Source organism: Chlorocebus sabaeus, unplaced genomic scaffold (assembly GCF_047675955.1).
Source record: "Chlorocebus sabaeus isolate Y175 unplaced genomic scaffold, mChlSab1.0.hap1 unalloc_scaffold_95, whole genome shotgun sequence".
NCBI classification, from domain to species: domain Eukaryota; kingdom Metazoa; phylum Chordata; class Mammalia; order Primates; family Cercopithecidae; genus Chlorocebus; species Chlorocebus sabaeus.
In genome coordinates, this window is record NW_027328314.1 from 45,628 (window position 1) to 189,133 (window position 143,506).

The 143,506-nt window shown below is 43.7% G+C and overlaps 1 protein-coding gene across 3 annotated transcripts; it reads right to left on the bottom strand.

Moving 5' to 3' along the window:
* Positions 1-7,405: 7,405 nt before the first annotated feature.
* On the bottom strand, positions 7,406-116,458 carry LOC103247283 (cytoplasmic dynein 2 intermediate chain 1-like). 3 transcript variants are annotated; one of them, XM_073014340.1, is made up of 18 exons: positions 116,265-116,458; positions 104,636-104,689; positions 102,940-103,360; positions 98,883-98,965; positions 95,070-95,378; positions 83,636-83,691; positions 81,199-81,253; positions 77,378-77,446; positions 65,337-65,414; positions 64,566-64,785; positions 61,084-61,186; positions 55,181-55,310; positions 53,048-53,159; positions 51,815-51,903; positions 48,061-48,190; positions 29,884-29,979; positions 18,149-18,266; positions 7,406-8,660 (listed from the first exon to the last, which is right to left on the bottom strand). In XM_073014340.1, exons 1-17 carry the CDS (start codon positions 116,277-116,279, stop codon positions 18,205-18,207), a joined length of 2,082 nt encoding a protein of 693 aa, XP_072870441.1. In that variant the 5' UTR covers positions 116,280-116,458; the 3' UTR covers positions 7,406-8,660; positions 18,149-18,204. The 3 variants fall into 3 exon arrangements, with proteins under 3 accessions (XP_072870441.1, XP_072870442.1, XP_072870443.1); XM_073014341.1 differs by lacking the exons at positions 77,378-77,446; positions 116,265-116,458 and adding an exon at positions 108,984-109,044; XM_073014342.1 differs by lacking the exons at positions 65,337-65,414; positions 116,265-116,458 and adding an exon at positions 108,984-109,044.
* Between the last annotated feature and the right edge of the window lie 27,048 nt (positions 116,459-143,506).

The following is a 143,506-nucleotide window of genomic DNA, read 5'->3' on the forward strand; positions in this document are numbered from 1 at the left end:
AACGAGGAGTTAGCTCAATGTGGAGAAAGCGCCAGGGACAGGGAGATGCAATCAGTGCCGGAGAGGAAGGAAATGCAGAAAGAAGCTGAAGTCACAGCAACGCTGGACTAAGGAGGTCTGTGAGCCACAAGAAGGAAGCCAGGCATTCCCTCAAGAGCAACAGGAGACCATGGAAGATTGGCCACACCCGCAATTCGAATCAGACTTTGACTTTTGAGCACTCTTTCAGAATACAGAAGTTAGAACATGAACTGGTTGGATGTAAAAAAGTGAGTGTGGGGAGAGGGGTTAGGTCATTTCTCAGGCATAGGCAGCAGGGGATAGTGGCTCGGAGAGGGCGGCAAGAGTAGCTAGGATGTCTAAGCGGCATTGCAAGCCTAACCTGCATACAAGTAGGCCCTGCTGCTCCCTCCCCAACCAGCCTGCTCCTCACCCTTGTGGGTAACGGTAACTCACGTCATTCTTCCCATCGCTCAGGACACACACGGCCTTGGTGTCATCCTTCATGCCTTTGTCACACCCCAATCTAGACTGTTGGCAAATTCTGCCAGCTCTACCTTCCAAGTAAGTTCAGGAGGTCACTTCTTATCACCTGGTCCAAGATACCATCATTTGCACCTGGACTGCAGCACTAGCTCCCAGCTGGTCTCCCAGCCCACCCCAGGCTAAATCCACTTGGATGCACCATCCCTCAGAGCTTGTGGGACCCCTGACACCTTAAGCCTCTGTAGAATAAAGCAGAATGGTCATCACGTCATTCCAAAACCATTCAGGATGCACGCTGGTCAGTGCTGCCCAGATTTACACTGGGGAGTTTGATAATTCTGTTTGAGGCACAGCAAAAGGCCTGTCCCTCGGCTCAAGTGGAACGTGTACTACAATCCTACTCTGGGCACAGAATCCTACTTCCTGCCATCCTGAGGATGTTCAGCTGGTTTTACAGCCACGTGGAATCCTACACTGAATCCCAGCACACTCTTCTCCAATTTAAACCACTTTCACCAGGAATTCTGTTTCTGCTTTCAAATGGGGCCCTGTCCCGCCCCAAGGGCTGTCACTGACATGTTTTATTTGCAGGCTCAGCATCTCCTCCAGACTGTGGAGTGGGATGGATCGCCTCCAGCAGGGCCCTGAGCCACTGTGTGAGTTGACCAGTCACAAAAATACAGCTCCCTGTGCTCCCCCACCAGCCCACCTCCCCCACACACAGGCAGGAAAGGCGAACACTGACTCAGGGCCCACTGAGTGCCAGGCACTGGGCACCAAAATGAAGCTGCTGTCAAGGACTTCCAGCCACAGAGCGACAGCAAGAAATTCGGTAGGCAAGGCTCCAGGACAGGTGGCGGGTGGGCACAGCCAGGGCGGGCAGAGCTTGGGAAACACCAGCAGCAGGCGGCACTCAAGCCTGGTCTTCACACTGAGGGCACATCCATATCGTGTGAGATCTTGTCATAAACACGGATCCTGGGCTGCACCCCAGATACTTATTTAGGTGGTCCTGGGTGGAGTCCTGGAACCCGCAGGTGTAACAGGGTCTGGGCGAGTCTGACTCAGGTGGACTCTGTTAGAAGCTGCAGGGAGAAGGGTGAGGGGCTGAGAGTCATCACCACTGCACATTTCCTCACAGTTCTGGGGAGCTGGGGGCAGTGGGGGATGTGCGGGAGTGTAGACAGGGAAGAAAGAACAAGGCCAAAGGGCAGCCGTGCTAGACAGAGGTCCGGATGTGGCACCACAGTCTCTGGCACTATGTGCGAGTGAGGATATTGTGTGCCTCCCAGTGAAGACTCAGTGAGTGGCACCTGATCCTCCCGTCACTTTTCTGGAGCAGATTATTGCTTCTTTCAGCCCGCTTAGTTCTCCATTTGCACCTGTTTTCCAGCTGCAATGCAATGCGAGGCTCCCTGACTTCCCAATCCAGTCTTCCCCTCCAAAATGGCCTTACTCAGCCCTGCCAGCTGCTGCTCTTTGAGCTACAAGGACTCCTGCCCGTGTCGGTCCTGGGGGATCAGTGCTAAGGGCTAGTATTTACTTATCTATTGTTAAACCTGCTGTGTGGAGTTTCAGAACAAGAATCAGAAAATCTCAGGAGCTGCCAGGGCCAGACGATGGGCTGTTGGGTGTCAACTCCACGGAAAGGGCTCTCCCTTCTCCTTTTCTTCCGTCCCCTCCATTGGAGATTTTTTTGCCCCAAGAAAAAGAGCTGAGGAAGATGCCCACTGCCCCTCCTAGTCAGCAGCGGTAATAGGACTCTGCATCCAGTAAGTGGAAGGTGAGATACAGGCAAGGGAAACTAGGTCCCTGCAGCATGTGCCCAGAATGCAGGATGAGGTCTGTGCTGTTGGAGAAAGGTGGACCGATTACAAGGAGAGCAGGGGCAGGGAGAGGAGGAGGGTGGGATGGATATCACCAAGTAGAAGCCTTGAGGAGGTGTGAGGGCTGAAGGCCAAGGACAAGAAACCGGCCACGGGGGCCTGGGAAGAGGTCACAAGACAGAAGAACTTGGTTTTGTACTTTCCTTAGCTCTTACTTGACATAATGTGTGATGATTGGGCTTTTCTCTCCGTTTGTTTTATGCCTGGATATTTTGATAAACAGATATTATATTCAAGTACCAATCTTTGTGATTTCTTTGTTAATTTAGAAATGACCTTTTAGATCATTCATTTAGAATGATCTTTACCTATCAACTGAAATTGAACATATGCCTCAGCTTACTTGCTTACTATAAATTCTTTATTCTTTATAAGAGGTCTGTTTCTGGCTGGGTGCATTAGCTCACACTTGAAATCTCAGCACTTTGGGAGGCCAAGGCAGAAGGATTGCTGGAGGCAGGGGTTCAAGACTAGCCTGGGCAACATAGGGAGACAGCCCCCACCCCATCCCTGTGTCTACAAAACATTAAAAAAAAAAAAAAAAAAGCTGCGCTTGGTAGCACACTAGAAATCCCCCGGAGTCCCAGCTACTGGGGAGGCCGAGGCAGGAGAATCGCTTAAGGCCAGGAGTTTGAGACCAGCGTGGGCAATATAGTGAGACCTTGTCTCTAAAAAATAAAAACAAAGAGATCTGCTTCTTCTCTAAGTAGTAAGCACATTATTTTAATATTAACCATGTTGAAAAATACTGGAAAAGGGAAAAGCACCCTGACCATTCAAACGCGGCCTGGCTCGCTCAGCCAGGCTTTCAGCTAGGCTTTGGTACGCTCCTGTGGAACATAAAACGTTCCATGGGACACCAACACCAGACAACGCCACTCTGTAATTGTGATGAAATGAGGTAAAAAACAAGATAATCTGTCATCTTTTCTGAGCACCGACAGAAACAAGGTCACTGTGCAAGTCACAAAAATATAAATACCACAAATCCCTCCCCTGGCTAATGTGAGTGGCTCTGGTCTGCCCCCTGCTGGACAGGATTTATCACCACACCATTGTAGAATCAGCCCTGCTTTTCAAGAGCAGGTGACCTCAGCAAAGCCCGGCGTCCTTCAACGCTCCCCAAGATCACTGACAAGAGTCCTAACCCCAAACTAAGTCTCCCCTAATGCTGTCTTACTGAGATACCCCACAGTTCCCATGGGGTGAGTTTCTCCTCACCGCAACAAGGAATAGACCCAACTTGTATCATTTATTATTATATAATGAATGACAATGATATTCATTTATATATGTATGATATTATATAATAATGAATGATAATGATATCATTCATTCTTAGAGAATTGCAAATTAAAACAATGAGATTTCACTACGTGTTAAAACTTGCAGAGTTACAGGTGTGTTGCAGGCAGCCTCTGGCAAGAATCCAACAATGCTTTATTCTTATTATTTTTGAGACGGGGTCTCACTCTGCCACCCAGGTTGGAGTGCAGTGGTACGCTCACAGCTCACTGCAGCCTCTGCCTTCTGGGCTCACATGAGCCTCCCACCTCAGCACCCCCAAGTAGCTGGGACTACAGGCATGTGCCACCACACCTGGCCAATTTTTGTAGTTTTTGTAAAGATGAGGTTTTGCCATGTTACCCAGGTTGGTCTTGAATTCCTGGGCTCAAACGACCCACCCACTTCAGCCTCCCAAAGTGTTGGAATTACAAGCATGAGCCACCGTGCCCACGCCATGCTTTCTTATTCTAGGATCCTGTGTGTTCTTGTTTCTATTTCTAGTTTTTCAAAATATTTTTTGGTTATGTATTCCAGCATTGGCATCATACCTGACCTGACATCTATTTCCTCCTCCATATCAGGCACGGGGCTGGGGCTTGGGATACGAGTGTAAAAGGGAAGACAATAACTTCCCTCATAACAAACTCCTCCAGGGTTGTGGCATGGAGAAGGAAATAGACAAGGGCAGGTGAGGCCTACTTGTAAAAACTTGCCAAAAAATATGAAAAACCCTCTTGCGTACCCCTCCCCACACATTTGTGCCAACAAAACCTGTTAAAGCTCTGGCATGAGGGAGGTAGGTCCACCCAATGCTCCCATCATCTCAGGGCCCTGCTCACCCCACCCCTGGCCCTCCTGAGCTCTGTCCCTTGGTGCTGAGGCCTTGCCCCAACTCAGGAGAGTGCGTGTGGTCAGACTTCCAGTTTCTGGCCCACCACAGAAGGAGCTTGGAAGTCATCACTTGGCCCTAACACCAAGTAAAACGCTGAACGCACTGAAAAAACCAACAACTCTTCTTAGATCCAGAGAAATGAGGTCACACGGCAAACCACTGCCTCCAAAGTATGAGACAGACAAGCAGACACAAAGAGTCACCACTTACCAGAGCAGAAACTCATGGGCGCCAAAGCCACGGCCGGAAGACAGAACAGTAACTGAAGAATTGCTGGAGGCTCCCTGCAGACGAGTCTGTGAGTTGAAATCTCCAGGGGGCCTCAGTCATAGGGTCCCTACACTGTAATGCATTTCACCTCCAGTTCTACCGAGTTCTCAGTGAAGATCACAGAATAATCCCCTCATCATTACAGTAGCGGGAGGGGAAACGTAGCCATTTTGAAACACACCAGAACATTCTGCTTTTCACCCAGCCCGTCCTCAAGAGAAACTACTTTACCAGAGCCTAACTGACCTGGGGGAAGAGAAATACCCAATTCCAGCCCCCCCAGCCCTCCTGTCCCACCCAAGAGTGGGAAGAAACTGAAAACCAGTGGTAAAGTTCATAGCCCAAGGGCACAGGCTCACTAAAAGTCTGAGACCTGGGCTGGTCCCAGTGGCTCACAACTGTAATCTCAGCAATTTGGGAGGCCAAGGCAGGTGGATCACCTGAGGTCAGGAGTTCGAGACCAGCCTTGCCAACATGGCAAAACCCTGTCTCCACTAAAAATACAAAAATTAGCCAGGCATAGTTGCACACGCCTGTAGTCCAGATACTCAGAAGGCTGAGGCAGGAGAATCACTTGAGCCCAGGAGGTGGAGGTTGCAGTAAGATCGCACCACTGCACTCCAGAACAAGACTCCATCTCAAAAAAGAAAAGAAAAGAAAAGAAAAGAAAGAAGACTGAGACCCAACCACAAAGCTTTAGAACACTCCTCGTCCCCCACATTTTAATGCCACATCACTAAAAGCCTATTTACCAGAGTTCCTTTTACCCAGTAGTACATCATTTTGTTATTCAACAACAACAAAAATTACAAGGCACATTAAAAAGCAAAAAGCACAGTTTAGAGACAGAGCAAAGCATTAGAACCAAATTCAGATACGTCAGGGATGGTACAATTAACAGACCATGAATTTAAAACAACTGTGAATGATATGCCAAGGCTCTCATGGAAAATGTGGACAGCATGCAAGAACAGAAGGTGATGTACACAGACATGAAAATTCTACGACAAAATCAGAAAGAAATGCTAGAGTTCAAACACTAACTGAAATGAAGAATGCCTTTGGTCTCATTAGTAAACTGGACACAGCTGAGGAATCACTGAACTTGAGGACATGTCAATAGAAACTCCTAAAACCGGCCGGGTGCAGTGGCTCACGCCTGCATTCCCAGCACTTTGGGAGGCCGAGGCGGGTGGATCACAAGGTCAGGAGTTCGAGACCAGCCTGGGCAATATGGTGAAAACCATCTGTACCAACAATAAAAATTAGCCAGGCATGGGGATGTATACCTGTAGTCCCAGCTACTCGGGAGGCTGAGGTGGGAGAATGGCTTGAGCTGGGAAGGGAAGGCAAAGGTTGCAGTGAGCTGAGATCACACCACTGTACTCCAGCCTGGGCAACAGAGCAAGACGCTGTCAAAAAAAAAGAGAGGGAGACAGGAAGAAAGAAAAAGAAAGGAGAGGAGGGAGGGAAGGGAGGGAGGGAAGGAAGGAAGGAAGGAAGGAAGGAAAGAAAGAAGGAAGGAAAAGCAGAGAACCGGAATCTTACCATGCCCGCTGTCCTGATCAGAAATCTCATCAGCCAAGGTAGGGATGACATCAGACAAGGAATGTTCGGAGTTTCCCAGGATACCTGGTGCCTGGAAGCCACTCAATCTATAGTTTCCACTTAATCTCTTATTTTAAATAAACCCCTCAGCTCCCCGGACCACCGCCCTTGGCAAGGCTGCAGCCTCAGTGGCAGTTTTCTCTGGGCCTGCCCACTATTGTTGCTAAAAGAGCCGAGTTGATCTTGCAGCACTGGCAAAGGTCTGGTTAAAAGGCCATACCCTTGCGCAAAAGGATATAAGTCACTTTTTCTTCAAAGTTTCAAGGTCAAAGGGGTCCCAGTGCTTCAAAATACACTGCAGGGGAGTACATGTTATCTGTTACCCATTTAGAAAGAGAAGTGAGGGTAAAAGTGTCCTTTTAGTGTTCTTCCGTTCGGTATGTGATCCAGGATGGAGATGAAAACAGTAGAGGGCATCCCCCAACTATTTTTTATCCGTGGTTCCTGGATTCCCGGCACACGTTTAAATGTGCCACCCATGACTGCAGGCCTGACCCGCCAAGCCACGGCACCAGAGGAACTGAACTTGTGGGCCTCAGTCGTGCTGTCCCTAAGCAGTCAGTCCTCTGCCTTTTATTTCCCTTTGACCTCCTAGAGTTGCGTGGCCTGGGTGCCTTCCAAAAAATGGATTCCAAGAAAAACCACGTGATTGTGCACGGCCCGTTTAATGGAGGGGGCATGCTAGATTGAACTTACATCCTGCTGTTACGGCCCATACTAAAGCATCTACCTGTAGAAAAATGGTCCTGGTTAACGTCTGGACTTAAAATCCCCTTATCAATTAAGCCTTAAAGGAATGTAGGAACCGAATGGCTGTTTTCCTGCCAGGGGGACAATATCGAGACTGAAATTTGGCTGCGGAAGACGTCTTACTCCTAACTGCTAAAGGCAGAAGCTTCCTGTTCCCAGAAAAGGCCCAGAGCCTGATTTCTACTAGGTGGCTTGGAAATCCCATGTGCTTACCAGGGAGACTGTAGAGAGAGAGACCATTTATTGAGTTACTGCCTGCGGCAATTCCCAATCCTTTGTAACAGACCTGTTTCCCTGAACTGTAAAGATCCCTGCACATTAGACACACACAGAGAGGGTAAGAGACTGTGGATAGAAAGAGAAAGAAAGTTTAGTGACAGGGGAGCTGGAAGAGAGCCTTGAGATGAAAGGACAGATTTAAAGTTGAGGTCCGCTCCATATTCACCCGTCTGTGGAATGAAATTTCCTTTCCTGGCCCATGCACCAAAACGATCTGGCTCCAATGACTGGAGGAACCCCAGGCCTCTCATCTCGAGTAGAATTAGATACAGTGACACGGAAACATGTGGAGTGGTTTTAAGGAGCGGAGAGTTTAATAGGCAAGAAAGAAGGAAGAAGGCAGAAGGAAGAAGCTCCCCCATACAGAGACAGAAGGAAGAAGCTCCCCATACAGAGACGGAGGGAGGGGGCTCCAAAGCTGAAAGAGGAGACCCCGAGTGAGGTAGAAACCAGCCAAGTATATGTAGAGACTGGAGGAGGTGGCATCTGATTTGCACAGGGCTCAAGGGTTTGGTTTGACCAGGCGTGAGATTCAGGTAGCCCATGAAAAACTGGCTGTCCCACCCTAGCTTTTTAATATGCAAATGCAGGAGCCTTGATGTTCTACAGCTGTGGGGATATGTGGGCGTGGCCATGTTGCCAGGCACTGTTGGGGCAAAGGCAAGAGGGACGCGGGAATCGCCATGTTTGGGCGGACCCAGTTTCTAATGGCATTTGCATATCGAAGTTGCCAGCCCAGCTCTAAAAGCCACAGCTTTTTAGCTAGGCAAGAAACATTTCTGGAGCTGAGTTAAAAACAAAAACTTTCCAAGGGCCTCTTTTCCTCACTATCTGCCTAAAATAATTTCTTAATTAACTTCTCCCACATCATCACCTCCCATAACTTGTCTCCAGACAGCCCCACGCTCCTCTTCCCTTCTGTAGCTCAGGATGTGTACGCCTCAATCGTCCGACCCGTCTCTGAGTCTCATGTTTCGCGAATCTCCCATGTGTATACAACTAAATGTATTTTTCCTCCTGTCAATCGGTCGTATGTCAATTTGACTTGAAGCCCAAAGAACCTAGGAAGGTGGAGGGAAGCCACTTTTTTCCACCCTGTACCCCTCATCTTGCTCGTGGAGGCTCTCGCTCGTGGAGGCTCTTGCTTGTGGAGGCTCTCGCTCATGGAGGCTCTTGCTCATGGAGGCTCTCGCTCGTGGAGGCTGTGAGGCAACAGGACCCTGCTGAGTGTCACGTGAGAATCTGCCTCCACTTGGAGTTTTGTTAATGCATGACTGACAGGAAGGGCAGCGCAGTCAGTTACTCCGTGGACCTCGTCCCCAGTTGATGGCCTGTACTTCGAGGCACTCAATCATTGGTCATTCACTGTTCATTCAACAAATACTTACTGAACGCTCTGGAAATAAATGAAGAGCAACCAAATAAGAAAATCAAAGGCTATTTACCCAGAGTTCCCTATAGTAAAGGAGTCAGCCACCGCCACTTGTACTTTGCCAGAGAAGAGGAAAAGCTTTCAAGTGGAAAAGAAGCCTCAGGTGTGCTCTGAGGGGAGGCTGTGGCTGTGGGGGTGCTGGAGGTGGGCTAACTAGGAGCAGGTGTCGCATCACGTCACGGTAAGGGAGGAGACCAACCCTCATATCGTCTTATGCCCAATTTCTGCCTCCAAAGAAAGAAGAAGTGAAAACTAAAAGGCAGAAATGAAATCCACAGGCACAGGGCCCGGTGCTGCTAAAACTACCTTTAACCACTAAAGATCAACCCCTGACCTAATCAGTTATGTTTTCCATAGATTACAGACATTGTATAGAAATGCACTGTGAAAATCCCTATCCTGTTTTGTTCCGATCTAATTACCGGTGCCTGCAGCCCCCAGTCACGTACCCCCTGTGTTAGGCAGGAATCCAGACCTAACATGGCGGCGTTACCCGGCGTAGCAGGCCTTTTGTTAAAGACTCCCTTCACCCTTGTACACACCCGCAGACTTACATACATCAGAGTTCCGGCTGGGCAACCACTCCTCCATGACCTGCAGCTCACCTGCATTCCACAAGTTCGTAAACAGCAGTTTCGGTTGAGTTTCCAAAGACCCCTTCCTCATGACCCTTACTCAACTCCTGCCCTAGTAGTTTCAAGACCCCCCAGGCCCCGTTTGCACAACCAGCTTCCCTCCCTCTCAGGCTGTAAGAAGCCCCTACCTTCCTCCCTCAGCACGACTTCCTCGGCCTGCACCTTTGAACTGAGGACCCTCGCCTGCGAGTCCTAATAAAGGCTATTCTCACTGCCATTTGCCTTGTGTCTTCATTCCCAGTTTGACTGCAGCCTCAGTTTACCTTTACACCCTGCTTGCTCAGTCAATCACGACCCCCTCATATGCACCCACTTAGAGTTGTGAGCCCTCAAAAGGGACAGGAATTGGTCACTCGGGGGGCTCGGCTCTTGAGACAGGAGTCTTGCTGATACCCCCGGCCGAATAAACCCCTTCCTTCTTTAACTCGGTGTCTGAGGAGTTTTGTCTGCAGCTCGTCCTGCTACAATGGGATCTCTGGGGTGTCAATGAGTGATGGGAGCTTTTGCAGGAGTTGTCCTGCATCCAGGAAGAATGAGGTACACAGACAAGTGAAGAAGGAAGAAGAGTTGTATTTGGTATTAAAACACCTCAAGAGGAGTGGGTAGCTCCTCTCTGGAGGCGGGTCATCCAGCCTTGTGTTCAGCTCTTAGCAGAGCGGAGGCCCTGGATAAGGTGGGGCTCGGAGGAGGCCCTGGATAAGGTGGCTCAGAGGAGGCCCTGGATAAGGTGGCTCAGAGGAGGCCCTGGATAAGGTGATTTGGAGGAGGCCCTGGATAAGGTGGCTCAGAGGGTGCCCTGGATAAGGTGGCTCAGAGGATGCCCTGGATAAGGTGGCTCAGAGGAGGCCCTGGATAAGGTGGCTCAGAGGAGGCCCTGGATAAGGTGATTTGGAGGAGGCCCTGGATAAGGTGGCTCGGAGGATGTCCTGCAGAGGGTGGCTCGGAGGAGGCCCTGGATAAGGTGGCTCGGAGGAGGCCCTGGATAACGTGGCTCGGAGGAGGCCCTGGAGCGGGTGGCTCCTCTGCTCTCCACAGGCGTGATGTCTCTGCATGTCTCCGAAGCTCTCAGCAGAGAGGGTGCTCCTCGCTGCAACCAGTCCTCATTGTCAGTCCCATTGTGGGTCTGTCTGCCCTTTTCCTCCTCTGGCCGTCCTCTACCCGGCTCTGGATGAGCCCAGGGCTTTTAGGGACCTCAAAGGGGAGGAAGTGTGTGCTGATTGGCCCATGGGCAGCCATGCTGGGCCCAGAAGAGGCACCAGGAGTCCCTACTCTGGTCTGCTGGAGTGGCAGCCCGGGCTCCCAGCCTTCAGGTGCTCCCTGGCCTGGAGGTGGGGCCTTACTGGGGACATGCCCCCTTCCACTCAGGATTCTGTCTGCCTCCTGCTGCCATGCATGGCCCCAGTGCTCGGCCCCAACCCGCTCTGAGATCAGAGCAGGCACCAGGAGTAGAGAGAGTCCAGGCAGACACTCCTGAGCCTGCAGGATGTGGGATCCTTCCTGGGGCCCCCAAGGGTACAGGCTGCAGAGATGCCCGGCTCCTGCAACTAGGAGGGCGGCTACAGCCACACCCGACCCGGAAGGCAGATCCTGACTGCTCCCGGCCCTTCCCAAAGAGCTCAGGGAGGCTTGGATCCGCAGCTGCAGTTTGGGCGTCTGTAGCCCGCACAGGAGGGTGGGGATCCTGCCTGCTCCATAGAGCATTTTGCAAATATATCCATTTGCAAAAATATCCATATTTACATACATGAAAAAATTCTCAATAAAATACTAGCAAACCAGGCCAGGTGCAGTGGTTCACGCCTGTATTCTAGGCACTTTGGGAGGCATAGGCAGGAGGATTGCTTGAGGCCAGCCTGGGCAACATAGTGAGATCCTGTCTCTACAAAAACATTTAAAAATATAAGCCATATACAGTAGCATACGCCTGTAGTCCCAGCTAGTTGGGAGGCTGAGATGGGAAGATTGCTTGAGCCCAGGAGATCAAGGCTGCCATGAGACACCTTTGTACCACTGCACTTCAGCCTGAACAACAGAGCAAGATGCTGTCTCAAAAGAAAAAAAAAACCTGGCAAACCAAATTCAGAAACATATCAAAGATTATACACCACAACCAAGTTAGATCTATCCCTGGAATGCAAGATTAGTTTAACATGTGCAAAATAATCCATGTGATACACCAGAGTATAACCACATGATTAATTTAATTGATGCAGAAAAAGCACTGGACAAAATTCAACATCCGTTAATGGTTTTTTGTTTGTTTGTTTTGTTTTGTTTTGTTTTTTAGATCGAATTTTGCTCTTGTTGCCCAGGCTGGAGTGCAATGACACCATCTTGGCTCACCACAACCTCCACTTCCCAGGTTCAAGCAATTCTCCTGCCTCAGCCTCCCGAGTAGCTGGGATTACAGGCATGCACCACCACACCCGGCTAATTTTGTATTTTTGTAGAGTCAGGGTTTCTCCATGTTGGCCAGGCTGGTCTCGAACTCCCAACCTCAGGTGATCCGCCCACCTCGGCCCCCCAAAGTGCTGGGATTACAGGCGTGAGCCACCACACCTGGCCTATTCGTGATTTTTTTTTTAAAGGCTCTAAACAAAACAGGTACAGAAGGGAATTTCCTAAACATAAAAAAGTCATTCATGAAAAGCCCACAGCAAATATCATAATCAATGAAGGAAAACTGAAATCTTTTCCTCTAAGATCTGGTACAAGGCAAGGATGCCCATTATTGCCATTCTATTTAACACAGTACTGAAAGTACTAGCAAAAGCAATCAGAAAAGAAAAAGAAGTAAAAGTCATCCAAATTGGAAAAGAATAATTAAATTATTCCTATTTGCAGAGGACATAATCCTATATGTAGAAAACCTTAAACATGCTACTAAAAAACTGTTAGAACAAATAAACGAATTCAGTAGAGTTGCAAGATACAAAATCAACATACAAAAATTGGTAGCATTTCTTTACACTAACAACAATCTGAGAAAGAAATCAAGAAAAGAATCCCATGTGGCTACTTGGGCTTCCTAACTGAATGATGTCTGGATTCTAAGAGAGAGCCACCTAAAGAGAACCAAGTGAAAGTTTCAACACCTTTTTATGACATAGCCTCAAAAGTCAACCAGGGTCCCTCTACTGCTCACAAACCTGCCCAAATTCAGAAGGGTCATAAACCTCACCTCTCAATAGGTGGAGTGTCAAAGTCACAGTGTAAACAAAATAATGTGGGATGGAAGATTGTAGGAGTTATTTCTGGAAAGTGCAGTCTGTGTGAATTTCACCTGATTGATATAGCAACTTCGTTGTAGGAGTTATTTGTTCAGTCATACTTGGAGCAGATATTTTTTGAGTGTTATAATATGCTAGGCACCATTCTAGGCTCTAGGGATACAGTAGTGGGAAAAACAAAGTCCCTGCCCTCATCACAATTGTATTCTAGTAGGGGAGACAGACAATAAATAAATGTTACATACACCACTGGGTAGTGATAAACGCTGTGAAGAAATTCAAGCAGAGTAAGGGTGCAGAAAATGACACAGTGTAGATGTTATTTAGATAGCATGGCAAAAAACAAACAAACAAACAAAAAAGGCTTTTCTAAGGAGGTGACGTAGGAACAGAGACCTCAGTGGTTACATGGACCAGCCATGCAGGAACTGAAAGAAGAGCATGATAGGCAGAGGGAACTGCTCAAGCAAAGATGTGAGATGGAATAGGTTTGGGTTGTTCATAGCACAGCAATAAAACATATGTGACCAAGGATGGGTGCCGTGGCTCATGCCTGTAATCCTAGCACTTTGGGAGACCCAGCCAGGTGGATCACCTGAGGTCAGGAGCTGGAGACCTGTCTGGTCAACATGGCGAAACCCCATCTCTACTAAAAATACAAAAATTAGCTGGGCATGGTAGCAGGTGCCTCTAATCCCAGCTACTTGGGAGGCTGAGGCAGGAGAATTCTTGAACCTGAGAGGTGGAGGTTGTAGTGAGCCGAGATTATGCCACTACACTCCAGCTTGGTTGACAGAGTGAGACCCTGTTCCAAAAAACAAACAAACGAAAGTGTGACTGGAGTAGAAAGATCCTGTAAGCGAGTCAGAGCCTACTCACAAGAACATTAGGCCAAGATAATGAGTCTTGATTTTTTTTCAAGGATTTTTTAAAGCAGTGAAAGTGATAAAGCATATATATGTGTTCGTTCTGGTCACTATGTGGAAAACAGATTGTGTAAGAGGGTAAGAATGAAAGTAGAGGTTATTCCCATATCCAGGCAAAAGGTAACAATAACTCAAATAGGAGAGTAACCTTGGAGATGGGAGGCAGTGACCAGATCTGGAATCTGTTTGAAAGGTAGGATCAACAGGACCTGCTGATGGATTGGATGTGTAGTGTGAAAGAGAGGGCATAGAACATGACTGTTAGGCTTGAGGATCCTCACACTACACATCCAATCTACTTTCCAATGCCTTGGAAGTTTCCTCAGCACCCCAAAGCTAGAGGCAATATGGTGCAGTGGTCCATATCCCTTGACAGAGACTCAGGGTCAAAGCATAAAGACTGAGACACTCTAGCAGTGACCTTGAGCTCCTCCCCTACCCACAGTCTGAGGGCGGAACTGGCCCCATATGCTGAAATTTAGATGGCAGGGAAGGATTAAGCTTCTGGGATAAGGATAGAGGAAGGAAGCAGGTGGGTGGGAAGCAGGAGTGTTGAAGGTTATTTTTGCAGTAGCAGTGGCACAAGGGAATCGGGCACTCCCAGAGCAAAGCACAATGGAGTCCTGAGGAAATCAGGCCTGGTAATTCCCTCAGAATCACAGCTTTTGCCTCTTTTATGCTAGGCACCCAGTGGGCACTCCCTAAACACCATTAACCACAAAAATGATGTTGTTGACTGGGCAGTACTGCCACTCATTTGACCAATTATTTATGATCGTTCAGCTGATTTCCCACTCTTGCTAATAGTCTTCAATTTTACTGTAAACACAATTAGGGCACACCAAGGCCAATGGTTTACCACCACAAAATTAGATCTCATCTACCACTGGATGCCTTTATTCACTAAATTTATGGCTAACAGACCCACTAACAAAGTTCCAGGCAGGGTTCCCCTGCCTGCAGATGTAGACAGTTGTAAGAAAAGTCAATAGACTGGAGTCAGCCCTACCAGTGAAGGATGGAGTTGACATCCTCTTTCTTAGCAACTTTAGTCCACTGGCTCCTTCCTCCCCATTATATTATAACCTTCATATATGTGTGTGTATATATATGTGTGTATATATATATGTGGGTGTGTATATATATGAAGGTTATAATACACATATATGTGTGTGTATATATGTATATACACATATATACACACATGTGTATACACATATATACACACGTATATACACATATATGTGTATATATATACACACACAGACACATATGATCAGCTTGCATTATAACCTTTATATATATATACACACACATATATATATGTTTGTATGATATAGTTTGAATATATGTCCCCACCACATCTCATGGTGAATTGGAGGTGTTGGAGGTGGAGCCTGGTAGGAGGTATTTGAGTCATGGGGGCAGGTCTTTCAAATACCTGGTAGGAGGCATTTGAGTCATAGGTGCTGTCTTCCCGATGGTGAGGCCATTCTCATGAGATCTGGTCATTTAAAGTGTGTGGCACCACCCCCTCAACTCTCTCATGCTTTTGCCATGTGAAGTGCCTGCCCCTACTTCGATTTCCACCATGAGTAAACGCTCCTGAGGCCTCCCAAGAAGCTGAGTAGAATGCTGGCACCATGCTTGTATATTCTGCAGAACCATGACCCAATTAAACCTCTTTTCTTTATAAATTACCCACCCTCAGATATTTCGTTATAGCAATGCAAGAATGGCCTAACACCACACACACACACACGCACACACACACACATTTCTTTTCAAATCTCAGTTCATTCAGAAGGGCAGTCTTCTTCCTATTTTTGCCGTCTTTCTCCCATCACCTTACGTTTCATACTCAAGTCAAATTGAGAAAAAAGGTTTGAAATTACATCCTTTTCCAAAGTCATATGATTGAACTTTTCCTCTTCGGGTCTATTTTTCACTTTCTGGATTTTCCCCTAGGGTTTAGGTCTTCAGTATAGTTATGGAACGTTTTTTCTTGATATCGAAATATTTTCCAACTTAGAGCCTACACATGTAACTATCCTTCTCCACCAACCCCAACAGATAGAAAACAAAACCATGGCAAGTACAAATCCAAAGTGAATATTAAGAACAGACTGGCTTCCCTTTGTATCACACTGCACCCACTCACCTCCACTCCAAACTCCTTAACTCACGCATAACCTGGGAAAGCAATCTCCTGGTAATAATTACAGAACACATTTAGAGCAAGAAAAAAATGGTGAATTCTCTAAATAATAATATCCAGAGCCAAGTGGAAAAATATTTTGGATAACTCAAACACCCTTGATTAGTACAGCTAATCAATATTTGACTTATATTTTTTGAGACATTTAACCTATAGATTTTCTTTCCTACCTTAACGACCTGTCAAACACAATTTTGTAAAACCATCCAATGTGTGACAGATAATCTCAGGACTTTCTCCTAGATGTGATGCTCTAAGCCTTTTTCCTAGGGCTTCACTAGGCTTCATTTAACTGTTTCTGGTTTTATTTTTAAGTCATCAATGAAGGGACACTTTGTCTTATTAAAATGGATTTATTATATATTTTGGAGTGAGTAAACAACTTGCTGATTCTCTAATCTTAGAAACTAAAGACTTGGTTCTTTAAACAAATTGAGACTCTAGTCCTCACTCTCTTCTTACTTCCCTGCTACCTAAGAAGTACCTCTTATCAACTCTACTAAACTCTCACAGCCTTTTAGACCCTAAGTCTCACTTTATTTGTCAACTGCATGTCAAAATAAGAGTAAACTGAAGGAAAAAACATCAAATCATACTTTCTGCAGACTGATTGTTGTGGTTTTAAAATGTGTCCACAATTTTTATATTTTTTATATTCCTCCTTTGAGTGTAGACTGGACTTAGTGACTTGGTTCTTCTACAGATAAAATATGCAAAAGTACCTACATGTGACTTTCAGGATCAGGTCATAAAATTCATTGCAGTCTCCCCTTTGCTCTCTCATGGAACACTTCCTCTGGGGTGTGGGAGACCAGAAATGCCTCCCTAAAATATGAAAGACTGTTGAACTGAAGACTATTAGGAAGAAATAGATGCAAGAGAGCTCTCTACCCTCCCTCTATTTGTCTGAAAGCAGGACATACATTTACATAGATTTCCCTGCTCTCTACCAGGGTGAACAAAGGTTAACCACTGACATCAGCTTTAGACACCCAACAGCCAGATGATACCAGAGGAAGACAACAGCCAGATGATACCAGAGGAATTAATACTAACAAGCATTATTAACAAACTTTTATCTGCCATTTGTTTGCCTTCCTTCCAAGTTGCTACCTGTTAAGAGTCAGAGTCCTCTGCCTTGTTACTTCTCTACAAATTTACTGTTTTGTTGAAGATGCTATAGAAGCTGGAATTCGAAGCCACCTCTTTAAGAACTATTCATTCCCTGGATGTCTCCCATACATTTGTGAAATATATACATTAAGAAACTTGTCCTTGTTTTTCTCTTGTTAATCTCTTTTGTAACAGAGGTCCATTCCAGTTATGAACCTATGGGTATTATTATTTTCCCCCACAAAGGAACAAGCTATCATGTTATGAAGACACTCAAGCACCCCACTGGAGAGGTCCACATGATGAGGAACCGAGGCCTCCTGTGAAAAACCATGTAAACAAACTGTTTTGGAACTGGATCTTCCAGCCCCAGTCAAGATTTTAAATGACTGCAACCCTGGCCGATGTCTTGATCACAACATCATGAGAGACTGTAAACCAGAGCCACCCAGTTAAGCTGCTCCATAATCTTGCACCCACAGAAACTGAGATAACACACGTTTGTTGTTTTAAGCTGATAAATTTTGGGATAATTATTTTATGGTCAGGAGTTCAAGACCAGCCTGGCCAACATGGTGAAACTCTGTCTCTAATAAAACTACAAAAATTAGCCGGGTGTGGTGGTACATGCCTGTAGTCCCAGCTGCTCAAGAGGCTGAGGCTGGAGAATTGCTGGAACCCGGGAGGCACAGGCTACGGTGCGCCGAGATTGCGCCACTGCACTCCAGCCTAGGCAACAGAATGAGACTCTGTCTCAAAAAAAATAAAATAAAATAAAAATTATTATGCAGCAATAGATAACTAATACAGTGATGGCTTCACAGATGTATTAACCTTTCCTCTATTTGGTAACTATATCTTATACTTACATTTTTTGTAAGCCCCTGTAATCAGGGCAGTTGACTATTACACAGAAAACATGTGCAACACTTAATTGACTCAAAAGGTAGTCTGTATTTTTTAAGTAAAAAAAAGTTTCTGCCAGGTACAGTGGCTGACACCTATAATCCCAATACTTTTGGAGGCTGATGTGGGAGGATCACTTGAGCCCAGGAGTTCAAAATCAGCCTGGGCAACATAGGGAGACCCTGTCTCTATAAAAATTTTAAAAATCAGCGGCGGGTGGTGGTACGTACCTGTTGTCCCAGTTACTCCGGAGGCTGAGGTAGAAGGATTGCTTGAGATCAGGAGGTCAAGGCTCCAGTAAGCTATGATCACACCACTGCACTCCAGCATGGGCAACAGAGTAAGACCCTGTCTCAAAAAGCAGAAAAAATTTTTTAAAGTGTCATGTTTCTGATGGAAAATTGTTATAATAATATCATTTATTTAATACTCTTTTATGTGGGGCAATTATTATATTACATTCATAGATAACATATTATAAAAATATATGTTTATCTATTACATAATCTATAATCATATTATATTGTAAAGTTATCTCATTTCAATCTTATCACAACTTTTGCAGTTGATATTATTATCACAATTTATGGAGTAGAAAAGTAAGTCACAGAGAAGATGAGTAACTCATTAATAAATGGCAAAGTTAGAACTCAAAACCATGTTTAGAAGACTATTTTGTGCTCCTTCTGTGATCACAAAAGATTCATTTTTAAAAATCTTTCCACTAGAAAATCATCCAATAAACATGTGTGACTTTGCCTTAAATTGTGTCTTATCAGACAAAGTATCTCACAATCTTCCCACAGTAATCAAGATCCTAAAATATTGTATTATTGTCTTCATCCATTTCGGTTGTTTTTGCATCCTTTTTAACACATTAGAACATATCAAATTGATGTGGAAACTGTTAACTCAGCTGCACCCTGAATTTTCCTCCTGTGGTGAAATTCTTTTACATTATAATGAGTTTACTGGTACCACTGCTAACCAATCTCATTCTCTATTACTCTCACATAGGCTATATAAATCTTAGCAAGTTGTTGGGAAAAATTAATTCAAATATCTATATCATTAAAGTTAAGACAATGTTTCTATAAAAATCTGTCTCAATTTTTGAAATAAGCTATATGGAAATACACAATCTCAGTCTCAATAGAGGTTTTTTCACCATCAAAATGATCTTTCAGATAATTTAGGTCAAAATAATGCAATACAAGTGAGATAATTGTTAAAATATTTTTCTCAAGCTGTTATTTTTTTTCATATCAAAAATAACAACTAACAATGGTTTCCTACATTCACAGATGAATGATTTTCTCCAATTTCTAAAATAAATGACCTGAGATGAATTCTTTCCAGAGCGCTACATTATATTGTGTTTGTTTCTCTAACTACACATTTTCTTAATTCAAAGACTAAAAGGATTTTAAAATTTCTTAACAATAGGTCTCATTGTCTTAAATTTTTATTGGTATGATTCTTCATAGAAGCAGATTTTTTTCGTTTCTCATTTTCGATTTGACAGTCCAGACTGTTCAATTTGTTGAAAGACAGAAGGCCTAAGAAACACATTAATCTGTTTTTCCAAAACTGTGGAGCTCCTACAGGCTCCTCTCAACATTTGCATAATAAAAAGTACATCTGTGGTGTTTCTGGGAAATAAAAATGTTTCCCAGTTTAGCTATTAGGAAATCTTTTTCTATATTTTTCATTTCAAAAGAACTTAGTAACTGGGAGACCACGCAAAGAAAATCCAATTATTACATAGTTTTCTCTACCCTTTTACTTACAATTGGTCTTTGAAGGACACCTTTTATCTTACATCTTGCTATGGAATTGTTTGTGTAAATGCCTTATTTTCTTCCTCAGTAGATTATAACCAGTGATAAGCAGACGTGTTTCATCAAATGTTTGGCTCTTCTTTAGGTCCTAACTGAATCTCTTAATGTAAATATCTCTCAAATTAAAAAGGCCTTTTATGAGACTTTTAGCCACCTAAGACTTCAGACACAGTGTTAACAACAACAACAAAAAAATGACTTTGGTCTCCATATGAAAACTGAAATTTGTCCCTTATCCTTTCTTCAAAGGTATTTATGATAGATCATATTTATTAGTTCCAATTCTTCTCTCTCCTGGGATAGAATATAAGCAATTTTACCATTCTCTCTCAGTATAAGTGAAACACATTTTCTCTGCCTTGTTGATATAAAACCTGTTTTCTGACATGCTTGCTTTGGCCAATGAAATGTTAATGGAGGCCTTAAATGTACTTGCACAGTTTGATTTGCCTCTTACATTCCTGCTGTTCGCATGAGAGGAGCATGCTGCAAATAGCTGTTAGTTCAAACGGGAATGAGAGAAATGTGGAATACATTTGGATCCAACATGTGGGGTTGATTCAAGTTCAGCTAGTGCTAGCCAAGCACAACAGAATCTTAGCCAAATGTAGATTTATGAGCAAAACAAAATTAAATTCTTGTTATTGTAAGACATTGATGTTTGGGGATAGTTTGTTACACAGCATTATTGCAGTAATGGCTGTCTATTACAGTGTCCCTTACCCCGTTAGTTCTCCTATCTTTGTTGAATAACTTAAATGAGTTAATACATTTCAGGCACTCAGTGAGTGTTGATTGTTGTTATTCTGCTGTCTTATGAATATAGGCTGTAAATTGAGAGATACAAGACCCCAACTGTCCAAAACCATGCTGCCCCCTACTCTGTCATAGTAGTGCCATCCATTCATACTTACATGGCACAGTTGATTTCAGAGACAAATGAATTTCATTACAGGAAAATTGGTTTCTAGTGCCTAAAAAAATCTGAGTCCAACCTCAACTGCTGAGAAGTAGATTTCTTGAAATCACAGGCAAGCACATTCTATAGGGGAAACAGGAAGGTTAAAAGGTATACCAATAATATGACTATTTAATTATTAATTTGGCTTCAAAAATCTATGTACAAAAACCAAAGAGTTCATTTCTATCCTAGCTATGCACAAAGACTTATCTCTATAGCTATCTCAGCATTATTTTGGAAGTAAAAATGTTGGAAACAACATAAATGCACAGTAGGGAATTAAGTAAATTTTGATACAGATATCCAATGGGATAGTATGGAGCCATATTACTTTCCTGTTATAGAAAAATATTAAATAATAGGGAAAGCTATCCACTATATGTTGCTTATATGGAAAAAATCAAGTTACAAAATGATATTTGCTGTTTGATCCCATCTTTTTAAAGAAACTATGTATTTAACAATGTGAAAAGATATTCAACCACACATATTTAATGCAAATGCATATTAAAACCACGTCCAGAACCGTTTTCATGTATTAGATTGTAACAGATCCGGAGTTTGATAACATTGTTGGGTGAAATGCTAAGGAAAAAGACATGCTCATCCACTGCTCATGAGAACTGTAAATTCATATAACTTGCATGGAGAATGATAGGGCAATATCTATCAAAATTGCATACACATATTTTTTTGACTCAGCAATTCTAGATTCAAATTCTAGAATTTCAAATTTCTAATTCTACAAATATATCCCCAAATACACTTATTATGTGCAAAATACTAAGTGTTTTAGGTTGCATTGCATCCCCTCAAAATTATATGTTGAAATCCTAAGCCATGGTACCTCAGAATGTGAACTTATTTGGAGATAACATCTTTACAGAGGTAGTCAAGGTAAAATGAGGTCATTAGGGTGGACCCTAATCCATTATGACTGGTATCCTTGTAAATACAGGAAATTTGGACACAGAAACACAGTCATAGAAAGAAGACGATGTGAGAAGACAGAGCAGAAAGATGGTTATCTATAAGCCAATGAGAAAGACCTGGAACTAGAAACTTCTAGCTCTGAGACTGCTAGCCTCAGAACTATTATACAATAAATGTCTGTGGTTATAGCCACCTAGACTAAGGAACTTCGTTGGGACAGCCCTATCCAACTAACACACAATTCCCTCATCACAGAATTGTGAAAAGAGAAGATTGGAAACAACCTAAATAACCATTAATGGGGAACTCGTTAAGTAAATTAAAGGTATAATGAATTTATATGTGTGTGTGTGTGTGTGTGTGTGTACATATATATTCATTTATTGAATACCATACATCATTTTTTTTTTTTTTTTTTTTTTTTTTTGAGGTAGAGTCTCGCTCTGTCGCCCAGGCTGGAGTGCAGTGGCCAGATCTCAGCTCACTGCAAGCTCCGCCTCCCGGGTTCCCGCCATTCTCCTGCCTCAGCCTCCCGAGTAGCTGGGATTACAGGCGCCCGCCACCTCGCCCGGCTAGATTTTTGTATTTTTTAGTAGAGACGGGGTTTCACTGTATTAGCCAGGATGGTCTTGATCTCCTGACCTCGTGATCCGTCCGTCTCGGCCTCCCAAAGTGCTGGGATTACAGGACATCATTTTAAAAAGAAAATGCTTTTTGTATTAATATATAAGTAGCTCCAACACGGATAGTTAAATGAAAAAACAAGACACAGAACAATATGAAGGCCCGGTGTGGTGGCTCACTCCTATAATCTTAGCACTTTGGAGGCTGAGGCAGGTAGATCACATGAGGTCAAGAGTTCAAGATCACCCTGGCTAACATGGTGAAACTGTCGTCTCTACTAAAAATACAAAAATTAGCCAGGCATGGTGGTGGGTGCCTATAGTCCCAGCTACTTGGGAGGCTGAGGCAAGGGAATAGCTCAAACCCAGAAGCCAGAGCCTGCAGTGAGCTGAGATCATGCCGCTGCACTCCAACCTGGGCAATAGAGTGAGACTCTGTTCTAAAAAAAAAAAAGAACAATTTGAAAATTATGCCACCATTTAGGTGGCAGGGGAATAAAAATATACACACATAATTATTTGAATCCACTTAGAACTAGAACATCTCTGCAAGATCACAGAACTTTGAAATCTCTGGAGAGAACTGGACAGTTAAGGTTCTGAAGAAGGAAGATTTTTCACTTTATAATCTTTTACTTTTTGAATTTTGAACCATAAGACTGCATTACTTATTCAAGAATAATTTGTGTTTATGTGGATATGTATATACATATAGTAGAGAAATTAACTGAAAAGAATATAAACACATAATCTTAGGGCAGTAAGATAACAGGTTATTTTTTATTCTTATCTCCTTTTTGCTTAAAGTATTACCTTTGCAATTAGAAAAACCACTACACTTTTAAACATATTATATACCATTTAAGGATAGGAACATAGAGACAATAAAAAGAGAATTGTCTTGTTTTGCTTTGCTTTTTAATCAACATGGTAGGAAGTACATTAATAGAAGGACCTTAGAGAGAAGCTTCCAGCTGAGAACCAGAAAATAAAAGCAATATTAAGTAATTTTCATGGTTATCTTAACTTCCACATACTAAGTCAAGGAGAATTACTTTATTTCAACAGATGCAAATGCAACAGCCTATTTTAATTCACTAGCTTGAAATACAGAACTCATCATTCATTGGGATGCCATTAAAATAAATTCTACATGTGTCTACCCTGAGATTCAGTCTTCAGTAATAGTCCACCACTATAATTGTGAAGAATCAGGTGCCTTACCTTCATATGTAGACTATCATTAACTACATTATATCTGAAAGACTCTCTTGCAGAGGAGAAAAATAAAATTGAGGATAGGTATTTGAGCCATTATACACTCCTGTGTATAATGGATAACACCGTAGGACTGACTGAGCTAAAGACAGCAATGATACTATTGTATGTGGAGCAAAACCACTCCCATAGGCATGCTCGAAGATAAACCATGAAAAAGAGAGCCCTGAATCATGTGAATTTTAATGCTGACTTTGAAAAGATTCATTTTTCTATAGGATAATCTGGGTCAGCAATAGACCTTTACAGATTTGCTAGTATTAAAGGTCTATGGAAAGAAATTGCTTATTAAAAGGGCTGCACAATTTGTATTCTCTTGAGTTTACAAAGCAGACAACATATCATTCATAGCCCCATATTTATCTTTAATATGTGGCTATTCAAGAATGAGGTAGTTCAAATGGGTTTTTTATTTGCTGGGCTAAAAATAGAATCTTGTCAAACTCAGTAGAGAATTTACAAAGCATTGGGTAAGAATGGTTTTGCATTACAGGTGGATTTAAAATCCCAATTTTTTGAGTCAGATTCGAACACTTCTCAGTTTTTATTCTTCTCCCCATATAGGAGTTGGGATAAAATTCTTGGCTCTGCTTCAGAAGAGAAATAATACATTAGTATTTTACGATGAGCCTTAAAGAGGAACACTGAAGTAAAATCATGTCTCCATAATTTTCATCATTATGAAAAATGTTAAAGTATCTCAATGGTGGATACTCCCAGAAATTACCTTGGGCAACAGGAGGAAGGTATTCCCAACTACCCACTGCTGACTCCTTTGATAATTTTAAAATATGAGTGCAACTTCTTTAACACTTCTCCCATGATAAGTGAGGTCTATGTCCCCTCCCTTGAATCTGGACTGGTCTTAGTGACCAGTAACCAAGGGAATGCAGTGGAAGCGATGCTGCATAATTCTGAGGCTAAGTGAGAAAAGTTCATGCAGCGTCTTCTTTGTTTTCTTGGCATGCTCGGCATAGAAAACATGGCTAAGCTCCACATAACACATCTGATTACCCAGAGACCAACATGCTGGAAATGCCATGGTAGTCACATCCGCTGCAACCATGTGGGTAAGCCATCCTCATATGAGGATGCCCTGCCTAGTCAAGCTTCCAAATGACTGCAGCCCTGGATGACACCTGACCCCATGAGAGATCCCAAATAAGAGCAGGTTAGCTAAGCCCTTTCCTAATTCCTGACCATCTAAATAATGAGCAAAAGAAAATTGTTATTTTAAGCTAATCAATTTGGGTAATTTTTACATAACAGTAATCAATACTCATAATCATAAGAGATAGATAATGTTTTAGCCTTTTAATGTCTCTAAAATCTAGGATCACAACCAACCTTTATTCCTTAAAAAGTAGCATCTTTCCAACCTGCTCTGATACTTCCAAGTTCTCAATATTACATTGATAGTCAAACAGAGTTTAGACTAAGCTAGTAAAGATTGGCCTGAGATGCCAATAACTTCAAGAACAATTGTTGGTCTCATATACCATCCCATACAATGGATCATTCATGAAAGCTGAACAAATGCTACCTTAGCAGAAAATCGGCACAGAGGAAGCTGTTGTTCAGGACATGCCGAAGGATCTGAGACTATTGACTACATAGAAACACTTCTCTTGAGCACATACATTATACTCATGTCTTTTCTTATCCCTAAACATTTTTCATCCTCTGTATTATTCAAGCGCAGGACACAGTTTTGTTTTTTCGTATTGTCACCAAAGCACAGCTATGTCTAAGGCTAGTAACACAGGACACATCTAAAGATGGCAGAGTTTATGATAAAACTTAGGGAACGGTCCACAATTCATCACATAACTGATTGTTGCGGGACAGTTAAAGCCCCAAACCTAAATTTATTCTACATAAAAGTGGGATGATTCAATAGATTCACTGAGCTTCAGTTCTCACTTGGTTTGCCAATGAAGCCAAGAACTTCCTGAGATGGGTGAGCATTTTCAAATGATAAATGACAGAGCACCTTGACCACCACATCCATTTAGATAACCTCCATGTGGCGTTAGGATGAACTCAAGCAAAACAGACTGACTGAATTTTGCAGTTCTGGGTCCAATTCACTCATGACACTTGTCTCATCATGATGATAAATTCTCAAGCAGATAAGCAGGGGAGCCATACCTGTACCTCGGCTAAGAAGTGATTTTAAAAACCTTTCCTGAGTTGTAATATTCTATATGAATAATGTGATGTTCTGTTGCAAAGAAAATTCAAATTTCTTCCTTACAGACATTTTAATGATTTCCAATCACTTAACCTCTTTCTACATCACTTTCTCTATATATCAAGTGAAATTTAAGTTATTGCTTATAAGCGATTATTCAAAATTATTAAAAAGAAGAAATTTAATCAAAATTATAAATTAGTTTTAGTAATTGGAGGCATTTAAATAAAGAGCCCTGTATGATATCAATTGCATGCCCCATACCCTCTGAATGGTATTGATATAAGATGGGCATCCACTGTGTTTTCTTGCCCAGCATCCACTCCCCCTTATTCTGGAAACTGAAACCTTATTTTCCTTGGAGAAACTTACCCTTTCCTCACCTTCAGGCCCTACATTTTGTGAGGGCTTTAGGCAGGGAAGATATAAGATTATTTTTGTATTTTTATAAAGTAAGTTGGTCTACATTGTGGAGAATGAGCTTTAGGAACCCCAAGATGGAATCAGGAATATCAGTTGAGGGGATAGTTGTAGAAATCCCAGCATGTGATAATTATGTCCTGAACCAAAGTGGTAGTAATGAAGATGGAGAGAAGAAGTAGGATGAAGGTTAAAGTTATTGCAGATTGACTGGAGAGATAAGTAAAGAGAAGGAAGAGGGAGACATAGGTTGCTTGTTTGCAAATCTTGTGTTCTGTTGCCAACATCTTAAGGATAGAACCCATTTCTGGTTCATTCCAGTATCTCTCACTTAAGGAGGCCTTGGTTGAATCCAACCTAGTGTGATGGTTAAGAGCTCAGATTCCAAAGCCAAACAGCCTGAGTTTGAGTCTTGGCTGTGACACTTACTTAGCTGTATGACTTAAGCAATTTATCTGGTTCATTTGTGCCTCAGTTTCCTAATCGGCAAGATGAAGGAAACAATTAGACCTACTTCATTGGGTTGTCATGAACATTAAATGAGCTATTCCATGAATAATACCCAGAATAGTTCTGGAGAATAGCAAGAACTATGTAAGTGGTTGATGGTATAATATTCAACTAACTCTATTTTTTAGTTTTATAATATTCACCTAACAAATATTATAATATTCAACTAACACTCCCCCAAAAAACATATATTTCAGGGGAAAATAAAAGGATCTTTTGACATAATTTATCTTGGTTATTTGCTTCTTGGTGCTGAAATGGAGAAAAGTTACAAGCTACTTTCTGTTAAAAATATTACAACAATATTTTAACAAGAATTCCCCCCACCAAAACAAAACCCTGACAGAATGAAAAATAACTGTTAACAGGCCAGAATCATATTGGGAAAAGCAGGATGCCAGAAGGCAAAATCTGAAGCACATGCTATTTAATATCCTTATTAATGATCTGAAGCACGAAATAAATTGTACATTATTCTTATTTGCAGAAAATCATAAACAGTGAAAAATAGATCAACAGTACAGAATAATCCAGAGACGTTGGAGAGGCACACCAGTTTAAGTGTGATGAGTTCAATTTACAAGAATATAAAACAATACACTTTGGGAAAAATACTATGAGGCACAGACATAAACTGAGAATTCTAAAGAGCAAAAAGGCTTAAGAGGATTTGGGGTGATAGTCTACAACAAATTCACGAGAGCTTCCAATGTTATGCTAGTAGGAAAAAAAAGGCAGGGAGGTAAATATTCTAGAAGAGGAGCAATATGAAATTACTGGTACTGAGAGCTGAACACTACATGTAGTAATGGAAGTTATTCCAAGTCACTTTATGATTTTCCCATTTCTGCTTTAGAGAAGTACCTAATGAAAGCAGTGTGGCCTTTCTTCAAAGAGGTAAAAACAGAAATACCATTCGACCCAGCAATCCCATTACTGGGTATAACCAAAGGAATATAAGCCATTCTACCATAAAGACATATGCACATATTATGTTAATTGCAGCACTATTCACTATAGTAAAGACATGGAATAAACCTAAATGCCCATCAATGGTAGACTGGATAAAGCAAATGTGGTACATATACACCATGGAATACTATGCAGCCATAAAAAGAATGAGATCGTGTCCTTTGCAGGAACATGGATGGAGCTGGAGGCCATAATCCTTAGCAAACTAACGCAAAAAACCAAATACCACATGTTCTCACTTATAAGTGGGAGCTAAACGATGAGCCTGCAAGGACACAAAAAGGGGAACAACAGACACTGAGGTCTACTTGAGGGTGGAGGGTGGGTGAAGGGAGAGGATCAGAAAAAATAACTATTGGGTACTAAGTTTAGTACTCAGGTGACAAAATAATCAGTATAACAAACCCTCATGACACAGGTTGACCTATATAACCAACCTGCACATGTACCTTTGAACCTAAAATAAAAGTTTAAAGAAGAAAGAAAAGTACCTAGCAATATTTCCCTCACTATGAAAATGTACATCTTCAGCTCTATATCTCTGAAATAGCAAGGAAACATAAAAAATAAGCCTGGGAAAACATAAACCAGGGTTTTTTTTTTTTTTTTTTTTTTTTTCCCACAGCAGAGATAGGCTCCCAAGTGAGGAATTCCTTTAAGGAATTTGGATGAACAATAATACATCGTTGGAAGCTAGTTAGCTTCCCAAAAGATGATAGTTATTATAGACATCAGGTTTTGCCATAGTTATCTGTAAAGGAACATCAAGAATAAACACATGGCATTCATTAAATTACTCATTAAGCAAAAATTTATTGAGCAAAATGTGAATAATACAGGCAGGTGGTGTGTAATGTCTAGAGATACAAAAATGAGTGAGATATAATTCTCCTGCATGAAACAGGCCCTTCAGCAGATCATTATAACCTAGTATGGTAAATACAGCGATGGACAAACACACAGCAGGAACCCAGAAAGTGTAAGCTCTAACCCCAAGCGGTGGGGAGAGCGGTGCAGAGCAGAGATGGGAGATGCGATGCCCTAAGCAGTTTTAGAGGCTGGAGGTGCAGGATGAGGAAGGTGAAAAGTGACACCAAAAAAAAAAAAAAAAAAATCACTGAGTCCTTAAGGAGTCACTGACAAGTGTTAAGTCAAGAAGGGTGAGAGTCAATTTGAGGTTTTATAATGATCACTCTGGCAGCCAGTTTGGAGGCTAAATTTGAAAGAAGTTTAGAAAGAAATGGCACCTAAGAGTCCAGGTGAGCAATGCTGTAAGTGACATCTGGCTTTTTCTCCTGGGCTGCATCCACAGGAGGCCTCATTTCTATGGAAAGAGCACCCTGCACTGGCCTTGGGGAAGACCCTTTTTGCAGGGTCTACACTGCACTGACTGCATCCTTGGTTTAGAAAGAAATAGGCAAGAGACCAAAGCTAGGCTAATTATAATCATATCATCCTTTCTCTCTCCCTGGAACTTAAATCATGTGCCAAGAAACTAACAGACTGAAAGGGATGAAGCTACTTTACCACTATGGCAGTGTCCTTAGGAGACCACACTATTGTCTGTCACCAACAATCCCTGAACCCCCTTCTTGTCCTTCTATATCCCTTCTTGCCCCTCCTGAGGCCTCAGCTTTTCGCTTGGATTCTGAAACCCGCTCCTGCCCCCTCGCCTTTCTTTTTTTTTCTTAAGTTAGCCAAATCCCATTCTGTTACTTGCAACCACAGAAGTCAAACTAATAAAGGACTGAGTAATCCTTAGGAGGTTAAGTAAGTTTCTATACACAGAATAAATACATATTTATTAAAAATATATAAAATAAAATTGTTTCTATATATTGAACCATTTTTTATTGAAGTATGGCTAGGAATACAATCATGTTCATACATACAAGTTTTTCTAAAGCAATATGTACCAAATTACAAATATTTTAAAGTCCTGAAACTGGCAAAAAAAAAAAAAAAAAAAAGAGCAAGCATTTATAACTACAGTTGATCCTTGAACAACATGGGGGTTAGAAGCACAGACTCCTGCACAGTCATACATCGACTTACAACTTTTGATTCCTCCAAAACTTAACTACTAATGTCCTGCTATTGACCAGAAGCCTTACCAATAACATGAAGAGTAAACACATATTTTGTATGTTATATACTGTATTCTTTCAATAAGATAAACCAGAAAAAAGAAAATGTTATTAAGAAAATCTTACAGAAGAGAAAATGTACTTACTATCCATTAAGTCAAAGTGGATCATCATAAAGGTCTTCATCCCATTGTCTTCACATTGAGGCTGGAGAAGAGGATGGAGGGGAGGGACTCGTCTTACTAGCTCAGGGGCAACAGAGGTAGAAGAAAATTCATGTATAAGTGGACCCATGCAGTTCAAACCTGTATTGTTTGAGGGTCAACTGTATTTCAAATTAAACTTTTTTTTAAGTTTAATTGTAAAATTTATGTTTTTAAGACACAAGTAATTTTACTTTCCAAAACACTGGGTTTCCCCAATTAGTATTAGAAAATGTTTAAAGTTCTACTCCAAATCCCTTAAAAACTTATTGAAGAGGCACTAAAATCAAGTCATGACATCAAGAGAACTATTGAACGGTAGGCTCCCCAGGCATCTCCCCTCAGGGAAAATGGGTAGAGTACTTAAAATAATTTTTTCCATTAGGTATAGCAATGAATCAATTTAAAATTATTGAGTGGCCGACATTGTAACACAGAGGAATAATGTTCTGGAAGTCTCACTTAAATTACTGACATCAGATATTTGAAAATGAATGACTATGGAATCTGCCCACAGGTAAGACACCGTGTCTGCAATTATTCTTTCAATTTCAACTAGGGAGACATCCTTTTAAAAGCTTAAAATGAAAGGGGATTTTTTTTTAATTACATTGCCCATTGTATGTATAATTGTACAATCATGGACACAGACAGAGCCCTTCTCTTTCTCTAATAATTGGAGATTTTACAGTGAGGGCCACCTTCACCCAGGAGTTAAGTACTAGCTAGATACAGAAGGTCAGGTCACACTCCTGCTCAACAATCTTTAAGGGTTTTCCATTTCTCTCAGAACAGGTACACACTGATATGTAGCTATCAAGGACATCTCATCCTTTCCAGTTTCAAGCTGAGGCACTGACAAAAATATGCTCAATGTCTTGCCCATGGATCCCTTCCTGATGTATTCTCTCCCCACTGCCACCATTTCTGTTTGTCCATCTATCTGTCTGTCTAAATCCAGCCAGTGCTTAAAGATCACTTCCAAGTTTATCTCCTCTGTGAAGATCACTGCAGCCACATAGACCACTCTGGTTTATTCCTCTTCCAAATTCCTCCAAAACTCTCATCCTTACCAGTCACTGGCAATCATCAAATATCATCCAGTATCATGACTTTTCTTGTTATCATGTTCACTACTATTTCCATGACTAGGACATTCATTCATCCATCAAATATTCCCTGAATTCCTGCTAAATGCAGACATGGTCCTCCGTACAGAGAATCCAACTACAAGCAAAGCAGACATAGATATAGTTTAGTTGAGACACTTTTTAAATTAGTGTTCAAATAATCATTCAGTTGAGAATGAAATTGTGTCCACTAAGATAACTCCCGCTTTAAGTAATAGAAAATCTTCACTTCAAATTGGCAAAAACAGTATGAACATTTGCCACCTCTCGAAGGAAGTTTGGTAGTAAGGTGACTCCACCTGCTTGCTGGTGTCTCAGAGCTGCCCTCCTCTTTCTGTGGGCTCCATCTTCAGGCTGGCATCAGCATGACTGCAGCTGTTCCAGGCAACTGTTCCATGACCGAGGCCTCATCCTGGTCAGCAGACGCAGAAATGGACTGTTTCCTTCTGAATCCTCTTCCTTTTTTTTTTTTTTTTTTTTTTTTTTTTTGACAGAGTCTCGCACTGTCACCCAGGTTGAAGTGCAGTGGTGTGATCTGGGTTCACTGCAAGCTCCGCCTCCTAGGTTCACGCCATTCTCCTGCTTTAGCCTCTCCAGTAGCTGGGACTACAGGCACCTGCCACCACGCCCGGCTAATTTTTTTGTATTTTTAGTAGAGACAGGGTTTCACCATGTTAGCCAGGATGGTCTCGATCTCCCAACCTCATGATCCGCCCGCCTCGGTCTCCCAAAGTGCTGGGATTGCAGGCATGAGCCACTGTGCCCAGCCTGCATCCTCTTCTTAACAGCAAGAAATACCATCTCTAAAGTCACCTAGCACATATTCCCTTTTGTGTCATTGGCCCAAAGTGGGTTATGTGCCCACGTCTTAACCAATCATTGTCAATGGGATTTACAAGGAGATGGAAATAAGGTGATCCACCCCTGAGTCATGCAGAAGGAGCAGATACTGCAGCAAAATTCAGATTTGGTTATTACAGGAAAAGATGGGAATGTGTGACAAGCAGGCAACTAGCTGTGCCTGATGCAATTACCTAACAACCAATTAGGGGCAATAAGGGGAAGAAACGTGATCTCTTGAGAGTAAGTACAAAGGAACTTACATAACAAAGGACACAGACTGGTGTACAATGGAGAGATGTGGTCACCTTTGCCAGATATTTAGGAAGTTAAGCTTCCAGGCCTTGACAGTGAAGTGTGTAGCACGGTGAGAAGGATGGCAGCATTGGAGATGACCTCCAGTTTTCTGGCTTGCACCTGCCTTGAATCAGTCCACTAATTGTTAGGACCATTTTCTGAGCTAGGAAACTTTGGAAAGAGACTAAGTGGGGAAGGAAATTCAATCACAATCCCAGTTTTGTGCGTGCACGTGCGTGTGTGTTTGATCCTTTGAGACATTCAAGAAGCAATGTCAATGAGGCAGTTGGGTGTATGGTTCTGGAACTAGAGGAGCTATCTGGGCTGAAAGTGCAAATTTGTGAAACATCTGTTTATTGAAGCCATGGGAATGGATGAGATTTTCCAGATGGAGAAAGTAAAGACTCAGAAAAGGAGATGGCTCTGGACTGAATCTTGAGAAACTCCAGTATTTAATGCCAAGAGAAAAAAAGATAGCTGAAAAGGGGGTGGAGACAGAGTTGCCAGAAGGTAGTAGATTGCAAACTAACTGGGGCAAGAACTTTTGTGTACTCCATCTGCCCCTCCAATAATAGCTAGCACATGCCGTACTCATTGCAAGCACTCCTATCATATTTCTTAATTGGCTACAAGTACTCCTTTCATTTAAACTCCTTTAACTAATAATGTTCATAATTCATACCCTTAAAAATACCATTATTACCAAATTGTATTTAATATACAAGGTAGCACTTCATTTGACCCATATGGATTACAGCCATGAGAACTGTACTTCTTCACATACTTCTGTGTGTTTCCCCAGGCACATAGTAAACTCCTCATTGGCAATGACCAGCTCTTATATTCTTTTTGTTCTCAAGGTCATAGCACGGTATTTTTGACAGTAGTCCTTCAGCAGATGCTTCTTGAAGGTACTTAAATTTATTCTGACATTTTCCATATATTTATAATGTCCTTTATTCTAGGGAATGGAATAGCCTTACTGTTCTTGTATTGAGTTTACAGCCAGGCATACCTTATGTTTCAATAAAAAGATCTAAGATGAGGAACCAACTAGTCTATTTCTAATCCAAACCCATCACATTTCCAAGGTCAAAATTATCAAAAGGCATTTTTTTTACTTAACTGTGCCTTTGCCATTTAATCTGCAGCTCCTCATTATTTTTCTAATAGAATGGTTAATAATTTACCAAGTACAAAAATGAAGATTGTGCCTTTGAAGAAACATGCCCCCCTCCCTTTTTTAACCAGATAATTGCTAGTAACATTAGACTGCTGTCAATCAAGCAACACCATTCTAATTTTATGCTCCTAAAATGCATTAGGAGTCATTTATTCTCTGTCCCTTTAATAGCCAACATTTCCAATTAATTTTAGAAACTCAATAGATAATGACTGTAGGCTGTCCCACTTTTAAGAAGCTGGGTCTTAAACTCAACCTGTGGTCATTCAATGGACATCTGTCCACCTTGGGATCTCCAACAGAGACATGCCAAAGCCATTGTCTTGTGTGCCTCTAGAATCATTTTAAGTAAAGGAGCAAATAAATGCCTGTCTGTATAGGTAACATAAAAATATCACTGCATGCATTTTAAGGGAGAAATCCATCTCCAAGAAAACAAAAGCATGGCATGGTCAATAATGAAGAAGAGAGCTGGTGAACACCGATATTTAAGTCTTACCATGAAAACAGCCAAACCAGAAATTTCAGAATAGTTCTCTCCAAAACTATTGGAATTTCACAGTACATCAATGACATTTTCGATAGGAAAACACCCAGCTCACATTTTTACCATTTGTGAGGACCCAAAACGAAAGAGCTGGATATAAGGTGCTTTGGTGCCAACCTGTATAATTTACCTGCTTTGTATCCTAAAGCTTTGTGTCTAACAGGTCATCAGTTAAGCTGTCAATAAGGCAGTAAAACCCATATCGAGAACCTTCTGCAAGTGCACGTGGAGAGGAAGCAAGTTTGCATCAGCGAGCTTTCCAATCCGGCGACTTTCATTAAATTCTAAAGTCACTTGTCTTTGTCTCTGTATTAAAAGAAATAATTTCATGTCCAGTCCCTCCTTTAAAAAGTGACAGAACTCAACCATTCAATATTCATTAGTTCTTCTTGGCAACCCCATTTAGCTAATGGAAAATCAGGTACATTCATGTGCAATTATTAGATATTGAAAAATTATAAAATATCCAACTTCTCTTTTTACAGCACACACACACTCCCAAGTTTTACTCTACAGTTATGAAATAAACACATGCAGCTGCAACATCTCAATAGACCTTCATATAATTGGCAAGTTTGCAGTTTGCTGCATCTACATGTAGCTTGAAAAGCAGCCAGGGATTAGAACTTCTTTATCAATTTAACTCTGCTGTACTTTTTCTTGCAAAGCTATATGCCTAGTTCTCACAATTGTACTCGAACTAGGTGAAAGCTTAGGAGAGTGGGCAGAGGTGGGGAACTGAAGTATCACTTCAACACTCTGATGGTTAATTTCAGGTGTCAACTTGATGGATTCAGGAATACCCTGATAGCTGATAAAGCATTATTTTAGGCCATGTCTGTGACGGTGTTTCCGGAAGAGACTGGCATTTAAATCAGTGGACTGAATAAATAAAAACCACTTTCATCCATTGTGGGTGGGCACTATCCAATGTTGAGGGGCTTGTATAGAACAAAAAAGTAAAGGAAAGGTGAACTGGAGTGCTCTCTCTCTTTCTCTCTCGAGCTAAGACACGCTTCTTCTCTTGCCCTTATACCTCAGAACTCCAGATTCTTGGGTCTTTGGAGTTTGGGACTGACATCAGCGGCCCCCCAAATTCTCAGGCCTTTCAGCTTTGGACTCAGAGTTACACCATCTCCTGAGCCACACTGCTGGCTTCCCTGGCTTTCCAGTGTGCAGACAACATATCGTAGGACTTCTCAGTCTTCATAATCATGTGAGCCAATTCCCCTAATAAATGTCCTCTCATTTATCCATCTACCAACCTACCTACCTATATCCTATCAGTTCTGTTTCTCTGGAGAGTTCTAACTAATGCACACACTATCTTGACATAGCCACTAAAAGGCCAGTGACTGGGAAAGAGGTCCACACTGGGGGTTGATGTCATTCACTCTGGAGTCTCTGGGGTCACCTATGTGATTTCGAGCAATCTGCCTCATGTGTCTCAGACTCAGCTCTTTCGTCTGGAAGATGGAGATAATACTAAGACCAGGGCCTGGGCTAGGGTGAGGCAAGTGGGGCGCTTGCCTCAGTAGCAAAATATGAGAGTGCCAAAAACTTAGTAGTCAAGATTAATAATATTGTCATGCAATATTTCTTTTGAAGTCAAATTCGTCATCTACAGCAACCTATTTTCATAAAGAAAGGTTCACTGGAGCCAGGGCCAGTATTAAGGTGATGCAAATGAAGTAGAGTCATGCAAGTACAAGGCTGGATCCTGTCTTTAGTTAAAATGTTGATTTTTTTTTTTTTAGCATGAATCACTTTTGGATTAATTTTGAGTTTTTAAAGTGTTGTGTGAAAATATTATTTATCTCCATGGCTCAGTCTTTTGGTGCCCACTCACCTCATTCTAGCCCTGACTCTGATGAGCACCTGGCATTACTGGAAAGATGCGATGAAATGGTGCATCCAAATCTTGGCCCCTTGGTGTCTCCTCACTCCATATCCTCTTGGCCCCCCTCGGCTGAGTGCACAGTCTCCATGCATGCTTCCAACCTCATATACTCAGCCTCTCTCTATCTCTTCTTCAAAAATATCAGGAATTTAATGCCTCCAGGGGGAACCCTCAACCACAGAGGACAGTAGTTCAATAATCAATTCCCGCATTCAACATGTGAAGCTTTCTTCTAAAAGGCTGCTGACAAGCAGGAAAATACCAGGACTAGGATGAGGCAAGCAAGGTGCTTACCTTTGGGGAAAAAGTTCAGGAGGTGCCAAAACCTAAGTCACAAAACTTAGTGTTTTCATGCAATATGTTCATAAATAATGGGCCATCAAGCTTAAAAATAATGTGAAGACCCGCTTTGAACCCCAGAGTTGGTATACAGATTGTTCTAAGTTGAAGACATTTGAGATTCAACAGATGCAGAAAGAAGCCTTCTTGGAGCGTCCCTTATCTGACTAAAAGCAGAAACTTCTGGGAAATGAAGCTGCCATAAATTCCCTCTTCAGGGCAGCTTTTACTCCCAGGAAGGAGACCAAGAGTAAACCTATGATAAATCCCTTCTTGGAGGAGTTTTACAACAATGAAGAAAATGAAAAGACCACTCAAACTTGCATAAACAAGTATACTACAAACTTTCTTCTCTCCCATTTTTTTTTCTAGAAATCCATTTGTCTTTCCTAAAGACCCTCATCTCGTCCTCCCACAGAGGCCTTTTCTCCCTCCTCCCTTTTCCCTACTAACTTAGATCTGTAATCTCTAACCTTAACCATTAATCATCTATCCAGCTACTGCTTTTTAAGATCATGTGTGCACATGAATAAACTCTTCTTTCTTCTGTTAATCTGTCTTTTGTCAGTTTAATTCACAGGCCCACGGGTAATGAACCTCAGAAGGTAGAGGAAACGTTTTTTTCTGCCCCAATCATTAGAAATTACGATGGTTTGATTTGAGGAAAGTCTTATGTTCCATGTCATTTCATCTCTATCTGAGAGTAGGGCGAGAAACATAAGAGTCTTTGAATTTAGCAGAAGAAAAGGGTAGGGAGAGATAATGAGAGTAAAAGTCCTGTCTAATGTTCAAATGAACAGAAACTTTCAACTTGCCAGGGACTCTCTTCATTTTCCATTTTCAACATCGTAACACTTTCCCCTAACAACAGGTTACTTATTACATATGAAAGTTATAGCTACGATGTTTTTTGCAAAGCAGACAATGAGACAAATGTAGACAAACACATTTGGCCCCAACATACTTTTTTCCCATTAGCCAAAAATCACTTTTTACTTTCTCATTAAGAGGAGAAAACAAATCCAAATATGTGAAGCAAAGAAAGGATCTATATGCATGTTTTAATTAATTTGTTTCTCCCATCAACCTCGTTTTTAGAAGAAAGCCAAGTAGAGTCTGTCAAGAGCATGTATGGTATGTATGTCTAGTTCAGAGTCTGTTGGAAGAACTCTCTTTCCTGTTTATACTCAATACCCTACAATGTAGTAAACCTAAACATAAGATTTTTCTCTGCATAATCTCACAGCGGCACAAGATTTTAAAATCTCTTGTCTTTGCCAACTTTACCTCACTGTTTCACTGAGCCAAGTGCTCAGGAAAATGAGTATTCACTGCCAAGGGGGACTGGAGAGGCTGTCTGGGACAGAGGTGCATGGGAACTGTAGTTTGTTTTGTATTTAGCTCCAAGGCTTCCATAAGAAGCATGTTACCCTAAAACAAATAATCCTGGAAGGTTGGGAACATGAAACACATGTCTTTGCTCTATCAGAAGTACATCTTCCCTTCCTTTTTGATTTCGTGCTATTTCCTAGAAGAACCTATATTCCCTTGAGTAGCATCTCACTGAGCTGCTTCTGTTCAACATGGGACATAATCTTCCTCTTCCCTCTTGATTTTCACCATTGCTGCCTCTGTGATTATACCATACACCAGCCAGCACTTTTTCTCACCTCTGCACATAGCCACCAGTCAAGCAGGCATTAGCTTCATCCTATTTGCATCTAAAATCTAGAGACCCATTCCCAGAAGAGCCCATGCAGAAAATACTGATGAAAGTCAATAATAAGTAAGAGTAGTAGTGACAGCCCACTAAATTCAGCAACACTCTGGTAACCTTCCTGGAAATAAATGCAGGCTGTAAGGGGGTGTTTTTTCTTCAAATATATTTCAACATATTTTATTGAAACTACATGCACAGCTCAATAAGAAATTAAAAGATGAGCAAGATTTCTCTTTTTCCCCTCAGCAAATACCATATCCTATTAAGTTACATTAGCTTAATGTAAAATGAATCCTATTTTAATCTAAATTAGACATCAAAAATACATACTTTTTCCTAAGGAGCTAGGAAATATCTCAGTCAAAGTGTTAACCACACCATGTAACACCCAAGTAAGAGGATGTTGGGTAGTTAAAATGCCTAAAATTCAACAAGCTTAGCCAAGCATAAATGTTGCCTCAGAAGAATATATTCAACCATTCTACACACCTTGAAATGCAAGTCATTCCAACGTAGTTTAAGTCAGTTGTGGGGAAAAAAAAACGGTTGGAAAATTAGTCTTAAAAACAAGTGATAAATTAGTGCTAGTAGAATAAAATCTGCAATGGAAGAAATTGGCCAGATTTTTACAAAATTGTATAAACAGAGTCATAATGTAAAACTTGTGTCTGTTACTTAGCTCTTGTGCTTTCAAAAGTTGAATTTCCTTTCAACAGTCTCGAAGCCCTTAGGAATATTTTTCAAAATACATTCAGAGATGGATTAACCAGATTGCTCCAGGAATGACACTTTCTGGTTAATTTAATTAACAAGACATCCCCGTATGCCAGCCCTTATTACTGAAATTCTTCCTAGATTGCCTTTTTAGGGAGCGTGTACTGGACTTCATCTTCCCTGGAGAATCTAACATGCTGGATGATTGAGCATCATAACATTTTGCTTCTGAAAATGAAGCAAAGGTTTGGTTACATGGGTACAGAAATAAGGCCCTATTTGAAGGCATAGGGGGAAATATAGGCCATACTCATATCCTTCTTCTCCCTTGTCCTGTTGAGATGTAAAAGCCTACCTAAGTTGGTTGGGATCAGGCTTTTAAAATTGGGGGATAGGATGGTTTCTTAGTCAGGGTTCTCCAGAGAAACAGAACCATGGGGCATGTACAGGGAGAGATTTATTCTAAAGAATCGGCTCATGTAATTGCAGGGACTGGAAAGTTCAAAATCTGCAAAGTAAGCCCACAGACTGGAGACCCAGGGAAGAAGTGATGTTGCAGAGTCCAAGGGCAATGTGGAGGCAGAATTATCTTGGGGATGTCAATCTCTTTTTCTCTTAAGACCTTCAATTGATTGGGTGAGGCCAACCCACATTGCGGAAGGTAATCTGCTTTTCTCAAGGTCTACTGATTTGAATGTCAAATCTTACTAAAAAATACCTTCTCAGCAACATTTAGACTATATTTGACCACATATCTGAGTACTATGGCCTAGTCAAATTGACACACAAAATTAACCATCCCAGGTGGGGTGAGGCATTGTTGAAGAAGTCACAAAATCCTCAACAAGCATGGAAAATATGTGGACGAGAATCAGAGAGCAAATTCATCTGCTTTACCCTAATAGGTCAAAGCAAGAGAAGGGAAGGGCAGAAAGGTTGATTTTATTCCTATTAGTCGAGGTATTTTTTCTTTTAATCACTAGCTGGTTTAAGTATCTACTTTTGTTCTCAAAGTGTCAGGGCCCATGTTAATTGTTCTAATGTTCCATAACTTTGCTCCAAGAAACTTGTGAAATGTCAGGGAGGTGGTAGAAAGATACCATAATGGATAATAATAGTGAATAATGATTGAGTACTAGATATTTTCTATGCATTAGTTTATTTTATCCTCATAACAACCCTCTGAAGTAGGTACCAATGTGTTATCATTTCACACATGAGGAAACTGAGGACTAGAAAACTAAAGTGACCAGCTAAGATCACCTAGCAATGAAAAGTCAGAATAGTGACTCACATGTCTAAAGAATCCCAAAGCCCATGTTCTTACACAGCATATTAAACTGCATCCCTGTTTTCTTTTATTAACGCTCCAGTACATATCAACTGTGTGCTACAAATAAATTGTGTGCTGTTTGGGCTACAAATAAATAGGAAATGATAAGCTGAAGATGTTTGCTGGTCTGTTCGCTGCCTGTCTCTTTTGCCTTCCCACTTAAGGAACCAAGCCATGCCACCTACTGCATGCCAACAGTGGGAATCACTTCCTTATATATTTCCTTGAAGCATTACTGAAAAATAAAATGAAATCAGCACTGAGGCACAGAAAGGCAATTTAGGTATAAACAGCCAAAACAGGCAAGGGAGGTAAATGTAACAAGTACAACGTGAGATACTATACATGAAAGAGTATTAAAAAATTGCCATCGCCCAAAGTCTACCTTGCAAACAAATGCAAATAATTCTATTCATTAAGCATTCATGTAAGGATACAATGCAGTCTGTATCCTCAAGAAGCTCAGACTCAGAAAAACAAAATTCCAAAGTAAGGGCAAAAAAATTATTCAAACATAATTAAGCACCAATAATAAGTGTTTCAGGCACCTCTGGGAGGTAAGAAAAAAAAACGCTGGCAAATAATTGGCTTCTGTCTTCTAGCTTCTCCAAGAAAACTCAAAGAAAATTGGGATACCTGCCAAGAGGCAGCGAAAATCAGTCAGTGCCACCTTTCAAAAGTGGCATACTTCAACCAGGAACTTCCAGCTCAATAAAGTCCTCAAAACAACTGCCTGTGACTTTCCAAATGTTTCATCTTCACAAGCTTTGCTTACATAAGTTGCACTCAAGGAAATAGGAACAACCATGAGTTTTGACAACAGTAAGTAATAATATGGCCCAGTTGGCAGGAGCTGCTGCCTCTGGTCTCCAGCACAGGTGGGATTTCAACACAGCCTGGGGTATCCTGCCTCTGTTTCTAGATGTCCTGCAATGGCAGAGCCTGTGCCTGGCTCACTCCTGTTCCCTCAGCACCCTGTGTCTTGTCTGGCTTATAGTGGGTGCCCAATAAATAAGCAAATGAATGAAGTTAACAATCAGATGAGAAATTGCAGGGTAATTTGGGGATGATATTCCCTTCCGTGGCTTCCTTCTCTAATTTTATGATGCTCATTTCAAACAGAGAAGCAGACTTTGGCTTTCTTTGTTTCAGAAGAGGTCTGAAGTCAGTTGCAATGCCTGTCTTGTATGGAAATCCTGAGTCACTGAAACAACTATTATGGATTTTCCAGAGCTGACATGGAGAGGGAAGGGTAACTTTAAGGGCTGGAGGAGGAAAGAGGGAAATGTGTCTCAGGAAAGATGGTAAAGAAGACAGAGGTTGGGGGATCTGCTAAATAGCTAAGACTTCAGGCCCATTGTGACAGCACTCTGAGGGCACTCAAGTTCCACCTCAGCCCCAATTCCAGCACCTCAAGCTCAAGAAAGTCTGCAGGCTGACAAAATGGGGGTCTGCACTTTACCTCCATGCACTCCTTGAGACCATTTGAGATCCAGGAGACCTTTGCACAGCACCCTAGGTAGGGGACAAGAGCAGGAAACATAGAGAAGAAATGTATCCCAATAATGGCCAAGGTTGAAATTAAACCCACCTTTGCAGGATGAGAAAACTTAAGGCAAGATTTAAGAAAATTAAGAAAGGCAATTATTCTTCTGACTATGAGATTATAGATAGAGGGTCACACCTGCTACAGCAGTTTACAAATTGCAAACAAGTGTAAAGCACTCAACTGGTGATGCATTTATCATCCAGTGAAGGCTGATGAGTTAGCAAATATTGTTTTGCATAAAGTACATCCATGCAAAGTCATGCTAGGGTGTGTGGATGCCAACATCACATCCACACACCTGTCAAACATGGGGCTCCAATTTTGAAGGCGGGATCCACATGTGGCCCTATCCAGCAGTTTCTTTAGCCTGACTACTCAAATTACATGTCAATTCCCCAGGATTTATAAATTCATCCTAGTACGAGGATTTATCGTTCATCTTTTTGGCCATCCCACTGCACTCAACTAGTGCTGTTAACTAGTGCTATTAACCAACAATAATAATGATGAAAATAACAAAACTGAAAATATTGCTATCGTTATAGAGTTTTTTCTTTTTTTTTTGAGATGGAGTCTCGGTCTGTTGCCCAGGCTGGAGTGCAGTGGCCGGATCTCGGCTCACTGCAAGCTCCGCCTCCCAGGTTTACACCATTCTCCTGCCTCAGCCTCCCAAGTAGCTGGGACTACAGGCGCCCGCCACCTCGCCCGGCTAGTTTTTTTGTATTTTTTAGTAGAGACGGGGTTTCACCGTGTTAGCGAGGATGGTCTCGATCTCCTGACCTCGTGATCCACCCGTCTCAAGATTACAGGCTTGAGCCACGACGCCTGGCCCGTTATAGAGTTCTTACTCTCTGCCAGGAAATCTACTGACCTCTTTATGTGGATCAGTGAGGTGAAAAACAGGGAAAAAAAACAACTTCTTATTTTGTCATTTTACAGATAAGAGGATTGGTGTTATCTTCATTTTACAGAAGAGGAAACAGAGACTTAGAATGGTTTTTAACTTGCCCATGCTTATGGTAAAGGCGGGATTGAAACACAGGCAATGTGACTCCAGAGCCCATGATTTTTACATGAAATTTTACTGTGGTAAGACCACTTGACATGAGATCTAACTTCTTAACAGATTTTAAAGTCCACAATGCAATATTACTACCTATAGGCAGTATTGTATAGCAAATCTCCGGAACTTATTCACCTTGCATAAGTAAAATTTTTTACCCATTGATTAGCAACTCACTGTTTCTACCTCTTCCCAGCTCTCTGGCAACCACAATTCTACTCTTTACTTCCACAAATTTCACTATTTTACATGCCTCCTATGAGTAAAATTATGCATTATTTATTCTTCTGTGACTAGAGTATTTCACTTAGCATAATGTCCTCCAAGTTTATCCATGTTATCACACATGGCAGGATTTCTTTCTTTTTGAAGACTGAATAATATTCCATGATATGTATACCACATTTTTAAAAATCTATTTGTCTGTTGATGGATAGTTAGGTTGTTGCCATATTTTAGCTACTGTGAATAGTGCTGCAATGAACATCAAGTACTGATATATCTTTGAGATCCTGATTTCAACACCCAGCAGTGGGATTGCTGGATCATATGGTAATTTTATTTTTACATTTTTAAGGAACTTTCACAGCGTTTTCCAGAGCAGCTGTATTCCCACCAACAGTGCGCAAGTATTCCAGTTTCTTCACATTCTCACCAATGCACGTCTTTTGGCTTTTTCATAATAACCATCCTAAGTGGTGTGAGGTGATATCTCATTGTGGTTTTGATTTGCATTTTTCTGACGATTTGTGGCATTGAATATATTTTCACATAACTTTTGTAGGTCTTCTTTTGAGAAATATCTACCCAAGTCCTTTGGCCATTTTAAAATCTGTTGTTTGGCGGGGGGGGGGAGGGGGGGTTACTATTGAGTCATAGGGAAGAATCCATGCTTTTAACTATTACAAAATATTGCCTCAATATGCAGTTATTAACAAACAAATAAGTGCTAAGTGTTCAAAGATGATTCCATGTAATATACTGTCCAAGCCACAAAGATCCAGAAGTTCCCAACCTCACTATGTCTCTTAATGTCCCAGTCTTCTCACCACTGGAGAAACAGCAACCATGACCTACCTTGTATTCCAGCATTCAGATAAACACCCTTCTAGCTAAACATTATTCCCTGTCCAGGCATACTCCCCTGCATAACGATGAAGGCAGCATTCTTCCTGCTAAACCCAAAGAACTCTGCCTTACTGATTTCCAAGGGGCTGGGATCAGAGACACTCCCTGGGGAAGAGATATTACATCTACAGGAGCAGTAGTTTGAAATAAACATGCACACACATGTGCACACACGCATATGTATATATGTATATGCATATATATACACATATCTGTACATACACTATATATAATATTTTTATTTGGAGAAGTATAAATTACATATTATTCTATAATATAAACAACCACATTCATATATGGTTTATAAACCATATCAACCATATTCATATATGGTGTATAAACCATATCAAACATACATAAACCAAATTTGGTTTTTTATTCGTATTTTACTATGTGAAATATAATAAAATCATCTTGGATGGTGGGGAAGTCAACAAGATTGATGATTTTCAAAGATGAGAGGAGTAAGTTTTGATACTGGGAGCTAACTTACTTTATCTTCAGAACACCTCTCTGAGGAGAGCCCTTATTTTAGTTTGGGCTCCCAAACTAAGAATTTGATTGGAAGTGTTAGGAAGTGTTCCCATGACTGGTGGTGGTGGGGAAGGAAGTGAGAAAGTACACCGGGTAAGGGAAGGAAAGGAAGCCAATCTAGGGTGCCTTATAAGCAAAGTCTTACCTAGTGAAACTGCTCAGTCCCTCAGGGAACTCTGGAGACAGTGTAGGCAGTGATTCTCAAAGTGGGGTCCCCAGACCAGCAGCATCAGCATTAACTGGGAATTTGCTAGAAGGGCAAATTCTCAAGTACCTACCCCAGACTTGCTGAATGAGAAACTCTGGGGTGGAGCCCAGCACCTTGTATTTTAACAAGCCCCACTGGGATTCTCATGCACATGGGAGTGTGCAGGTAGCACACCTCCAAGTTGTCATAATCAGGAAAGGGAGCCAGAGTATTTAATCCACACCTATCATTGGCTAAGTGCTAATGGGAGGGAAAGTGCACCAGCAGCTGGCATTTATGACAATTTTAGAGATCCACAGGGTCTGGAGAGGCACTGACTGTGTCTGCTACAGAACTCTTACTCTTTCTTTTCCAAAGAGGTCAGTGAGGCTGCTGTGACTTGCCCAAGGCCACACAGCTGATCAGTGTCAGAATCAAAATTCAAATCTAGATCTGTCTGACTCCAGAACCAATCTTTTAACCAAAATACTATACTGCTTCAAGATGGGCATTGGTGAAAAAAAACTGTAACACCTACACTTCTACAACAGCTCAAGGCCCCTTCCTCTTGCCTTCTCTGGCTTCTTTTGCTCAAGTAAACATTTTCACTGAATGAACCAATCACTTAGGTTTAAATATCAATGGCTTGTTTGCATAACAATCATTTTGTTGATAACAAATCTACTTCCTTCATTTAGAGAGCTTCAACACCACTAACCTAAAAGATCAGTTGAGGGCAGAATTATTTCCTTCTTAGAATTTTATGGGAATAGTGCATTCTACAGGGAGTATCCAAAATAGAAAAGCTTGCCTTCTAGTCCAGTCTGTAGTGATATCTATTTATATTTTGATGAAACGAAGCATATATAATAAAGATTGTATAAATTTGTTTTGCAAATAATCCAAAATAACCCCGGCCACACGCACACGACACAAACCTCTCGGCCCCACAGTTCACATCCTGCTACCCACACCATCCACACCTGGGTCACAACGTCCCCTCCGATTCCAGGGAACCCTCTTTCTACCTCATCACAATCACTCATAGCTGTGGCCTTCTGGGGCCACTTCCACCAGCAAGCGTCAGGTCTTCTTCCAGGTGCCGTATTTAATAGATGATTTGAGTGGGATGAGGTTCTCGAGTGCTGTGACCTGACCCCGTTTTCTCCTAAGCCCTCTGGTTTTTACTGGCAATCTTCCACAGGGTAGAGACTTTTAGGAACGTGTACCTCCTGTTACAGCGGAACTATGATGGCAACCAAGGCCTGACCCATTGCTGCCCCGACCTCACCTCCCACTGGCCACCGTGGTCTCCTCGCTTCTCCCCAAGGCACAGGTGTGCCCACCCCTCAGGCCTGTGTGCATGTGGCCCCTCCTCCAGAAGCTCCCATCTCCTTGTGGCCCCTCTCTCATCTCTGTCCGGTTTTCACTCACAGTGAGGCCTCCTCTATCAGAACTGTCTTTATTGTTCTCCTTAGAACTTAACCCTCTCGGATAGACTGTATGTTGATCTGTGTAGCCAGTGCAGAGTCTACTTGACCCGCCGAAACACAAGTTCAGGAGGGCAGAGTGGCTGTCGTCCTACTCACTGCTGAACTGCAGCTCCCTGACAGTGCCCAGGGCATGGCACCCCCTATGGAACATTCGTCAGATGAACAACTCGCTGGCTGCATCATTCTGCCGCGTGTTTTAACAGTGATGGGGACGACCCACCGGCTGCGTCATTCTGCCGCGTGTTTTAATACTGATGGGGACGACCCGCAGGCTGCGTCATTCTGCCACGTGTTTTAACAGTGATGAGGACGACCCACCGGCTGCGTCATTCTGCCGCGTGTTTTAATAGTGATGAGGGTACTGGGTGGACCCTAGGAAGGCTGAAGGATCTCTACATCTGATCACAGATCAGAATCTAATCTGAGTCAAATCCTGGATTTGCAGGGTGAGACAACCCATACATTCCATCTCACGCTTCTCTTGGAGTCTCATGTTCCTTCTGCTATCTCAATATTCATTTTACCAACACACAAAAATAAGCAAACAAGACCTTCTGCTCCTTGAACATGTGGGAAGTGCAGTACACACGCACACTTCACGTGTTCCCCAACGGAGGCCGCCGTCAGGGAGGCTGTGTGCTGCAGTACTAACACACACTTCACGTGTTCCCGACAGAGGCCCAGTGCTGCGGTACGCACGCACACTTCATGTGTTCCCCGACGGAAGCCCGGCTCTACGGTCCGCACACACACTTCACGTGTTCCCGACGGAGGCCACGCGCTGCACACACATACACACTTCACATGTTCCTGATGGAGGCTGCGCTGCAGTACACACACACACACACACTTCATGTGTTCCCGATGGAGGCCACGTGCTGCAGCACACATACACACTTCACATGTTCCTGATGGAGGCTGCGCTGCGGTACACACACACACACACACTTCATGTGTTCCCCGACAGAGGCTGCGCACTGTGGTATGCACACACACTTCACGTGTTCTCCAACAAAGGCCGCATGCTGTGGTACACACATGCACATCATGTGTTCTGCGACGGAGGCCGCAGCACTGTAGTACACACACACACTTCATGTGTTCTCCAACGGAGGCCGTGGCGCCATTGCCGCTCTCATGCACCTGCTGTCACTGCTCAGCGTCAGCTCTCTGGGGGCCGCATACACTCGGTTCCCTTCTTGGTGTGTGCTGGGTGTGGGAGTGTGGATGCCAATGTGTTGAATTACACAAGTACAGAGATTTATTATTTTTCTAACAGGAAAAGAAAACTCTCTCAAAGAATGTGAAGACTTGTTAAATTAACAATGCCATTTTTGTTAAACTGAAATCTCTGCATAGCAGGCAGGATGGAAGAAATGCCTAGAACAGTGGCACCAACTGCTCTGGCCTCACACATGCCCTGAAGCACGTTTGCCCTGCAGCACCCCTGCACTTGCTGCCAAGCGGACGGCCACACACAGCGCCCCTGCTGGTTCTCCACAAAAACCGGGACCATGGTTGCCCTCTGGTACCTGACAGCCACTTTTTCAGAGACAAGAGGTTACTAGCTCAAGAAATTTAAATTTGGTCTTGCAAATGCAGTTTGTCTGAAGTGATTAAACAGTTACATGCAACTGCACTTTCTGTTTGAGATCCTGGGCTTTGCTTCCTGTTTTATGTTCCATAACCACGGATCAACCTAAAAATCTAATTCTATCTACACTAAATGTTAAGCATCTTACTCGTATCTATGTCTAAACTATTAACACAATTTTGACCTGAACACTCTCTCATGCTCGTCGAACTATTTCTTCTACTCTATCTCATGAAAATAAACTGAATAACTGGAAGAGAAAAGAAAATAAGATTTCAAACACATAGAAAATCTCAGTTCCCATTCATTTAAACAATCTCACTTGTTTACATTACTGTGGATCCCTCTTCTATTCATCTTATTAAAATCCTTAATCACAAATTTAACATACACACTTAAGGGGGAAAAACTAACCACTCACTTTTGAATTCTGCAGAAACTCAGTCTTTCTCAATTTTATGTACAGTAAACCCCATCACATTAAAATAAAATGTAATACTACAAATTATTATTTCAACATGAATGTTTAGTCACTGGATTTAAAATCGTATTTGAGAACAGCCTCTTACTTTGAAGGAATGGCAGGCTGGTGTTCAGCTGAGATGAGCTGTCACTAAAATACAGGGCCCTGTCTTGAGCCCTAAGATTCCAGCTGGGTTCAGCTGCCAAGCGATCCTCTTCCAGCAAAACAGCCATCACCTGTCAGACATAAGTGAGTAGTCTTTAATAAAAACTTTACAAAGGATTATCTTTTCCCAAAAAAAAAATTTACCTTTTCATCTTATCCAGATCTGCAAATAACTGCCTAGATCCACGACACTATCATAACTACAAGAAAAACGATATGGTCCTTTATGCACAATACTGAAAACTAATACAATAAGATTAACTAAAACAAACTCCACAAGAGAACCATCAGTTGCCCTGAATGTTGTTTTTCATGCCACATACACTGCTAAAAATCACAGTGGGAGGAAGGGCTGGATATCCAGCATTTATAAATGAACAAAGCAGTGTAAAGAACAGTCATGAACCCACTGAGTCTCTCTCACCGGGTTTCGGTAAAAAGCCAGAGTTGAGTGGTAAAACACTGTCATCGTTCCAGGAGCATCCTTAGGATTTGACGGTGCAGAGAGAGATTGGGAGACACAACAGGACTGATGAAAAAAGAACTAGAAATATTCCTGAGAACTAACAGAAGGAAAGTGAGGAAGGCAGAGGGTGTTCAGTGAGAAGCGACAGGATTTTTGTGAGGAAGAGGGGGCTGCGTAGTAAAAACTGAGGCCAGGAAGTGTTCAGTGGGAACTGACGTGACCTGAACACTCAGGGTCAGGACAGCCGGGAATACTGAGTGAGAACTGACAGAATATGGGAGAGTGGGAGATAGGAAATGCTGAGTGAGAGCTGACTGTGTGAGAGTGACAAAGGCAGAAACAGACAGTGAAAGCCAAACGTACGGGAGTGAGGAAGGCAGAGAATGTTTCATGTGAACTGACAGAACAGGAGGGCGGGAGGCAGGAAACATTGAGTGAGAATTGATAGGATTCATGCCAGAAAGGGAACCTGTAGTGAGGACTGACAAGATGGGTGGGAAGAAGGAAGAAAATGTTAATGAGAACTGACGGGAAGAGAGTATGGAAGGCAGGAGATTTGAAGTGAGAAATGACAGGATGGGAATGGGTAAGAAAAGGAGTGTTTAGTGAGAGGTGGAGGGGGGAGTGTGGAGGGCAGGGGTGTTTGGTGAGAGATAAAGGATGGAGTGTGGAGGGCAGGGGTGTTTGGTGAGAGGTGGAGGGTGGAGTGTGGAGGGCAGGGGTGTTTAGTGAGAGATAAAGGATGGAGTGTGGAGGGCAGGGGTGTTTGGTGAGAGGTGGAGGGTGGAGTGTGGAGGGCAGGGGTGTTTGGTGAGAGGTGGAGGGTGGAGTGTGGAGGGCAGGGGTGTTTGGTGAGAGATAAAGGATGGAGTGTGGAGGGCAGGGGTGTTTGGTGAGAGGTGGAGGGTGGAGTGTGGAGGGCAGGGGTGTTTGGTGAGAGATAAAGGATGGAGTGTGGAGGGCAGGGGTGTTTCGTGAGAGATAAAGGATGGAGTGTGGAGGGCAGGGGTGTTTGGTGAGAGATAAAGGATGGAGTGTGGAGGGCAGGGGTGTTTGGTGAGAGGTGGAGGGTGGAGTGTGGAGGGCAGGAGTGTTTGGTGAGAGGTGGAGGGTGGAGGGCAGGGGTGTTCGGTGAGAGATAAAGGATGGAGTGTGGAGGGCAGGGGTGTTTGGTGAGAGGTGGAGGATGGAGTGTGGAGGGCAGGGGTGTTTGGTGAGAGGTGGAGGATGGAGTGTGGAGGGCAGGGGTGCTTAGTGAGAGATAAAGGATGGAGTGTGGAGGGCAGGGGTGTTTGGTGAGAGGTGGAGGGTGGAGTGTGGAGGGCAGGGGTGTTTGGTGAGAGATAAAGGGTGGAGTGTGGAGGGCAGGAGTGTTTAATGAGACTCGATAGGATCTGTGTGAGGAGACAGGAAGTGTCTTATGAGAAACACCGGATGGGAATGAAGAAAGCAGGGAGTGTTTACTGAGGACCTGCAGGAGTGTGTCCAGGCCACAGACCAGACAGGAGAGCTGTGAGTTCAGGGATGGCCCCAGGCTGGTCACCCTCTGTCCTCCCTCCTTCCCTATCCATCTCACCTTGCACCCAAGCGCTCTCTCATCTTAGAGATGAGAACTTACACTAGAACTTAAAACTAGAACACTTAGAACTTACACTAAAACAAAATGTGATACAAATCATAAATCGTGTAAAATCATAATCACATTTCGTAAACCATAGATTCCTACATAATTGCAACAGAGTGACTACATGACCACCACGTGCTCAGATTAGTGTCTGAGAATCATCCATAATGTCAATCAGCATGTCAATGCTTCACAATCATCCTTAATCTCAACCAGCGTGTCAAGGTTTCACAAACATCCTTAATCTCAACAGTGTGCTGAGGTTTCACAATCATCCTTAATGTCAACCAGCGTGTCGAGGTTTCACGATCATCCTTAATCTCAACCAGCGTGTCGAGGTTTCACAATCATCCTTAATCTCAACCAGCGTGTCGAGGTTTCACGATCATCCTTAATCTCAACCAGCGTGTCGAGGTTTCACGATCATCCTTAACCTCAACCAGCGTGTCGAGGTTTCACGATCATCCTTAATCTCAATCAGTGTGTTGAGGTTTCACAATCCTTAATGTCAACCAGCGTGTCAAGGTTTCAAATCATCCTTAATCTCAATCAGCGTGTCAAAGTTTCACAATGTTCCACTCTTCAGTGCTGCAGTAGACTCAAGTGCTAAGCTTCCATACAAGAAAGTGATGGGACAGCTGGGGAAATGTGAATGCCGACTTCACAGCTGACTGCATTTTAAGTTATTACTAATTACTCTTTTAGACATTCTCTGCTTTTTGAGATTCATACTGAACTCTATTTGGAGGCAAAGTTAGATGATTGGGATTTGTTTCAAAATAACCGATGGGGTGGGTGGTGGAGTGGGCAGGGGGGTCAGACGAGACCCACGGCCATGAGGTGATAACCACTAATGTACCTGCAGCTTCACAGGACTGTTTCATGTCTCTTTGTATGGATTTTAAAATTTTTTCCATTTATAAATCAGCTTATAAAATCAGAAGTTTATTATTTTCAAATACCCTAGATTTATGTTTGCCTTGCCAACTTCACGTCTGCTCGTTAGTCTCTAGTTGTTTTAAAATGTAAGAAATTAATAGGCCGGGCGCGGTGGCTCAAGCCTGTAATCCCAGCACTTTGGGAGGCCGAGACGGGCGGATCACGAGGTCGGGAGATCGAAATCATCCTGGCTAACATGGTGAAACCCCGTCTCTACTAAAAAATACGAAAAACTAGCCAGGCGAGGTGGCAGGTGCCTATAGTCCCAGCTACTCGGGAGGCTGAGGCAGGAGAATGGCGTAAACCCAGGAGGCGGAGCTTGCAGTGAGCCGAGATCGCGCCACTGCACTCCAGGCTGGGTGACAGAGCGAGACTCTATCTCAAAAAAAAAAAAAAAAAAAAAGGAAATTAATAATAAAATTCACAATCCAAATACATACATAGTACTTTAGTGATATACATTTACCCAGTGTCATTCTGCCCACAAGGGCTTTATGAATGCACCACTGATAATTTTTAAGAAAATAATACCTGAAAATGAATAACTGATTCTGATTTATCCAAGCTACAAAGAATTTTAAGATCTTAAAAGCTCCTACGTTTCTATATAGAATGAAACTTAAAGCACTTACACAGAGAACACAACATATTATAGGTTGAGCATACCTGACAAGCCGCCCGCAGAAAGCTACATAACCTTGGAGTATCAATCTTCGGCATAACTACAGCATCAGAGGTATCTCTTTGTTCACTGCCTAAAAAAAACAGGTTATATAAAATCAACGAAGTTGACTCTAAAACAGTCATGCATTACACATCTTAGAGTTCAAACAGGCGTAACAAATCAACATTAAGAGTCCTAGAAGGAAAAGGTAGAAAACTTCACGCTATACTCTCTAGATTTACTACTATTAACTCCCCAAAACAATTGCATATTGTTTTATAGAAGTCTGTAATGTATTTAGAAAAACATTCAGGCCAGGCATGGTGGCTCATGCCTATAAACCCAGCACTTTGGGTGGCCGAGGCAGGTGGATCATCTGAGCTCAGGAGTTCAAGACCAGCCTGGCCAACATGGTGAAACCCCATCTCTACTAAAAAAATACAAAAATTAGTCAGGTGTGATAGCAGGTGCCTGTAGTCCCAGCTACTTGGGAGGCTGAGGCAGGAGAATCAGTTGAACCCAAGAGGCGGAGGTTGCAGGGAGCTCAGATCGTGCCACTGCACTCCAGCCTGGGTGACAGAGCAAGACTTCATCTCAAACAAAACAAAACAAAACAAAACAAAAAAACATTCAAAGGAATCAATTGAATTATCACGTAAGTTTAGGTATATTACTTTCTTAAGGTGAGGCTTACCTGAGAAAAGCGGATAATATACATCCCTGACATACAGAGGCAATTCCTTGAGAAAAACCAGTAAAGTATTCAACATGTACATCGCTCCAGAGTACTTAGCAGAAACTATACATTCTAGGGACCTTCGATCTAAATTGATGGAACATTTTTGCAAACTGCACTTAAAATATAAAAATTCTACATTCATGAGAATAGGCTTCCCCAAGTTAAAAGCACAGTATGCTCCAAAGATCCAGGGACACACTGGTTGTTTGGAATGTGGAATCTCTCCCTCTACATAGGAATAAAATCTGTCATAAATCCTGGCAATGGCGCAGACTGGGCCCCAAGAGCAGGTTTCCTTCCCCTTGTAGCTCAGCAGCTCTGTGGCTGGTAGTTAGTGTTTCTTTAAAAGAAAATTGGGTACTGATATTGTCACATGCTAACAACCATACAGAAGAGAAAGACAAAATGAGAGTGAACCAGAAAGGGAATAAGTAAAAATAAAACAAAAAAGAATGTAAAGATAGTCAATGGTCAACACTCAAGAGCAAGATGTTACCTCCAGATACAACGGTACTTTCTCCTGGGTGCTGGGTCCACACTTCCCTGGTCTCTATTTCCTCCGTTTGAATGTCTCTTTCAACATTATCTTCGTTACACTGAACATATGCCTTAAAAACAAAAATACGCCAAAATTAACATTGGTTTCAATTTCAGAGCAATTTGTCATTACTAAGTTCATAATGAGAGTCGTGTATCAAAAGTAAATATCAAAGCATAAAGAACAATCATGCAAAGACAACTGTGCTTAAACATTCGATATAGATATATACAGGTATAATTTTCAAAAGTGTGTTCAAAAAGTCTCACCTAACGATTTCTCTTTAGTCTGAAAATACTGCCACCTCACCTGCCCACATCCTATTTTCTTAGAACATGCTGGTTTTTCAAAACCACGTATCTATTTCAAAAGGTACATGCTTCAGTAAAGTCAGTTTTGTTACTAACAGCTTTGGGATGAGGAAAATCACCAAAGATAAATAATCTACTTAAGGTCAGAGTGAATCAGCTGCAAAACTAGGATTAATATTGTCAGTGTCCCAGGAGTTCAAGGCTGCAGTGAGCTATGATCTTGCTACTGCACTCCATCCAGCCTGGGTGGTAGAGCAAGACCCTGTTTCTTAAAAAAAAATTTTAAATTTAAAAATTTAAAAGTCATCAGCTTCTTCAGCTTCATCCCGTGACCTTCCTCCTTTCAAAAGGATTTTATTGAGTGCACCAACTAGACAATGTTAAGATTGGTGGTACCAGTATCAGGAATGTAAGAAAAATATAAGATAGGACGTCTGACTTCAAAAGCTTTAGAACCTTGTTGTGAAGTGAGACCATTACATAATGAATTAATGATTGGAAATACTACAGGGAAGTACAAAATCGCATGAAATAGTAAATTGTAGGAACTCTGGAACAGGAGAAAGAATTCAATATAAGTCACTAGGAAGGGTTCACCTAGAAAACGGGCCTTGGAAACTGAGGAACAGACAGGCAGATAAGGCAGACAGGGAGCAGGAACACCATACACCAGGGCACCTTGAGAGACCCATGAGAGAAGAGAGTCCCAGAATCAAACAGGTATAATCTGAATTAGAGAGAGTCCAAAGCTAGGCATGGTGGCACAGGCCTGCAGTCCCAGCTATAGGGGAAGCTGAGCCTGCAGTGTCCTGTGATCACACCTGTGAATATCCACTATACTCCAGCCTAGGGGTGTCTCTAATAAATAGATTAGTACGTTGTCTCTAATAAATAAATTTAATTAAAAAAAAATTTTAAGTGAGTCCACATTATAAAAACCTTCAGACGTATCGTATACATTGAAACTCTTCAATTATAAGAATTTTAAACAGACAAGTAGGACTGCTATACACTCACCTGGAACACAAGAAACAAATCCAAACCTGACACTTAGCTAGACTTTAAATAAAACATTTGCCTTCGCCACTATGCAACAGATTCATGTAACAAAACCGCACTTGTACTACCTCAATTTATACAAATAAAAAAAATTAAAAATATAAATAAATAAATAGATTGGGCACAGAAGCTCACACTTGTAATTCCAGAACTTTGGGAGGCCAAGGCAGGCAGATCACTTGAGGCCAGGGTTCAAGACCAGCCCGGCCAACATGGTGAAACTCTGTCTCTACTAAAAATACAAAAATTACCTGGGCATGGTGGTTCACACTTGTAAGCCCAATTACTTGGGAGGCTGAGGCACGAGAATCACTTGAACCCGGGAGGTAGAGTTTGCAGTGAGTCAAGATCACTCCACTGCACTCCAGCCTGGGCGACAGAGTGAGGCTGTCTCTAAATAAATAAATAAAACATTTGCACAGCATAAAGCTTCACTCTAAGGTCAGGACAGCAGCCATTCTCTTCCTATTCCGAGCAGATCACCCACTGGAGCTCCTTCAGGCACTCCTGAAGGCTCTGGAGTACTTCCAGCTTTGCCTGTGCCTGGCCTCTTGGGTGAATGGGCCCCATGTGAAGATGGGTCCCCATTTTCCTTAAGCTTGTATCCTTCACAGACCATCCCCAAGTTCTAATATTGCAGAACAATATTCAGGAAGACACAAAGTTATCCTATTAGACTTTACTTGCATTTTATCACTTAGTTAACATATCTCATATTTACCTGCTTGGTATTTTTTTTCCCAAAGTTTCTGATATACATGTCATATTCATTTACTGGTGGTAGATCCAAGAGCCAGAAAGTAAATGAAAAATCTAAGTCAATGAGCCGAAGCAGTTTTGTACTTCGCATCCTTTGAAATAAATTGGAAACAAGACAAAAATTAACTTGAATAATATACGTGGGGAAGTATAGGGAGAACAGAAGTAAACTTAAGAGAGTTAAATGCATGTCATTGTCAGAAATCTAGCTTCAGTCTGGGGTGAGTCTGAGATATTTAACAGTTAAAAATAACTGAGTAGTAGAAAGTCGTGGGAACCCGGCGTGTGACCCTGGCATCTGGTGATCCTGCTCCCCGACTGCTTCGTGTGTGTGTCAAGAACCTGATGTGTGACCATTCTAATGCGTACGCTTGAGCTAACACAAAGTCAAGTCACACAACATGTACGCCTCGGATGTTCATAAGCACCAATTCATTTGACTTCAGGAGTTGACATTCTGACTGTCCCATCACCTGCGCCACGGTCAGACCATGCGGCCAGTAAGGGTTTTGGGCCACGCTCTTCTCCAGGCCACAGCCAACCTCTGTGCTTCCCCCAGGACTTGACCTGCAGGCAGCACTTAACACAGTCAATGGCGCTCCAATCGCCCTCCATCCACAGGCCTGTCACAGCCAATCCCGCTCCGCCACAGGCCTGACACAGCCAATCCCGCTCCGCCACAGGCCTGACTGACACAGCCAATCCCGCTCCGCCACAGGCCTGACACAGCCAATCCCGCTCCGCCACAGGCCTGTCACAGCCAATCCCGCTCCGCCACAGGCCTGACTGACACAGCCAATCCCGCTCCGCCACAGGCCTGACACAGCCCATCCCGCTCCGCCACAGGCCTGACACTGCCAAAGGCCCTCGCCCACAGGCCTGACACAGCCAATCCCGCTCCGCCACAGGCCTGACACAGCCAATCACGCTCCGCCCACAGGCCTGACACAGCCAATCACGCTCCGCCCACAGGCCTGACACAGCCAATCCCGCTCCGCCACAGGCCTGACTGACACAGCCAATCCCGCTCCGCCACAGGCCTGACACAGCCAATCCCGCTCCGCCACAGGCCTGTCACAGCCAATCCCGCTCCGCCACAGGCCTGACACAGCCCCTCCCGCTCTGCCACAGGCCTGACACTGCCAAAGGCCCTCGCCCACAGGCCTGACACAGCCAATCCCGCTCCGCCACAGGCCTGACACAGCCAATCACGCTCCGCCACAGGCCTGACACAGCCAATCACGCTCCGCCCACAGGCCTGACACTGCCAAAGGCCCTCGCCCACAGGCCTGACACAGCCCATCGTCCTCCGCCCAGAGGCCTGACACTGCCAAAGGCCCTCGCCCACAGGTCTGACACAGTCAATGGCCCTCCGCCCACAGGCCTGACAGCCAATGGCCCTCCGCCCACAGGCCTGACACAGCCAATCGCGCTCGGCCCACAGGCCTGACACAGCCAATCACGCTCGGCCCACAGGCCTGACACAGCCAATCGCGCTTGGCCCACAGGCCTGACACAGCCCATCGTCCTCCGCCCACAGGCCTGACACAGTCAATGGCCCTCCGCCCACAGGCCTGACACAGCCCATCGCCCTCCGCCCACAGGCCTGACACAGCCAATCGCGCTCGGCCCAAAGGCCTGACACAGCCAATCGCGCTCGGCCTACAGGCCTGACACAGCCAATCGCGCTCGGCCCACAGGCCTGACACAGCCCATCGTCCTCCGCCCACAGGCCCCGAAATGCTGCACCCACGTGGCTTCCTCTTGCTTCACAAACAGTTACTTTTCAATCGCCTGTGCTGGTTTCTCCTTTCCTTTCTAAAGTTTCACCCTAACATTAGTGTACCTGGGGTCAAATCCTTAAGAAATTTATTGTTTATTACTCCTCACTGGTATATAACCTCGCAAGGGCAGAGAGTTTTGTATCTTTACTGTGATCTCCACACAGCCGGTGCTCAATGAATGCACAGTGAATGAGCGAGTGAACGACCCGCCCAACATCGAGGTGCCTCGGCCACCGGGTCTGCTCTCTGCTCCTCCTCCTCCCCGCTTCCTTCTCCTCACACTCCACCAGGTCTGCCCTGCTTCCTAGAGCACAGGCCTGCAGGAGGCTCGACCAAAGCCTGGGATGTTTTATCAGCAATTCTCCCACTGGACGGTCCTCAACTTCCATTTTCGTCCCCTCGACCCTGTGCGAACGTCACATGCTCCAGGCCTTCTCTTTCTGCTTCACTCTATTGTCTTGAGAAATCAAGATGCAAACCTGAGTGGAAACAGCGATCGCCTGCGTGTGTCCCTTCTCTCCAGGACCTCGGCTCTTCAGGGCCCAGCGGCCTTGGTTGCTCCCGGTATATTTAATCAGCTGGGGTGTTTTTGTTGTTTTAAATCCAACTTTTATAGTTGTTTTAGCTGAAGGATTTCTCTGATACAAGTTATTCCATCAAGAAAGTAGGACTCCTTCCATATTCTTTTTTAAGATGCTTTTCTCGTATCACTGGAGCATTTTTCATGACATTATATCCTCAAGAGTATCCATCATTTTGATAGCTATATTTCATACCTGATAGAAAGCTGCCTATGCAGAGGTTGTACCAATTTGTTTCAAGCAAGCTTTTTCTCTACATTCTCATCAGTACTGAAGTATTATCTTTTTTTTTTTTTTTTTTTTTTTTTTTGAGAGGGAGTCTTGCTCTGTTGCCCAGGCTGTAGTGCATTGGCGCAATCTCAGCTTGCTGCAACCTCCACCTCCCAGGTTCAAGCAGTTCTCCTGCCTGAGCCTCCCGAGTGGCTGGGATTACAGGCATGTGCCACCATACGCGGCTAATTTTTGTATTTTTGGTAGAGACGGGGCGTCACCATGTTGGCCAGGCTGATCTCGAACCCCTTACCTCAGGTGATCTGCCCACCTCCACCTTCCAAAAGTGCTGGGATTACAGGCGTGAGCCACTATGCCTGGCCTAAGTATTATCATTTTTTAATACCTTGCCTATTCCATAAAAGAAAAATTCATCCCATTGTTTCAATATACTTTTCTCTGACAGGATATATTTTCACACATTTACTGACAGCCTAATTTTTCTCTGATGTGAATTCTCTCTGTGCCCTTTACCATCCTGGGACCATGTGGTGAGAGACTGGGGAAATAATGTAAGAGAAAATAAGCAAACACATTACTTTTCTCCCTACCTCTCTACCTTGAGCCACTGACAGGTTTTTCCTGTGGCCCCAGCAGGCCGGCCATGGCTCCGGCTCCCGACTGCCCAGCCGCTCCAGCTCAGGGGAAGTGGTGGCTCCTGCTGCCCCGAATCTCTGAGCTGCTCCTGGGCCCTGCTGAAGCTCAGCTCTTCCAACACCTACGGAATTCACTCCCTGTGTCACATCCTTCTGTTTAATGCCCAAATTAGTTTTTGTTTTCGTAACTGGATCTCGAGTCTTATATGATCTATGCTCATTTTTAACTAGGGCTATTTAACTTTGCTTATTAAGTTATAAAAACATTTTATGCATTAGGGATAATAAGTCTATCATATATTTTACAAATATATTTTTCCAATTGGTTAATTACCTTTAAATTTTGTCAAATTTATGGACAATTGTACCTTACAGAAATTTAATTTTTGAGGTACATTCCAGGAATTTTTATTTTTTCATTTTTATTATTTTTATTCTTAGAAAGTCCTTTCTTATCACTGAAATAAGCACTTACACTATCTATGCTCTTTCTTTTTTTCATTTTTTTAAAAATCCATTTGGAATATATCTTGGGTATAGTGTGAAGCAGGTATCTGTTTTCCCTCAAATTTCAAGTTGATTTACTAAATGTATATCTAGTAGTAAAAGTTCCTCTATACTATTTTTCTTCTCTGTACTTCCTTACAACACACAAATGCCAGAACTCATCCACACTCCTATAAAGCGTGGACTCCTACGTTTTTCTTAAAAACTTTTTTATTTTATTTATCATCAATCCCTTTATATTTCAGCCTTTCATTTCTTAAATTTTTCTTTTAAAATATTTAATTTTTGATTCAGTATAATCTACTTGCACACTATATATCAATCTAGTTAACAAGTCCTAGGACCTACCTAACTAGAAAACTACCAATTACTAGATTACCAGCCAGGCACGGTGGCTCACACCTGTAATCTCAGTACTTTGGGAGGCTGAGGTGGGTGGACTGCTTGAGCCCAGGAGTTCAAGACCAGCCTGGGCAACATGGCAAGACTCCATCTCTACATAAAAAAATATAAAAATTAGCTGGGTGTGGTGGTGCACACCTGTAATCCCAGCTACTCAGGAGGCTGAGGTGGAGGGTCACCTGAGCCCAGAAGGTCAAGGCTGCAGTGAACCAAGATCATGACATGCCATTCCAGCCTGGGTGCCAGAGCGAGACCCTGTCTCAAAAGCAGAAGACGTAAAATAAAGAAAAGGGAAGGGAAAGGGAAAGGGAAAGGGAAAAGGAAAGGGAAAGGGAAAGGGAAAGGAAGGGAAGGCAACCAATGACCTGCATCTACTTAGTGGCTCCTCCCTGACACATTCCCAGATGCCCCACAGCCCACAACAATCACTAGACTGAATTTTGTGGTTATCATTTTCTTGTTTTTCAAAATATAATTTTATCTCATATTTATATGAGTCTAAACAACATGCTGTCTAGCTTTATTTCTAGGTTTATAAAAATTGCATTAAACCATATGTACTTTTCTGAGAACTTGAATCAGGTTTTAAAAAAAAAAAAAAAAAAGCCATGGGGCCAGAAACTAGTTTTGCTACCTCCACAGGAGACCCAAAATATAAGGGTAGCAAAACTGCTGTGAAAACTGTTACCTTTATTACTATTATTATTATTTTTTCTATTTTGAGACAGGGTCTCGCTCTGCCACCCAGGCTGGAGGGCAATGGTGCAGTCACGGCTCAGTGCAGCCTCGACCTGTCAGACTCAAGCCATCTCCCACCTCAGCACCCCCCAGGAGCTGGGACCATAGGTGCGTCTTACTATGTTGCTCAGACCCAGTCTTGAACTCCTGTGCTCAAAGTGCTGGGATTATAGGCATATACCACCATGCCCAGCCACTTTTATTATTAATGATTGATTTTTTCATTTAGTAAATATTTATTGAGTACTTATTAAGGCCATGAACTAAGCCAGGTGATAAGAGATTTTAAACCCACTTTTAAAACTCTTTATTTTTTAGCCAGGCACGGTGGCTCATGCCTGTAATCCCAGCACTTTGGGAGGCCGAGGCAGGCGGATCACCTGAGGTCGGGAGTTCGAGATCAGCCTGACCAACATGGAGAAACCCTGTCTCTACTAAAAACACAAAATTAGCCAGGCGTGGTGGCAGGCGCCTGTAATCCCAGCTGCTCAGGAGGCTGAGGCAGGAGAATCACTTGAACCTGGGAGGCAGAGGTTGCAGTGAGCCGAGATTGCACCATTGCACTTCAGCCTGGGCAACAAGAGTGAAACTCTGTCTCAAAAAAAAAAAAAAAAAAAAAAATCTTTATTTTTTTCATTTACTCCTCAGTCATATGTGGGCTTAGAACGATAGACCCTTGACTTGAAAATATATCTTTTATAGATTTCTAAATTTTACAAATTTCTCAATTTACTCCCAGGGTAGCTCCAACTGTCCACCACAAATGTAAGGACAAACATCCAACATCAGCACATGGTACGTAGCAGCTCACACACCTGCTCTACTAACATCAGATATCAACACAAAGAAAAGTGTAGTACAAATTAAGTCATATACCCCAAAAGACAGTAGTAAAAATGCAACTTAAAACTCGATTTTTTTAAAGTATGTGAAAGAAAAGTATGCTAAAGCCCTGAACACCTTTGGCTGCTTTCCCAATACACCTACTTTTGCTTAAGGGCCTGAGTCCCACTCTTTTGACGGTGTGAAGCTGAGGCAAAATCCACAAAAATTCCACAAACGGAGGCTCTGGAAAGGGAACTGTTTGTATCTGTATGAGGGAGAAAAACACTATTTTTGCAACACTGCAATATGTCTTCCAAGCAAAAAAATATCCGGAGTAAAACAATTATAGGCGTATATAACAATTATAGTCAATAAACCCTTCAACTAACGACAAACATCTTCCATAAGCATTTAAGAGATCTCTCTTGCTTATTTCATCTAAAACTTTCAGGCAACAAAGCAAAATTTACTGATAATCTATTGTATGTATCACTCACACTATTAAAGAGTTTTAGAAATACTTAAGAATGCACAAAAGATGCAGTTCTAGGCCCATTCTGCAAAAAAAAACCAAAGATTATCTTTTAGTAAGGGAAGTGGAACAAGGGCATACAAAATTGCTAAAAAACAGAAACAAGTGCAAATTAATATTGAATCAATTACTTAATATGTCAAAGGGCACAAAACAAAAGAGAATGCAGGCATGAGCTTCCTCAGAAGAATTTCTAAAATTTCTGAAGATGTGACTAGATTATCAAATTGTCAGGCTGATGGAAAAGGTTCATATTATATAAGAATGAACAACTTGGCCAGGTGTGATGGCTCACGCCTGTAATCCCAGCCCTTTGGGAGGCTGAGGCAGGCAGATCACTTGAGGGCTGGAGTTCCAGACCAGCCTGGCCAATGTGGCAAAATCCCATCTCTACTAAAAATACAAAAATTAGCCAGGTGTGGTGGCGGGTGCCTGTAGTCCCAGCTGCTCGGGAGGCTGAAGCAGAAGAATTGCTTGAATCCAGGAAATGCAGGTTGCGGTGAGCAGAGATCACGCCACTGTACTCCAGCATGGGAGACAGAGTGAGACTCTGTCTCAGGGAAAAAAAAAAAAAAAAAAAAAGAAAGAAAGAAAGACAAGAACAAACAACTCCATCCATAATCCTTAGTAATGGACACAAACCATTCCTCAATCTACCTCTTTCCCCCTAAGGATTTCTATGGCTTCCTGTACATACTTATCTGCATATTTGTTTGTATATTTATTTCTACTGTATCTTACTGTCTTTTCATTCCTTTTGGATATCGGTTTGCACTTGTCCCACTGTCTTACAGTTTTATGAAACTCTCATAGCCCTTTCCCACACATCATCTCATCTGATCTTCACAACAAAGCTTGCAGGCCAGTGATGGAGAGGGTGTGGCTCTGGAGGATGCCTGTCTGGGTCAGGGGCCTGAGCTCAAGTCCCAGCACTGCCCGCTACTTGCTTCATGACCATGGGTTACTTCACCTCTGCATCTCGGGTCCCTTATTGTCGGACATCTGCCGTACAGGATGTGATAAGGACCACAGCAGGCCACGTTTATGAACAATTACAAAGCACCACACAGACATTTTAAGATGTGGCTGTTTTTAAGAATGAGAAAACGTTTAAAGTTACAGAATTAAGACTTGAATAAAGACATCCCTGGAACAGAGCCCACACCTCTGTGCAAGGCGTCAGCACTCAGCAAAGACTCCTTCACTGACCAAGTGGACCATTTACCTTTTGGAAGTGTACACAGGCTTTCCAACACCATGGTGTAACTTCAGTGCATGGGAAAAAGTTATTTACCAAATGGTTTCCTACTGCCCCAAAAAAGGATAAGGTGTGCAGTTTATAACCAAGTAGTCCAAGCACCACAGGGTGCAGCAGGGAATAGCCAAGGAGGACACAGAAACCAAACGGTACCGGCTGCTTGATGAATTCCACAGAACAGCAGTGGATGGTGCTTAGCACTCAGAACGTGCCTGCCACTCCTTTAAGCAACTTCCATGTTTAGCTTGTTTAATCTTCACAATAACCCTAAAGAAAGTCTGAGGCTCATTTCACAGTTAAGGAAAATGAGGCACAGAGAGGTTAAGTAACTGCCCAAGATCACACAGCTAGTCAGTTATCTGAAACCCTGGGGTCAGCACGGCTCCGTGATTCCTGCTTCAGCACAGACCACGACATCAGTGCTGTGCTAGCCTTTACGACCGTCCACCGGTGCCAGCTCAACATGAAACAGGGCCAAGAAAGCAGCTCCAGCTTTGTATATGGCAGTGAATAACTCCTTCAAATAAGAAATACGCCAAAAATAATCTCTTATATTGAGAGCTGTAACTTCTAATCTTGTAAATGAGGCTAATGAAGAAATAACACTAAGCATAAATGTAGAAAATGAGTAACAAAAAAAGGTTATTCATAGATCTGCTAAGAAAACCAGTAATGTTAAGAATAAAATCCTGCTCACTTCTCAGCAACTCCAGAGCAGACAAGCTTTAATGCTGTCAGGAAATCCTGGGTGTTGGTGGCACACAGACCCTCCCTGTGTGCAGCGCTACTCCACGGGCAACTGAGGGAAACAGTCCCTGAGCCTCAGCCGGGCAATAGGGCTGAAGAAGGGGAAGATCCTTACCTCTACCAGGACAGGTGCCCTTTTGCTATAAGTTTAAAGAACGCTCTATCAGCACTGCCCAGCTGAGTTCTGCCATCTCTGCAGCAGGCACAAAATGTGAGACAAAGAATCATTCTGCAAAACCTTCATTTGTATTAGTGCATCATATTAATTACTAACTATAATTAACTGCACTACTGAATATTTTACTGATAAAGTAGTATGTCATCAAATAATATTTTAACATTATCCTATTTTACCCTCAGTGCCCATGTTTTATCAGAAAGTCATAGTTGTCCTTTAAAGCGATTTGAAACGTTAATTCCTACTCTTACAAGTAACATTATATCCTGATGCTAAGAATTTGGAGAAAAAATACATTTCTAAATTTAATTTAAAAAGGTCTTTGTAGGGAAAAAAGAATGAATCAAGAGCATGCTTCGTGTCAGGCTCAGTCTAACTGTGTCCCAAGACTTGACAGGCACCTCAAACCCTCAGTCACCACATGCCTCATGAAGGCACTCACTGGTGGACACTGCCACACCTCCAGGGAAAACCATGATGATTCCTCTGTGGAAACTCTATGAGCACATCATCAGGAAAAATAAGAGCATGTGCTCACAGATGGATAAAACGCTGGTTGCAAAGAAAAAACAAGCCAGGCTGCCCACTGAGGAGGGCCACAGTATCCTCAGCTCCCTCAGAGAACAGGAGCATCAGTGCTCACTGAGTGGGGCCACAGCGCCCTCAGCTAACCTAAGGCCTGGGCGCTGAGCAGAACAGTGATGTGCAACTTCTCTGTGTAAGAGAATTCTTGATGTGCTCGTGCTCAAGTCTTCGGGGGGCCTCCTATGCTATGTGGTAGTTGCAAGGGCACAGCACCACCAGCATGTGGAAGATGTTACTTCTCTGCCCACCTTATTAGAGCAGGCCTGTGTGTGATGGCATCTGTGAGGGCTCAGTACACAGAGCCCTAAGAGCATGGACACCAACAGTAGCATTGATTTGTTTACCTGTCCTGGGCTCCTTTTCAAATTCTGTTCTACCTTGCTTCTGAAACAGTTTCAAAGATAACTCGCCAATCCTTTCATTTTCTGCATTAATAGCTCTTTGAATTTCTTGTATTTCCTTTTTTTGAGCTAGAGGAAGTTCTTCCATTTTTTCTCTTGACTCAGGTTCATTACTGCTTTCATCATCATCACCATCACAAACCTCAAAGTCATCTTCGTAGTCCTGCAAACAATAACAATCTTTTGGAACACTTTAAGACAAATTGACTTTACGTTATCACTCATACTGAACAAAACATGACAGCTTATAACTTAAAACAGACAATGTCCTTATTACAGCTATTTATAGTTCCCCGACTTTAATGTTTTTGAAGATACAGCTACACAAACTGCTACCTTTATTTCTCTAAAAATAAATCACACAGTACAGAACCACATACAGAAGACCTATCAATCACCATCACGTGCAGACACTTGTACTGAGAATGTGAACGTGTGTGTGTTTTTATAGATACCTACATCACACTTTTCTATGCAGTGCACTTAAATGTGAGTTAAATTATGAAATCATTTAATTACATCATATTGGTAAGTATTGGTAGAAGTATAGAAAGCATTTTATAGGTAATAGCTTGACCTAAATCAAACCTAGATAGATACTGAGTATTAGGATTAATAAAGAGAATAAAAAGGGCATCGGATTTACTATATATAAGCTGATGTTTAAGAATAAATGATTTTTAAGCTAAGGAAAGTTTTAACTTTTATATATACTTCAAAATCATCTTCACAACTGGCTGTATATGCATCAGCTCTAGCATGTTCTAAATCAGTTTCTTCCTTTTCAATTTCCTAGAGGTAAAAATCAAACATGAAACCAAAAAATTCAATCATAAACTTGAATATTGCAAATAGGCTGGGAAAACATATGTTTTCTGAGATTCATTTCATGTTGCTAATTTGAAACTCTAAGTATTTTTAAAACTAATACAATGTTAAATTCCTTTAAGAAATACCCTTGCTAACTTATAGGTGGGACCAAAAAGAGAATACAGTAAACATTCTTTTCAGGAAACCTCTGTAATTCTGGTGGCTGTAGTTCTGTAATTCTGTAATTCTGGTGGCTAAAATTTGTTTAAGTGTTTTACAAATAAACTTCAAATGTGCAGCAATCCATTTCTTCTCCGTGAACATACTCCCCACTGAATAGTGCTCAGCTGATCTACACCGTTAAAGACAGAGAAACAGGCCAGGCACTGTGGCTCACACCTTTAATCCCAGCACTTTGGGAGGTCAAGGCAGGCAGATTACTTGAACTCAGGAGTTGGAGACCAGCGTGGGCAACATGGCGAAACCTCATCTCTACCAAAAATACAAACAATTAGCTGGGCATGGTGGTGTGCAGCTATGGTCCCAGCTACTCCGGAGGCGGAGGTGAGAGGACTGCTTGAGCCTGGGGGGCAGACGCTGCAGTGAGCCAAGATCGTGCCACTGCACAATCCAGAAGAAATTACAAGGCATATTAGAAAGCAGAAAATACAGTTTGAAGAGACAGAGCAAGCACCAGTTCCAGACATGGCAGGGATGCTGGAACTGTCAGAACAGGAACTTAAAACAACTATGAGTAACTTCCTAAGAGCTCTAATAGATAAAGTTCATAGCACGCAAGCAGAGAGATGGAAAGCCAAAGAAAGAACCAGAAAGGAGAGTTCAAGGTCAAAAACAACAGAAACAGAAGTGAAGAACAACTTTGATGGGCTCACTAGTAAACTGGACACAGCTGAAGAAAAAAGTCTCTGTGCTTGATGATACCTCAACAGAAACCCCCAAAACTCAACAGCAAAGAGAACAAAAAGTGGGAAGGAAAAAAAAAAAACAAAAAAAAACAGAACAAAATATCCAAGAACTGTGGGACAACTGCAAAAGGTATTCACGTGTGTAATGGGGATGGCAAAAGAAGAGAGAAAGGAACAGAATATTTGATAAAATAATGACTGAGAATTTCTCCAAACTGATGTCAGACACCAAACCACACATCCGGGAAGCTCATAGAACACCAACATCAATGTCAAAAAATCTACACCTAGGCATATTATATCAAAACTACAGAAAATCACAGGTAAGGACAAAATCCTAAAAGAAGCCAGATGGGGGAAAAAAAAAAACTTTACTGAGGAACATAGATAAGAATTACAGGCCGGGCATGGCGGCTCACACCTATAATCCCTGCACTTTGGGAGGCTGAGGCAGGTAGATCTTCTGAGGTCAAGAGTTTGAGACTAGCCTTACCAACATGGTGAAACCCCATCTCTACAAAAACACAAAAATTAGCTGGGCACGGTAGTGCTCGCCTATAATCCCAGCTACTCAGAAGGCTGAAGCAGAAGAATCACTTGAACCTGGGAGGCAGAGGTTGCAGTGAGCTGAAATCACACCGTTGCACTACAGCCTAGGCAACGAGAGCAAAACTCCATCTCAAAAAAAAAAAGAATTACATTCAACTTCTCAGATATCATGAAGCAAGAAGACAGCATAGAGAAATGTTTAAAGTACTGAGAGAAAAATATTCACCAGCCCAAAATTACACATATACTCTACAAAATTATCCTTCCAAAGTGAAGGAGAAATAAAGACTTTCAAACAAAATTGAGGGAATTTGTTGCCAGTAGACCTGTCTTGCACGCAACATAAAAAGAAGTTCTTCAGAAAGAAGGTGTATTAGTCCGTTTTCACGCTGCTGATAAAGACATACCCGAGACTGGGAAGAAAAAGAGGTTTAATTGGACTTCCAGTTCCACATGGCTGGGGAGGCCCCAGAATCATGGCAGGAGGCAAAAGGCACTTCTTACATGGCGGCAGCAAGAGAAAATGAGGAAGAGGCAAAAGTGGAAACCCCTGATAAACCCATCATATCTCATGAAACTTATTCACTATCACAAGAATAGCACGGGAAAGACAGGGGCCCCATGATTCAATTACCTCCCCTGGGTCCCTCCCACAACACGTGGGAATTCTGGGAGATACAATTCAAGCTGAGATTTGGGTGGGGATACAGCCAAACCACATCAGAAAGAAAATAATATAGGTCAGAAACGTGGGTCAACATAAAAAAAAGAAAAGCATGGAAGAAAAAATAAAGGGAAACAACTCTTCCTTTTCTATTTCTTAATTGATCTAAACAGTTTGTTCAGAATAATAGTAACAAAAATGCATTCAATTACATATGCTTAGGTATTTATTCGTGTGTGTGTGTGTGTGTTTGTGTACACATATGTACAGTTAGCCCTCCTTATCTGTGTGTTCTACATCCATGGATTCAACCAACCACAAACCAAAAATATTTGGAAAAATAAAAATAAAAAATAATACAAATTTTAAAATACAGTATAACAACTATTTACATAGCATTTACATTGTATTAGGTTTTATAAGCAATCTAGAGATGACTTAAAGTACATGGAAGAACATGCATAGGTTATATGCAAATCCTATGCCATTTTATTTAAGGAACTTGAGCATTTACAGATTTTAGTATCCACAGGGGGTCCAAGAACCAACCCTGTGCCAATACCAAGGGATAACATGCTTATGTCGGCTTATACACAAGTAAAATGAATGACAGCAAGGATACAAGGAATGGGAGTGGTACAGTCTTATTTAAAAGTGGACTTGGATTGATTGTAAATGTATTAAAACCACTTTAAAAAGTTGAAAAAAAAAGAACCTTTAACTGATATGCTAAGACAGTAGAGAAAACAGAATCATAAAATATTCCATTAAAACCACAAAAGGCAAAAAAAGAATGAAAGACAAAAACAGGAACAAATAACAAGGGCCACAAATAAAAAATAGTGACAAATATGGTAGACGCTAATCCAATATATCAATAATCACTTTGAACATCAATGATCTACATGTGCCAATCACAAGACAGTATTGTCAGAGAGGATCAAAAAACAAGCTCCATCTACTTATTGTCTTCAAGAAACCCCAATGAAGAAAAATATACCATGCTCACACTAATCAAAAGAAAGCAAAAGTTATTATACTAATTTCTGACACAGCAGACTTCAAAGTAAAGAGAGTCAACATGAATAAAGAAGGGCATTACGCAATGATAAAGATGCCAATTTTATGTCTTTAATGAAATACATAACAATCCTTAATATGTATTTGCCTAACAACAGAGTGTCAAACTATTTATGTCAAAAACTAATAGAACTGCAAGAAGAAATAGATGAATCCACTATTATAGCTGGAGACTTCAACATCTCCCTATCAGAAATGGCCAGATCCAACAGGCAGAAAATGAGTAAGAATATAGCTGAACTCCACGGCACCATCAGTGAACTGGGTGTACGGGGCAGCTTTAGACTGCTTCACCCAACAGCAGCAGAATACACATTCTTATCAAGCTCGCATATAACACTCACCATGATAGCCCACATTCTGGGCCATAAAACACATCTTAACAAATATAAAAGAACAGAAATTATACATCTGCTCTCAGAGCACAATGGAATCACATTAGAAATCAGTAACAGAAAAATAACTGGAAAATTCCACAATATATGAAGATTAAACAACATATTTCTAAGTAACACAGAGGCTCCAAAACACATCTCAGAAATGTAAAAGCATTTTGAACTAAATAAAAATGAAAACAAACTTATCGGAATTTGTGGAATGCAAACAAAAGCAGTGCTTACAGGGCAATTTATAGTGTTGAATGCATACATTAGAAAAGAAGAAAGATCTAAAATCAATCATCTAAGTTTTGAGCTTGGATTAACTAGAAAAATAAGAGCAAATTAAATCTGAAGTAAGCAGAAAAAAGAAATATTAGAGCAGAAATCAATAAAATTAAAAATAGGAAATCAACAGAGAAAAATCAATGAAATCAAAAGTTGGCTTTTTTGAAAATATTGATAAATCAGTACACTTCTAGGCCAAGCTAACTAAGGGAAAAAGAGAGCAGACCCAAATTATTAGCATCAGAAAAGTAAGAGGGGACATCACTGCAGATCCCATGATGTTAAAAGGATGATCCAGTAATACCACGAACAGCTCTATGCCCATAAATCTGATGACCTAGTAAAATGGGCCAGTTTCATGAAAGGCACAGTTGCTAAAACTCACACTAGAAGAAACAGAGAATTTAATAGGCATATACCTCTTAAAGAAATCGAGTCAATAATAACCTTCTAAAAAAGAAAACACAAGGCCCAGCTAGTGCTAGAAAGCACTAGCACTGGTGAATTCTACCAAACATTTAATAAAGAAATTATACAATTCTTACCTGGGCACAGAGGTTCACACCTGTAATCCCAGCACTTTGGGAGGCCAAGGCAGTCAGATCTGAGATGGGTGAATCACCTGAGGTCAGGAGTTTGAGACCATCCTGGCCAACATGCTGAAACCCCGTCTCTACTAAAAATACAAAAATTAACTGGGTGTGGTGGCAGGCACCTGTAGTCCCAGCTACTCGGGAGGCTGAGGCAGGAGGATCGCTTGCACCTGGGAGACAGAGGTTGCAGCGAGCCAAGATCACAGCACTGTACTTTAGCCTGGGAGACAGAGCAAGACTCTGTCTCAAAAAAAAAAAAAAAAAAGAAAGAAAGAAATTACACAATTCTTTACACTCTTTCAGGGGACAGAGGCAGAAAGAATACTTCCTTAATCATTGTATGAGTTCAGTATGATCGAGATAAAGATATTACAAGAAAAAAAAAAAAAACTACAGAACAATATCATTCATGAATACAGATGCAAAAATCTGCAACAAAACTGTACCAAATCGAAGCTAACAATATATACAAAGAATCACACAGGGCCAGGCATAGTGGCTCACACCTGTAATCCCAGCACTTTGGGAGGCCAAGGCAGTAAGATCACTTGAGCCCAGGAGTTCAAGACCAGCCTGGGTGAGATCTTAAGACCCTGCCTCTACAAAAAATTTAAAAACTAGCTGGGCAAGGCGGCTCATGCCTATAGTTCCAGCTACTCAGGAGGCTGAGGTGGTAAGATTGCTTGAGCATGAGAGGTTGAGGCTACAATGAGCCGTGATCACCCTACTGCACTTGAGTCTGAGCGACAGAGTAACACCCTGCCTCAAAAAAATAAAAGATAAAAAATAAAAAGAATCATATGCCACAATCAGCTGGCATTTATCCCAAGTATGCAAGCCTGCTTCGACATTCAAGGATCAATTAATGTAACCCATCAAATCAACAGGCTAAAAGAGAAAAATCATGAGGTCATATCCATAAATGGAGAAAAAACATTTGACAAAATCCAACAACCATTAATGATAAAACTCTTAGTAAACTAGGAATAGAGAGAAATTTCCTCAACTTGATGAAGAACATCTACAAAAAAAATACAGCTAATATCATACCTAAGTGAGAAACTCAAAGTTTTCCCACTACGATTGAAAACAAAAGAATATATCATCTCATCACTCCTTGTCAGCATCATGCTGGAAGTTCTAACTAATGAAATAAGAAAAGGAAATAAAAAGTATACTGATTGGGAAGAAAGAAATTAAAATTTCTTCACAGATAATATGATAGTCTGTGCAGAAAATCTGAAAGAACTGAACAACAATAACAAAAAAACCGACTGGAAATAATAAGCAAGGTCACAGAACACAGGGTAAGTACAAAAAAGTCCATTTCTTTCCTATATACCAGCAAGGAACAAGTAGAATCTGAAATTAAAAACACATTATTACTTATATTAGCACCCTCTAAACTCAAATAGGTATCAATCTAACAAAACAAGTACAAGATCTCTATGAGGAAAACTATAAAGCTCTGCTAAGCAAAACAAAGAACTAAATAAAGGGAGAGATATTCCATGTTCACAAATAAGGCTCAAATCTGTCAAGATGTCAGTTTTTCCCACCTTGACCTATAGCATGCAATCTCAATCGATGTTTCAGAACTGTATGAATATTGACAAACCAGCTCTAAAGTTACATGTAGAGGCGGAAGATCCAGAATAATCAACACAACATTGAAGGAGAACAAAGTTGGAGAACTGACATGACCTGATGTCAAGACCCACTACAAAGCTATAGCAATCAAGACAGTGTGTACTGGCGAAAAGACTGAACAAATAGATGAATGCAACAGAACAAAAAGCCCAGAAGTAGACCCACATAAATATATCAACTGATGTTTGAAAAGGGAGCAACAGCAATACAGTACAATGAATGAAAGATAGTCTCTACAAAAATGGTTCTGGAACAAATAAACAGTCACACGATAACCTAGACAAAGACCTTACACCCTTCAAGAAAACACACTCAAAACAGATCACAGACTTAAGTGTAAAATGCGAAACTATAAACTCTTAGGAAATAGCACAGGACAAATCTAGATGACTTTAGGTATGGAGATGACTTTTTAGATACAACACCAAAAGCATAATCTATGAAAGAAAAAATTGGTAAGCTGGACTTCATTAAAATTAAAAACTTCTGTAAGAGACAATGTCAACAGGAAGAGAAGACAAGTCACAGAGAGACTGACAGAAAATATTTGCAAAAGACAACTGATAAAGGAGTGTTATCCAAAATACACATAGAACTTCTAAAACTCAACAATTAAAAAAATGGCTTGAAGACCTTAACAGACATCCCACTAAACAAGATATACAGATGGCAAACAAATATACGAAAAGATGCTCCACATCATATGTCACCAGGAAAATGTAAATTAAAAGGACGGTGAGATACCACTACCCACCCAACCAGAACACCCACAACACCAAACGCAGGGGAGGACGTGGAGCTACAGGAACTCTCACTCATTGCTGGAGAAAGTAAAATCCTACGGCCACTGTGGAGGACAGCTTGGCAATTTACTAACAAAACTAAACATGCTCTTATCATATGATCCAGCAATCACACTCCTTGGTAGTTACCCAACAGAGTTGGAAACATGTTCACACAAAAACCTGCACACAGATGTTTACAGCAGATTTATTCATACTTGCCAAAACCTGGAAGCAACCAAGATGTCCTCCAGTTAGTGAGTGGGTAGCCTGCAGCATATCCCTACAATGGATATTATTCAGCACTAGGAGAAATGAGTTCAGCCTTGAAGAGACACAGACGGACCTTAAAACGCATATCGCTAAGTGAAAGAAGTCAATCTGGAAAACGTAACAAACAGTATGATTCCAATCACAGACAATCTGCAACTTACAATGATTCAACGTATGATTTTTTTTTACTTTAAAATGGTGCGAAAGTAAAACGCACTGAGTGGAAACTGTACTTTGAATTTTATTTTTTTCCTGGACTAGCGACATGCAGTATGATATGCGGTAGGATATGCACCATGATATACGGTGTGACATGCAGTACAATATGCGGTACAATACGTGTTAGGATATGCACTATGATATATGGTATGATATACAGTGTGACATGCGGTACAATATGCGGTACGATGTGTACTATGATATATGGTATGATATACGGTATGATATATGGTGTGACATGCGGTACAATATCCGGTACAATATGTGGTAGGATATGCACTATGATATATGGTATGATATACCGTGTGACACGTGGTACGATATGCAGTAGTATATGCACTGTGATATACGGTACGATGTGTGGTGTGACATGCGGTACAATATGCAGTACGATATGTGGTAGGATATGCACTATGATATACAGCATGCTATACAGTGTGACACGCGGTACAATATGCGGTACAATATGTGGTAGGATATGCACTATGATATATGGTATGATATACAGTGTGACATGTGACACAATATGCGGTATGATATGTGGTAGGATATGCACTATGATATACGGTTATGATATATGGTGTGACATGTACAATATGCGGAAGGATATGCACTATGATATATGTATGATATACAGTGTGACACAGTGGTACAATATGCGGTAGGATATGCACTGTGATATATGGTACGATATGCGGTGTGACATGCAGTACAATATGCGGTACGATATGCAGTAGGATATGCACTGTGATATACGGTATGATATGCGGTGTGACATGCAGTACAATATGCGGTACGATATGTGGTAGGATAGGCACCATGATATACGGTGTGACATACGGTACAATATGCGGTATGATTATGCAGTAGGATATGCACTGTGATATACTGTACAATATGCAGTGTGACATGCAGTACAATATGCGGTACGATATGCAGTAGGATATGCACTATGATATGCGGTGTGACAGGCAGTACAATATACAGTACAATATGCAGTAGGCTATGCACTGTGATATACAGTACGATATGTGGTGTGACATGCAGTACAATATGCGGTACGATATGTGGTAGGATAGGCACCATGATATATGGTGTGACATACGGTACAATATGCGGTATGATTATGCAGTAGGATATGCACTGTGATATACTGTACAATATGCGGTGTGACATGCAGTACAATATGTGGTATGGTATGTGGTAGGATAGGCACCATGATATACGGTGTGACATACGGTACAATATGCGGTATGATTATGCAGTAGGATATGCACTGTGATATACTGTACAATATGCGGTGTGACATGCAGTACAATATGTGGTATGGTATGTGGTAGGATAGGCACCATGATATACGGTGTGACATACGGTACAATATGCGGTATGATTATGCAGTAGGATATGCACTGTGATATACTGTACAATATGCGGTGTGACATGCAGTACAATATGCGGTATGGTATGTGGTAGGATAGGCACCATGATATACGGTGTGACATACGGTACAATATGCGGTATGATTATGCAGTAGGATATGCACTGTGATATACTGTACAATATGCGGTGTGACATGCAGTACAATATGCGGTATGGTATGTGGTAGGATAGGCACCATGATATACGGTGTGACATACGGTACAATATGCGGTATGATTATGCAGTAGGATATGCACTGTGATATACTGTACAATATGCGGTGTGACATGCAGTACAATATGCGGTATGATATGTGGTAGGATAGGCACCATGATATACGGTGTGACATACGGTACAATATGCGGTATGATTATGCAGTAGGATATGCACTGTGATATACAGTACGATATGCGGTGTGACATGCAGTACAATATGCGGTACGATATGTGGTAGGATAGGCACCATGATATACGGTGTGACATACGGTACAATATGCGGTATGATTATGCAGTAGGATATGCACTGTGATATACTGTACAATATGCGGTGTGACATACGGTACAATATGCGGTATGATATGTGGTACGATACTGTTATGATGCTGGCAGCAGCAGCAGCCACACCTCCCAGGCAGCCACATGACCAAGAGGCTGAACAACCAACACTCTACAGTGTGCTGCAGTCAATACATTATATGAGATAGTAAACACCTTATTACAAAATAGGTTTGTGTCAAATGATTTTGCCAACTGTAAGATAAGTGTTTGGAGCACATTTAAGGTAGGCTGGGCTAAGCTTCGGTAGTTTAGGCATATTAAATGCATTTTCAAATCACGATACTTTCAACTTACTATGGGTTTACTGGGATGTAACCCTGTCATACGTTGAGGAGTGGCTGCATAAGACACTCCGGAAAGGGCAAAGCTATACAGACACAGACAAGATCAGAGATTACCACGAATAAGGGGGAAGGGAGGGATGAACAGTCGGAGCACAGGGGATTTTAGGGCAGTGCAACCACTCTGCATGATGCCCTGTGGTGGATCCACATCACGGCCCATTTGCCCAAACCCACAGAATGTTTAAGGCCAAGAGTGAACCCTAACATAAATCTTGGACTTCGATGATAATGACACATCGATGTAGGCTTCGCTCTGCCAGGGTATGCTGATAATGGGGGAGGCTATTCATGTGTGGGGGCGAGGGAGTATATGGGAAATCTTTGTATCTTCCTGTCAATATTTTTTTTTTGAGATGGAGTTTTGCTCTTGTTGCCCAGGCCTGAGTACAACGGCTCAATCTCAGCTCACTGCAACCTCCACCTCCCGGGTTCAAGCAATTCTCCTGCCTCAGCCTCCCAAGCAGCTGGGATTACAGGTGCCTGCCACCATGCCCCACTAATTTTGTATTTTTAGTAGAGATGGGGTTTCGCCATGTTGGCCAGGTTGGTCTCGAACTTCTGACCTCAGGTGATCTGCCCACCTCGGCCTCCCAAAGTACTGGGATTACAGGGGTGAGCCTATGCCTAGCCCCTTCCTCTCAATTTTGATGGAAACATAAAACTGCTCTAAAAAAAATAAAGTCTTAGCCAGGAGTAGTGTCTTATGCCTATGGTCCCAACTACTCGAAAGGCTGAGTCAGGAGAATCGCTTGAGCCCAAGAGTCTGAGGCTGCATTGAGCTATGATCGTGCCCAGCCTGGGCAACAGAGCGAGCCCCTGTCTCACAATAAATATAAAATAAAAAATAATAAAGTCTTTTTTTTTTTTTTTTTTTTTTTTTGAGACGGAGTCTCGCTGTATCGCCCAGGCTGGAGTGCAGTGGCCGGATCTCAGCTCACTGCAAGCTCCGCCTCCCGGGTTTTTACGCCATTCTCCTGCCTCAGCCTCCCGAGTAGCCAGGACCACAGGCGCCCGCCACCTCGCCCGGCTAGTTTTTTGTATTTTTTAGTAGAGACGGGGTTTCACCGTGTTAGCCAGGATGGTCTCGAACTCCTGACCTCGTGATCCGCCCGTCTCAGCCTCCCAAAGTGCTGGGATTACAGGCTTGAGCCACCGCGCCCGGCCAAAAATAATAAAGTCTTATAAAAAATAAATAAGGTCCTCTTGGCACATTATCATATAAAGTAATTGTACATTATATTAAATAATATATACATTTATTGTATCAATAAATACAACACCTGCTGACTGACAAAAAGAACAAAAACAGGAATTTTAAATGAAAACTAATAGCATCACATTTCTTATTCTTGCTCAACTCAGCAGACCCAGTGGCTCTTAGTCATGTCCTATGTCTGGCCAGGATTTTGAAACTACAATTCATCCACTCTGCAAACACTCCCAGAAACTACAATTCATCCACTCTGCAAACACTCCCAACACACTTAGTGTGGGCCAGGTACTCAGCCACGGGAGGAGACAGTGGGGAATGGAGCAGACACCGTCACTTCTGTGCAGAGCTAGAACCACACTGGGGGACACACCCCTGAGAAGGAACAAGAAACCCCCATTACCAGGAGTTCACCCGCCCAAGGAGAGCCCCACGTGCTCTCCGTCAAGCTCTGCACTACGTCCTTCAGAGGCCCTGTCCGCAATTCTTCCCTCATATGAGGACACTTACAATTCCTTGTCTCTCTGGTTTTGCGTATATATTCTGAAAATTATTTATAACCTTGTATAATTCCCAGCACCCATGGCCTGGATCATGTCTTTTGCGATTTCTCTATTAGGTGTCTTCAAATCTCCTCACTTTCTTCAACTTACACAGAACAACAATGAGAAGGCTGTCTGTTCATTCACCCTAAACCTCTTCCCTCCAATTTCTTTGCAAAATCCTCTCCTCTTCCGAAAGAAAGAGGCTCGAGTACCTGACGGTGTGCACACAACCCAGATACATTCCTTGACCCCCACAACCCAGATGGCTTTCAACAAGACCAAGGACTTCAAACAACTCCAAGTGTGAATTTCGTATGAAAATCTCATCTGTCCCTTCATGCTCATGTTCTACTATCTGAAAGGGACAATAATTACACTAGTAAAATGCTGACAGGAAAGCAAGGAAATGTGAGTGGAAGTCTGTGCTGGGACAGGATTGAAAAACTATAAGACGAAGTACTCTCCTTACCACAGTTTCCTTGCCTCCTGGCCTCTGGTCCAGCTTCCACCACACGGAAGAACCTTCCTCATGGCCATGCTAATGGAGAGAGAACAGCCCCATCAGCCAGGACACAGGTGAGATTCCAGGAGCCACGCAGCTCCCCGCAGAGTCCATCGGCCCTCAGCAGACAGGACACAGGTGAGATTCCAGGAGCCACGCAACTCCCCGCAGAGCCCACCGGCCCTCAGCAGACAGGACACAGGTGAGATTCCAGGAGCTACACAGCTCCCGGCAGAGCCCACCAGCCCTCAGCGACCAGGACACAGGTGAGATTCCAGGAGCCACGCAGCTCCCCGCAGAGCCCACCAGCCCTCAGCAACCAGGACACAGGTGAGATTCCACAGGTGCACAGACTGCGAAACTCACGCTCTGGGATGCGGGTCCCAGCCTGGGGCTGACAAACTGTGTGACTTAGAGCTTAGAGCAAGTATCTTCAACCCTCTGTGCCTCAGCTTTCTCTTCTGAAAAATCAGAATTACGGCATCTGCTTCACAGCAGCAGTGAGAGGACCGGATAAAAGGACACACAAGAAGCCCGGATCCCTGTGTGTGATGAAGAAAAAGCCTTGCAAATGTCACCTTTGTCAACGACGCTAGGAAGATCTATGCACTTAGAAGTCACTACTCAGGCCAGGCATGGTGGCTCACGCCTATAGTCCCAGCACTCTGGGAGGCTGAGGAGGGTAGATCACCTGAGGTCAGGAGTTTGAGACCAGCCCGGCCAACATGGTGAAATCCCGTCTCTACTAAAAATAAAAAAAATTAGCCAGGCAGGGTGGCAGGTACCTGCAATCCCAGCTACTTGGGAGGCTGAGGCAGGAGAATCTCTTGAACCCAGGAGGCAGAGGTTGTGGTGAGCTGAGATCGCACCACTGCACTCCAGCCTGGGCGACAAGAGCGAAACTCAGTCTCAAAAAAAAAAAAACAAGTGACTACCCAAAACTAGGCAGTGCCTAAAACTGGTGACAATATAATGTATTATTCATGAAGAAAACAGAAAAAGAACTTTCCATGTGTCCAGAAAACTATTCTGGCACATAGTAGGCACTCCATAAATGCTGAAGAATTGAATCAAGATAAATTCAGTGTTGCTGCTGTAAAACGTGGATCTAATCAGAGCCAAAACAAGCTGTTAAATACGTTCACAATGAACTGAAATTTTTCTAGAAAAAAACACATCATATATTTTACTCCTCTGGAAAAGAAAAAAAAAAGAATGTAAAATATCCCAGTGGTTACCTCATTGATAATTTTTATACTGATTATAGGTTGCATGGATACTATTTTAGATTTATTGGATTATATAAGATGTTATGAAATTAATTTCATGTTTCTTTTGTATGTTTATAAGAAAATGTAAAATTATAGGCCAGGTGTGGTGGCTCACACCTGTAATCCCAGTACTTTAGGAGGCTGAGGCAGGAGGATCACCTGAGCCCAGAAGTGCGAGACCAGTCTGGGCAACACAGCAAGACCCCACCTCTATTTTTTTTTTTTTTTTTTTTTGAGACAGAGTCTCGCTCCATGGCCCAGGCTGGAGTGCAGTGATGCGACCTCGGCTCACTGCAATTTCCACGTCCCGGGTTCAAGCAATTCTCCTGCCTCAGCCTCCCAAGTAGCTGGGATTACAGGAGTCCACCACCACGCCTGGCTAATTTTTGTATTTTGAGTAGAGATGGAGTTTCACCATGTTGGTCAGGCTGGTCTCAAACTCCTGACCTCAGGTGATGCCCCTGCCTTGGCCTCCCAAAGTGCTGGGGTTACAGGCCTGAGCCACCATACCTGGCCTTTTTAAAATCTTTTGTTGTTGTTGTTGTTTTTATACAGATGAGGAATTCCTATGTTGCCCAGGCTGGTCTTGAACATCTGGTATATTTTTTTTAATAAAAATAAAAAATAAAATTTAAAATTATAAATGTGGCTCACGTTATAATTCTAGTTAACAATGCCAACCTGGAGCTTAGAGAAAAAATTGGGAAACATAAAAAAAATAGGAAAATAAATCTATATGTTTTCATCCAATAATTCCACAATTCCACTTCAAGAAATGTATCCACAAAAATACCACAGTAGATCTATAACATCCAAACTGGAGGGATTTCCACAATGAACTAGGAAGAACAGGAGGGCTGTGTGTGTGTGTGTGTGTGTATGTGTGTGTAAATGTTTAAAACTGGCTTCCAAATTCCCAAATATACATACCAATATATGATTATAAAAGATTATATGAGAAATATTTGTAGGTCTTTTTTTTTCTGTGGTAAATGTGTGGCTATAGCCAGATAATAAGCAATCCCACCACCACTACCAAAATTAAATAAACATCTGCGTCAAAACAACAGGTGCTGTATGACCTAATTTATGTAAAATCATGTTTGTGTACGGCTATAGAATAAAGCAATTCATAAAAATATGGCACGAAGGCTGAGCGTGGTGGCTCCTGCCTGTAATCCCAGCACTTTGGGAGGCCGAAGCAGGTGCATCACATGAGGTCAGGAGTTCAAGATCAGCCTGGCCAACATGGTGAAACCCGGTCTCTACTAAAAATACAAAAATTAGCTGGGTGCGGTGGTGCATGCCTGCGATCTCAGCTACTCAGAAGGCTGAGGCACGAATCACTTGAACCCAGGAGGCAGAGGTTGAGGTGAGCTGAGATCGCATCACTGACTCCAGCCTGGGAGACAGAGCAAGACTCCAACTCAGCATATATATATATATATATTAAATATGATTATCTCAAGGTCATGGGTTTCAGATAACTACCAAAAAAGAAAAAATTATTCTCCAGAAATAATTCATAAAATTCAAAATATGCTTGCCACATTATCTGTAATAACAAAACAAAAAGAGGAAAATGGTTTAATAGTAACCCTAACTCCACAGTGTGCTATTTTAGTTACTAAGTAATCGTTATGAAGACTCCTCTTATGATACTATTGGAGATGGTGGAGATAATGAAGACTGTGGAGAAATACTGATGTGCTAAGTGACAAGCTCAGCACAGGGTACAATTCTCCTGGTGCATAAATACATGTCACAAGGTAGATTAACACATGGAAACAATTATGCAAGGAGAGGGATTACGCGTGTGTGTTAGTCACAAGTGTCTATTAATAACATGTGCTTGGTAGAATTTGCCAGAGAAGCCATCAGAGCCTGAGCTACTTTGTGGGGAGATTCTTAACATAAACGTAATTTCTTGACTTACTATAGGTCAGTTCAGCCTATTGCTTCTAGCAGTTTTAGTAACTGATAGTCTCTAGGAATTTGTCCGTTCATCTAAATTACCTAATTTGTTACCATAAAATATTGTCCTATCTGTGATTGAAAGTGGGGTGCTAAAGTTCCCATTATTGTGAATTGTCTATTTCTCCCTTCAATTCTGTCCGGTTTTGCTGCTTGTGTTTTGGGGCCCTCTTGTTAGGTAAATATTCATTTACAATTGTTACATCTCCTTGCTGAACTAATTATTTGGTCATTCTGAATTCTCTATCTCTAGTAACACTTTCTGTCTCAAAATCTGTTTTATCTGATATTAGTATAGCCAGTCCAGCCCTCTCATAGCTGCTGTTTGACAGATTCTCTTTGTCCAGCTTTTTACTTTCAACCTATTTGCGTCTTCTAGCCTAAAGTAAGTCTCTAGTGTGCCTTCTGGAATCACCACTCAAATAAACCATCTGCAAATGAGCCCTGTCTCAGCCTCTGCTTTCAAGGGGAAGCCCAAACTAAGATGATGGCTAATCTGAATGTACCATAAAATCGATGTATCCTCAGTGGAGACTGCCTTACCTTCCGTCTTGAATCTTTATCTTTTCCGTGATTCCTTACTAAATTCTCAGCATACCTGGAAAGCAAACATAATCAAAATCAAAATTTACTTTTAAATGAGCGCTTTTAAAAAATAAAACATTTTCCATATCAGTGAAAGTTCTTAACAATATTTTGATATGATTAAGAACTACTATAACCAGGGGCAACGACTTGCACTTGTAATCCCAGCTATTTGGGAGCCTGGGGCAGGAGGATCGCTTAAGGCCAGGAGTTCGGGACCAGCCTGGGCAACAGAGTAGACCCCATCTCTACAAAAATAAAAAATTAGCCTGGTATGGTGGCACATGCCTTAGTCTCAGCTACTTGGGAGGCTGAGGCAGGAGGATTGCTTGAGCCCAGGAGTTTGAAGCTGCAGTGAGCCATGATTGTGCCACTGCACTCCAGCCTGGGTGACAGAGCAAGACCCTTTCTCAAAAAATAATTTTTAAAAAAAAAACTGTTGCAGGTTAGCAAAGCATGTTTTATTACAGCAATAAATGTTAAAGTCTTCCTAGCATTCTTACTCTTTTAGCAATAATTCAAGACAGAAAATATCTTCCAGAGAAGAAATTACGTGCTTTAACAAACGTGTGTGTGAGTGCAAATCTACATTCTTTAGGAGTTCTTGGCCAGGTGCAGGGCTCACGTCTGTAATCCCAGCACTTTGGGAGGCCAAGGTGGGCAGACTGCCTGAGGTCAAGAGCTCGGGACCAGTCTGGCAAACACGGTGAAACTCCATCTCTACTAAAAATACAAAAAAATTAGCCGGTCATGGTGGCATGTGCCTGTAATCCCAGCTACTTGGGAGGCTGAGGCAGGGGAATTGCTTGAACCAGGGTGATAGAGGTTACAGTTAGCCAAGATCATGCCACTGCACTCCAGCCTAGGCAACAGAGCAAGACTCCGTCTCAAAAAACAGAGTTCTAGAAATTTTCTATAATTTTATTGGTCTGTCTGAAATACTATTTTATATTAAATATAAAATAAAATATATAATATGTAATACAAATATAAAATAAAAGATATTTCTAAAAGAAAGATTTATCTTGAAATATGGTTTACTTTTAAATCACATTTCATGTTAGTTAGGACCTAAAATAAAGATGTGCAAAATATCAAACTGATTCTCAATTTTTAAACTTTCATTCATACCAATATACCATGTGGTTTAACAAAAGTACTGAGTTGAGAAAAGAGTCTTCTTGTGCCTTCTAGTGGACATGCAGTATAAAACCCAGGAACTGACACCCGAGGTTTAAGTGTTAGCTTTGACCAAACTTGTAAAAATTTGGGTAAGACATTTAACCTGGGTTTTCTAATCTTTGAAAAAGGATTACAAAATATGATTGTCAGAAAGAACAAATTAAAATCTAGGGCTTATATATGAGAGTTTAGGCCAGGCGCGGTGGCTCACGCCTGTCATCCCAGACTTTGGGAGGCCAAGGTGGGTGGTTCACTTGAGGCCAGGAGTTTGATACCAGCCTAGCCAACATGGCAAAACCCCATCTCTACCAAAAATACAAAAATTAGCTGGGTGTGGTGGTGTGTGCCTGTAGTTCCAGTTACTCGGGAGGCTGAGGCAGAACAGCTTGAACCTGGGAGGCGGAGGTTGCAGTGAGCCAAGATGGCACCACTGCACTCCAGCCTTGGTGACAAAGTGAGACTCTGTCTCAAAAAAAAAAAAAAGAGTTTATACAGAAACTCCAATTAATCTATAATCTTCGCAAAACCCACACGACACAGGAATTATCATCATTGCTTTAGCGAAAGGCCACCCAACACTGCAACTAAAAGGTAGACAGGAAATTCCAACCAAGGCTGATCCCCACCCCCAGCTCTGGGGGTCTCTGCCAAGGCATCAGGGTGGAATGTTCCCTCCTGGGTGTTCACAAGCGACAAACAATGGGCAGAGGGGGACTTGCCGGCATGTACTGTTTTTAGTGGCTGTGAACCAGAATGGTTTGCTCAGGTCTGTAAAGGGGCGAAACCGCCCACCTGTGGATCTTTAACTTCAGGCAGGGAGGATGCCCTCTTGCACGTGAAGAGGCTCCCAAGTGAATTATTCTCCCCAAAGTCAGTACCAATTTTCTAATTTTGCATGAGCAAATGTTAAAAAGGACAAAAACAGATCCTGAGGCAATAAATAGAAACAATAATATTAAAATGGAAAAAATAAAAATAATTAATTTAAAAGGCAAAATAAAAAACTAATAATTTCATAATAAGTTTCCAAGCTCCTCTAGTATTCCTAAAACATACCAACCCATTTGGAGGGGCTAAGGGGTAAAATCTAGAGAAAATGAAGTATAACTGATTCCCACAGACTGGCCACCACTGGAGCCAGTAAGAAAATTCCCTGAAGCATTCCATGAGAGCGGCACACGTCAAGGTCGACCACAGGGCACGCAATCCTTACTGGCTGCTGGTCCCATCTCTTTTTGAGCTTGCACCTCGATTTCTGTGTTCACCGTTCTAGCAAACAAAAGAATAATCCCATAACCATTTATTAACATATGAGAATGAAGTAAGCATAATTAGTAAACCCCATAAAACAAGAATGGATTGAAAATTTAACAATAGCATCTACACCACAAGTATCTTTTAAATAACTGTTTTTGCCAGCTATTTTTAGTAAATTAGATAATTAAATGTAAAGAAAATGGATAAAAGTATATATAAAAGGGTGATTATGCCAGGCGCGGTGGCTCACGCCTGTGATCCCAGCACTTTGGGAGGCCAAGGTGCGTGGATCACCTGAGGTTGGGAGTTAGAGACCAGCCTAACCAACACAGAGAAATCCCGTCTCTACTAAAATACAAAATTAGCTGGGCGTGGTGGTACACACCTGTAGTCCCAGCTACTCAGGAGGCTGAGGCAGGATAATTACTTGAACCCAGGAGGTGGAGTTTGCAGTGAGCCGAGATCACGCCACTGCACTCCAGCCTCGGCAACAGAGCGAGACATCATCTCAAAAACAAAAACAAAAACAAAAACTTTACAAAATTAATCAGAAAAAAGTGTTATGTTTAACAGAACAATGTGTTGTGGTCCATAAAATGAATTGGAATGGGAAAAAAATAAAATCACTAGTGCTGGGTAGGAAAAATTATGATTTACTGACTAGATATAAAAAGGGAAGAGAAAAAAAAGTCATCAAGTTAACGATAAGAGTCAGACCTGGGTGTGGGCAAGCAGCGCATAGCACTGGGGGGCCCTGGCTGTGGTGATGGCAGCCAGTCAGGCTGCACGTGGGGCCAGGAGAAGCGTGCTGTGATTATCTCAGCACCTACCCCCCAGGGAGGCAGGTAACGCTGCTCACCCAGATGGCCTGCAAATGGCAGAGCTGCGAAAAAGCTCAGCACGTTGTCGTCAAACTCCTGTGGCCTCATCACACAGTCCCTCAGGACTAACACTCTGGACAGGAGAGTCCTGGGCTGGAAAAGGTATTTACAAGTGATCACTTGAATCCACTACTTCTAGGAGCAGAAAGGAGATAATCCAATCTTGAAAAGGATAAAAGTATGGCAGGCATGGTGGTTCACATCCTAATCCCATCCGTTTGGCAGGCTGAAGTAGCTTGAGGCCAGGAGCTCAAGATCAGCCTAGGCAACACAGCTAGAACCCATCTCTAAAAAAACTGCTTTTGCCGGGCATGGTGGCTCATGCCTGTAATCCCAGAACTTTGGGAGGCCAAGGTGGGCGGATCACGAGGTCAGGAGATGGAGACCATCCTGGCTAACACAGTGAAACCCCGTCTCTACTAAAAATACAAAAGTGGCGGTGGGCGCCTGTAGTCCCAGCTACTCAGGAGGCTGAGGCAGGAGACTGGCGTGAACCCCGGAGGTGGAGCTTGCAGTGAGCGGAGATCACACCACTGCACTCCAGCCTGGACAACAGAGCGAGACTCTGTCTCAAAAAAAAAAAATTGCTTTTTAAAAGGATAAAGGTGAGGGGATCTGCGCCAAGATGGCCGAATAGGAACAGCTCCAGCCTCCAGCTCCCAGCGTGAGCAACATGGAAGACGGGTGATTTCTGCACTTCCAGCTGAGGCATGGGGTTCATCTCACTGGGGCGTGTTGGACAGTGGGTGCAGCCCAACGAGTGAGAGCTGAAGCAGGGCAAGGCATTGCCTCACTCGGGAAGCGCAAGGGGGAAGGGAATTCCCTTTCCTAGTCAAGGGAAACCGAGACACACGACACCTGGAAAATTGGGTCACTCCCACCCTAACACTGCGCTTTACCAAGGGTCTTAGCAAAGGGCACAATAGGAGATTATATCCCGTGCCTGGCTCGGAGGGTCCCACGCCCACGGAGCCTCCCTCATTGCTAGCACAGCAGTCTGAGATCTAACTGCAAGGCAGCAGCGAGGCTAGGGGAGGGGCACCCACCATTGCTGAGGCTTAAGTAAGTAAACAAGGCTGCCAGAAGGCTGGAACTGGGTGGAGCCCACCACAGCTCAAGAAGGCCTGCCTGCCTCTGTAGACTCCACCTCTGGGGACAGGGCATAGCCAAACAAAAGGCAGCAGAAACCTCTGCAGATGTAAATGTCCCTGTCTGACAGCTTTGAAGAGTAGTGGTTTTCCCAGCACGGAGTTTGAGATCTGAGAACGGACAGACTGTCTGCTCAAGTGGGTCCCTGACCCGAGTAGCCTAACTGGGAGACGTCCCCCACTAGGGGCAGACTGACACCTCACACCTCACACGGCCAGATACACCTCTGAGACGAAGCTTCCAGAGGAACGATCAGACAGCAAAGCAACAGTCACTCTTCTGCAGCCTCTGCTGCTGATACCCAGGCAAACAGGGTCTGGAGTGGACCTCCAGCAAACTCCAACAGACCTGCAGCTGAGGGTCCTGACTGTTAGAAGGAAAAATAACAAACAGAAAGGACATCCACACCAAAACCCTATCTGTATGTCACTATCATCAAAGCCCAAATGTAGATAAAAACCACAAAGACGGGGAAAAAGCAGTACAGAAAAGCTGGAAATTCTAAAAATCACAGCGCCTCTCCCCCTCCAAAGGAACGCATCTCCTCGACAGCAACAGAACAAAGCTGGACAGAGAATGACTTTGATGAGTTGAGAGAAGAAGACTTCAGACAACCAAACTTCTCCAAGCTAAAGGAGGAAGTTCAAACCCATTGCAAAGAAACTAAAAACCCTGAAAAAAGATTTGACGAATGGCTACTAGAATAACCAATGCAGACAAGTCCTTAAACGATCTGATAGAGATGAAAACCATGACACGAGAACTACGTGATAAATGCGCAAGCTTCCGTAACCGACTTGATCAACTGGAAGAAAAGGTATCAGTGATTGAAGATCAAATGAATGAAATGAAGCAAGAAGAGAAGTTTAGAGAAAAAAGAGTAAAAAGAAATGAACAAGCCCTCCAAGAAATATGGGACTATGTGAAAAGACCAAATCTACGTCTGACTGGTGCACCTGAAAGTGACAGGGAGAATGGAAACAAGTTGGAAAACACTCTGCAGGATATTATCCAGGAGAACTTCCCCAACCTAGCAAGGCAGGCCAACATTCAAATTCAGGAAATACAGAGAACACTACAAAGATACTCCTCGAGAAGAGCAACTCCAAGACACATAATTGTCAGATTCACCGAAGTTGAAATGAAGGAAAAAATGTTCAGGGCAGCCAGAGAGAAAGGTCGGGTTACACACAAAGGGACGCCCATCAGACTAACAGTGGATCTTTTGGCAGAAACTCTCCAAGCCAGGAGTGGGGGCCAATATTCAACATTCTTAAAGAAAAGAATTTTCAACCCAGAATTTCATATCCAGCCAAATTAAGTTTCATAAGTGAAGGAGAAATAAAATCCTTTACAGACAAGCAAATGCTGAGAGATTCTGTCACCACCAGGCCTGCCCTACAAGAGCTCCTGAAGGAAACACTAAACATGGAAAGGAACAACCAGTACCAGCCACTGCAAAAACATGCCAAAATGTAAAGACCATCGAGGCTAGGAAGAAACTGCATCAACTAATGAGCAAAATAACGAGCTAACATCATAATGACGGGATCAAGTTCACACATAACAATATTAACCTTAAATATAAATGGGCTAAATGCTCCAATTAGAAGACACAGACTGGCAAATTGGATAAATAGTAAAGACTCATCAGTGTGCTGTATTCAGGAGACCCATCTCACATGCAGAGACACACATAGGCTCAAAAAAAGGGATGGAGGAAGATGTACCAAGCAAATGGAAAACAAAAAAAGGCAGGGGTTGCAATCCTAGTCTCTGATAAAGTAGACTTTAAACCAACAAAAATCAAAAGAGGCAAAGAAGGCAATTACATAATGGTAAAGGGATCAATTCAACAAGAAGAGCTTACTATTCTAAATATATATGCAACCAATACAGGAGCACCCAGATTCATAAAGCAAGTCCTTAGAGACTTACAAAGAGACTTAGACTCCCACACAATAATAATGGGAGACTTTAACACCCCACTGTCAACATTAGACAGATCAACAGACAGTAAGTTAACAAGGATATCCAGGAATTGAACTCAACTCTGCACCAAGCAGACCTAATAAACATCTACAGAACCCTCCACCCCAAAACAACAGAATATACATTCTTCTTAGCACCACATCGCACTTTTTCCAAAATTGACCACATAGTTGGAAGTAAAGCGCTCCTCAGCAAATGTAAAAGAACAGAAAATATAACAAACTGTCTCTCAGACCACAGTGCAATCAAACTAGAACTCAGGATTAAGAAACTCACTCAATACCACTCAACTACATGGAAACTGAACAAACTGCTCCTGAATGACTACTGGGTACACAACAAAACGAAGGCAGAAATAAAGATGTTCTTTGAAACCAATGAGAACAAAGATACAACATACCAGAATCTCTGGGACACATTTAAAGCAAGGTGTAGAGGGAAATTTATAGCACTGAATGCCCACAAGAGAAAGCAGGAAAGATCTAAAATTGACACCCTAACGTCACAATTAAAAGAACTAGAGAAGCAAGAGGAAACACATTCAAAAGCTAGCAGAAGGCAAGAAATAACTAAGATCAGAGCAGAACTAAAGGAGATAGAGACACAAAAAACACTTCAAAATATCAGTGAATCCAGGAGCTGGTTTTTTGAAAAGATCAACAAAATGGATAGACCGCTAGCAAGACTAATAAAGAAGAAAGAGAGAAGAACCAAATAGATGCAATAAAAAATGATAAAGGGGATATCACCACCGACCCCACAGAAATGCAAACTACCATCAGAGAATACTATAAACGCCTCTACGCAAATAAACTAGAAAACCTAGAAGAAATGGATAAATTCCTGGACACTTACACTCTCCCAAGACTAAACCAGGAAGACCTGAGTAGACCAATAACAGGCTCTGAAATTGAGGCAATAATTAATAGCCTACCAACCAAAGAAAGTCCAGGACCAGACGGATTCACAGACGAATTCTACCAGAGGTACAAGGAGGAGCTGGTACCATTCCTTCTGAAATTATTCCAACCAATAGAAAAAGAGAGAATCCTCCCTAACTCATTTTATGAGGCCAGCATCATTCTGATACCAAAGCCTGGCAGAGACACAACAAAAAAAGAGAATTTTAGACCAATATCGCTGATGAACATCAATGCAAAAATCCTCAATAAAATACTGACAAACCGAATCCAGCAGCACATCAAAAAGCTTATCCACCATGATCAAGTGGGCTTCATCCCTGGGATGCAAGGCTGGTTCAACATATGCAAATCAACAAACTTAATCCAGCATATAAACAGAACCAAAGACAAAAATCACATGATTATCTCAACAGATGCAGAAAAGGCCTTTGACAAAATTCAGCAGCCCTTCATGCTAAAAACTCTCAATAAATTCGGTAATGATGGAACATATCTCAAAATAGTAAGAGCTATTTATGACAAACCCACAGCCAATATCACACTGAATGGGCAAAAACTGGAAGCATTCCCCTTGAAAACTGGCACAAGACAGGGATGCCCTCTCTCACCACTCCTATTCAATATAGTGTTGGAAGTTCTGGCCAGGGCAATCAGGCAAGAGAAAAAAATAAAGGGTATTCAATTAGGAAAAGAGGTAGTCAAATTGTCCCTGTTTGCAGACGACATGATTGTATATTTAGAAAACCCCATCGTCTCAGCCCAAAATCTCCTTAAGCTGATAAGCAACTTCAGCAAAGTCTCAGGATATAAAATCAATGTGCAAAAGTCACCAGCATTCTTATACACCAATTACAGACAGAGAGCCAAATCATGAGTGAAATCCCATTCCCAATTGCTTCAAAAAGAATAAAACACCTAGGAATCCAACTTACAAGGGATGTGAAGGACCTCTTCAAGGAACACTACAAACCACTGCTCAATGAAATAAAAGAGGACACAAACAAATGGAAGAACATTCCATGCTCATGGATAGGAAGAATCAATATTGTGAAAATGGCCATAGTGACCAAGGTAATTTATAGATTCAATGCCATCCCCATTAAGCTACCAATGACTTTCTTCACAGAATTGGAAAAAACTACTTTAAAGTTCATATGGAACCAAAAAAGAGCCCGCATTGCCAAGACAGTCCTAAGCCAAAAGAACAAAGCTGGAGGCATCATGCTACCTGACTTCAAACTACACTACAAAGCTACAGTAACCTAAACACCATGGTACTGGTACCAAAACAGAGACACAGACCAATGGAACAGAACAGAGCCCTCAGAAATAATACCACACATTCATAACCATCTGATCTTTGACAAACCTGACAAAACAAGAAATGGGGAAAGGATTCCCTATTTAATAAATGGTGCTAGGAAAACTGGCCAGCCATAAGTAGAAAGCTGAAACTGGATCCCTTCCTTAAACATTTTACAAAAAATTAATTCAAGATGGATTAGAGACTTAAATGTTAGACCTAAAACCATAAAAACCCTAGAAGAAAACCTAGGTAATACCATTCAGGACACAGGCATGGGCAAGGACTTCATGTCTAAAACACCAAAAGCAATGGCAACAAAAGTCAAAATTGACAAATATGATCTAATTAAACTAAAGAGCTTCTGTACAGAAAAAGAAACTACCATCAGATTGAACAGGCAACCTACAGAATGGGAGAAAATTTTTGCAATCTACCCATCTGACGAAGGGCTAATATCCAGAATCTACAAAGAACTCAAACAAATTTACAAGAAAAAAACAAACAACCCCATCAAAAACTGGGCAAATGATATGAACAGACACTTCTCAAAAGAAGACATTTATGCAGCCAACAGACACATGAAAAAATGCTCATCATCACTAGCCATCAGAGAAATGCAAATCAAAACCACAATGAGGTACCACTGCACACCAGCTAGAATGGCAATCATTCAAAAGTCAGGAAACAACAGGTGCTGGGGAGGCTGTGGAGAAATAGAAACACTTTTACACTGTGGGTGGGACTGTAAACTAGTTCAACCATTGTGGAAGACACTGTGGCGATTCCTCGAGGATCGAGAACTAGAAATACCATTTGACCCAGCCATCCCATTACTGGGTATATACCCAAAGGATTATAAATCATGCTGCTATAAAGACACATGCACACGTATGTTTATTGCAGCACTATTCACAATAGCAAAGACTTGGAACCAAACCAAATGTCCATCAGTAACAGACTGGATTAAGAAAATGTAGCAGATATACACCGTGGAATACTATGCAGCCATAAAAAAGGATGAGTTCGTGTCCTTTGTAGGGACATGGATGCAGCTGGAAACCATTCTCAGCAAGCTATCACAAGAACAGAAAATCAAACACCACATGTTCTCACTCATAGGTGGGAATTGAACAATGAGAACACTTGGACACAGGAAGGGGAACATCACACACTGGGGCCTGTTGTGGGGTGGGGGACTGGGGGAGGGAGAGCATTAGGAGATATACCTAATGTAAATGACAAGTTAATGGGTGCAGCACAACAACATGGCACATGGATACATATGTAACAAACCTGCATGTTGTGCACATGTATCTTAGAACTTTAAAGTATAATAAAAAAGAAAAAAAATTTAAAAATAAAAATAAATAAAAGGATAAAGGTGTGACAGATAGGATAATGAGGCCACTGTATTCCTCTATTAAAGAAGTCACTGGTCAGGAAGCTTAGAAGAACATTTTGTATATTTATTGTACTTACTCATACCCTTTGTATCTCTAATTGATAACTGGAGAAAGCTTACAATAAAAGTTACATAATTCTAATTAAAATCATACATCAAAAAATCATATAGAGGCTGGGCACCGTGGCTCACGCCTGTAATCTCAGCACTTTGGTAGGCCAAGGAAGGCGGATGACCTGAGGTCAGGAGTTTGAGGCCAGCCTAGCCAACATGGCGAAACTCTACTAAAAATACACACACACACACACACACACACACAAATAGCCAGGCGCACGCCTGTAATCCCAGCTACTAGGGAGGCTAAGGCAGGAGAATCACTTGAACGCGGGAGGTGGAGGCTGCAGTGAGCCAAGATCACACCACTGCACTCTGGCCTGGGCAATACAGTGAGACTCAGGCTCAAAACAAAAAAAAAAAGAAAGAAAGAAAGAAAGAAAGAAAAAATATCATATAGAGAAAGTGAGAGACAATCACAGAGAACATCTATCCCTAGGAACAGTCCCAGTTACAATTACTAACAGTGCCCCTTGCACTTTATGGTAACCACAGGATAATTACATCAAGCAGCAGGTTCACAGAGTACTCAGCTGAAGAACATCTGAGTTGATACTAATTTTGAGTATCAAAAGCCGCAAAAGTTTTGAATTTCTAAAAGTCAACGCAAAGGAAAATTTTAATTATACAATGCTCGATCACCGTTCCTGAAGTTATATCATGTATCTGTTCATTTCTTCCTTTTTCTTTTTTTTTTTCTTTTTTTTTTTTTTTTGAGATGAAGGCTCAATCTGTCTCTCAGTCTGGGGTGCAGTGGCACGATCTCAGCAAACTGTAACCTCTTCCTCCCAGGTTCAAGCAATTTTCCTGCTTCAGCTTCCCGAGTAGCTGAGATTACAGGCATGTGCCACAACACCTGGCTAATTTTTGTATTTTTTTTTTTTTTTTTTTTTTTTTTACTAGAGACGGGGTTTTGCTATGTTGGCCAGGCTGGTCTCGAACTCCTGACCTCAAGTGATCCGCCTGCCTTGGTCTCCCAAAGTGCTGGGATTATAGGTGTGAGCCACCGTGCCTGGCCTCTTTTTTCTTTTAAGACAAGGTCTTACTCTACCACCCAGGTTGTACTGCAGTGATACGATCACAGCTCACTGCAGCCTTGACCTCCTCCACTCAAGTGATCCTCTCACCTCAGCCTCTGTAGTAGCTGGGACTACAGGCGTGTGCCACCATGCCTGGCTAATTTTTTATTTTTATTTTGGTAGAGATGGGGGGGTCTCACTCTATTTCTCAGGGTGGTCTTGAACTCCTGGGCTCAAGAGATCCTCCCACCTGCTGAGTAGTAGGACTCCAGGTGTAAGCCACCACACCTGTCTGAGATTTGATTTTTTTTTTTTTTTGGTAATTCTTTATCCTACGGCTTCTCCAACACAACATAAGCACCATAAGAACAGTAATTTTTGTTTTGTTCACAGCTGTATCCTCAGCACCTAGAACCATGCCCAGCACACAAGCCACTCAGATAGGAACAACTTGTCTTAAAAAGAAAACGTCAGTCATCTGAATAATCTTTCTTCTGGGACTAATTTGAAGGCAGTGGTTTTACAAAAGTACAGGATAATGTTCTTCATAGACCATTTTTCTCATCCACCTTTAATAAAAGCCAAATCTATGTCCAGAAAGGCATTTCTGGGTGGAACTAAGCACATGTAACCTAAGTCACTTCCAGTAATTAAACGTGATTTAGGGAATGGAGAACAGCCAAATTCAATAAAAGGTGAGTGGTGAAGTCTAAGTTGTGGGTACGTGAGTGTTCACTGGAAAATTATGTCGACTTTGCTGTATGTTTAAAAACGTTCATAATACAACGTTGAGAGAAAATGATGAAGTTTTGATCTAAGGAAAGAGACTTAAAAACAAAAAAAACGGTCGGGCGCGGTGGCTCACACTTGTAATCCCAGCACTTTGGGAGGCCGAGGCGGGCGGATCATGAGGTCAGGAGATCGAGACCATCCTGGCTAACACGGTGAAACCCCGTCTCTACTAAAAATACAAAAAATTAGCTGGACATGGTGGCAGGCGCCTGTAGTCCCAGCTACTCAGGAGGCTGAGGCAGGAGAATGGCGTGAACCCGGAAGGCAGAACTTGCCATGAGCCGAGATCGCACCACTGCACTCCAGCCTGGGTGACAGAGCGAGACTCCATCTCAAAATAAATAAATAAATATAAATAAATAAATAAAAACCAAAAAAAATTAATATCTGTCCTCAGGGAGCTGCTTCTCATCTAACCTTCAGTGTGGCTGACTGAGGGAGTCCACGGGCTTTCCACATTGCAGATGTGGGTAGCAGAACCGGCACTGCCTCAAACCTGCTAAGAAACACGGCCAAGGCCCTGATACACACGGAGGGCGTGGGCTGCGGGAGACAGTGGGGTCTCAGTGAGGAAAGGCCCTCGGGGCAAAGGCAAGGGAGGTTAAAGGACTCAGACCCCACACAGGACAGCGCAAGAGTGGCTGAGATGGCCGGGAGCCAGATGGCTTCTGCTCGTAACACAACTGCTTCTTGTTCTAAGGGCTCCCAGTTCTAACCCACTGGCTTTTGCGTTTTACAGCAAACATTGCAGTGGTCACCAGCTCTACATGCATTTCCTCAGCTGTGTCAATTCAGGTTGGGAGATCCAGGTCCTGCGCTTCTGCTGAGGCCTCCAGTCTCATCCCTGAAGGCGTGACTCTCCCCTAGCCTCAGGTACCATCTGACCCTTGCAAAGATTTCGCTTCCATCTTAAAGGAAGCATCACCAAGAAACAGGTAAATAAAATCATATTAGCTTCAGATTCTGTAAAAACAGAGCAGCAAAAAGCATGCTGAGAACAAAAGGTGCTAAAACACCTCTAGGAAAATCCTAAGTACAGGGATGAAACCACAGACCTCGGAGGGAAATTAGATCCTCTGCAATCAATGCTTTTACATTTTTGTTCTGCCTTGTTTTGCTTTTTTTGTAAACTTATACCAATTCTGGTTGAAACGTTTGCTAATTATTCACTTAATTTCCACTTTAAAACCTACCAGCTTCCTTTTCAATGTTAAATTTCAAATTTTTTTTTGTTTTTTTTTTGAGAGACAGAGTCTCACTCCATCACCCAAGCTGGAGTGCAGTGGTGCGATCTCAGCTCACTGCAACCTATGTCTCCTGGGTTCCAGCGATTCTCCTTCCTGAGTTCCAGCGATTCCTCTGCCTCAGCCTCCAGAGTAGCTGAGATTACAGGCACATGCCACCATGCCCTGCTAATTTTTTTATTTTTAGTAGAGACGGGGTTTCACCATGTTGGTCAGGCTGGTCTCAAACTCCTGACCTCAGGTGATTCGCATCTTTGACTCCCAAAGTGCTGGGATTACAGGCATGAGCCACCGCACCCAGCCAGATTTCAAAATTTTATGATAGATTTCCAAATATCTGTTAAAAGTACATTCACAATATAATCAAAATATGTGACATCACTTTTCTTAGGAGATCAGTAATCTGTCTGTACTAACCACATCATCAAGACCTGAGTCGCATTTCTCCTAAATTACTACTACCAGGCCACAAATCTCAACTTTGTCTGGCGACACGACCCTGTAAACCTCCTCTGAGAGCGCTGACCTCATGGCGGCTGTGAAGGCAACGAAGCATCGGAAGGGGTACCTTGGATTCCCTTTTCTTGTGCTCGTCTTTTGCTGATCTCTCTTTTCTATCCACACTGGTTCGGTGCCTCTCATCATCAAAATGAAGGACTTCTTTGTGTCGCTTTTCTTTATGTCTTTCTTCCCCTTCTTTTTCAGAGAATGAATTACTTTTCTCTTTGGAATATTTTTCTCTTTTTTCCCTTGTGCTGCTTTTTTCTCGGTGTTTCTTGTCTCGATCTGGGTCTCTAGGCTTCCTGTGTCTCCTGTCACCTTCTTCTTTATAAAGCCAGTACTTGAGAGGGTTGTCCTTGCTGTCTCCGTACTGCAGCTGTAAAACACAACAAGCTGAGAAACACAGGAGCACGTCAAACAGGAGCGCAGCCGGCCTCCCTCTCCATGGGTTTCGCAACAACAGATCCAACCAACCACAGATCAAACACATTCGAAGAAAATCATGTCTGTACTAAACATATACAGACTTTTTCCTTGTCATTACACCCTAAACAATAACAACTATTTACATCTCCTTTATATTGCACTAGGGATTTTAAGTAATCTAGAGATGATTTAAAGCATCCAGGAGGATGTGTGTAGGTTATATGCAGACACTACACCATTTTATACGGGGGACTTGAGTATTCATGGATTTTGGTATCTGAGGGGGTCTTGGAGCCCTTACCCCATGGATACCAAAGGACAACTGTGCTGTCTTTATAAATGTTATAACAAAAGGAGGAAAACTTATAGAACTACCACTGCCCCCTTCACTCCTCAATTCCACTGTCAGATACATTCCTGAAAACTTAATCTGTTACCCTTCTGTAAGGAAAAACGCTATTCGTGTCATGGTGCACGGTCAGACACTGCTGCCACCCCAACGTTACACAGTAAACTCTCTGCACCCCAGCCACCTCGCTCCCACAGAGAAAGCAATGCCTCTCCGCATGGCGCCCGGCACTCACAGCCAGCCCTCCTGGCCTCCCCACATGGCGCCCTCCCGGCCTCCCCACATGGCGCCCTCCCGGCCTCCCCACATGGCGCCCTCCCGGCCTCCCTACATGGCGCCCGGCACTCACCGTCGGCCCTCCTGGTCTCCACAGCCTCATCCCTCATGCTTGTGGCCCTCAGCCTAAGCTCCGCCAGCCCTGGGGTCCCTCCTGCTCAAGCTCTGACTTCTCTGAGAGATGCCCTCTCCGGTGAGTACGACAGCACAAGGCTGCCACATCTCTCACATGGACACGTCATATCACTCTTTCTCTCCTAATTAGTCCCACGCAGATAGAGTCTTGAAAATGGGACCAGCGTTTAGTCATCTCTGCGATGAAAACACTGCAGATGCTCAGGGCACCAGCGGTCATCTCCATCCCAAGCTGCAGAGCAGGTCACCACAACGGAATACTGCTGGCTTGGACTCTTAGTTCTGGGAGCCCTGACATCGCGTTCAACAGACCCCAGATTGTGCCCGTCCCTGTCCCTTCACGTGGAGTTTCCTCTGCTCACCCCCAACCAGGGACCACTGGACTCCAGGTCTGTGGCACCCTCCGCATCTCTCAGTTCCCTGGGGGGGTCTCCTGTGGACCCAACAGTCTCCTCACTCAGCTCCTTCCTCAATTCTCCCCAACTCCCATCCACCCGACTCATCTTTGCCAGGGCGACCTTCCTACGGAAAACTTGCTAATGCCCTCCCTGACCAAACACCTCAAAGTTAGAGAACCATTCACACCATTCATCAAAATAAACTCTGTGTAATTAAAGATTTAAGTCGTCTTTTTTTTATTTTTTGAGATGGAGTTTCACTCTTGTTGCCCAGGCTGGAGTGCAATGGCGCAATCTCAGCTCACCACTACCTCTGCCTCCCGGGTTCAAGCGATTCTCCTGCCTCAGCCTCCCAAGTAACTGGGACTACAGGCACGTGCCACCACACCCTGCTAATTGTTTGTATTTTTAGTAGAGACGGGTTTTACTGTGTTAGCCAGGATGGTCTCAATCTCCTGACCTCGTGATCCACCTGCCTCAGCCTCCCAAAGTGCTGGGATTACAGGCGTGAGCCACCACGCCTGGCCAAATTTAAATCCTTTTTTTTTAAAAAAGTTAAAGACCCAGAAAAAAACACAGGTGACAACTCATGTAACTTTGCTGTGGAGAGAGCGTTCCATCAACAACAGACCTGCTAACAGCACAGACCTGGTAAAAGCACAGACCTGGCTACTTCATGATTTTAAACTTACTTACAAAAATAAAAATCCCCCAGGTCCAATTCAACACCAGCCAAAAACAGCAACATAAATGACTGGCAGAGAGTTAACCTTTAAAGTACTCTTACAAACCAGTAAGATGCACCAGTGAAAAATCAGCCAAGAGCAGGTGCAGTGGCGCACGCCTGTGATCCCAGCACTCTGGGAGGCCGAGGTGGGAGGATCACTTGATACCAGGAGTTCCAGGAGTTCAAGACCAGCCTGGACAACACAGTGAGACCCAGTCTCTACAAAAAATTTAAAACTGGGCTAGGTTTGGTGGTACACACCTGTAGTCCCAGCTACTCGGGAGGCTAAGGTGGGAAGACTGCTTGAACCCAGGAATTCCTGACTGCAGTGAGCTATGATCACACCACTGCACTCCAACCTGGGTGACAGAGCAAGACCCTGTCTCTAAAAAATAAAAATAAAATAAAAAAGAGAAAAAGAATAAGCAAAAGTACACAAGTGGTAAATAACAAAAGACAGTAAACCTGCTTTTAAAAATGCCCAGAAATGCCATTTTCTTCTGAATCAAAAGAGCAAAACTTTTAAATGACGATAATGCCCAGCTCCTGCTTAGGACAGGAGGAATTATGCTCTGATGATATAAATAATTACAACTTTTATGTAAAGCAAATGGGGTAAGTTTACATTTACTTCTAGCAAGTTCATTTCCAGAAATTAATCATAAGGAAATAATTATGAACAAACCAAAAAGCATACCATCTGGATGTCTTTATAATTTAAAGAGAAAACACAAACACACAGAAACAACCTAAGTGTCCAAAACCACAGGTGCCTCGAGAGCACCAACACATCCACACCGCGAAATACTAAGCCACGCACGCACTGAAACACGGAGAGAGACAGGATCACTCAGGAAAAGGCTCAAAATGTGTTCCGTTTAAACAATTTATAAAACAGTAAAAATCTAACTAAAGAAAACAGTGTTATACATACACAAATATACAGACCTGGAAAATACATACCTAAATGCTATCAATACTTACCTGTGGGGTAGGATTAGACAGTTTTTATTTTCTTATTACTTATTTGTATCTTCTAAATTTTTTTTTTTTTTTTTTTTTGAGATGGAGTCTCGCTCTGTCGCCCAGGCTGGAGTGCAGTGGCGCAATCTCGGCTCATTACAAGCTCCGCTTCCCGGGTTCACGCCATTCTCCTGCCTCAGCCTCCCAAGTAGCTGGGACTACAGGTGCCCACCACCACGCCCGGCTAATTTTTTTGTATTTTTTGTAGAGATGGGGTTTCACTGTGTTAGCCAGAATGATCTCAATCTCTTGACCTTGTGATCTGCCTGCCTCGGCCTCCCAAAGTGCTGGGATTACAGGCGTGAGCCACTGCACCCGGCCTATATCTTCTAAATTTTCTAAAATAATCACAAATTACCTTTGGAACCAGAAAAACACATTCGACCATGGGGAGAAAGAAACTGACTACACACAGTGCTGAAGGCCTTTTCCAGGCCTGAAAACTGGCTTAGGACATTTTCTAAAAATGCTTCTAACAATAACGTTTAAAATATCCTTTACTTGGCAACATTTGGAAAACCTTTCCCCAGGCCTTGCTTCGTATACCTTTCTTTCTCGGTATCTTCTTTCTCTGTCTTCATCTCCTCTTTCAGAGTCTTCATCTTTCTCTTCACTTCTTACTTTACTTACTACAAGAAGTAAAACATATTTTTAATACTCCCAAATGTTAGCACATCAAAAAGTTCTTTTAACATCTTGCTATGGACGGTATTGCACATTTTATGCTTATTAATATGTATTTAAAAATATTCTTCAACTAAAACACATGTCTCCAATTCAAGAATGAAGAGTTCTAGTATCAAAATGAAGAAGGAGATGAACATGGCGATCTCAGTTTGGATCTGCGTCCCCACCCAAATCTCACGCTGAAACACAGTCCCCAGTGCTGAAGGTGAGACCTGGTGGGAGGTGACTGGATCACGGGGGTGAATTTCCCCCGGTGTTGTTCTTGTGATACTGAGTGAGTTCTCACAAGATCTGGTTGTTTAAAAGTACGTGGCACCTCCCCACTCTCTCCCTTCCTCCTGCTCCGGCCCTGTAAGACATGACCGCTTCCCTTCACCTTCCCCTAGGACTGTAAGTCTCCTGTGGCCTCCGCAGCCACGCTTCCTGTACGCCTGCACAACTGTGAGCCAGTTAAACCTCTTTTCTTTATAAATTCCCCAGCCTTGGGTGTTTCTTTACAGCAGTATGAGGACAGACTCTTACACTAAGGAACAGAGAGACTTCTTGCCTCGCTCAGTTTGCTGCTGAAGCAACCAGGCAAATGTCTGAGTAACCCTTGGAAATTCAAGAGGGAACCAGACCAAACTCATACAGCCTTCAGGGTTTCTGCGCGTCACGCAGAAGAAGAGCTTAGTCTGAACAGGAGAATGAGCCCAGTCAGCCAAACACTTTAGCCAAATGTGAGCTCCAGGGAAACGCCTGCCCTCCTGGATGCACTGAGGACCCAGAGCAGCCCCCGTACCTCCTGGCACCCCCACTGCTGAGGGGACCAAGGAAGTCAGAGGCCCCTGAATAAACAAGGAAGCCAAGTGCAGCAGACCCCCCAGGGCACCAGGCTACAGCATCCATCCTGGGCTGGGGAAGCTGAAGCACCAAGGCCCAGCATGACCTGCAAGAGAGACAGGGGGCAGAGCCAGGCAGGTACCGATGACACCAAAGCATCATCCAACAAGGAAAGCTGGACTTTCACTTCTGAATCTGCACACAAAAAAGGCATCAGATGTAAAATTCAGAGAGTGGACACTTTAAAAGATCAGGGCAAAGTTAAACTTTCAAAGACCACTGAGGCAAAGTGCATTCACTCAAAAAGCATTTACCAGGCTGGGTGCGATGGCTCATGCCTGTAATCCAAGCACTGTGGGAGGCCGAGGCAGGCAGATCACGAGGTCAGGAGTTCAAGAACAGCCTGGCTAACATGATGAAACCCCATCTCTACTGAAAATACAAAAATGAGCCGGGCGTGGTGGTGTGCGCCTGTAATCCCAGCTACTCGGGAGGGTGAGGAGGAAAACTGCTTGAACCCGGGAGACAGAGGATGCAGTGAGCCGAGACTGCAACACTGTACTCCAGCCTGGGCGACAGAGCGAGACTCCTCCTCAGAAAAAAAAAAAAAAGGCATTTACCAAGCACTGAGCACTCCTCTAGGAGTCTGGGTTACAGAGGGAGAGCCCCGCTCCAGGTAGATTTTCAAGGCGGAAACCCCAGGACTCTCCGAGAGACTGGAAGAGAAAGCGGGGCATCAGGATACGTCCCAGGTCTTGACCTCAGGACGCGAGGATGCACGTGCTATCGACTGAGATGGGCAAGCCTGCAGCACAGCCGGTGTGGAGGGGCTACTGGAAGCTCCGTGTGGGGTACACTGCGTTTGTGTTATCTATTAGACATCAAAACACAGGGGATACACAAGCCTGGAATTCAGGGACAATGCCCAGCTGGGGGTAAAAACTTGGAAATGAGGACAGAGACAAACAGTATTTAAAACCATGAGACTAGATCCAGCCAGCAAGGGCAAGGGGTTGCTGGAGAAGAGGGCTGGGGACCCAGTCCTGGATAAAGGCCACACTGCACAGACGGGCGGTGCGGAAAGAAAGGAGATGAGAAGAGACGTACAGAGGAAAGAACTTGAGAGAGTCTAGTCTACAATCAGTTTTCAAAAGTCTTTCCAGTACAATTCCTTTCAACACCACGTTGAAAAAACGAGCAGGTAGCCAAAAAAAGGGTGATGTGAGAACAAAAGATGTTATCACAAATAAATACCAAAAACGTCAAAAACAATCATTTTGAAAAGAACATTAAATAGTAGGACAGCTACTATTAAAATTAATTAGGCTCTGTCTAAAGTGCAGTGGCACAATCTCGGCTCACTGTAACCTCCACCTCCCTGGTTCAAACAATTCCCCTGCCTCAGCCTCCTGAGTAGCTGGGATTACAGGCGCATGCTACCACGCCTGGCTAAATTTTTTGTATTTTTTGTAGAGACAGGATTTCACCATGTTGGCCAGACTAGTTTCGAACTCCTGACCTCAGGTGATCCACCCACCTTGGCCTCCCAAAGTGTGGGATTACAGGCGTGAGCCACCACGTCTGGCTAGCTAAATGGTTTTTTGAGTTTTCGTTTTTTCTTTTGAGACAGGGTCTCACTCTGTTGCCCAGGCTGCAGTGCAGTGACACAATCATAGCTCACTGCAGCCTCAACCTCCTGGGCTCAAGGAATCCTCCCACCTCAGCCTACCAAATAGCTAGAACTACAGGCAAGCACCACCACACACAGCTAATTTTTTTATTTTTTGTAGTGATGGAGTTTCCCTATGTTGCCCAAGCTGGTCTCAAAATCCTGGGCTGGAGCAATCCTCCCACCTCAGCCTCCCAAAGTGCCGTGATTACAGGTATGACCCACCACACCTGGCCTGAATGAGTTTTTAAAATACCAAAAGAGAACAATGATAAAAAGTACACACACACCCCCCACAAGAGAGAGAATATCTAACTTCAAAGATAAAACATTTGTGAAAACTATGAGAGAAAACAACAATAATGAATGAACATTTCAAAAGAGGAAAATGTCCCAAACAGCAAGAACTTTTAAAATAAATAAATAAATAAATAAATAAATAAATAAATAAATAAAAGAAATAGAGCCAGCTGGGCACAGTGGCTGTTGTCTGTAATGCCAATGCTTTGGGAGGCTGCGGTGGGAGGATCACTTAAGCCCAGGAAGCTGAGGCTGTCGTGAGCTGTGATGGCACCACTGCACTCTAGCCTGGGGGCAGAGCAAGACCCTGTCCAGAAAAAAAAAACAAAGGAAAGGGGAAAGAGGGAAGGAGGGAGAGAGGGAGAGTAGGAAGGGGAGGGGGTAGGAGGGAGGGGAGGGAAGGGAGGGAAGGGAGGGAGTGAGGGAGGGGAGGGAGTGGAGTGAGGGAGGGGAAGGAGTGAGGGAGGGGAGGGAGTGGAGAGGGGAGTGAGGGAGGGGAGGGAGGGAGGGGAGGCAGGGAGGGAGTGGAGGGAGGGGAGGGAGGGGAGTGAGGGGGGAGGGAGGAGGGGAGTGAGGGGGGAGGGAGGAGGGGAGGGAGGGGAGGGAGGGGAGGGAGAGTGGGGGGGAGGAAGGGGAAGGAGAGAGGGAGGGGAAGGAGTGAGGGAGGGGAAGGAGTGAGGGAGGGGAGGGGAGGGGAGGGATGGCAAGGAGGGAGGGGAGGGGAGGGACAGCAGGGAGGGAGGGAGGGGAGAGGAGGGAGGGAGGGGAGGGATGGCAGGGACGGAGGGGAGAGGAGGGAGGGAGGGGAGGGAGGGAGGGGAGGGATGGCAGGGAGGGAGGGGACTGAGAAAGGGAGTGAGGGAAGGGAGGGAGGGGAGGGAGGAGAGGGAGGGAGGGAAGGGAGGAAGGGGAGGGGAGGGAGCGGAGGGAGGGAGGGGACTGAGAGAGGGAGTGAGGGAGGGGAGGGAGGGGAGGGAGGAGGGGGGGAGGGGATGGGGGAGAGAGAGAGGAGGGAGAGGAGGGAGGGGAGGGAGGGGAGGGAGGGAGGGAGAGAGAGGAGGGAGTGGGCTATCAACCTGTCACCAGCAGCGAAACAGCCCTGCAGGAAGGCAAACAGGGACCCACCTGAGCGGCCTTTCCTCTCCGCCCGCTCCAGGAGCTGCCGGTCGTGTGTCTCCTGGCCCAGCAGGTTGTGGCGGGCCACGGTCTGCCGGGGCTCTTCCTTCTGGGCCCTTCTGTCTTTTTCTTTTTCCCTGTCCTTTCCTCTGCTGTGAGACTTTTCTGCCTCTCGATGTTTCTCCTTCAGCTTTTCTTTCTCCCGGTCTTTTGCATCTCTTCTCCTCTCCCTCTGTCTGTCTCTGTCCCTCTCCCCACGAGGACTCTCCTTAGCAGTGTGGACTTCAGTCGCCCTGTCTCTGCTCCTGGCATCCTGGTCGGGATCCCTCCACCTCGGCTCCTTGTGTTCAGGAGGGTCCATTTCAGACTCCTTACGCAGCTTCTTCTCTCTGTGCTTCTTTTCTTCCTTGGAACCGCCTGACTGTATGGCCTAAAACAAGAGAACAAAGGGTCCTCCGTGACCAGGAAGGCAGATTTCCATTAGACTTTTAATACCTGAATGTGAGAAGCACATACAGCTGAAGGACCTTAAAACATATTTGCATTCAGCTGCTTTCCAATCTCAGTTTCCAATCCTAGACGGGTCATGGAGGTTCTTAGAACACTAAAGGACATGGAGTCAAGCTTAGATTTCTACAACTGCCCACCCACACCCCTGATATCATGGACATTCGCATTTATCGGCAAATCAAATGTAAAATACTACGTGTATCAGAGGGTGAAAAATTACCTATCGGGTATAATGTTCACTATTCGGGTGACAGGTACAATTCGGGTGTCAGGTACAATTCAGGTGTCAGGCGCACTAATGGCCCAGACTTCACCACTCCGCAAGATACGCATGTAAGAAACCTGCACCTATAACCCCTAAATGTGAAAAATAAAGTAAAATTCAAAAAAATAAGTAGGGCCAGGCATGGTACCTCACACCTACTATCCCAGCACTTTGGGAGGCTGAGGCAGAAGGATTGCCTGAGGCCAGGAGTTCAAGGCTAGCCCGAGCAACACAGCAAGATCCGCATCTTACCCAAAAAATTAAAAAATTAAAAAAGTAGCAGGCCTGGTGGCTCATGTCTGTAGTCCTAGCTACTCGAGAGACTGAGGCGGGAGGACAGCTTAGGCCCAGAAGGTCAAGGTTGCAGTGAGCTATGATTTCACCACTGCCCTCTGGCCTCGGTAAAAGGGTGAGACCCCATCTCTAAAACATAGAGTAAAATTAATTAAAAATAAACAAATAAAATACTACACGTGTTAAAAGAGAGATACCCAAGTTGTGTTTTAAAATCGCTAAGACACAAACCACCTGGGCCCTATACAAACAAGGACTCTCTCCGTCCCAAAGCCCCTCCCCCCACCCCGCCGCCGTCCCAAAGCCCCTCCCCGCACCCCACCGCTGCAGCCCCTGAAGCCAGCACTCCCACCCTGGAGCAGTGCGGAGGCCCCTGAGCCTTGGCAGGGCCCCACGAGCGGTGGGAGGGTCCAGCTGGCTTAACAAACGTTCCAGAGGGACTGTGAGCTGCACGCCTTCACCTCTGATTGGAAAGTATTTCTGCAGTGAGGCGCACGTAACCAAAGTCACACAGTGCTGTGTACCAGGTAAAGTGGGTCCAAGAAAACCACGCGAGTCCCTCACAGACCCCACGAGTCCCTCACAGACCCCACGAGTCCCTCACAGACCCCAAATCCAAATCGTTACGATCATTACCCAGAGATGTTTTCTGAGGTCATCTGCTTTCCAGGTATCATCTTTGGTTCTTCTCTAAATAAAAAAGTATAAAGTTAGAAGGTTCAAAGTTTAAAATAATTAATTGTCTGTGCTCCAGTGAGCAGCTTTTCCATCAGGCCATTTAAATCAATGGCAGTTAATTCTTGACATGCCAGAAAATACTTCTCTACTTCCTGGAATAAAAGGTAACAGAAATACAGATTTTTAAAAATTATTCACTAGTCTAAAATGACACATTATTATAAAATGTATCCCTTTGGCTACTTCAAAAACTATTAAATATTACAAAATAAAAGTGAAAACAAGTTACAACAGCAGTCGAACAACAGAGGAAGGACAAATACTCCGTGGGTTTCAAATATCTTGTGTCAGACCGTATTTTCCAAAAACAGCCACAACAGACTCACGTCCCAACTGCTGCGCGCAGGAGTCTGTGCTCCTTCCGCGGCTGCTGGGCTCAACCCAGGACACAAGGCATCGTGGGCCTCCCAGGACAATGGGTTTCCACCTGGTCCTCCTGGGCTGCAGATCCAGATACTCCCCTGTGAGGAAGAGCAGCAGCCCTGGGGAGAGGCCCCTGCGGATGCCACAGCCCAGAGGGTCCCTCACAGCCAGCACCAGGGCAGGTGCGTGAGAGGCACAGCTCCCGCGGCCCCCCATGAGTCACCACCTCCCGAACCTCGAGTCTCCCCAGCCGAGGCCCCAGGTATCAGTGACAGAACTAAGCCTGCTGCTGTGAGCTCTCCTGATCCACAGAGTCTGTGAGAAAATTAGACGGTTGCTGTTGTCTCACACCACAGCCCTTTACACAGCAACAGCAGCTGGGATGTATGACAGACAGACAGAAACGAGTTTAGCATCTGGTGCGTACCACATGCTATCCTGAGTCAAGCACCATATTTCACTCTCATAACCCTACTAAGAAGGCTATCAGCTCCACTTTTCTAACGAGCACAGTGAGGCATCGCAAGGCTCAGCAGCTTTCAGCTCTGGAGTCCTGCCAATGCCAACACGTCAGGAACGGAACCGACTCCTGGGGAGTGAATGCCCAACAGTCGCCAGGGAAAGCCTGCTTGTCCCTGAGGACACCCGGTCACACCCGTCCGCTGCACTGGGCAACCGGTGGGCCCACAAGCTCACCTGTCTCTCTGGCCCTCACAGGCCCTGTACTTGTATTCAGCAAATAAACGCCAAGCTCCTCACACACACCGAGCACCGCCGCAGAGCTGGGGCTGCGCAGATAAAACCCAAAAAAGGCCCCAGCCCAAAAACGCCGTCCAGCTCCTCTGATGTTTGCTGTTCTCTACCACGAAAGTGTTTGCTCCTCGCTGGATAATCCACCTTTCAAGAGTGATGACATCCCTCCAGCTAAGCCCTCACCTTCCGGAAAGGAAGGCCTGTCTTAGTCCTCCGTCACCAGCACTGCTGAGCATGTCGCGGTGCCTCACCACCAGCCGTGACAGAATCCACACTGTGTGCCGGGAAAGGAGGCATCCCCGAGCCGGCTCACCAGGTATCCCACTGTTCTAAGAATCTGAGGGGGATATTAAAATAACAAGGTGCCGTGGTCTTAAAACATTTCCACTCTTCAACAACCCTTCCTTTACAAGTCAAGCCGATTCCCCTTCCAGCGAATGTGGGCCAGATTCTATGTCACACTCTTCTTCGTCTTCATCTTTTTGTTTTTCTGACAGGGTCTGGTTCCCTCACCCAGGCTGGAGTGCAGTGGCACAACCTCAGCTCAAGTCATCCTCCCACCTCAGCCTCCCCAGTAGCTGGGATAACACCTGGCTAATATTTGTATTTTGTAGAGACAGAGTTCCGCCACGTTGCCCAAACTGCTGAGCTCAAGCCGCCTGCCCAGCCACACTTCTGATGAGGAGGGCGGGTGGAGGCCTAGCTGTGTGCCTTCCCGCTCAGGGTCCCTTCCAGAGCTTCTACCTGGCTGTGGCGACCACTTGCTCTCACCGCACACCCTGGGAGACGCAGATGTCATAGCACAAGGATGCCCAAGCACTCCTAGGGAGGCCCAGGCAGAGGCCAGCACCAGCCCACACCTCAGAAGGGCCCCTAAGCCCAACCCAACCTTCAGGGAGCGTGAGGACTGCACCCTAACGTCCCCCCATGCCACTCCCAAACCCCGACCCACAGGAACCGTGAGGACAGGAAAGGCTGACTGTGCTCTAAGGCAAGGCTGGGACTCCCCTTCTGCACCCTCACCCCCAGCTGGGGCGCCTCCTGTCACACTGCACCACCGCCTCCTGGCAACCCTCGAGATGGTGATTCCGACAAGATCCATGCTGGTCTCCCCGAGGGGAGCATGAGCTTTGCCAGTGCAGCCACAGCTCCTTCTTCTGTACTGCTCCCGCTCCACAGCTGCACTGAGGCCTGAGCAGAACCTCAGTGCAGAACACACAGGGGCTTATCACCACGCCACAGTCACACACTCCAACAACACAGGGTACAACCCTATAACCCCAGTAAAACCTACCCACTTATCACCATGCCACAGTAACACTCCAACAACACAGGCTACAACCCTATGACTCCGGTAAAACCTACCCATTTATCACCACATCACAGTAACACTCCAACAACACAGGCTACAACCCTACAACCCCAGTACAATAGAGCTTCATGCCAAACCTAACCGCATATCACCATGTCACAGTAACACTCCAACAACACAGGCTACAACCCTACAACCCCAGTAAAACCTAACCACTTATCACCATGCCACAGTAACACTCCAACAACACAGGCTACAACCCTACAATCCCAGTAAAACCTAACCACTTATCACCATGCCACAGTAACACTCCAACAACACAGGGTACAACCCTACAATCCCAGTATACCAGAGCTTGATGATAAACCTAACTTCAGCTAAGCAAAATCAATCAAGGATGATTTCCTGCAGAGAATATACCATAATTATCCAATTTTTCCCTTTGAGAAACACTTCCTTAAAGGTATAAATAAAGGAAGCATTTGGGAGTTTGTTTCAAAAAAAAAAAAAAAAAAAAACAGATTCAGTCCAAACGAAAAATGGAAACTTTTCATGGATAAGCCACTAAAACTCTTCCTGGACATGTGAAAATTAGGGCAAACAAAAAAAGCTGTAATACCTCATAAATATATTAAATAATTTTTTTTTGACACACTCTGTAACCCAGGTTGCAGTGCAGTGGCACGATCTCAGCTCACTGCAACCGCCATTTCCTAGGTTCAAGCAATTCTCATGCCTCAGCCTCCCGAGTAGCTGGGATTACAGGCACCCGCCACCACGCACGGCTAAGTTTCATAATTTTAGTAGAGACGGGGTTTCTCTATGTTGGTCAGGCTGGTTTCGAACTCCCGACCTCAGGTGATCCACCCACCTCAGCCTCCCAAAGTGCTGGGATTGCAGGTGTGAGCCACCGTGCCTGGCCAACTCTTTTTATTTAAAGTTAACTTCTACAGAAAGGTTTAATATAGGACCTGCTATAAACAAAAAGGCTGAATGGAACCCAGGACATGAGTGACCGGAGAGGGGACGCCCAGGATACTCAGGGACAGTCCAACAAGGAGACCCAGGAGACGTGGGCGCCACTGAGAGGGGATGCCCAGGACACGAAGGGGCAGTCCAACCAGGGGATGTGGGCACCACAGAGAAAGGACACCCGGGACACTCAGGGACAGTCCAACCAGGAGACGTGGGCACCACAGAGAGGGGACACCTAGAACCTTAGGGGACAGTTCAACCACGAGACACGGGTGCCACACACAGGGGATGCTGAGGACATTCAGGGGACACTGGGAAGGCACAAGGCCACCAGCTCAGAATGTGAAAAGTAAGTATATCACAAAACCTATCCAGTGGGGTTTCTTAATGGTTGTTAACATTACTGATGCTGATAAAGTTAAAAACCCTCAAGACAAGAGGTCTCTCACGGAGATCACAGGATTTTTCTTTGGTCTCTCTAGTTTTCAGGAAGAAAAAAAAAACAGCCATTTTCTTAAATGCACAGAATGCTGACTACTTTGGAGCACTTAAAACTCAGCTAATATGGACTGTTTACCCTCAAGTTTTCTATCCATGCTGTCTCCCTCCATAGAGTTTCAAATTGTTCAACAACGATTTACGGCTTCCCTGCCCCGGTGCTGTCGGTCCCCACTTGCCACATGTAAACCACATGCTTCTGCCAAGGCCTTTTACAGACCAACTTGACCAGCCCTCAGACTCTGCCCTACGGAGCAGCCCAGCAATCCATGCTTAAAATCAACTCTTCAAGTATGGAACCGATGGGCAAAGTTCCCCAGTACTCCCATCAGAACAAATCCCAACCTGGGGACAGGGCGAGACATCAGGAGAGCTAGGCAGCAAAGCCATCAGCATGAGTCAGCCCATACAGTGGATGAGAACTGGAGCCTGCGGTCTTCAGCATCTGCACGCACGTGTCCTGGGCCGGCATCCTTCGTGCACACGGTGAGCAAACAGGAGATGAGGGGCTGCCTAGCACCAACTCCCCAGGGCCTCTGTCCCTCGATTTACGCGTGATTCACATCAACTAAATCATCTAGAACCTTTTCATAACAAAACTCTTTGGAGAACTGTACAGTAAGAACCCTGAACAATGTTTAAATCCCTTTGAATTGCCTCCCAAACAAAACAGATCAAACTAATTTAACTCCCCTTCCCCTCAATGCAGGGCTTTAAGGGAATTCTTTTCCCCACTCTCATCTCATCCTGAAATCCAAGGAGAAGTAAACCTGGGCTGAAATCACCTCCATGGTGCACCCTCAGAGGTGGTGGAGCCAAAACGTCACTTGCAGGGAGGACACTCATGGCCCAGATGGAAAGCAAACCCCACCACTGTGCCATCTTGTCCGACCCACACTCCAAGTGGGTGTGCGGGCTTCCCGCTCTGTAAGCCAAACAGCAGAAACCCTGGACCTGACGCTCACTGCTCCTGCCACATATAACCTCCGACAGCCGGGCAGACTCCAGCGAGAAAGTGCCCCTGGCATCTGCAGCCACCTGTGGACAGTGGGCTTCTCCCCTTGCTTTCCAACCCAGCCTCATCTTTTAGAAAACACTCATCAGAGGTTAAAGTTAAATATTGATTTGAATTAATTAATTACACATTAAGAAATGTTCAAAGGAAGTTATTTTGGGCCAGGTTTCATGGTGGCTCACACCTGTAATCCTAGCACTTTACTAGGCTGAGGCAGGAAGATTACTTGAGCCCAGGAGTTCAAGACCAGCCAGGGCAACACAGCAAGACCCCATCTCTATTAAAAAAAGAAAATTCAGTCAAGCACAGTGGTTCAACCGTAGTCCTAGCTACTCAGGAGGCTAAGATGGGAGGATCACTGGAGCCCAGGAGGTCAAGACTGCAGTGAGCTGTGATAACACCACTGCACTCCAGCCCAGGTGACACAGCAAGACTCCATCTCTATTAAAAAATAAACAGATGAAAGCGTCACCAGATGCTACTATTTCTGTTTCTAACCTGTTTCTAAATCCATTCTTCCTTCCCGTGCCACCGCCATAAATCCATTCTGGACCTTCAAGTTGACCACAAGCTCTGTGCAAAGCAGCAAAGGCACCATCCAGCCTGAGTCCCCACACGACAAAGACACAGCGGCCCAACCCTGTGACATTCACCTACATGGACCCAGTGGTATAGCGCTGACATCCACGTCCTCATCCTGTTTCCTACATGACACTGAGAAAGAAAAGAAACTAATCTGAGGAATGTGAGCTCCTTTAAACGTTTCAATCCAGAGTCACTGAAATGTGACAGTGGTCATGTCTCACTCCCCGCCACACCCGGAGCTAAGGATGTCCCGCTCCCCCTCAACACCCGGAGCTAAGGACGTCCCGCTCCGCGCCCCCCCCCCCCCCCCCGCGACACCCGGAGCTAAGGACGTCCCGCTCCCACCCACACCCGGAGCTAAATAAGCCGCCTGCTTTATGACCTCTTGACTCAGCATCACCACCAACAGTCATATTACTATTATTCTTATTAGAGAAAGGGTCTCATTCTGCCACCTAGGCTGGAGTGCAGTGGTGCTATCATAGCTCACTACAGCCTCGACCTCCTGTGCTCAAGCAATCCTCCCACCTCAGCCTTCTGAGCAGCTGGGGCCACAGAATAGCACCATAATGCCCAGGCTTTTTTTTTTCTTCAAAGATAGGGTCTTGCTATGTTGCCCAAGCTGGCCTTGAACTCTTATCCTCAAACAGTCCTCCCACTTCAGCCTCCCAAAGTACCAGGATTACAGACATGAGCCGCCACACCTGGCCAATAGCCATAAATTAACCTACCAATGTCATACACTGGACACCAGAATTCATAACCTACAGTTCAGTGATGTATAACCAATCAATAATCAATAATCAATGTCACTTCTGTAAAACAATGGGAATTCTTGACAAAGTGTTTTGTAATCCTCCCCTCTGCTGATTTGCCCTTTTCTCTTTAAACACTCAAGCCTCTCCTCTGTTCTCTGGAGCACCTGCCAGTGTTTCCCAGGCCATGGCCCTGATAGTCTCTATAATTAATTTTGCCTGAATTTTCTTTACGTTAATGACACCAACGTGAATTCTCAGAATTACAGACTGGAATGAGCAGGGCCACTAATGGCCAGAGCAGTGTGCTTCACTAACCCTGTATGGCAACACACCAAACTAGGCACACGCTAAAAGACCCAGAGTGCAAGGCTGGCTCCCACCTTTAGGACTGAGACGTAATTTACCTTTTGCTGTCCTCGTTTTTTTCAAAATTCTTTACACTATAATTTTTAAGTTATCAAATTACTTAGGGCCAAATTATGAAACGCAGCCTATCCAGGTCTTCATTCTATTACCTGACTGTGTAACTGACGCTCCCTGGTAGGAAAAGTGCTCCCAAGAAAACAGAAACTAAGAAAACTAGGATGATCAGTTTCCATTGCTGAATTCAAGGTTATTCCCTACAGTCACCGTAATTCACTCACCTAGGCCCTGGCTGGTGACCACACCGGCTGTTTCTAACAGTCCGCACTCCGTGTGACAAATGTGGCTGCAGGGAGCACCCGTGTTTTCGGTATGCATGTATGTGCAGATTCAAGTCCCATCTTCGAGCTGCTACATCAAAGCGGCAGATGCCTAAAACGCGGACTGCGCTGAGTCTACTTTGTAGACAGAGCTGGCCTCAGGCTGATTCCTTTCTAGACTTGGCTGACAGATGAGGAGTGTAGGTAGGGGTGCCAGACGTTGGAGTGGCGAACAGATTTCATTCTGTAACTGCAGGCAGGACAGGAAACAGCTGAGCTCCATTTCTGTTTGCACTGAGGTGAAGGAGTGTTTTAGGGGAGAACCCAGACTAGGGGAGCTCAAGTGAAAAATTACAAAGGCTGGTCAGTATAACTGAGATTAGGCTTGCTGTGTCTGCTAGCTGATATATTTACAGCAGTTAGGATTCTACCTTCCCAGAGAGACCGGAACAGAGGCCCTCCTGTCCTTTCTGCTCTTTTCAAAGACACTCCTGAATTGCAGATTTAGAGACATCTCAAAGGGACAGAGAAGGATTCATAATTTAAGCCCTTCTAAACTCTCTTTAAAAAGGATGTCAGGGGCTTATCCTCGGGTGTTGGCTAAAACAGTAAATTATTCTGACAGCCCTGAGCTCTTCCAGACAACCCTGAGCTGGGCTGTCCCAGAGTTGGCCTTAGGCTGCTAGGAGCCTTGTTAAACTTTCGTCAAGAATCAGCACAGGCCTTTGAATGGAGAGTTCACGCCAGAGTTTCTGCGGTTCTCAGGAGGAACCCCACAAGCGGATCAGTGAGGACCAGCCTGGAAATCCCACCCTATCTACTCTAAAACATTCAGCCTTTCTAAAAACAGAATGAAATGGCATTGCACTGTACCTAAACAGGTCACATCACTAGCACATATCTCACATCAAAATTAAAAGGGCAGAAACTTAATTTAAACTAAGAATAACCTAAAACACAAACATACATGTTTATATTTTTCAAGCTATGATTAATAAATTTCATAACAATAAACTCACACATTACCTGTCAATTGTTTGGTATGTAACAAAAAAACTTAGAAATTTCTAAAATTTTCATTGACCATAAAAATTAATAGTCATATACATTGTAAGCAAGATAAATTAAAGAATTTTTAAAGAGCTAATATTAAAGAAAATTGTCACCATGCAGGCTGGTATAAAGCCTGCAAAGACATCATTAAGTTTTTTTCGATAGCTACGACATACTGAAACTTGGTATGATCTCAGTACAAATAAAGAACATAAGACTATTTATATTCATGATATCAATTATGTGAGCAGCTAAGTACAATGAAACAAACTGAAGGAAAAGCTTGGTGTATACTAAAAGCTATAATACCAGCTGGGCAACGTGGGTCACGCCTGTAATCCCAGCACTTTGGGAGACTGAGGCAGGCGAATTACCTGAGGTCAGGAGTTCCAGACAAGCCTGGCCAACATGGTGAAACTGTCTCTACTAAAAATACAAAAAAAAACTAGCCCAGCATAGTGGCACGTGCCTGTAGTAATCTCAGCTACTTGCAAGGCTGAGGCAGGAGAATTGCTTGAACCCAGGAGGCGGAGATTGGAGTGACCTGAGATCACGCCCACTGCACTCCAGCCTGGGGGACAAGAGCGAGACTTTGTCAAAAAAAAAAAAAAAACTCGAATACCAAAATAATCCAATACAATTGTATTCCAATAATCTCATGAAAACTTTATCCTTCCCCTTACCTTATGAAATAGACTATACTAATTAATTCTCTATCACAGCATAATAGATACATAATTAGATTATAATGACCCATGGGTTAACTTTCTAAAAAGTTAAAGACCGATTAGAAATTGAGAACCTGTTACAGGAATTGATTCGTTGCCATGAAATATCCAGCTCTGAGGTTCTGTTGCTTTTGCTACTTTAAAAATGTTTATTTACTGGCCTGGCACAGTGGCTCATGCCTATAATCCCAGCACTTTGAGAGGCCGAGGCAGGCGGACCAAGACCAGACTGGCCAACATGATGAAATCCTGTCTCTGCTAAAAATACAAAAATTAGCTGGGCGTGATGGCACACATCTGTAATCCCAGCTACTTGGGAGGCTGAGACAGGAGGATCACTTGAACCTGGGAGGTGGAGGTTGCAGTGAGCTGAGATCATGCCATTGCACTCCAGTGTGGGCAACAGAGCAAGACTGTCTCAAAAAAAATGAAGTTTATTTATTAAATATGTATCAGAATAAAACCCCAAGTGATGGTCAAATGTCAAAAATAACAAATGGAAAAAGATCTATAACAAACTACATCCATATTCAGAACATCACAGATAAAGATCCTAAATCTTCTGGAGAGAAAGAAAATGTTACTCACAAAGATATCTTATCAGTCAAACACACTGCTAGAAGACAAAAGTATACCATCTTCAAAGTTCTGGGAAATTATTTTGCTCTTAGAATTCTATGCTGAGCCAAACTCTTAAACAATCTATCAGTACAATAAGGATATTCTTAGGGCGTACAGTTTTCTTCCCACATACACTCTTGTCTAAAAAGGTATGCGATAGGCCAGGCATGGTGGCTCACACCTGTAGTCCCAGCACTTTGGGAGGCCGAGGCAAGAACGCCGCTTGAGCCTGAGAGGTGGAGGCTGCAGTGAGCCGTGAGCACACCACTGCACTCCAGCCTGGGTGAAACAGCAAGACTCTATCTCAAAAAAAAAAGAAAAGAAAAAGGTACGTGAGGATATACTCCATTGGAAAAAGCAGGGAGATTTCAAAAAAGAGGAAGACACTTGATCCAAGAAACAGTAGGCCTAACCCAGAAGCACAATGAGAAAGAATTCCCGGATCATAGCTCTGTGCAGGTCTAGAAAACAATTTATCCTGATAAGAACATAAAGTCAGTGAGCTCTCGGAAGAATTTCTTTTAAGAGGATTTCATTAAACAGATAATATCACATTAATAAGCTAGAAGACATCCTAGGGTTTAAAAATTTAAAACAGCATGTGTTCTTTTTTGCCAAAAAGAAAAAAAAAAGGCAAATAGGGCCATTTAAGAAGGACATGGTCCAAATATGAAGCAAAAACCATTGTGGTACATTAACTGAATGTAAGAAAAGATGACCCCTTTGACCCTGACACCAGACAGGGTCAGGAAATTAGTGGGTTTAGGGAGAAATGGAGAGTGTACAGCAGTAGCTTCCTAATCTTAACTAGGGGAAAGTTAAAAAATACTATCTAAGGTTGGCCGGGCGTGGTGGCTCATGCCTGTAATCCCAGCACTTTGGGAGGCCAAGGCAGGCGGATCACCTGAGGTCGGGAGTTCGAGACCAGCCTGACCAACATGGAGAAAGCCCATCTCTACTAAAAATACAAAAATTAGCCGGGCGTGGTGGTGCATGCCTGTAATCCCAGCTACTCGGGAGGCTAAGGCAGGAAAATCGCTGGAACCCGGGAGTTGGAAGTTGCAGTGAGCAGAGATCGTGCCACTGTACTCCAGCCTGGGCAACAGAGGGGAATTATCTTTAAAAAAAAAAAAACCAAAAAAAAAAACCCGAAGTCAGGTGATCGAAACCATCCTGGCCAACATGGTGAAACCTCATCTCTACTAAAAATACAAAAAATTAGCTGGGCGTGCTGGCGCACGCCTGTAATCCCAGCTACTCAGGAGGCTGAGGCAGGAGAATCGCTTGAACCCTGGAGGCGGAGGTTGCAGTGAGCCAAGTTCGCGCCACTGCACTCCAGCCTGGTGACAGAGTGAGACTCCATCTCAACAACAACAACAACAACAAAACACCCTAAGGTTGATATAACAGAAAATACAAATTAAGGAATATTATTCAACACATAAAGGTAAGTGATAGGGAAAAATATAATAGGAGTGAAGGTAGAAGAAAATGTATGCAAACTAAATTACTCATCTTTTGGTGGGGAATCAATAGACAACAGAATAGTACAGTAATATCTAACATTTATTGAGTGTTAATGAAAGCAGGCACTGGTTTGGTCGATGCACTTTTACACATAATATCTCACTTAATCTTCTTAAACACCCTATAATGCTGCCATTATTATTGTGCCCATTGAATGAACTAGGAAACAACACCTGTTAAGTAATTTTGCCAAGGTCATACAAGTAAAAACAAAAGCCAGAATTCCAACTCAGGCACCCAGGCTGCACTCTCTCAACTCCTTAAACTGTGACAAGTCATATTTAAACTTAAATCAGCTAAAACTGAATAAAATTTTAAACGTGGCTCCTCCGCCATCCCGGCCCCGCAGCACGGGCCAAGGCCGCCCCCAGGCCGGGCGCGAGGAGACCGGCCGCGGCGGCGACCGCAGGGCTGAGGCTGCACACACCGCCTCTCCCGACCGCCGGGAGCCCGGCGACCGGCCCGCCCTCGCGCCGACGGCCAGCCGCGCCTCCATTTCCCTTCCTGCCTCGGAGGCACCGCGGCTCCTCCGGGAAGCCCCGGCCCGGTCGAGAGAACCACTGCGCAGAGGGAAGGCGGCGGCGGCGCTGCTAACGACGCCCGGAGGAGTCCGCGAAGCTCCACCACCCCTCGCCCAGACCCAGCGCCGCACCGACCTTCCCGGGTTCCATTGCTTCTCGCAGGCCCGGGCAGCCGCGGTGTCCTCGGCCCCGGTCAGGCGCGGCCCACCCCAAGGAGGCCACCTGTAGCCCCGCACACTTCAGCAGGCGCGTCCCAGCGCCTAGCAACCGGCAGGCAGGAGCAGCAGAGGGCCGAGCGGCCCTGCCCAGCGAGCCCTGCCCAGCGTGCCCTGCGGTCTCTCACAGTGCGCCTGCGCATTCCCGGCATTTTAACACCTGGCAGGCAGGAGCAGGGGAAGGCCGAGTGGTCGCTGCTCGGCGTGTCCGCGGCCCCTCCCAATGCGCCTGCGCTTCCCCGGCTCCTAGCAACCGCCAGGCAGGAGCAGCAGAGGACCGAGCGGTCGTTGGTCTCCCCAACGGGCAGGTGCAGTACCCTGACTTGGGGTGCCGGGGCTCTCGTCTCGCCCCAACCCGCCCCGGATTCCCGCGCGACCAGACCGACAGTCGGGGAAGATAGAAAGGGAGAGCAGATCTTGGGAAGAGCTTTACATTTGAATAAGGCTTTACACTTAACCGAATATATTCCCATATGTCGTCTTTTGATAAAAACAAGCAGTAAGGTAGGCAGGACTCAACGTTGAGAGACTATTTTTGTACAACACGTAAGGGAAAATCAAAAACTCTCAGGACCCCCGAACTCCTTCAGCCAAAGGGAAAGTTAGGCCTGAAAGCCTGAAACCGCCTTTCCAAAATTATGACTAAGATAGTGAAAGATATGTAACTTAACCCACAGCACCTTGCTTCTAACCTCCAAGGTGTCCTTGTTCCTTCCTGGCAGTAGGCTGAACTAACTTTGGGAGAAACTTAGTTTATAGTTTATAAACACAGACGGTAACAGTCCTTTCCCAAAGCAGGCCTTCTTCTTGTCTGGGAACTTGATTGCCTTTAGAGGACTGATGTTAGCCACAAGATTAGAAATTATGGTTTAGAAGTCATGCAGCTGGAGGCTACAATATTCTGACCCTCCCTAAACTGCTCCTAAGATCAGTGTTTGAGATATTTTGCAGACCCTGAACTTCATGGATCAGCTGGCACCACCCAGATCAATAAACTGGCTCATCTGACCTTGTGGCCCCTCACCCAGGAACTGATGAGGGCAAGAAGACAGCTTTGACTCCCTATGATTTCATCTCTGACCAATCAGCACTCCTGGCTTACTGGTTTACCCCAACCCAAGTTACCCTTGAAAACTCTGATCCCTGAATGCTTCAATGCTTGAGGAGACTGATTTGAGTAATAATAAAACTCTAGTCTCCTGCACAGCCAGCTCTGCGTGAATTACTCTTTCTCTATTGCAATTCCCCAATCTTGATCAGCTCTGTCTAGGCAGCGGGCAAGGTGAACCCCTTCGGTGGTTACAAGCCGAGTCACCCAACACCCTCTTCCAAATGCATGACTGTTGATTCGCAAGCTGCAAGGCTCCTGCTAGCCAGGCCCCTGTGAAGGCAGGGCCGGGCACCCTCGGCCGCCACAAGTCTCCCAGGCGTAAATGTTTTGCTGTCCTGGAAACCTTTCAAGATGTGTGTCCTCCCTTAAACAAAGACATGCCAATTGTAACTCCCCTATCCCCCCGCTCCCCGACAGGCCCTGTGTGTGATGTTCCCCTCCCTGTATCCATGTGTTCTCATTATTCAACTCCCACTTATGAGTGAGAACATGCGGTGTTTGGTTTTCTGTTCTTGTGATAGTTTGCTGAGAATGATGCAAACCCTCTTCTTGCTGGGGACTAGATGGCCTTTGGAGGACTAACAAATTAGCCATGAGATTAGAAATTATGCTTTAGGAGTCCTGCAGCTAAAGGCCACAAGATTCTAAACCTCCCCAATTACTCCTACGGATAACATCACTATTGTAAAACCTAAGATTGGTGCCTGAGACATTTTCAGTCCCTGTACTCAATGGGTCAGCTGGTGTAACCCAGATGGATAAATTGGCTCATCTGGTCTTGTGGCCCCCACTCAGGAACTGACTCAGCGCAAGAAGACAACTTCGACTGCCCGATTTCATCTCCAATCCTACCTATCAGCGCTCCCCACTTCTCAACCCCCCCACCCACTAAATGATCCTTAAAACTCCAGTCCTCAAATTTTGGGGGACACTGATTTGAGCAATAATAAAACTCTGGGCCAGGCGTGGTGGCTCATGCCTGTAATCCCAGCACTGTGGGAGGCTGAGGCAGGCAGATCACCTGAGGTCAGGAGTTCGAGACCAGCCTGACCAACATGAAGAAACTCCATCTCTACTAAAAATACAAACTTAGCCAGGCGTGGTGGCACATGCCTGTAATCCCAGCTACTCAGGGGTTGAGGCAGGAGAATCTCTTGAACCCGGGAAGGTGAGGTTGTGGTGAGCCAAGATTGCGCCATTGCACTCCAGCCTGGGCAACAAGAGCAAAACTCCATCTCAAACAAAACAAAACAAACAAACAAACAAAAACTGGTCTCCCAAACAACTGGCTCTGCATGAATTAAACTCTCTCTCCATTGCAATTCCCTACCTTAATAAATCAGCTCTGTCTGAGCAGCAGGCAAGGAGAACCTGTCCGGCGGTTACAAGTGCAGCTCATAAAAACTAAGGTCTAAAACGAAAGACTGTTCAACTTCACACTGATAAAGTAGATTACAAGTGTGGACAAAAAGAATCAACTCAGTAAAATACTTGAAGAGATTTATCCTGGGCCAAATATGAGTACCAATGGCCCATGACACAGCCCCAGGAGAGCCTGAGGATATGTGGCCAAGGTGGTCAGGGTACAAGTTGGTTTTATACATTTTAAGGAGACATGAGACATCAATCGATACATCTAAGATGTACATTGGTTCGTCTGGAAAGGGAGGACAAGAAGGCAGGACAGTATGGCATCTTCAAAGTCATAGTCTGATTCAAAAGTTCTCTGATTGGCAGTTAGTTGAAAGAGTTATTATCAATAGAAAGGGCCAGGCACAGTGGTTCATGCCTGTAATCCCAGCACTTTGGGAGGCCAAGGTGGGTGGATCACGAGGTCAGGAGATCGAGACCATCCTGGCTAACACAGTAAAACCCCATCTCTACTAAAAATACAAAAAATTAGCTGGGCATGGTGGCAGGTGCCTGTAGTCCCAGCTACTCAGGAGGCTGAGGCAGGAGAATGGCGTGAACCCGGGAGGCAGAGCTTTCAGTGAGCCGAGATCACGCCACTGCACTCCAGCCTGGGCGACAGAGCGAGACTCTGTCTAAATAAATAAATAAATAAATAAATAAATAAATAAATGAAAAGAAAGGAATGTATGGGTTACCACAGGTTGTGGAGACCAAGAAAACCTTGTTCACCACGTGCAGATGAGGCCTCCGGGTAGCAGGCTTCAGAGAGAATCGATTGTAAATGCTTCTTACCAGACTTAACCCTGTTCCATCTGTGATTCAAAAAGGAAGGAGGGTATCATGAGGCATGTCTGTCTCCGTGTTTCCATCATGTCCTGAACTAGTTCTTCAGGTTAAGTCTGGAATGCCCTTGGCCAAGGAGGAGTGGTCCATTCGGATGGTTGGGGGGGTCTGAGAATTTTATTTTTGGTTTACATCCTCCCCTTGTAGCCAACATTTGTCAGAGGCAACACCAGTGGCCACCGAGCTTTTATTTTGTTCCATAGCATTGCCAGGGTGACATGGCTGCCAGCCCTGGATCTGTCCTGTCTCTCGATAGGACACCCTATGGCCAAGAGACTTAGAGTCGAAAGACTTGTAGCCAATTAAAACGTTCTAGGCCAAATGGGAATGGACACAGACAAGCATTCATTAACCCTTAAAAATTTAAGTAAAAAGCCAACAAACAAAAAGCCAAAGGCGCGGGTACAAACCTGACTGAACTACTGTAATCTTGGTTTTAGTTATAGACTTACAGTAATCAGTGATACAGAACATAAGCATTGATAAAACCTTTTAAGCTAAGGATTTTTAGAGACTTTTGTTATGCTGCAATGCTTTTTATGGTCATTTAGTAATCTGTCCTATAACAGCTGATAAACTTTTTTATTTTTATTTTATTTTATTTTTTTGAGATGAAGTCTTGCTCTGGTCCCCCAGGCTGGAGTGTAAGGGCACAATCTCAGCTCACTGCAACCTCTGCCTCCAGGGTTCAAGCAATTCTCCTGCCTCAGCCTCCCGAATAGCTGGGATTGCAGGCACCCTTCCACCACACCTGGCTAATTTTTGTATTTTTGGTAGAGACAGGGTTTCACCATGTTGGCCAGGCTGGTCTCAAACTCCTGACATTGTGATCCACCCACCTCAGCCTCCCAAAGTGCTGGGATTACAGGCGTGAGCCATCATGGCTGGCCGGTCTGAACTAATTGTGTCCCTCAAAACCAGCCCTTACAGGCGGGGCGTGGTGGCTCACACCTGTAATCCCAGCACTTTGGGAGGCCAAGGCGGGCAGATCACAAGGTCAGGAATTCCAGACCAGGCTGGCCAACATGGTAAAACCTCGTCTCCACTCAAAAAACAAAAATTAGCCAGGTGTGGTGGCGGGCACCTGCAATCTCAGCTACTCGGGAGGCTGAGGCAGGAGAAACGCTTGAAACTAGGAGGCAGAGGTTGCAGTGAGCCAAAATCAGGCCACTGCATTCCAGCCTGGGTGACAAGAGCAAAACTCCATCAAAACAAAACAAACAAACAAACAAACACACACAAACAAAACCAGCCCTTACAATCTCAGGCACCCAGCTATTCTGCTATAGTCCCTGGTCCTAGAGGAAGGGTGCCTGTATAGTCTTAGCAGCAGGGCATTGGCCGTGAAAACCAGGCAGGCACAGTGGAATGCCCAGGGGCCAGTACCGTATCGCTCCAGAATTCCGTGATTGTGGCTTCCTTGGAGGTAAAACAAGAAGAGATAAATAACATTAATAATTTGACAATCAAAAGGGTATTTGTGTGTCAGAACAGAAAAAAGAACCTATTCTGCTGGGGCACCAACTATAAATATGAAGAAAAATTATAGCCTTGTGCTGTTTACAAGATTCTTGCAGCCGAGAGATAATTTGTGATTCAATCTGCACTCAAAAACAGAAGTCACGACTGTCATCAGTAACAAGTGTTACACTTTTCATTTGACTCAATTTCTCTCTAGCTCTCCTCTTCTAACAGACATTATAGTTAAGACCAATTTCTGTGGAAAAATATGTTTTAGTCTTATTATACTTGGCCTGATTATTTGCATAAAGTGCAGCAAGAACCAATTGACTATAAAGGCTCTTTTTAAGTTGGCTTTGCTAGAACTTTATCTAAAAATATGTTAATCTGTTTGTGTGTGGTTTTTTTTTTTTTTTTTTTTTTTTTTGAGACAGTTTTGCTCTTATTACCCAGACTGGAGTACAATGGTACGATCTTGGCTCACTGCAACCTCTCCACCTCCTGGGTTCAAGCAATTCTCCTGCCTCAGCCTCCTGAGTAACTGGGATTTCAGGCACCACCACCACACTCAGCTAATTTTTGTACTTTTTGTAGAGACGGGGTTTTGCCATGTTGCCCAGGCTAGTTTTGAACTCCTGAGCTCAAACAATTCACCCGCCTCAGCCTCCCAACATGCTGGGATTGAAGGCATGAGCCACCATGCCCAGCCAAAAATATGTTATTCTAGTCAAAGCCCTGGTAAAATAACCAGTGTCTCCAATTATCCTGTTTCAAAACAAAACATTTAGACTCTTACTAAATGTATGTGAATAACTATATTATCATAAAATCACAAATAACTTGCAAATTTAGTCAAACTCAGATAGAAAGGTAAATTTGTTCACAAAACCCAATTGCTCTAGCCTGTAAATAACTCAAAAGAAAATTGTTTCCTTGACTCTTGTTTAACAAGAGCAGCAGACTGCCAAACAAGATGTCATTTGTTCCTCTGGAAACTGTCATTCGCGATCAAGCAGCCCTTGTTGGATGAGAGCTGTTTATCCGGCTCCGTAGACTCCAGCAGCTCCTCAGAGTTAGTCTTGGGGAAAAACAGGCTCCCTACTCATGAGCATCTCCTCTTTGCAGTCCCAGGCAACAAGATCCTATGCAAACTATTTTTATTTTATTATGGAACTCCTTTTCTGGCACCATTATTCCTATTAGCAAAGGGATAGCTTCAGTTAACATTCCATAGCAAGCGGAAGCTCTCCAGTCCAAAGGCCCGGGAGTCATTGGGAAGTGCCCACAGGTTTCTGCCATAAGCCCCAGTAAATGCTCCACAGAGGGCTATGAAGTGGAGGATTTGTCCCAGGCAAAACTCCAGCTTCTACCCTACGTTCTGCGGGCTCGGGCAGTCTTACTACTTCCCATTTAACATGTACAATTGATGGCAGTGGCTGATGCCATCACAGCAGCTGCAGCAGGGAGGCCTGGCTGGGGCTGCACACTCCATGAAGCTGGTTGGAGCCACATCCCTTCTGAGTTGGGACGGGAGCTCTGTGGGTGTTCCCGCAACCTCCCAAACTGTGGCTGTGGATTTGTGCCTCCCTGTGCTTTTGCCATGGAGTGGCCAGGAACAAGCAGGATCTGCCCTCCCAGGTGCAGCTACAGCAGCTGGACCTGCATTTGCAGACCTGGGCCTCCCACTTCCTGGAGTAGGCAGGAGCTGGGAACAAGCAAGAGCCCTGGGCCCTTCCGAGTTGGTGGGGTGGGAGCTCCCAGGTGCAGCTGTGGCCACCCTCCCAGGTGCAGGACCCGGTGTCTCTGTAGCCTGCACCCTCAGGGGCCCCAGGAAGGACCTCCTCTCCCCACTCCCCATCTCTGCAGGCTCAGGGGTGTCTGCTCCCACTGCCTGGCCTCTCTCTGCTCCTAGCGCCTACTCCAATCTCTGAGCAGGGGCTAGGGCCATGAATGGCAGTGGGAGGCAGATTGATTCCTGGGCAAAAGGGGCCAGGCCCCCAGTAAGGCCCCACGTCTAGGCCAGGGAGGGCCTGAAGGCTGGAGACCAGGCTGCCAGTCCTACGCACCAGAGTGGGGGCTCATGGTGCCTCTTTGGGGCTGCCCTTGGCCACCCATGGACCAATCAGGATGCACTTCCTCCCCTCTGAGGTCCATAAAAGCCCTGGGCTCAGCCACAGCAGGGCAGAGGAAGAAGAAGAGTACCCTCTCTGTTGAGAGCTGCAGAGAGACAACCCGACAGCAGAGAGGAACCACCCTCTCCAGAGCCTCCTCTCCACTGAGAGCTGTGGACATCAGGACGACCAGCCACAGAGCAGAGCTGCCTTCTCCAGGGCCTCCTCTCTGTAAGAACTACAGACTCCACACAGATGACCTGCCTACAGAGACGAGCTATCCACTGTGGGTCTCCTCTGAGCTGCTGTAACACTCAACAAAGCTCATGTTAGTGTGGTTCACCCTCCACTTGTCTGTGTACCTCATTCTTCCCTGATGCAGGGAAGGATCTTGAGCAAAGGCACAGCAGTCACAGAGGTTTCTAGCCAGAAAATCAACCCCCCAAAGATCCTGTAATACAATTAACATTTCTCAAAGGGCAGACTGACATACCTTCAGTTTGATAGTTCTAGATAGGGGAAACATCCCTCAGCCAGATACAATATCCATTTTCATATGACATTTAGGTAAGAGTCACAACTACATTTCATAAAACTTATTTAAACAGCTCAAATTTCATAGTCCTATAAATCTGTACTGTTTATGTTCCCATCCCAGGAACGTTTCTTCTCTACCCACAGACCATTTTACCTTTTCTAGTAAAAAGGGATTTGGTTTCCCAACAGGGAGCTGAGCCAAAGGACTCAGGCCCTTTTGTCAATCTTCATCTCAACATGCCTCAATGTAAGCTTTCTCATTATAACCTTTGCCTTTTGATTTTTCTTAAAATTTCTCCAATCTGGGTCAAATACAGAAAACTTGTGTGGGGCCGCTTCATGCTGGGGGAACAGCAGGGGTTCCCTTTGGTCCACCCAATTTTCGATGGTGTCGTAAAGACCTTTGTTTTAACCCCATCAGTTTTCATTTTATTTATTTCGTTTCTTAAAAACCATCTAAAGATTTCCACCACCCTTCTGGGGCAAGTCCTTTAACTCCCTTTTGCCTTTCCCATTTTTTTTTTTTTTTTTGTAACTGCCCTAATGTTTAATTAAGCATCTATAAGACTCATGGGGGACAGAAAATTTGATAAGGCTTCTCAAGCAGTAATATCACCGAAGGTGCCCACATAAAATGGACCCTTTTACCCTCAACATTTACCATGACCTGGGTAATAGACATATGCAGGGGGAGAATATCCCAGTCATCACAAATCCAGTCCCACATGGTTTATCTGTAAAGCATATCAGCTGCTTCATCCAGGGTGTTCCACTTAGCATTTTATAGGGAGAGTTGGGCAGTTCACTTCTCAGGGCAAACAGACTTTACAGTGACAATTATCCAGTCCACTAGGCTGTTCACTCTCCCAGGAATAACCTCTTGTGCAATTGGATCACATATATCCCTCAGGGATTGTTTAATAGTGAGCTGTGGGTCCTACATCAACCCAATCATGCTCTTCCATTCTGTAGCATTTACAGATATTGTCCACATCTGTCTTTAAAATGAAAGATACTGTCCATTGGATACTGTCCAATACAGTAGTTATTTTTACAGTCTATTATAATAAATGTTTCTCAAGAAGCTCATGATACCAATCTAAAAATGGAACAATTCCTTTACATCGTACCCTCTGGTTTTAATAGTTATTTGATTTTGCCCTTCCCCCACACTGACTGTCTTCTTAGCAACCACAGGTCTTAGAAGTCACTTTTGTTGCCTTGGCTAAATTTTTCCTTTTGTGGGTAGCTTTGAGGCTAGTGACTGAACTGAGACAGATCCACATGGGAGCATGGTCCAGTGTTAAGGCCCAATCCAGCACTGTTGTACTTTCACTTTAGCTATTACAGAAAACAATAACCAAGGGATGAATATTTTGCTTTTTATTATTTTGAATTTCCTTATGCAGTGAGTGAGCTAACTTCCTGGGAGTATGACTATGATCTGTCTCTGAATCCCACTGGTAGCTTTTACCTTCAGGAACAGAATGTAGCCCAGCTGCAGCTCCTTAAGAAGGGTGACGACATGGCCACCCAGGAGGCAAAGGTTTCTCATTCCATGCCTTTTTTTTTTCTGTATCCATTTGGTTTCATCTATATAATTTTTTCCTTATTTTAAAGGAAATTTTAGAGTTTAAGGTTTAAGAGTTACTACATAAAGTGACTTTTAAATAGTCTCTAAACTAGAAAAAAATACATTTTCTTTAGCAAAAGCCACATCCTTGTGTTTGTATAAACTTCACCAGAAACACCACTTACTCTCCTACTAGTTTAATTCTTAGTAACCCAAATTCCCAGTGAAAAAAACTGAGGTTACTTAATTTAACATTACATGACTTTAAGATTTTTAACTACTGGACAGAATTTTGAGATTAAATTTACCAAATTAATCTTACCAAATATTACTAAAGTGATGTGAACAAAAAGGCATCAGAGCTAGCTTTTTATGAGTCTGATAAGCACTTACTTTTCTTTAAGTCAATTAATGAGAACTCTTTCACATAGTTTGGTAGTGAACTATCACTTTCACATGACACATATAAACATATAGATATTACAGACATACAGATAAAGGAAGATCCAAAAGATTTTTCATTTGCCTGTTTTCAAAAATTATCTCCCTTACCTTAGATTATTAATTTTTAAAAAGCCAACAAAAGGTAAAGTAGCCAACAAAAGGAGAAGGAGAGAGTTACTATCCCAGGCCTTCTCAAAAGAGCTGAAGCAGCAGGGTACAGTAGAAGTTGTGCTTCTGAGACATCAATCCGAAGTATGTTTCAAAGAGAAACAGATTATAGAATTTAAAACTTAAGTTCTTCTTGCATTAAGAGTAATTCCGTATTTTCAAAAAATCTCGTTCTAACCAATTCTTTAGTTTTGTACAAGTGTATTTCAATGAGTCCAATATATATAAAGACTATTATAATTTATTTTAATTATAGTCAATTTAGTTATGTAACTTTAACATTTTCCTTTTTTTACTAACTGTATTGCTTCTTACATAGACCATTCACAACATGCTTGAGCTTTCTGGTTTGTCTTAAATATCCCTCTTCCTTGAACAACCATTTCATTTTAGGACAAAAATTCACCATATAAGATTCTTTCTCATAAAAAATTACTTTTCTTTTATCTTCTTACCAAAATATATCTTTATATCTATAACTTTCTTTACAACTCTCCTATTTCTTGGTTCCTTTTACCTTGTTTTGTTTTATTTATTTATTTTTGAGATGGAGTTTTGCTCTGCTGCCCAGGCTGGAGTGCAGTGGTGCAAACTCAGCTCACCACAACTTCTGCCTCCCAGGTTCAAGTGATTCTCCTGCCTCAGCCTCCCAAGCAGCTGGGACTACAGGTGTGCACCACCACACCCAGCTAATTTTTGTATTTTTCTACAGATGGGATTTTACTATGTTGCCCAGGCTGGTCTCAAACTCCTACTCTCAAGTGATCTGCCTGCCTTGGCCTCCCAGAGTGCTGGAACTACAGCCATGAGCCACCATGCCCAGCCTACATGGTTTTATATGTAACCTTTAGATAACCTTTGAAGTAGACAAAAATTATTCACCATTTAAAAAGAACACATTTTTTAATGTTCTCCTATAATTTTTAAATTAGAAATCCCAGACATTTAATTCATATTTATTATTTAATATAACTTTAAATTATAAATTATGACAAGTTTGTTTACAAGCATTTGTTCCGTTACACTTACCTGATGAATTTATTTAATAGTTTATGTAGATTACTTATGAAAACTGTGATAGTCATCATTTAAAGTTATTTCCCTGTTAACCATCTGTATAGCCTGTGAATTGCAGGCATTTACCTAAGCAATAAAGTTAAAGTTAAGTACATAGGTATTTTACTAGTAATTTGAGATTTAGCTGTTTTCATTAAACCTACAATATTAAATGTCTTCGAAAATTACACAAGCAACAATCATTCTATTTTATGCTTGATTTAGTTTTACAACCCTTATGGCAAATTTTGACTCCTTATAGTATTCTGCAGGGTTAAGTATGAAACCACTTGATCAATAAATGCAAACAAAAATGTTGCCAGTTCCTCCATTACTAATATTACTTTACCAATAATTTTAATACCAATAATTTTAAAACCAACTTATCAATTAAAGATTTTACTTAAGTCATGTGAACTTGAGAAGCATTTGGGCTTACTATTTAATTTACAAGTACTCTTTACCTTTAAACCAATTTGGTATCTCGTGGCCAAAAATACACAACACACATACAAAAAAAATCCTATAGCTTTTACTTCAGAACTCTAGCCATGAGATATTAATACAAACTTACTGGTTTATAAAACAACAAAAACAACAACAATAAACCAGTTAGATCCAAACAGTGATTTTTTTTTTTTATTGTACTTTAAGTTCTAGGGTACCTATGCACAACGTGCAGGTTTGTTACATATGTATACATGTGCCATGTTGGTTTGCTGTACCCATTAACTCATCATTTACATTAGGCATATCTCCTAATGCTATCACTCACCCCTCCCCCCACCCCATGACAGGTCCTGGTGTGTGATGTCCCCCTTCCTGTGTCCAAGTGTTCTCCTTGTTCAGTTCCCACCTATGAGTGAGAACATGCAGTGTTTGGTTTTTTGTCCTTGTGATAGTGTGCTGAGAATGATGGATTCCAGCTTCATCCATGTCCCTACAATGACATGAACTGATCCTTTTTTATGGCTGAATAGTATTCCATGGTGTATATGTGCCACATTTTCTTAATCCAGTCTATCATTGGTGGATATTTGGGTTGGTTTTAAGTCTTTGCTATTGTGAATAGTGCCACAGTAAACATATGTGTGCATGTGTCTTTATAGTAGCATGATTTATAATCCTTTGGGTATATATCCAGTAATGGAATGGCTGGGTCAATTGGTATTTCTAGTTCTAGATCCTTGAGGAATCGCCACACTGTCTTCCACAATGGTTGAACTAGTTTACAGTCCCACCAACAGTGTAAAACTGTTCCTATTTCTCCACAGCCTCTCCAGCACTTATTGTTTCTTGACTTTTTAATGATTGCCATTCTAACTGGTGTGAGATGGTATCTCATTGTGGTTTTGATTTGCATTTCTCTGATGGCTAGTGATGATGAGCATTTTTTCATGTGTCTGTTGGCTGCATAAATGTCTTCTTTTGAGAAGTGTCTGTTCATATCCTTTGCCCACTCTTCGATGGGTTTTTTTTTCTTGTATATTTGTTTGAGTTCTTTGTAGATTCTGGATATTAGTCCTTTGTCAGATGAGTAGATTGCAAAAATTTTCTCCCATTCTGTAGGTTGCCTGCTCACTCTGATGGTAGTTTCTTTTTTCTGTGCAGAAGCTCTTTAGTTTAATTAGATCCCATTTGTCAATTTTGGCTTTTGTTGCCATTGCTTTTGGTGTTTTAGACATGAAGTCCTGCCCATGCCTATGTCCTGAATGGTATTGCCTAGGTTTTCTTCTAGGGATTTTATGGTTTTAGGTCTAACATTTAAGTCTTTAATCCCTCTTGAATTAATTTTTGTATAAGGTGTAAGGAAGGGATCCAGTTTTAGCTTTCTACATATGGCTAGCCAGTTTTCCCAGTACCATTTATTAAATAGGGAATCCTTTCCCCATTTCTTGTTTTTGTCAGGTTTGTCAAAGATCAGATGGTTGTAGATGTGTGGTATTATTTCTGAGGGCTCTGTTCTGTTCCATTGGTCTATATCTCTGTTTTGGTACCATGCTGTTTTGGTGACTGTAGCCTTGTAGTATAGTTTGAAGTCAGGTAGCTGCCTCCAGCTTTGTTCTTTTGACTTAGGATTGTCTTGGCAATGCGGGCTCTTTTATGGTTCCATGTGAACTTTAAAGTCGTTTTTTCCAATTCTATGAAGAAAATCATTGGTAGCTTGATGGGGATGGCATTGAATCTATACATTACCTTGGCAGTATGGCCATCTTCACGATATTGATTCTTCCTATCCATGAGCATGGAATGTTCTTCCATTTCAAACAGTGATTTTTATCTCAGAAGAAAAGTAACAGCAGATTTAAAGCAAGCAGAAAAGAAAATAGACAGAAAGAATTTTTCAGGTTAACTTTGGAATGACCTTGGCCAAGAGGAGAGGTCCATCCAGATGGTTGGGGGACCTTAGAATTTTATTTTTGGTTTACACAAGCTGATCTTCCCAGGTGCAGAACAAAGATAGAATGAGAGCAATTGGGCTGGGCATGGTGGCTCATGCCTGTAATCCCAACACTTTGGGAGATTGAGGCAGGTGGATCATCCGAGGTCGGGAGTTCTAGACCAGCCTGACCAACATGGAGAAACTCCATCTCTACTAAAAATACAAAATTAACTGGGTGTAGTGGTGCATGCCTGTAATCCCAGCTACTCAGGAGGCTGAGGCAGGAGAATCGCTTGAACCCAGTAAGTGGAGGTTGTGGTGAGCCGAGATTGCACGATTGCACTCTAGCCTGGGCAACAAGAGTGAAACTCCATCTCAATAAAAAAAAAAAAAGAAGAGAGAGCAATTGTTCCTCCACCTCTCCAGAGAGGGTCGCACAATTGATTCTTCCTTTACTCCATTTTCTTCTTAAAACTTTCACCTCATCTCGTTTAAAACGTAGATTTACTAGCACTAAATGAAGTCTCACAAGAATGTGACCATTTTCCTTATCACCCACCCACCCCAATTCCCATGTGCTCTCCCCCTTTAAGGAAATGAGTAAACAAGAGACCTCCTGAAAACCTCTCAGGGGCAGTAACCACATCTGCCTCTGTGACCCACGTTTATCCCAAAGGTGCCCTCCAGATCTGGCTTAGTAAACTAGATTGATTGAGATTATTGTCTCAGTCACTCATTTTGGTTAACGAACACAAGAGAGGCGAGAAAAGAAACATTAAGACAAGTATTCCACATCTCAAATGTATTTCCCTTTGTGAAAGGAAAATCTCAGGACGCCAAACTCACTATGCCAAGGGGAAAGTTAAGCTTGGGAACTGAGTCAGGCAAAAACTTCCTGCAAGATGAAAGAAGAACGAGAGAGAGAGAGAGAGAGAGAGAGAGCCTTCCTTTTGTTCCCGAACCAATGGCTATAATTCACATGCTTACTTTATTTCATGCAAAATATAGATCCACTGAGCTGGAGAAGAATGCATGATTGATTTTCCCCCAACTCCTTTCTTTTCACATGTAAAGTAGATTCACACTGACCAGTGTCCCACAGGAATGTAACCAGTGCCTCACTGCCTATCCTCTCTCCTTTCTCCTTCCTTTTTCCCTCCCCTCCTGCTTGCACATTCCCCTTTAAAGTCCCCAAAACCCTCTTTGGAAAAAGCACAGGACACAGATCCTACTGTAACTTGTATCTCTTTTTCCCTGGTATGTCTTCAACTTCAGCAAAGTAAACCTCTAAATCTACTGAGATATGCCTCTGTCACGTTTTAGTTTGTAGTTTAGCTTAAACATAAAAGCCAATCTTGGCCATGCATGGTGGCTCAGCCTGTAATCCCAGCACTTTGGGAGGTCGAGGTGGGTAGATCACCTGAGGTCAAGAGTTCAAGACCAGCCTGACCAACATACCAAAACCTCATCTCTACAAAAAACACAAAAATGAGGCTGGGTGCGGTGGCTCACGCCTGTAATCCCAGCACTTTAGGAGGTTGAGGTGGGTGGATCATTTGAGGTCAGGAGTTCGAGACCAGCCTGGCCAACATGGTGAAACCCCATCTCTACTAAAAATACCAAAAAAAAAAAAAAATAGGCGTTGTGGTGGGTGCCTGAAATCCCTGCTACTCAGGAGGCTGAGGCAGGAGAATTGCTTGAACCCAGGAGGCGGAGGTTGCAGTGAGCTGATATCACGCCACTGAACCCCAGCCTGGGCAACAACAGCGAAACGCCGTCTCAAAAAAAAATTAGCCAGGCATGGTGGTACACACCTCTAGTCCCAGCTACCCAGGAGGTTGAGGTGGGAGAATCACTTGAACCCGGGAGGTGGAGGCTGCAGTGAGCTGAGATCGTGCCACTGCACTCCAGCCTGGGCAACAGAGCGAGAGTCCATCTAAAAAAAAAAAAAAAGCCAACCTTCAGCAAGGTGGAGTGGAGATCCTGTCTGATACTTAGCTGTTCATATAATCTGCATTTGCTCCAGTGTGTGGGTGTTACTTAGAGAAGATTCCACTTACTGTCCTCACAGAGAGTAGAATCTCAAATCCTGTGTTAAGGAGCATCTGAGTAGACATCTACTAACACTCTGTGCTTTGATTCCATGGTCTTTCTGTAGACAGAAAATACAGATACACAATATGGTGCCTGCTTTGCAGACACTATTTTAACTCAAATACTACTATGAATCAGCTTACAGTTTTGTATCTTTCTACTTGCTTCAGACACAAAGGCCAATAACTCAGTTCTTTGTCTTAGAGAAATTAAGAACAGAACCAATAAGCCTTTCTCATTTCCTGCACTCTGGTGTCAGACACGTCACTATGACCTTCTTCACTTCCACTCGTCAGCACTTGACATGAATGAAAAGGAAGGCAGGAAAGGTGATGTCTGTGACAGCTATCATTTACTTAGTGACTGCTCCAAGCAAGGCACCAAACTCAGTGCTGGCCATTTGGTAATTCGCTTAATTCTCATGCCATAAGTGTATGAGGAGACTGCAGGCCAGAAAGGCTAATTAGCTTGCCCAAGATCACTCAGACAGGCAGGTGGACGGGCTGATGGTAAAGCCCACCTTCCTAACCAGGTCACACTATGTCAGTTGAGGAAATGGTGACCCTAGAAGAGCTGCCTACTCTTTGTTGAATGTGAGGTTGAATGTGAGGAATAAAACTGCCAGCCTCGGCTGGGCGCAGTGGCTCACGCCTGTAATGCCAGCACTGTGAGAGGCCAAGGCAGGTGGATCACAAGGTCAGGAGTTCGAGACCAGCGTGACCAATATGGTGAAACCCCGTCTTTACTAAAAATACAAAAATTAGCCAGGCGTGGTGGCAGGCGCCTGTAGTCCCAGCTACTCAGGAGGCTGAGGCAGGAGAATCGCTTGAACCTGGGAGGTGGAGCTTGCAGTGAGTCGAGATCGTGCCACTTCACTCTAGCCTGGGTGACTGAGTGAGATTCCATCTCAAAAAACAAACAAACAAAAACCTGTCAGCCACAGGATCTGGAAATGTCACACACGACGTGGATGCCCCAGGTCTAGCTCTTAAGATCTGCTTCCTGAGCTTCCACTGGCAGTCACAAGCTTCCATCAAAGGACTTCTGAATTATACCCTACATCTGCCCATTCTTCCCCACACCAGCAGACAGAACCATCTAGAATGTGAACCTCATGTCAACCCCACTTCTACGGCACTCCCTCACTGCCAAACAGAGCAACCTAGAGTTTCCCAAATGAGCAACATCCAGAGCTTTGAGACGCTATCTTCTTTTTCACTGTGCTCCACTATATTTGCTGAATAAATGGATCTAAGACTAGAGAAGGACCTAGAACAATTATTTTCTGAAGAACTCATTTCCCAATCAGTTACGTTCCATCTTATAATATTTCTTCCCTCACTTTTTTGACATAAGGAGTTCATCTGATACCCTAGGAAGTGATACAATGCTAGAGATAGAAAACTAAATAAAATACTATGTGGGGCCAGGCATGGTGGCTCATGCCCGTAACCCCAGCACTTTGGAAGACTGAGGCAGGAGAATCACCTGAGGTCAGGAGTTTGGGACTAGCCCGACCAACATGGTGAAACCTCGTCTCTACCAAAAACACAAAAATTAGCTGGGCATGGTAGCACACGCCTGTAATCCCAGCTACTTAGGAGGCTGAGTGAGGGGGGAGAATTGCTTGAACCTGGGAGGTGAAGGTTGCAGTGAGCTGAGATCGCACCACTGCACTCTAGCCTGGGTGACAGAGCAAGACTCTGTCAAATATATATATATATATTTTATACATATATATATTTATTATATATATATATTTGCAGACCTACAATCTATGGTACACGGCATGTGTTTTGTGACTGGGAGTTGGGGGACAATTGGAGATGAGGCTGAAAAGTAGGCATGATCGCATTTGTAAAGGACCTGGAATGTTGTGATACAAAGATTAAAATTTAAAGTGTAAGTCACTGAAATGGGAAAAGCACGCTGTGGTTGCATGTTGCAGGATGGGCTGGTGGAGAGGGGGTGGAACCCAGGGACAGTCAGGAGGCTTGTGGCCTCCGTGGGCGTCGCTCTCTGCTCCAGCCTGTGGGCTGGCTGTGGTTCCCGATAAAGCATGGCGCTCTTTCCAGCCACACGGCCCCAGCACAGGCTCTTGTCGGCCTGGAGCAGGCGTCCCTGCAGCTCACAACAGGCCGAGGCCCACTGGTCTCCAGATGGTCAGCCCAGCACCACTCCACTGAAAACCTCCACCACTGGGGCCCGTATCTGATTCGTGTGTGAGCGTTCTCCCAGGTCCTCTTTTGTATAATGTTAAACACTAATTTCCATCTCCCTCAGCAGACTATAAACTAGTTTATAATTGCATGATACATAATTTATGATAGAAACAATCAAAACCATTTTTTTTAATACAGAGTCTTGCTCTGTCACCCAGGATAGAGTGCAGTGGTGATCTCAGCTCACTGCAACCTCCGCATCCTGGGTTCAAGCGATTCTCCTGCCTCAGCCTCCCGAGGAGCTGGGATTACAGGTACCCACCACCAGGCCTGGGTACATTTTGTATTTTTCCTAGAGACAGGGTTTCTGCCATGTTGGCCAGGCTGGTCTTGAACTCCTGACCTCAAGGGATCCACCTGCCTTGGCCTCCCAAAGTGCTGGGATTAGAGGCGTGAGCACCATGCCCGGCCAAAACCATTTTTTCTTAATTTCTGACTTTTTTTGTAGACACTGTCTCACCTCGTTGCCGGGGCTGGTCTTGATCCTCCCACCTCAGCCTCCCAAAGTGCTGGGATTGCACCTGGCCAAAAACCATTTTTTTCCAATAACAAGCAAGTTTGTCACAAAAGTCAACCACCTCAGGGTGAGGTGGCTCACACCTGTAATCCCAGCACTTTGGAAAGCTGAGGCAGGAGGATTGCTTGAGCACAAGAATTCAAGACCAGCCTGGGCGACACAGTAAGACCAGTCTCCACTAAAACTTTTTTTTCAATTAGCCGGGTGTGGTGAGATGTGCCTGCAGTTCCAGCTGCCTCAGGATGAGGCAAGAGGATCAACCCAAGAGGCTGGGGCTGCAGTGAGTCACGTTTGAGGCTGAGGCTGCAGTGAGCCAAGTTTAAGGTGGGGGCTGCACTCCAGCCCGGCTGACAGAGCAAGACCCCATCTCTCTCTCCTTTTTTTATTTTTTTGCAGTCTCGCTCTGTCACCCAGACTGGAGTGCAGTGGTGAGATCTCGGCTCACTGCAAGCTCCACCTCATGGGTTCACGCCATTCTCCTGCCTCAGCCTCCCGAGTAGCTGGGACTACAGGCACCTGCCATCACGCCCGGCTATTTTTTTTTTTTTTTTTTTTTTTTGTATTTTTAGTAGAGACGGGGTTTCACTGTGTTAGCCAGAAAGGTCTTGATCTCCTGACCTCGTGATCTGCCCGCCTCGGCCTCTCAAAGTGCTGGGATTACAGGCGCCAGCCACTGCGCCCGGCCAGAGATCCCATCTCTTTAAAAAAAAGGAAAAAAAAGCAACCACCTTCCTCTCCCATCCTCTTTGGGTTTTGCAGTCAGGTGTTACAGTTATATTAGCATAATGTCTGTATGCACAGTACTACACGAAGCCTACCTACAATGTTAACACAAGCAAGATAATTACACAAAGTAGCAGGATCTCGAATTGGCCTAACACTGGCAGTGGAGTCCAGTTGCCCGAGTCCATAACCCTGATGGCCTCTCAGTAGCTATGTGAATTTGGGCAATTGGTTTGACTACATCGTACTTCCATTTCCTCTTCTGTAAAAATGGGAGCCACACTGCAGAGCAACTGTGAAGATTAAACAAGTAATTATGTAAAGAGTCCAGCATGGTGCCTAGTGCAAGCAAGCACTCAGTAAATGTTATCGACACGGTTGGGATGTGTGTCCCTGCCCAAATCCATGTTGAATTGCAATCCCCAGGGCTGGAGGTGGGGCCTGGTGGGCAGTGACTGGCCCACAGGGTGGTTTCTCATGAATCATTTAGCACCATTCCCTTGGTACTGTGTCCCAATAGTGCGTTCTCATGAGACCTAGTTGTTTAAAAGTGTGGCTCCTTCCCCCTCTCTCTAGGTCCTGCTCCTCCTGCCACATAAGATGCCCGCTGCCACTCTCCCTTCCGCCATGACTGGAAGCTCCCTGAGGCCTCCCCAGAAGCAGAAGCCGCCATGCTTCCTGTATAGCCTGAGGAACTGTGAGCCAATTAAACCTCTTTTCTTTATATATTACCCAATCTCAGGTATTTCTTTATAGCCATGTGAGAATGGACTCTCAGTTATTAAAGTTATTAATAATTTTATTATTATGGTGATTATACATTATTATCTGAATTATAAGCATTTAGGAAAGATGAAAATGTATGGAATGACAAAAAATTTATAAATTATCCACTATTACAGAAAAACTATAATTGAAGTACTTTTTGGAATTTCAGAGGGCCAGTCAATGCTCCTCTTCTCTCTACCAATTACGAGGTTGTGCAGGTAGAAGTCTCCCCTGTGGTCCACGCTCCTGATAGTCCTCTCTCCTTGAGGGTGGGGAGAACCTGTGAATGTGATGGGCTGTTACTCCTGTGATTAGTCTACTAATCAGTTGGCTTTGAATTAGTCAAATGGGAGATGATCCTGGTGGGCCTGATCTTAAAAAAAAAAAAGCCAACATGTCAGAGAGAACACATGGGCTGTCCTAGAAGAAGACGAAGCAAACACCGTGTTGTGAGAGGCCTGTGGAGGGCCACACGGAAGGCCAAGAGCCAGCATGAAGTGGGACCTCAGTCCCACAACCCTGTAGGGAACTGAACTCTGCCAATGCACTAAACGAGCTTAGGAGAGGATCCTGAGCTCCACATGAGAACAAGCTCAGCCAACACCTTGACTTCACCTTAGAAGACCCAAGTAGAGGACCCATGCATTTGGCATTTGCTAAGCCATGCAAAATATCATCCTCATTACTGATAAAAACTAAAATGGAGCTTGTGACTTGACATATGGCTTTAGTTGGGGATTCTAATATGTACCATCAAATTCAAACTTCCCCCAAGAATACTGGGGATTCCCCTCATATGCACAGGGCTGCCTCTGGGGCTCCTGAGGACCACCATCTCCAAAAAGAGACAAGCCCAAAGAAGCGGAGCTGTATTCAGTAGATAGGGTGATCTCAGTGACGAGCACAAGGTACAGAAATGACTGCTGTGGGGAGGAAGACAACACAAAAGCTGTCCCAGAGGTGGACACACACACATTGGACTTTGAAATGTGAACAGCAGTTCACCAACAGGACAAGAAGAAGAATGTCCAGGCACAGAGATGGTATGTTAGATCGTTTTGTGTCGCTGTAAAGATACACCTGAGGCTGGGTAATTTACAAAGTAAAGAGGTTTAATTGGCTCAGGGTTTTGCAGACTGTACAAGCATAGTGCCAGCATCTGCTCAGCTTCTGGTGAGACCTCAGGTAGCTTTTACTCATGGCAGAAGGTAGAGTGGGATCAGGCACGTCCCATAGTGAGGGAGGGAGCAAGAGAGAGAAGGGAGAGTTCCTAGACTCTTTCAAACAACTTGATCTCACGTGAATTAACTGAGCGAGACTCACTCAACACCAAGGGGATGGTGCAAAAGCATTCATGCGGGATCCGCCCCCATGATCCAATTACCTCCCACCAGACCCCATCTCCAACACTGGGAATCACAGTTCGACATGAGATTTGGACAGACATCCAAACCATATCCAGTGATTTGAGAATAACTGGCAGCATGACACCACATAGGAAAGTGGCTGGAATTGTGGCCAGACAAGTCCGGTCACATTTTGAAAAGCTCTGTCACACTAAGGAGCTTTAACTTCATACGTTCAGAAAAGGAAATATTTTATAAGCAGGGAAGAGATTCAATAAAATATGCATTTTTAATTGGCCATTTGATTGAAATATGGGCTTTAAAAATAAATTTTGAAATAATTTCAAACTTAGGGAACATATGCAAGTATAAAAAGCTCCCTTGTCTCTGGCTGGGGCGTGGTGAGTCACACCTGAAATCCCAGAACTTTGGGAGGTCAAGGTGGGAGGACTGCCTGAACCCAGGAGTACAACACCAGCCTGGGCAACGTAGCAAGACCTCATCTTTTTTTTTTTTTTTTTTTTTTTTTTTTTTTTTTTTTTTGAGACGGAGTTTTGCTCTCATTGCCCAGGCTGGAGTGCAGTGGCACCATCTTCGTTCACTGCAACCTCTGCCTCCCTGGTTCAAGTGGTTCTCCTCCCTCAGCCTCCCGAGTAGCTGGGATTACACGCACACACCACCACACCCAGCTAATTTTGTATTTTTAGTAGAAATAGGGTTTCAATATGTTGGCCAGGCTGGTCTCGAACTCCTGACCTCAGGTGATCCACCCACCTCGGCCTCACAACGTGCGGGGATTACAGGCATGAGCCACCATGCCTGGCCGCAAGACCCCATCTTAAAAAAAAAAGCAAACAAACAAACAAAAACAAAACTCTCTTATCTCCACCACCCAGACTCCCATTGCTAGCCTCACACATTGCTCCACTTTTCTCTATCATCTATCTACACACATTCATTATCATGTCTTTTTCTGAATCATTTGAGAAAGAGCTTCAAATATGATTATTCACCACTTCCTATCTTAGCCCATTTTGCACTGCTGTAGGGTCCAGCCCTACAGGGCTTAGCGGGTGTTCTCCCCGTGTACAGAGACGAGAGATTGTAGAAAATAAAGACATAAGGAGATAAAGAGAAAACAGCTGGGTCCAGGGGACCACTACCACCAAGACGCAGGGACCGGTAGTGACCCCGAATGTCTGGGCGTGCTGATATTTACTGAATACAAGATAAGGGGACAGGGTAAGGAGGGTGAGTTGTCCAAGTGATTGATAAGGTCAGGCAAGTCATGTGATCATAGGACGGGGGCCCTTCCCTTTTAGGTAGCTGAAGCAGAGATGGAAGGCAGCATACGTCGGCATTTTCTTCTACGTACTTATAAGAAAGATCGAAGACTTTAAGACTTTCACTGTTTCTTTTACTATCTTCTAAGAACTTCAAAGAGGAACCAGGAGTACGGGAGGGACATGTAGGCGGACAAGGAGTGTGACCACTGAAGCACAGCATCACAGGGAGAGGTTTAGGCCTCCGCATGACTGCGGGCAGGCCTGGATAATAGCCAGCCTCCCACAAGAAGCTGGTGGAGCAGAGTGTTCCCTGTCTCCTCCAAGGAAAGGAGACTCCCTTTCACAGTCTGCTAATAGGTGCCTTCCCAGGCACTGTTGTTACCACTTGACCAAGGATCCCTCAAGCGGCCCTTATGCAGGCGTGAAAAGAGGGCTCACCTCTTGCCTTCTAGCTCACTTCTCACAATGTCCCTTCAGTACCTGACCCTATACCCGCCGGTTATTCCTTGGTAATATAAGTAATACAAGAAAGAGTGATAGTAAAAGCTAATGATTAATGTTTATACTAATGATTGATAATGTCCATGATCATCTCTATATCTAATTTGTATTATAACTATTCTTATTTTAACTATTTTCTTTATTATACTGAAACAGTTTGTGCCTTCAGTCTCTTGCCGCGGCATCAAGGTAAGCCTTCACCCACATGCTGCTATAACAAAGTACCTGAGATAGGGTAATTTATAAAGAACAGAAATTTGTTTGTTACCATTCTGGAGGCTGGGAAATCCAAGATCAAAATACCAAGAGGTTCGATGTCTGGTGAGGGCTCCTCTGCTTCCAAGACAGCACCTTATTGGTGAGGGGAGGAGTGTTGAGTGCTCACTTGGCCAGAAACCCTGTCTGCAAGGTCACTACCTCCATCCACAGGGAGGAGCCTCATGGCCTAGTCACCTCACGGCCTCACCTCCTTATACCATCACACTGACCACTAAGTTTCTTTTTCTTTTTTTTTTTCTGAGATAGGGTCTCACTCTGTGGCTCAGGCTGGAGTGCAGTGACGTGACCAGAGCTCACTGCGGTCTTGATCTCCTGGGCTTAAGTGATCCTCCCACCTCAGCCTCCTGAATAGCTGGGAGTACAGGGACATGCCACCATGCCAAGGTAATTTTTAAATTTTTTGTAGAGACTGGGTCCCATTGTGTTGCCCAGGCTGGTCTTGAATTTTTGGACTCAAGCGATCCTCCTGCCTCAGCCTCCCAAAGTGCTGGGATTACCGGTGAGCTACCACACCGGGCCTTGGCCATTCAGTTTCAACATCTGAATTTTGGAAGGGACACATTCAAACCATGGCACCCCCCAAATACTCTAAAAACAAGGATCATCTCCACTATGCAACCCTCCCAATGGAGAAATCAGTATCAACACATTGTCCAAACCATAGATCCCACCCAAGCTTCACCAACTGTGCCCACACTTCTTGTCCCATGTCTGGGACCTCCCAGGAACATACATGGCAAGGTGTTGTTACGTCTCCTCAGTCTCATACAATCTGGAGCAATTCTTAGTCTCATCCTGTCTCTTATGACAATCTATTTATTTATTTATTTATTTGAGAAAGGGTTTCCCTGTCACTCAGGAGAGACGGCAGTGGTGCAGTCATAGCTCACTGCAGCCTTGAATTCCTGGGCTCAAGCAATACTCTTGCCTCAGCCTCCTTAGTAGCTGGGACTACAGGCTCATGCCACCATGCCAGGGCAATTTTAAGATTTTTTTTTTTTTTTGTAAAGATGGAGTCTTACTACGTTGCCCAGGCTGGTCTTGAACTCCCAGCCTCAAGTGATCCTTCTGCCTCAGCCTCCCAAAGCGTGAGCCACTGTTCCTGGCTCATGACAGTAATAAAGAAAACAGAATGGCCTTCCTTCTGGGTCTGCCTGATATTCCCTAGGCTAGACTGAGGCCATGGTTTCTGGCAGAAAAGTGTCGGGCATGCTGGTGTGCTCTTCTCAGCACACCACACGGGGACTCAGTTTCAACTTTTCTCCACTGGTGACAGGTGCCTCATTACCTGGCCACGCTGGTGTCTGCTGGCGTTTCCCACCAGAAAGTCTCAATTTTCCTCTTTGTAATGGAAAAGTATGCTGAAGAAAGATATCCACTCTCATTCCTCATCAAATCTCCACCTACCCCCCTGAGCCTCCAATCATAGCTCACTCCTGCAACAACCCCACTACAGTGATTGGTAAATGATGATTTCCATTCTCGTAATTCCTTCTCCATTTATTAGTTCACATTCTACTATAAAGAAGAACCTCCCCTTCTCCACTATTCTTTTCCCTGCATTCATCACTGGTTTATTTACATCAGTGTGGACTATTTTGCTCACTCAGTGGTAATCTGCCAGTATCATTCTTTGTTTTGTTGCTCAAATTGTCTTGGATTTCACCAGCAAGAACTCCCGCCAGCTACTTTCCATGTCCTTTGATCTCCTGTGAATCTCTGAGCACTTCTTCACTTCCTTGAACAACAAAATATTTCAGGATCATCTTGTACTTTCACTCCAGCCCTGAAATTAACCATTTCTCCAAGGAGTCCTGATTCCTTTTGTTGGAAAATCTTACTTAGAATTTAAGATCCAGGGGCTACCTGTGATCATTGGTACTGGGGTACCATTGTGTCTAGATACTCAGCAGACAGAACTAGAAAGTATTTCTGTGTCTATATGCACATATACCTACACATGCATGCACACACATACAACTATCTTTATATCTATCTGTATATATTTTTAAAAATGAGTTCATACTACCACTTCCAGTTCCAATCCAATTCCTCAGTGTTCTCTTTAGCCTTCCCTCTTCCATGTTTTTACCTTCTCCAACAGCAAGAAACCTGGCTTTCACTGTCCCCGGTGTATTTAATTTGCTGGTATAACCTCCAAAAGGAAGAGATGCAGAGCACGTGCTCCCACCCTCCACAATGAGACATATTTAGAGGTGTTGGGGAGGACCCAAAAGCAGGAAGAGTTGAACCCAAGCAGAAGACAGCACTTTCCTCTGAAACCAGGAGGCTGGAACTTCGCAGCTGTGCACCGGAGCACCCGGAATGACACTCCAGAGAAAGCAGCACTTTTCCTTGTTTACAAGACTTTTTCTTGTTACAAGGAAGGGATGGAGGGGTCATGAAAGATCACAGGAGATTGAGGGGTTATAATGTTAGCAAAAATCTAAGAGCCGAGCTGGACCTGCAGTCAGACTGGACACCTGTAAGATTGAACTGTGGTAGGGCCTTACAATCTGCTTTCTGCAGGCAATTAACCACAGGGAGTGGCTGGAAGCCCGGGACTCACACAGAGAAGCTGAGGACACTCGGGCTAACTGGTATGCAACACGAGAAATTCTCTTCAATCTAGTTTACATCCTTGGGTCAACTACTGGATGGCACATGGCACAGGATTTTTTTTTTTTTTTTTTTTTTTTTTTTTGAGACGTTGTCTCACTCTGTCACTCAGGCTGGAGTGCAGTGAGTGGCGCAATCTCGACTCACTGCAACCTCCGCCTCCCGGGTTCAAGCAATTCTCCCGCCTCAGCCTCCGGAGCAGCTGAGACTACAGGTGCGTGCCGCCATGCCGAGATAATTTCTCGTTATTTTTAGTAGAGACGGGGTTTCACCATGTTAGCCAGGATGGTTTTGATCTCCTGACCTCGTGATCCGCCCTCCTCCGCCTCCCAAAGTGCTGGGATTACAGAATTTTTTACGGGGCTTATGTTTATGCAAGTCTTTGTAGGACATGAACCTACAATTTTCCAGTAGAGGAAAGCTGCAAAATAAAAGCTCAGGCTCCTTTCTGTGTCAACAAGGCAATTACTTGCTTTTGTGTTGAGGTTTAGTTTTGAATGAAAGGTGGTGTTAGGAGCATTAACCGGTCGCATATTTACAATCTACATAATATAATTTGCTGCTGCAGCAAACCAGGGACTGTGAAGAGTAAGAAAAAGGAAACCACTTCCATCCCTTGCTTGGGGTTTACTGCCCTTGCCTGGAGTTGAGCGTTTAGACTCTGCAATGTTTTACCTATGTGACATAATCTCCACATACGTATGCACACAAAATTTTGCAGACACAGGAATGAGGGGAGAGAGATTCCCATGGAAAGGTGACCCTGCTTCTTCTGGGCATTTGTTTACTCATTCAGTACCTGCCAGTGCCCTACTCTGTTACAAATTCACTAAAAATTTCCTTGGAATTCACTGAATATGCTCAAAAACAGTCAAGTAGGATGTTCTTTGCTACTGTTTGGCTTGAAGTTTCCCTGAAAGAGATTTCAAAACAAATATAATTATCTCGATTGAATTCACTGGAAAATAAAGTGATCAATAGTCGTGTTTTTGAGTTAACTGAAAAATGATCTCAGGAATCACAGCAAGGCCCAAAATTAGTCGTCTGAAACAGCTATTAATAGTTGGCCACAATATTAACACCTTTGGCGATGCCGCGTGGTGCCCGGGGTGAGTTCCCGGGTGTCAACAGCGTCCCCTGGGCGCTTGCGGAGGTCTTTGCCCGGCACTACCATACCCCTCAGGGAGGGTTTTTGGGATTAAAGGCATCTTAAGGCCAACAGAACTGTGTGAGAGTTGTCAGGCTCACAACGGAGTCGTTCGTGTTTAAAACCCTGACAAGCAGGGTGGGAAGGGCCCCAGAGGCAGCGTTCTCCCGCCGGAATGCCGGATAACAAGACCATCCCGAGAGACTGAGCAAAAGCCACAACCTTGCACACTGGCTACGCAACCTCACACCGAAAAAATACTGGAGGACTCCCGCCAGCAACGCCCGTCTGACCTCCGGCGGGCGCCCTCGTCACCGGTCGTCGTGGCCGGGGAGTTACCGCAAACAGGGCCGCCGCCCTCTCATCCCCCCCCACCCCGGATGCGCTCAGCGGCCGCGCACCCCGACGCCTGCCAGCAGCTCCCAGCGGCGGTCAGTCTTCGGGTTTGACAACTGCAACTTCCCGCGCCTCGAAGAGCGCAGCCACGCACCCGGAAGCCGCCTCGGGAGTCCCACGCCGCGGCGCCACGCCGCGCCAGAACCGCCCGCGGGCTCCGAGGC

Excerpts from the sequence above, each read along its gene's own strand:
- LOC103247283 (XM_073014340.1), bottom strand. Across the intron at positions 95,379-98,882 it reads GAAGATACCGAGAAAGAAAG|CTGCAGTACGGAGACAGCAA; the intron begins GTATACGAAGCA and ends TGTGTTTTACAG. Across the intron at positions 65,415-77,377 it reads CAGGAGGCAAGGAAACTGTG|GAAATTGAAAAGGAAGAAAC; the intron begins GTAAGGAGAGTA and ends TTTTACCTCTAG.